At 41.0% G+C, this 114,542-nt stretch overlaps 1 protein-coding gene across 3 annotated transcripts; it reads right to left on the bottom strand.

Annotated features, from left to right (window-relative positions):
* Positions 1 to 9,914: 9,914 nt before the first annotated feature.
* On the bottom strand, positions 9,915 to 98,389 carry tox2 (TOX high mobility group box family member 2). Of its 3 annotated transcripts, none has more exons than XM_076110712.1 (10): positions 97,854 to 98,389; positions 67,064 to 67,156; positions 53,971 to 54,030; positions 39,176 to 39,448; positions 22,680 to 22,946; positions 21,341 to 21,571; positions 15,922 to 16,002; positions 12,971 to 13,372; positions 12,743 to 12,885; positions 9,915 to 12,008 (listed from the first exon to the last, which is right to left on the bottom strand). In XM_076110712.1, the coding sequence occupies exons 1-10, from the start codon at positions 97,932 to 97,934 to the stop codon at positions 11,966 to 11,968; spliced, it is 1,674 nt and encodes a 557-aa protein (XP_075966827.1). In that variant the 5' UTR covers positions 97,935 to 98,389; the 3' UTR covers positions 9,915 to 11,965. The 3 variants fall into 3 exon arrangements, with proteins under 3 accessions (XP_075966827.1, XP_075966826.1, XP_075966828.1); XM_076110711.1 differs by having other exon boundaries at positions 21,341 to 21,584; positions 22,681 to 22,946; XM_076110713.1 differs by lacking the exon at positions 22,680 to 22,946.
* Positions 98,390 to 114,542: the final 16,153 nt, after the last annotated feature.

The following is a 114,542-nucleotide window of genomic DNA, read 5'->3' as shown; positions in this document are numbered from 1 at the left end:
CCAATACACTGATATGATCCAACTGTAATATCGGGAGTAAATTAACAAAACACCATTGAAAAAGTGGTACAGTCTTCTTATTTGCTGCACTACAACCAAATAAACCTGGTTATTATTGCACTCTGTTGCTGTAGTCAATAAAATGTTTTCATAACTGTCTCTCTCTCTCTCTCTCTCTCTCTCTCTCTCTCTCTCTCCCCCCCCCCCCCCCCCCCCCCCCAATTCCAGACTAATGACAGGTTTTATGGTCCTGGTTTATGGCTTCGGTAAAAATAGTCTAAGGTTCCACGCTCAGTGTTTTAAAAGTTAAACCAATTACAGTCTGTCATTTTTACAAATTCTCTTCTCATTTTTAATCATTTGTACTGTGTCAAATTATTTGTTAAACTATTAAATTAAACAAACAGTTATTTTTATTGTAATAACAATCAATGAAAGCTGATATGTGTTTTTTAAATGACAACATTAAAATGTCCTCTTAAATAATTGTGCAGGAAGCATCCTGAGATGGCACAGGCCCAGCGTGTCCATTTGGCATCATTTTTACACTTTATTACTCCGTTAGAGTTCATCAAGTGAAGCATCACTTTTGTAAAATGAACAGCAACTAGTTCAGGTGTTGATCAAAATCACTAGTCCAGCTACTTGCTTTTTGTGTTACTGTCTCCATCTTTTGTCCAGTCACACTCGTCAATATATTCACGATAAGCATCGTCATTATGAAAGCTGTGCACATTGTCCTGCGGGTCTGACTGAATCATCACACACTGTACACACTGCAGATCAGCAGGCTTTCTTTACAATGCTGTGCATAATAAAATAAATAAAAAACTTCTTACTCCATTACATTTATTTAGCATTTCTAGTAACTAGACACCTCACTGTTTCAGGTTTTAAAACATTCAGTGACCTTATAAAATATGAATCTTTATGATTAAAGTTAAAACTAGCTCCACTTTGACCAGTTATACTATAAAATGCTGCTTACACAGTAATGCCTTTTAAAGTAGCAATCCAATAGTATAACATGTAATATTGTGACAGCGGATGTTCTTTAAAGTACATTTTCTGATAATACAAAGGTATATAGGTAAAGATATTAAAGGCTGGAAGGTTTATACAGTACTGTATTTTTACTTTTTCAAGTAAGCTTTTTGTTACCAACTTTTTCAATATTGTTTGACACAGCACAAGCAGGATTTAATACAACAGATAGAACAGATAAAACAACATCCAGTCCAACCCTCTCGATGCGTTGCAGTTCATTTAAATTTGACAGTTACTGTCTGTCTTTCATCATTCTGTGAGAGCATTTATAAAAGCAATCAATATTTCTAAAACTAAAAGAGTGTATACAAAAATAAATCAAAAGGAAGCACACTGTTCAATATATAAACTAACTCAACAGCTATCTTAGCTGCTGTCTTGGCAAATTGCCAAACAGCTAAGGGTCGAAATACTTCTTCCACTACTGCCCAAGAGTAAGAGAAATGCCACGGTGTCATTGTCCCACACAGGGTGTCTGTGACATGGCTGTGTATTACATGTAGCAGCACGCTGTGGACCCTGGTTACATCATGCACTGCAGTGTGTAGCATCGCAGACAGATGGCAGTAGATTATTGAAGGAGGAGAGGTCTGACTGGTTTTAATGTATGTTCAGAAACAGTAGGGGTCTCTGTCCCTCCATACAGAGGAATCACAAAGAGAGTGTTCAGTGACGGGGGGGAGAGAGAGAGAGAGAGAGAGAGAGAGAGAGAACATTTAAGCTTTGATTGGTCCTGACCTAATTCAGAACAGGACATCCCACAATATTCAATACTCTATTTCTAGTTGTTTTTTTGTCTCTCTCTCTCTGTCTTTTTTCTTCTTCTCCCACTTAACACAAAAGGACTAGAGAGAGGAAAGAGGGCAAGAGATTAATACTAAAGCTCGAGCTGAGCAATTCATATTCCAATTGGAGGAGCATGTTATCTATTTTCTCACACTTATTCATTGTGCTTCTCTTCCCTGAGAGGCATAGGAATCAAAGCAGGATTCAACAGGAATCAAACGGGGACTTTCAAGGAAACGAACAATGGCGACAACAGCCGGTCGAGGTAGAACGTTTCAACCTTGCGCAGAATCCAAAAAGAATCAACTGCGCAATCACTTTCACATCAACTCCTCAATAACCATGTCAAATATGTACAGAGGGATGAGGCGAGGGCGAAAGCTGAGTCCTGTGTCATTGGAAAGTCATTCATCCAAGCTTAATCAATCTAGGTTGTTTGATTCAATTCAAACTGCCTCCCAGGCAGAAGAAGAGAGGAAGAAAAAGGCAGAAAATGAGAGTTGAGCTGAGCTGACTCTTTCTAACTCTGACGAGGCTTCTCTCCATCTCTCGTCTCATTCATTTCCCCCCTTTTTCTTTCATTCTCTCTATCGTTCTCTCATCCTCTTCCTAGAGGCAGGAATTATTGCTACTCATTTCATGCTAAGGCATATAGCTTGGATTTCTTTTTTTTTTTCAGTCACCAGTATTTTTGTAATATTGTTATTACTACTGTATGTCTTAAAGACCAGGTTAGGGTTATTAAATATGCCAAAGCGAATTGTATTTTCGCTCAAGTAAGCTCCTTGGAAATATTCCATCAGGGTACCCTTTTATTCTTTCCAAATGTAGTTATGAATTTTAAAGTAGACTTGTATTACTGGAGGAGAGAGGCGTGTGATCAGAATACTGAGCAAAGCCCAGATTGGAATTCCTTGTTCTAGAAACATTGAAAGGAGACTGTAGCTGTCAACAGAAGGGGTTAAAAAATGGTGGGGGGAGACAATGGGGGTTAATATTGGCAGCTGGTGATGATGAGCACACTTAAGTTTTTTATCTTCGTTTGTTTGAGGCAGTGGAAATCGGCCAGATTGCTTTCAGAAAGGTGTTACATCTAAACATTGCACAAACTGAGTCCATGATAAAATAGTACATTTGCATTGCCGACCAGGCTTCTAGGGTTGAAATGTTTTTTTTTTCATAGCAACACCATCATATAGACATTCAGATCCACCACCACCACCCCCACCCCATCCTGCCTTCATTTTTGGGTATTCATGAGCATATGCTCCTGTGTGAAGTCCCCTGTCAATAAATATGCACAGTCTTAATTGTTCCCATCGTAATTAGACTGCAGTTCTGTTCTTTTTGGCTCAGGTGTATGTTGAAGCTCTTTCTTTTGTTTGTGGTTTGGCACCTCTGATGATTTCCATGACAATCATTTGAGTGAGCGAGGAAGCGAGAAAAGGGGAGAGAGAGAGAGAGTGAGAGAGAGGGAGAGGGAGAGAGAGAGGGCGAGGGAGAGGGCAAGAGAGAAGGTGAGAAACAGTTGCTGGAATAAAGCCCCATCTCAATCTGAATAGCTTATTAATAGAGCTGGTCCCAGGCAAACAGATGGCAGCTGCCAAAAACAAACACAGAAATCACAGACATGAAAACCCTAATTCAATTAGGTGGGAAGCGTTCCTCACCAAAGCAGTTATTGAGCAGTTTCCATTAATTTGATGATCCATTTAAAAAAAAAAAAGGAAACATATTAAAGTGTTTTTTTTCCAGAATGTTCTCTCGTGTTTATTATCTGTGGTTGACAAGCGGAGAAAGAAGAGGCCGCGAGCTGTATGTATGTGGGTGTGAGAAGAAAACAGGATTTCAGTCATTACTGGCTCACGGTTAACAAATGCAATTAAAGTTACTAATGAATGATACAATTGCAGTGTGTATAATATGAATTTATGGTTCACAGTAAAGGAGTATTTATTCATAAAAGCCACACGTTCGCGTGTCAGCACCGGGAACTCTCTGCCGATGATTTAGCCCGGGATGATCCTTTGAATTGAGTCCCAAGTTAGAATTCAATTCACATTTTCACCTCCTCCAAACCTTTTCAGTCCATTTCTTTAAAACCAGGGAGACTGATTGAAAACCCTTTGGAGTGACAGAAAGTATCATTTCTTGGATGAGAGACAAAAAGAGAGAAAACTCAAGAAATACCAGGTAGAGATTCTGGTGTATTTGTTAATGAATGCAGAAAGCACCTGACAAAAAGAAATATCCCTTGGATAGAAAGAAAGTTGATCTCACGGACATAAATGAAGAGTGATAGGGCTTAAAGATGAAATGACATGTCGGATTTGAAATGTGGAAATTGCAGACGAGCACAAAGCATTCTGGATCTGCAGGTAAATAAGCACAATGATTCGTAAAAGGAGAAATACTTGACATACCATGTGTCAAACACAATGGAGCTGACAGTGACTAAAGAAAAGAATGTTTTCACTCTGCTTTGAGTTAGCACTCAAATTAACTATTATATTAACTATGCCAAGAATGTGACAGTATTATTTAAACAGTAAAGAAATCAGCCTTTAGAGTCTTGGCAAGTTTGCGACGTCATATGGAGCTCATTCCACTTACGCGGCGGAATCAGGAAACGGATTCTACTGCATAGCTACCGAACAAACGTTTGCATTTTGATAGTACTTAGGTGGAAATAACTTATTGATTCATTGTTGCCGAGTAAATTCAAAGGGATGTAAAGTTTATCTTGGAAAACAAGTGAAACAAAGTTCACAGGAGCTTTACAGTGGAGGGCAAAGCCGAAAAAGCTAGAACGCGTTTATAGCATTTAGCAGTAGCTAGCATCACAGACAGCTCAGCTTTACACAATTGTAGAGAGATTTGACCTGACCCCATACGTTTATGACTATACAGTTAGCACAATTTACAATTTATTTGGCGTGAAAAATTGTTTATTGCATTCAAATTAATTTGAAATTCCTCCTGGATAAACTGTTCATTTATAGTCAAAGTAGAACATGCGATAGCTAAACGTGATCAGGGTCAGGCTGTTGTATCAACTAGCCACTGCTAGCTTTGTCATTTTTCAGTCTTTTTCTTCAAGAGGTTCAGTATTTTTACAAGCGGGAGTAGCATAAGCCAACCTTGATGAAGAAATATCTCCTTTAAGCCCATGTCAAAAAACTGTGCTGCGTGGTTCCTTTGTTCTAACTCAGTGCAGCAGTTTCTGCTCTATTGAGGCAGACGACTAGAGATTCTGGGAAATATTTAGTATTATGAGCGCTAATATTAGCTTGCTAACAGCCTGTACCGAGCCCTCGTGTCTTCCTGTTTACTTGGCAAAATTCTGTTTCATTTTTGGTGTTGGCACGTCTGAACCATTTCAACCGTCTTTTGTTTGTATGCTGTCAATAGAAAGATTTCCTCTGAAGCAATATGTATCATTTTTATAACCATATTTGCCACAGCATTGGAGAAATTGATTGGTTTCTCTGCACAAATGAAATAGCTGTAACATCTTTTCCTGCACTAGAAGTAATTAGTTGCACTTTGCTGCTATGAGTGAATTAACAAAGAGCAACATCTCATAATTCAGTCTGGGGGTAAACAGGCAAGAACATTTTCAAATAACCATTAAATGCTTTTATTTTCATGAATGTTTCCTAAATATCGTGTTTGATAATTAAATGAGTAAATGGAGCAATGCTGTTTCACAGGGTGTCTCAGCAATGAGTGCGAGTGTAAAAATGCATTGTGAAGTTACATTTACTGTATGTTGGCAAAGCATGTGTCACAGCTTGGTTGCTATGGTGCCGGTTTTAAGAACATGGACCCTTTTCACCAACCAAATGCTAGGACTGTCTATTATACAACATGCCAACATGTTGCACTGTATTCAACTGAATCCTTTCCCAATCTCATCTTCAAGCCTGTTTAAATAGTGTTACATGCCATGTGCATGACAGAGCCGAATACCTTACCTCCTGTGTAACTATTTTGTATTTTCATAACAAGCCTTTAATCCCAAACATCTGGACCAGAACCTTGTTACACTAACACAATCATTTCTCTCTAACACTCTCTCCGACGTGCAATTATTGGAGGATCTAAGGTGCAGCATGTGTGGGCGATATTGCTCAAATAGAGCAGCTGTGGCGTTTAACAAACATCTGAAATGACTGCACACGGCTGGTCCCGTTTTTGTGGCTCCAGTCTTGAGGTGATCCAGAACATAAAGAGACCTGACTTTCACACACGACTGCAGGGGTGATGAGAAAATAGTTATGTGTGTGGTTCTCAATCTGACTCATCTCCACTTCAAGTCAAGACTTACGAACTGCTGAGATGGAGAAATGTGGGACACTGTTATTTTACCTCTTACTCAGAGAACACAGTGGTTTTCTCTTCAGGGATGAAGGCTCCTGCCCCCGTACAGCCCACAGCCAAATGAGAGGGAGACTTCTTATCAAACAAGTCTCTCTTCCAGCCACCATTTGCTTAATGTTCTCTCTCAACCCCAATTTCCACATGTCCATAAAGATCAAAAGTGCAATATCAGCCTGTTCACACCACTCTCTATTCCAAGTAAGGCAAAAGAAAATCTGCTGAAAGAGAGCTTAGAAAGAAAAGGAAATATGTAGTTTTTGCTTATCATTTAACATTTCTGTGTTTTATGTTTTTATGTATTTAAAACATGTAAAGCAATAGTATTAAATGTAGTATCTGCAGTTGGGTATGGAATTTGTAAGGCCACATGTTCATGTTTTTGCTGGTTGTCAAGCAGTTCATTACTACTCATATTTACGTTCAATGTTAGGCAATGGTAGGCCTAGTCTCTAACATTTCTATCATTTTGGGAGTCATCGTCTTGAAGGGAAACTGATGATTTGGGATTGTTGCAATGTGGGTGGTATGTGCAAATGAATGTTGGGCATCCCTCCGTGTTACCGGCACCCACAGCTCCCCGCTCACCTGCCGGCAAAAGGCTGCCGGATGACATTGTATTGCAACGATATGAAGCCGCTTGTAAATCAACAACGTTTCCCTTTAAGTTACGTCACACTTATCTTAACCTAAACCATGATCTTTCCCTTAACCTAACCAAGTTTTGATCGCTAAAACAAACCAATGTACTTAAGTTGAGTAACGTAAATAACTTACGTCACATACAACGTTAACCACGTGTTGAAGTCGACCGGACTACCCTGCACGTTGAAAAGTGATGCTGAAGGGTTCCCCGGTGTGTTACAAAGTGATGGCACGGGGTGCCGACCAAGCGTCTGCTGTATGTGATGAGTTGGGAGTGAGAACGTGTTGGTATTTGCATCACTTTTTTTATGAGCCCGCAGCGTGTGAAAAAAAAGAAACCAAATTGATTATTTAGACATTCAAATTTGGTTTAATCCAGTCATAAAGAAAAATTCTTCATCACCTGATGTTTCACAATGAGTCCCAGGGGAACTTTCTGTGTAAAATAAATTTGCAGCCCTTGTTCTTTAAAAGACAATGCAACCACTTTTAACCAAACATTTTTATTATCAGAAATACAGGAAATGGACACAATTTGACCTTAGCAGGCAGTACCTGGTGGCTGTCAAAACTGGCATAGCATAACGACGCTGGATTACGTAAACATCTACAGGTGTGAAACCACAAGTGTGCTTTGTGCCTCACGTTTTATGTCCTATGTGTTATATTTTGTCACCCCTTGTTTCCTTCTGGTTTTTTTGCAGTTATATGCAAGCTGCAGCTCGAAGGTAAAAATAATGATAACCCACTTTGTTCCACAAAGAGGTCTTCAACAAATATAAACGTTTGCTAAATTGTTAAATTAAAAGTAATGCGGAATTAATTCTGGACGATTGTAATATTTAATGCAAAGATGTTGTTGTTAATGTACTAGTTCATTATGTGCAGTAGAGTCAGCACAAAAAAAACAGAAACCCCAACTGATTCTGAACAAAGCGAAACCCATTTCTTGTTAAAACCACCCACATTTCCTGCTGCTTGATGCTCCACCGCAGCACAGAGGTTGCAACTGAAACGTTTTTGCCTGTATGCTACATTAGCTGGTCTGTGAACAGCCTGCTGTGTTTGGTGCTCTCTGCCTTTAGTTCACCCACAGCACTGACCTTCTGGCCTGCACCACTTCCAAAGGACAGATAAGCTCCAGCTCCCTAGTTTTGGTTACACCCTAGTAACCATATTTATATTCACGCTCACTTGAACTGTGATCTTGCATTGCTCCACCACAACATGCAGCAAATAAAAGTACATTTTTAAGAGAACAATTCGCTTTTGACAGGGTGGATCTTACGAGCCTGCCGGTGATGGAAATGTTCCACCGTTAGCTGAGCGACTCCACAGACGAAGACTCACACACGCTGAGGTTGACCTCAGATTCATCGTCTACAAACATGCGCAACCTGTTGTACATGCATGGTTGTATCTTTATTCAGTTGCATACTTAAATAAACATCTAAAGAAATAAATGATCTGGCAGTCAGGTAGACAGATTCCAGCACTGACAAACATTTTAGCAGAATTTGCTTTGTTTTACTGAGTCGTTGAATCCAACATTTGGATCAAATATTTAATTTTAAGGACACTGGACACTTCTTTCATCATTAATTAAACCTCAATAAATGTTTTGGTTAAATTAAAGCTCCTCATGGACAGAATAAAATCTCTGTTTTACTTCTTAAACGTTGCCTGAAGAGCATATTAAACACATTGGACCAAAAGGGAACACAAAATAGTGCTGAGGTGACTCAATTAAATTTCATTTGGATTTGATAAAGGCTCGTTTTCATGAATTAATCTTGCCGGGCTGATAAATTAACCTGCATCAATGTCAGAGCATTAATAATATATAAAAAATCACAGACATAGAAATCTTTCATTAAGTTGTTGCACTTTTGATTCAGTATGAAACAGTGAGTTTTCAGTGGTTTTGCATCACTTTTATTTCTCTCTCTAGATGGATACCACATCGACCTTGTCTTTGTCAACCAGTCTGTTATTACTGATGCCATCGCTGGTCTTTTGGATTCTCTGCTATCCAACAACACCGCTGCATTCACCGCTTCTCAATGGCGTCCTCCACCATAAATTGTAGCTTTTCATTCTCTGTCGGCCTCATGACTTTGACTCTGAGACGAGAGACGGGATTAAGGGCGCTGACGGGAGTGTCAAAGCGATACTGTCTTCTCGCAGTATTTACTACAGAAATAATGACTGCTGCACATATGTGTATAGCAGAGGGAATATGTAGTAAAGGAAATAAGATATTGTTACCATGTACGCACGAATATAACTGCAGCTAGAGAGGGGAGACAACACCCAAACACAGAAAAAAAAACCACACAGCTATTCATACAAACACATGACTGCGTACACAAAAGGCACAGACAGTGCTGTGTGGCAGCACCCAAAGCCTCTTTTATATTGCATTGTATTAAGAATGTATGACTGTGGTTTTCATATAATGTGTGTCATATCACAAAGTGGCAGGTTCTCCAATTGTCCAATAATGATCTATTTGCCAATTCAATACTATTGAGGAAGAGACGGCGGGCAGACGTAAAATGAATAAAACATTGAATAGAGGGATCGTGACAGTTCCATTTCAATCTCTCCGTCTCTCTCTCTCAGAAAGTCTCTAAGAAGACTTGTGTGCAATTGGGGTAAAATTAGTACTTGGACGCTTGCCTGAGTTTGTGTGCACATTGCATTTCTCTGTTCTCTTTATCTCACACTAGACGCCTACGATGCACCACTTTCACAAGCAAAGCAAACGTCTTCTCGCATCTGCTCTCTTGTTTGTTAAGATAGTTTACTGGCAATATCCACGCTGGCTGGCGTACTCTGTATCCACGGCTAATTAGCTAATGCCATTGGAGTCCTGAGCTAAAAATAAATATAGGATACAAATGTGACCCTCTTAAGTGCAAACACACTGTAAGGTTCGGTAAGTTGGGGGTGTTCGTGGATCTTTGAAACGATCATCGTGTCTTAAAAAACGAAAACAAATGTGTGATCATCTCATTAGAAAAGAAGAGACAAAAGGAGTCTGCAGGGAATGATCACTTTTAAACTTTTTTTTATTATGCAGGTTTGAAATAAAAGAAGCATTGTGACACAAACAGGTGCTGCTGGCAAGGGGGGGGAGGGGGGAAAGGGAGCAGCACCCAAAATGTAAAAAAGAAAAAGAAATCATTGTTGTGATCATCATCATTTTTTATCAAACCAAAGGAAATGGAACAATAAAATAAGAATAAAAATACACCTCCATTGTAAGAAGCAAAAGTGATCTAATTTCTTTCATAAATAAGAAAACCTGTCAAATAAATGGCTGATGGATAACTAGCGGAAAAACAATATATTGATAACCATTTAAAATATTTATCATTACTGGCTTTACAAATAAAATAACTACAATTGGCAGGTTTTTTTTTTTTTTTTACACAACTTAAAATGTTATAGTTCTGTAACAACTAAAACTGAAATTATGCAACAGTAAAGAGATAAATACAGATGTCTTTGTCAGCAAAATGCATTTCTGTTAATCACACAAAAAGTTAAAAAAGATGAGATAAACACAACCAAACACCAAGTAGAAACTTATAAAAATCACTGTAATGTGGATGTGATGGCTCCATTCACATATTTCATTACTTCACTTGTGCATGTCGAGGAGACAAAATTGACATTATGGTCAGAGAAAATAAGAAAAGGGAGGTGGGGGGAAGGGGGGGGGCATTTTAAAGCAATATCTTTTATTTTTCCTCCAACCGCAACATTATATCTCATTCTATCTCATGGCGTTTCTTTCTCTCTTTCTATCTCTTCCCTCTCTCTATCTCTCACCTGGCTCTTTCCATTTGATGATCTGCAGGACACATATTGTGTATTCAGTTTTAGATTGAACTTTATTGGAAAAAAAACACACCAGTGAGCACAGATTTAATGCAAGAACGAGAGTGTGAAATACTCCTCTGAAATCCAGCTGCACACGGCTGTTAAAATTCACGAGAAAGACTCGACACTCGAACGCTGACACACTCTTACGCAGGAGTGTGTGTCCGTGCACATACACACTCAACTTCACACGTCATGAATGGGGTACATTCTAACGTCCAGACACACACACACACACACACACACACACACACACACACACACACACACACACACACACACACACACACACACACAATGACTTACATGTAATATTAAAGAAGAAACAAATCTATCTGGACTTCCAATTCCCAATTTGATCCCATAAAAGTGATATTTACAATCACACTGTGACCGCTCAGTAGACCTCAACAGGTCTTTAATATTAAAAAAAAGATTATTTTTGTTTTGTTTCTTTCCCCCACCCAAGCTTTTTGTATCAATCTGCAGGCCCTTAAGCAAAGCTACCATAACATCAAAGCCTGCGCTGAACCTACTAGAAGTTAATATTTTTCTACAGTACAGGGCCCGACGCTTATTGGCAAAAAAATAACTGTTTTGCAAGCCAGAAATAAATAAAACAACAATAACAACAAAAAGGAAAATTAAAAAAAAACACAAAAGGAAATTAAAATGATTAAAGAAGTCAAAGAGTATATATTTTTGCTTCTTCTTATTCTAATTAAAGCTGGATGGGGTCCCTGAGGGGACTTTGATGGTGACACAGAAGAGGAGTGCTCTACAGCCCGGGCTGTATCCGAGCTGCCATAGACACACAACTCAGAGAGGAGGGTGGGAGCCGGAGGGAGGGGGGGGCCTCATAAGTGCTTGGCAAATTTTAAACAGCAGGAGGACTGCTAATACATTAAGTGGTACAGACAGCAGTCATCTAGTCAAAAAACTCTGGTCACAAATTCTTCTAGAAACTGAAAGAAATAATCATTACATTGACAAAAAAAAGGTGTTGGTGGTGGTGTTGGTTTGGGAGGCGGCGTGTGTGTGTGTGTGTGTGTGTGTGTGTGTGAGTGTTTGTATATGAATGCATCTTATTGTATGTTGAGACTGTGTGTAAGTGTGCGTGCGTCAGAAGAGGGTTGAGGGGAGAGGGGCGAGGGGGATGTGGGGTGAGAGGAGACTTCTCCGTGTCGTATTTGTCGACCGAGCATGATCTTCAGTTTCAGGTGAGGTAGAGTGGCTTGTCCCTGCCAATCATGCTGCCACTGGAGAGAAAAAAAAAAACAGAAGCCCAGGTTAGATGACGAACAAAAGACACAACGGTGAAGAGAAGAAGGCTTCAAGCACAAAAGGAGGTATATTTTTCTCAAATTGCAGATACTTTTAAGGCCCACAATTTAAGCCCATTCTTGTTACTTCTACCTTCCTCGAACTAAAGCCTGCAAATTAAACGAAACATGTCCTCGTACTTTGGCACGACCTCTGAATATCTTCCCGTGCTGCAGGACTCCGCCGCCTGCCAAAGCGTTTAGCACAATAACAGTGAAAACTTGTGTAAGGAACATCTGTTTTTTCACTGCTGTCTGACAAACACATGACAAGCTCTATTATCTCACCATTACCTCTCCAGCTGTCTCGCCTGTCTCACTGGAACCGAGCTGACAATTTTCAACACTTATATTGTGAAAGCAGTCTGACAAGATATATGCTTGTTTCTCAGGGAGCTCTGGTCTAAGACTTGAATTGGACTATATCTATCTGACAAACCTGGAAAACTCTTGGCATTTACTTCGTATATATATATATATACAGTATATATTTATTTAGTTTGAGTAAACGCATCAAACAGCAAAGGAAAATGTCCATTTGGTTGAATTCAGTGAATTTGTCTCCATTCAAAATGTCCTTCAAGACTATGAGATTAGACGTGATGCAGTGACATAGGTTATTGCGGAAAACAGACCCAGGGAAGCAAATAAAAACAAGTCTCTCAACTGACCTGCAGTGGTTGCCACACTCCCGATTGCAGTATTCACTGTCCCAGTCATGGCTCTGAGCCCCTCCAGGACCTGGGCCAGGGGCTCCTGGAGACTGGGAACCCCCAATACTCTTCTGATATTCTGACTGGAGGTGGGAAAACCCCTGGAGAAAGAAAGAAAGTTAAGTCAACATCTTAAAGTATAAACTATTCCTTAGAATGGAGCGTGTCTTCTGTTTGTTGCTATACCTGCTGCCCAGGAGGTGGGGAGTGAAGAGAGGCCTGCAGCCCCATCTGGTGAGAGATGTTTGGCTGGGACTGGACCTGCTGCATGCGGATAGGCTGGTTGAGGAGCGAGCTCTGGTGCAGGGAGAGCTGCTGGTGGGGGTGCAGGGGTGGGCTGATCTGGAAGGAGGAAGGGGGAGAGGCACTAATGCTTGGCAGCAACTGCGATTGGCTGAGCGTCTGCGACAGGGCGTGGCGAGGGGCGTGTCCTGCGTAGCTCTGCAGGTCGGTGAGAGGGAAGGCCCCGTGCCCCAGGTAGGGCGACGACGACTGGGGGGGAGGTGGCACGCTATACAGGGGCGGGTTCGCTGGCATCATGTGTGGAGAAGCCTGGCTTGTTTTTGTCTCCACGGGATCATTATACGTCTAGAGTGGACGGAGAAGGAAAGTGGTTACACTCATTGTTACAATACATAACAGCTTATTGCAACGTGGATATTATTCTTGTTTATAGTTGTCATTGTGCAATGACATTTTGTGTGCTTACCTCCAAATAAAATGATTTAGATAAACCGGCTGAACTGTTTACAACCTGGATGTGGAGAGTTTATATTGTTTGTCCTGTGTGACTTGATATTGATATTGCCATGTTCCCAGATCTCAGCAACTTCTTCGATGAGTACAATGTTATCTTAACCACTACATACGTATGAATTGAATACTCAACATATTGAAATGCAGATCTAAAATTTGTCTCATTTCCTTTTTGGTGTAAATTATTGTAGTTTTGCACTGCAAGCAGCATTGTCTCTAATTTGCTTATAATATGTACTAATAGTGTGAAAATGATACATACTAATTAGTATGCAAATATATTTTGAGATCAATATGAACACGCATACAATAGCTGATAGTGACTAAATGTCCCACAATTCTTTGTGCCTCCTCAAATTTTCAAAACAATATGTCAATGAAGCAAAGGAGCAGCTGATATTGGCAAATTCAAATTCAAAGGCAATTATCCAAACAACTTCATGAAATAAATTGAAAAGTGTCATGGCTCCTCTTCCAAGAAACTTACATTTGTTGTGAAAATGTGGTTTTAAATGGTAGTTTTGTAACAGAGTGCACTAATCTATACTATTCATTATCTAAAGAAATTAAAGTATGTGTAGCCATTGTGGCTAATGCTAAACACGGTCACCGCTCTGTTGCTCCTCTCTTTATTTATTTTACACAGACCCCTGTTGATGCTGTGAGATGCCCGACACACACACATCTCCCTTTCTTTTATGAGGTGGTGTATGTATGAAATACATCCAGTGTTTCTCATTAGCTGTCAAACGGTCTGGAGTGATGTGTGGTGGTCTGCTATTTAGTAGTGGCTCACATCCATTCCTCTGAACCCATGAAATAATCAATGGAACGGGACGGAGGGATGGATAAAAGAGAGGGTCAGATATATTTGCAGGGTCAAGTGGAAAATGAAAAACTGAAGAAATGGTGTGAAGGAAGAAGGAAAAGCACGAGAGGATGGGTGTGATTTGTTTCATCATATTTTATTCTAAGGGGTCATTTTAGGGTAGGGTGATGTATTGCTTGATTTTATATCCACCCGAGGAAACATATAAAGAGTGTATGTGTTTAAATTAAAGTTTGCGAGGATTAAAACATTTGTGTAATCTTTTTATTTTTTTTCATTTAGACTTTATGAATCACATTCTGCACATGGGAGCTCTTGGATTCAAATGAACACAAGAGAAGTGCCATGACATACAGTGGGAAGCAATCACACTTTTGTTTTTTCCTCTCCTCCCAAACAAACCGACATGCGTCACAAAACAAAAAGGCAACAGGTGCACTCTGAAGATGTGAATCCTCCAAATGACACTCCAATTACCTCCAATTCCACCCGTCCCAATTCACTTTGTAAAGACTCCTTCATTGGTAATTAAAAAAGAAAGTCGCGTTGAATCATGAGATTCAGCCCTGCATTCAGATTGGCTGTCACTTTTTTGACTGGCAATCTAGCGACATATAGTATCAATCAGGCCTCTGTATGGGAGCCCTGACATGAATGTCTAATTGCAGCAAAGACAAGAGATGAGAATAGTCTTTTTAGTTGAAAGTATGCCATAGTGAAGAGGCTGATGAATTAACTATTCATGCCTTAATCAAGGTGCTTGTTTTCGGCCCATGAGCATGAGAGGAAGTGCGGCGCTGCGCGGAGGGGAGGTAGGAGGACTGGGAAGAGCGAGGGGGAAGAGGAGGAGCTTGGTATATGCTAATGCAATTTAGAGTTGTGTTACGAAAACAATGGCGAAACACTGAAATGAAACGCAGTGCACCAACAGATTGAAACACCCCTGTGCGCTCGAGATAACTATTGTGTAAGCTTTGCAGATGTACGAAGAGTTTAGTGAACATATGACATCATCTTTTTATAAAAATGTAAATTTCGGGCACGTTTTTTTTTGGACAAACGCGGCTAGAAAGGTGTTTACGTTCTGGTCTAAACAGGAGTAAACTGCAGCAAAGAGTGAGCAGTAGGTGTGAGCGAACCTCAGCTAGCACATTAGTGGCCCATCAGGGAGGACAGAAACACCAGGAGGACAGCAAATGATACGTAATGCCCACTTCTGTTCTTACATGTGCCCAATGATGAGCGCGCACACACACAGACGTGTACGGTTACTTATTTCATTTCTCCCCAGGTTGCAAATTGGGTGTGTTTGAGACCTAATTTTCACTGTTCTCCTCTGAGCACACACACAAACACACACACACACACACTCTCTCTCTTCCTCTCTCTCACACACACACACACACACACACATGCACAAACATACTGACCCTTCTGTGCTGCAAGTGGACCCTTTCCATGGAATAAGAGTGAGAGGAATTCTCTGTCTAATTTATCATCCCTTATATCGCCGCTGACCCATGTATATCAAAGATGTGACCCCCGTGGTTACCTTGGAAACCAGACTGGCTCTGTAGGCGGCGAGGGCTTTCAGGTACTCCTTCTTAGCAGCCTCTGTTTTCCTCTTGTAGTTCTGCAGGAGCAAACACAACAACAACAACAACGATTGATTACAAGGTGATGCCAAAGGCTAAAATGACCCAGTGGCCCACAGTGACTGATGTGGATGAGATTTTGGGAGTCATGGTGTGATTGTGTGACCCAGCAGTGAGCTCTGTGACGGAAAACTCATTCCGCACATTTATCAAGTGAAGGAGATTTGGCCATCTGCATGGCGTTGCTGCATTTCAATCATTTATTCCTTCAAACAACAATGCAACAATGTGAAAATGGAGTTTGAAATATTACGACGCTAAAGGAGCAACGAGAAGCTGTTTGTCATTTTGTGCGTTGCTTTCCAGCCTCTTCCTCTATTAAGGCTGTTGCTCATCTCTTAATCAGAGCTGATGTCCCAGCAAATCATTCAGACGAGGAGGGGGGGGGGGGGGAATAAAATAATTCAAAACAGCGTTAGTAAAGAGGCAATCTCAAGCCTTCTGAATAAACCTCAAATGATGCGTTAAGACAGGGAATTCAAGTTAATGTCATCACATGTCACTCACAGGTTTTTTATAGCTGCCACCGCCTTTTTGATGCGGGGAAAAACAAGTCGCAAAAAGTCCACCCTTAAATCGATGAGGAAGACTCAGATCTCAGCTCCTCTCTGGAGCATTTTAATATGAAGGAGAATGTGTGTTTGAATGCAGCGGGTAATTACTGATCCTCAGTGTGAGACAGTCTGTGGCTCCGTGGACGGGGTCATTTCTTTCAAAGAGGTGGGGTAGAATAACCATTAAGCATTCATGGGTTGCCAAATGCACAAAGGCTGGCAGCTGCTAACACATACAGTCAATAAACAAACAGACATGCACACAGAACAGCAAACAAACTGGGATGAAGACGGATACAATCTCTTGCTTAAAGAGATGATGTTTATCCTCTCACTCATTCCTTTTTACAATATTGTTGTTATTTCCCTTCCATCATATACATTCAGGTATTTTGGAACAAGACTGCATTGACTTAGGAAGTACAAAATACAGGAATACACCGCAGACTTTCATAATACAAACAGATAATCCCCATTAAGAAATAAAATACAGTTCTTGTAAAAAAAACAACTAAAAAAAACCTGACAACCTTACCCCTCACCCCTTTAAATATTGATAGAGCCATGGCTGCCTCTTTAATGAACCCCAAACTTCTCCCAGCAGCTTTAATTTCAAATCAATTTAACACAGCTAATGATTCGCGCAACGACGGATACTTTTAAATAAATTACCATGCCTAAGGATGTCTAATTATTCCAAAGTGAGTGGATTCATTAGCAATTGAAGCCGTCAGAGGCTGCAGGTCAGTATGAATTAAAAATAACAAAGCTGCAAGGGGAGAGCATATGCCTCCATCGTAATCCTGACACAGAGGTGTCCCGCCTGAATTAGCCCCTAATTGTACCTTAATGAAATGTTCTTGTTTGATAACCAGTTAATTACAGAAGACAATAACTCCGCACCCTGCTGACACTGAAGGGAGTGATTACCACGACGACCGAAAAGCCGAGCGACCGGTGAGAGGAGGAGGAGGAGGAAGTGGAGAGAGGAGAGGAGAGAAGAGGAGAGGTGAGGAAAGTTAAACATTAAAAAAAGACACAAAAAAGCATATAAGTGTATGTCGAAGCTCGACAAAGAGGCAGAAAACTGAATAAAAAATCGATACAAATTATTGATAGATGCTAAAACTCAGCCAATAGAAGGAGTTTGATAGCAAAGTATGCAGTTTAAACAAAGCGACTGTTCTTTTCCTTCTATTTCTGTCCTTTTCGCACAACTCCAACACAGCAGAGTCAATTAAATACAACTAAGGCATCTCCTCCCTCCTACCCAACTCCATTATCACTGTTACTCCCCACTGCTGTAAAAAAAAAGAAAAAAAAAAGAAGAAGAAAAAAACGCCGGAAAATTGATCTTAATCTTAAATAACAAAAACAAGAAAAATGTTCTTTTGTGTTTCTGGGGCAGCTTTAACATGTAGTCACCTTGAGGAATAACGCAGCCCAACTAATGCATTGATCTTGCGCTATAAAACAAAGGCCTTCGGGAATTAAAAAATGCTGTAAAGCATGCAGGCATCCAAAAACATATTCATAAAAAGGAAACTATAAACACAAACATGAATAAAAAAATAAAAAAACTTTGTTCTACCAAACTCAAGGGTGACACTGGAGAATACACAACAATGCTATCAAAGTGGGGAAAATGCACACTGAAGCTAAAAAAACAAACAAGAATCGCAAAAGGAACACAAATCAAAACGATGACACTTCTGATCGTTTCTTCAATAAAATACAGCAATAAAACATGCCGCCTTCAATCCATTTATGTGAATTCTGCTGCATGGTGCGTCTGAGAAGTACTATAGGTAATTGGAAACAGGGGCCACGTTCTAGTTAAAACAAAGCTGTGTGTAGGGGAAGGCTTGTGTTTACATTCTTGTGCTCTTGCATGGCTCCAGAGGGTCTGACTGTGACATTATAGAACACACCTCATCGGTCCTATAGAGATGACGTGACAGCCGATGTTGGAAAAAGAACGAAGAGAAAAGACATAACGGCACATACATCAACAGGCCCAGAGCAGGCAGAGATAGAAAATGTTTTAGGTATGAGACCCTGGCACGAAGAGTTTTCATCCTCGATGTATTTCACCTGAACATTACTGGTCAGCAGTTGTGGCTACTGCATGCTTTAATATGTTGGTCAGACCGAAGACAGACATTTTAATATCTTTAATGACTATTAACATGGTTACACTCTGTAAAATACACGGTTATCAAGTTTATGCATTTGTTGTGCAGGAATAAGTGACAGTGTTAGTCACAGAGAATAATTAGAGCAATCACAGTGTTATTGCCCAGACAGGGTCCTACATTTCATTCCATAATGACATCATTACCTCGCGTTAATTATGTGTCTTGTGAGGTGACACGTTTGATTAAACACATAAATGCACAAACAAATCAAAAAATCTGCGGTGGAATGGCACACTAAATGGATGTTTTTAAATGGTGGAACTGCCCTTTTGTTAGTTTCATCTCTGTTCCCAGGTAATACTGAGAAGGACAAATGCATTTAGGAGAGAGAGAGAGAGAGAGAGCGAGAGCGAGAGAGAGAGAGAGAAAGAGAGAGAGAGAGAGAGAGAGAGAGAGAGAGAGAGAGAGAGAGAGAGAGAGAGAGAGAGAGAGAGAGAGAGAGAGAGAGAGAGAGAGAGAGAGCATTGCATCTACAGTGCAAAATCTAAGGTGGAAAGGAAGCCAAGACACAAAGGGTTAAGAAGCACAAACAATAACATTTCAGGAGCAGATGTCCTTGAGGCAAAACCAAGGACAAGGCAATTGCTAATCTTGTATTCGCAGCATGATCAAATCACCAGGCAACAGATATAAATAAAAGGACAGGAAATGAGGAATTCACATTCAAGGGTGTCAGCGGCGAAATGAAGATTCATGGTGAAGAGCCCCGGTGAAGGCGGCAAAAATTAACTGCAAATAAAAGGGACAGACGGCCTCCAAAGTCCAGCGTATGAGGTAGGTTTGGTGGGAGAAAAAACACACGCATGCTAGATGGGGGTCTAGTCGACGGTGGCTGGGGCTGAGGAGAATGGGCTGCACTTTGTCATGGAGACAGGTGCTTTTATTTGACACCCAATAGGCTGCGCCCTGACTGGATATTCTAAAAATATGAGCCTGCGCATGGTCATCAGACTGTCTCGTTTTCCATTCATTTCACAACCATCATTTGCTACCAAAAAACACATCTAGTCTATTTCTTTGACTTTGTCTGTTGGTTTAGAAATGCTAAAATGAAATAGAAAATGCGGCGGGTGGAAATGCTCTAAAGTGCAGTAAATGTTAATGCAGTTCCATTTGCACACGTCAGGTCATAAAATAAAATAGACTCTTGAAAAATGTTCAGGGAAATATGTCTACACTGCTGATGGCAACACACTTTTCACTTCTTTCAATATATATATATATATATATATATATTCTTAAATACATATTATTATGCACTTTTAGCATACAAGAAACAAATAAGGTTGGTAATACACTTTTGACATCGATAGCTTGATCATACCCATGTTTTCTGGGTACAATGTATGTGCTAGATCATGTTATATGAAGGACGCTCCAATGCTTGTACAAACAATTTAACAGGACTGCACTTTCTGTTAAAACTTTCTGACTGGCTACCTGCCAGGTAGCCATATTAACGAGTCAGAAGGACATACTATTGTGACAAGCAATACCAGAGCTCCAAGCCATGTCGTTAAATTTTTGTTGCCGCATGACAGATACATACGTAGATCAGTTTGCCCCGTGTGTTACTACAGCGAGACTCAACAACCTGTGGATTCTCTGCGGAGTTCACAGTGTTTGTGGTGAACCTGACCTGTGAAGTTGCATGACCACAACCTAAACATTTAGTAGTGGAGCGGGTTTACACTAATTTCATGCTAGTAACTTACATTGGACTGGCAAAAAGTGTCATTAACAATAGATCACATGATACGTAAAATGGGTAAGTCTTAGGGATGCAGTCACAGAGTACTTCGCAGTTCCCCTCCTCTATGAAGCTCTACGACGCTTTACAGCGTCTCAGGGCTCCACGTTGTGGTGTTCCTGTTTTGGTTCACTCTTTTTGCTCTTACAGCAAGCTCCCTGAAAGAGTGCTAGGTTTTAAAGCAAATTGGAAATAGTGGCTAAACGGTGGAATTACAACTTCCGGGTTCGTCACGTGATGCCATGGGGCCAAAAAAAGCCTTTTCCCCCCAAAGACTTGCGTTGGGAATAAACGTCTGTAAATCAACAGATCATTTTTGAGGTGAATCAACTTCCCCATATAAAGTCCTGAAGCCCTTATTTAATTCGGTCCTCGGACATCAAAGTTGTAAAATGCACTATTAGCAAAATGCACTATTAGCAAAATCCATAAAGTTAGCAACTAGCTGGTGAACGTAGCGGAGCAGCTAAATATTTCCCTTGAGGAGTTGGCAGAGTCCAACAACAGAGATAAAAGGACAATGAATGTTGGGCTTGTATTGGCCAGGTGGCCAGACACACAACTCCAAATGAATGTTAATCTTGCTCAGTAATTTGCTGGATACATTTGCTACCAAGTTCCCTATTTCAACTTAAAAGATGATAATTAGGTAATGTAATGTAATGTCAGTGTTGTATTCACAGTGTTTTGTTAAGCTGAGCACACGTTGCCAAACCCTTCTTTCATACGTTTCATAGTCCTGCTTTAAGTACAAAGATCGATCAACAGTCAATTTCCCATAATCTGAGTGTACGTGTACACAATATCAATCTACCTGTTTCTGCTCCTCTCCCAATCCGTCCCACATGGAGGCCACTATCTTGGATACGTCTCCAAAGGTGGCGTTGGGATTCTGTCCTTTAATGGCTGCCTGGGTGTCTCTGAAGAACAAGGCATAGGCTGACACGGGCTTTGTGGGCTCATTGGGATCCTTCTTCTTCTTCTTTTTTTGGGGTTTGGGCTTGGGCTTCATCATCTCTGAAGACGGCCGCTTCTCGCCCGTGATCTGGAAGACCATCAGAAGCACACAAAAAACAAAACGACTTATTGACACTGCAGAAACGAGGGCTACCAATTCAACTGGAGTGAATAACTGCATCTCTGATGAATGCTTATAACATTGGGTCCAAGTGAAGCATGTAAACCTCGTTAAATGCATAACTCAAGCTCTCTGTTAGACAGTTAGTCAGCGTTTGAATATTGCAGCAACGCTTCACTGACAGTAACACTTTGACACCGACACTGATTGGCAGTTCTTTTCTGCCTTACTTTGTCAAAAATAACATCTGTTAGTTCAATTTATCAAACCTTTTCAAATCTTTATTTTTCAGTTGTTGAGCAAGTCATAAATTCTGACTTTTCATGCTATGGGGGTGAAAGGAATTTTAAACTGCCTGCTGTAACTGCTCCGGCTTTGAAGTGGTCTCAGAGTGAACTGGAGAGAGCAAATGGAATTACTTACTGATAGGAGTGATGGTAATCCTTTTTATTTACACAAACAGTGAGAGGCACAGCACAGATGTATATGCAGGGATATATATATATATATTTTCTTTAACGAAAGAAAAAGCTAGCATTTAAATACACAGATGAATCTGAAACACTGTGGATGTGGCCCATTCAATTATACACTCGTTCACATTCCTCTGATAGAAACGAAGCAATTCCACAGAGACATTGGTCGGTGGGCAATTTATGAAAGCAGATTTACATAAATCGAAACAAGTGTCCTTCTCTTCTTATTTAAACGAATGAGTGATTGAAATGAAAGAGTAGTAGTTTTCAAACCAGATTGTATGTAACTCCATTGACCAAATAAGATATGACTGACAACATTCAATCAAGAAGTCAATATTTCAAGTCAATTTTCTTTTCAAATGTGACACCACACTCCACCACACCATTACATGCAGAAAAAATGGCTTCAGTTCCTCTCAGCAGCAACATTTTGCAACCATGCCAGTTTTCCACCCAACCCAATGAAAAGCAAAAGCACCCCTGAATTCCCGTTTAGGCTCAACACTCTGCATGCAAACCATCTCTGAGAAGCACTGCCAAGCCCCTCGCCTCCTACTCCACTACTACAAGCCAGTCAAGCGTCACTACATCAGTACCTTCGAATGAGGATCAGTCTCCTCCTCCTGATTGGAGCTTGAGGGGGAGGGTGTGGCCGATTTACTTCCCGGAGGTGAAGGGGAACCATGAGGCAGTGCACTCCTGCTGACCTGAGGGTTTAGCTGGGTCAGTGCACTCATGGGGTTGGGGAGTATCGGAGGTGAGCGGTTTATCAGGGGGTGGTTACGGGCGGGGTCATAATGAGAGCCATCTGGGTGCTGGTGATGGTGTTGCTGTTGGTGGTGGTGCAAAGCCATCTCCTGCATCTGGGGTGAGAGAAGAACACCAGCTTTACCATCTTCTCCTCTACTCAAAGTAATAAAAGTTCGCCAATTAGCCAAATATGCAAAGACTTGGAAGAGTGGAGATGACATTTTCAAATTTGAGAAAAATAATTGTTGGACAAAATCTAAAGTAAGACCAAAAACTACTTTTTAGATGTGTTGTAATGAGGGACGCAAAAGAAAAAAGCTAGACAGACAAAAAAGGTCTCATTGTTAAACTGAGGCTGGTGGTTAGAAAGCTTCTCTTTTCATTTGCAACGGTATTTTGTCAAGACAGTAACAGGCACTATTTTCCAACTTGTGGCCAATTTTATTGATTGCTTTTTGGTACAACTGACCTTTATACAGGGGAGCACATTAGAATATTGCGAGCAAGGCGGTTAATAAGCTAAATATCCCTCTAAAAAATTAAGAACATGAAATCTCTCAGACTGTTCTCGTTCACTGTTGGTACGTATACCTACTAAAAGTAGGGAGCCAGAAAATCTAAATTTTCAGTGAGTTGTAGCTGGATGGAATCTGATGAGAGCAGCAGTTAATAGGGCTCGCTGTGATGGGTGAAGACAGCTGTCAATCAAGCCAATGTGACCCAAACATACCCTTTTAGAGATGCCATTTTTGAAGTAAAAATTATTTGAAAATCATTGTCAAAACACAAACTAGAAGAAGGGACAACTATTGAGAGCAGCTGCTATAAGCAGCATTTGTATATAGATCACATGACAGCTTGTAGAGTTGAAGCTACAGAGACTCCCCTCAGCTATACAAGTGTTTTAAAGTCCTTTAAACTCTTTATTTGTTTTTTTCTGACCAAGAATTTTACTATTTTGGTTAATTCTTAGTGCTTTCATAGTGTGAGACTCTCACAGTCCACAGAAGGCAAAGGTTTACTGTACACTACCTGCTTAACACCAAATAGTAGCCAGTTAGCAACTAGCTGGTGAACATAGTGGAGCATTTATCAGCTGAAGACCCAGATACCTTTCTCAGGAGTTGGTGGAGACCAAAAAAGGAGCTAAAATGAGAGTGAATATGAGATTTAAATTCATCAGATGGTCAGAGATAAGCTTCTAAATGAATGCTAATATTGCTAATATGTGTAAGATGAGCAACTGTTTGCTAACAAGCTCATTATTGAAGGTGATAATATGTCAATGTTGTGTTCTGCTGTATAAGTAGCCAAAAAAAATCAGTTATTGCAGGTTTATCTATGGAAATCGCGACGTAACAATCTAATAAAGACGTTTTTTTCACCATTCAATTGAAGTGAGTAATTTCCACGCCTACAAGCCTATTAGGGGGAGTTGGAACGGTACCTCAAGCTAAATGTTGCATTCAACACTCAGTCATGTAACTCATAGGTCCATTATCACTTAACTCAAAATGATATAGGACCTCTCAATAACAATCAAAGGTACAATCAGTAATTTCATATTGACTTATTTTTATATCTAGGCAATCACTAGGAAGTCCAATAAGTGCAGGCCCACCGGGGTCCTTGAGACACAGTGACCTGGTCGGTGTTTGGTGGAAGACTTCAGTTCCTGCTTCTGAAAATGAAGTAGTAAGAAGCCAGAAACCTCATTACGTTGCTCAGCAATCGTTGCGTCAATGGCATTGATAACAACCCTATCAACCCCCTGCAGATGTATTATGCTCACTGTGTGCTATGAAAGAGAAAAATATGATTTACTGCCATGTTTAACAACACCTTTCTCAACACTTGGGGCCCACGAATAGAAACAAAAACGGTGCTCGCTGCTGTAGAATGACCCCCACGTGGAGAACACCCTTCAGAGCGATTACAGAATCAGACTCTCACAAAGTTCTGCTCTTAGCCATCTTAAAAGATCTTCAATAATAACATGAAAAGCTTTTCTTCAAGATTCATCAGGACAGAACATGAGCACGCAACCAAAGGATGCTTTTAATGTAGGCATAAATGGGAATGTTTGGCAATTTACAGATCAGAAAGTGATGAACTAGCATTTGTTAGCTCTTTTAAATATTTACGAGTTAAATAATACATTACACATTAGTGAAGTGCTAAAAAGATCAAATTGAAAAGGCCCGTGCATATGAGGTCCTGATAAACACGAGTAGAGGTTCAAAGATGAAGGCTTGGCTCTCTAATCATAATTGGTCCCAGTAGATTGCTAGAATACAAATGCACAACAAAGTAATGTTGTACGAGGCTCTGGCCTGCTTTGAAAACTCATAATATTCACACGACATTAGATTCTGTGTTTGCCTCAGCAGCTGCACACAAAAGCCAGCCATGAACAAAGACATTCCTTTTTGCATTTCAAATAACCAAGCTCTAACCTCCCCCCATCCATGGCAATCTCCAACTTCCAATCATAATTCTAAACACCATCACTACACTTCTTAAAACATGAGGAAACAGCTTCAGCAAAATAAGTAGTGAGACAGGCGGGGGGAGAAAAGAGGAAGAAAGGGGAAAGCGAAGGAAATAGAAATCCATTAATTTTCCATTTGCCACGGACTTGCTCTTTAAGGGTCCTCACAAACCAAGAAGCATTGAAAAACCAATTAATCAAACATGAATGGCCTATCATAGCTGTAGCAGACGCATTTCCATAGCAACAGCCTCCAGGCAAAATTGTCACCCTTTAATCTGAGCCACACCATGTTTAATATAAACAAGAAGGAGACACGCAGAGAGTTCACCGGGGGAAGGCACCGCGGCATCATGGGTAGCGGGTGTCGGCCTCGTAAGAGTAGAAACAGAAAAGGGTCACTCGCGCTCTATCAGATGTACATTAATCTATTTTTAAATTCCCATTTTTAACTGATTGATTTGTGACACTTTGTTTTCTGAAATTGTGACAATACGTTACATACCAATTCACCTTATTCTTGTGGAAGAAATGAGTCAAATTACATTCATTCTCAGCAAAAATATAAATAATTCACTGTATTTCTTGATTTTATTTTGAATCCAGCGCACTTTCATTTGCCACTCCTTATCCTCACAGCATTGACTCGATTTCCATTAGAGCTGAGTGCTCTGTCCTAACTAATGAAGCAGCAAGTCACCAGAAAACACAGACGCAAATTCAGTATTGCACATCAGTGAAAGTCTAATGAAACTGATACTACGGCTAATTTAGAAGCAAAGACATATCAATGTGATCACAGAGACACTGATTCCTAAGTATGAAAGTGTATGCAACCTTATTACAGTTACTAAAAGCAGCTGACACCTAAATGACTGGTGCTCATTACTCAAAACAGTTACTCCTATGTCACTTTTTTAAAATGTCTCCGGGTGTTTTTTAGTTGGTTCTTTCACCTGTGTGAGACGGAAAGAGCAAGAAGTTATCACATAGCGCCATCAAGCCTGAGCTAAATAAAGCGAGCAGCAGACGGCTGTTCAAATATTATGAAAGAATCTGACAAAGGTTGCCGGTTGCCATAGGTACTGTATGCTAATTCCTAATGGTATCATCCAAATGGGGTGGAGGGGGGGGGGGCACAGTGAGTAACAGGACTTGGTTGGTCACTGCGCACTCTGCTTTCAGTATTTAACACATACTGTATGGCCTTCTCATGGACTCTCCTCATAGACTGCAATAATAGAGATTTCTTTCCTGGATATATGACTTGGTCTGTGGCCAAGCGTGACAATTATGTCATGATGTTCTGTGTTTTTTGAGTGTGGCAAACCTGATAGCTGGTTATAGGTTGAGAAAGATAGCATTACAAGTAGTCTTATCCTATGCTGAAGGAGCTAACTCGTTGAATACTTTGCTCATCATTTTCTTTCTGAACTGCTGTATTTTGTGGCACAATTATGAACCAATAACTGCCAACTTGAGCAATGCGGTGCCCTAAATCTATATTAATCTATATTTAGATTACTTATAAAGTTGGATTCTAAGTTCTCTTGGGTATTGTAGCTGTGCTTAACCTCCAGCAATTTAGTTGTTTGTTGTAAAGCCCCAGGAGATCTGAGTGCAGGGAAGGAAAAGTAGGAGGAAAGGAAATATGACGCTGGAAGAGAGAAAGAGAGAGGCAAAAAGACATAACGGAGGAAAAAGACACGACTTAAGTACTAAAATCCATCTCCGAAGTTAGCGAGAGGACAGTTAGATATTGCTTTTTGGTGACGAGCAGCCGGGCAGACTTAAACTGTGATGTAAAGCCAGGAAACTCAGTGTGAGCATGCTCCTCTGCCATCGTTACACCTGTCGTGTTTGTATTCACATCTTGTACATCATAGTCAAATGGGAGTCAAATAACAAAGGCTTTCCAATTATGTGTAGCACATTGTGTGTAAGATGGAATATCACAAAGCCATTGTTCTCCTGCTCCTGCTGACCCTACCTTTGAAATGGTTTTCACGGCCGCTCCAATTGCCTGCACCATTTGATTTAGCTAAGGGGATTTGACCACCAGCACAGAGATGAGAAAAGGGGAGAGGAGAGCTCCATATAGCTACAAGGAGAAAGAGGAGACTGAAGCAGCTAACCTTGCTCCGTCCTTACGATGATGATACCAGAGTGGCATCTGTTTCACCATTTAAATTAGCGGGGTGATTGCTATGCGAGGTTTTAATGCCCCGGCATCATAATAAACCGGTCTCTTGATGCTAAAGAATCAATAAATGTTGTGCTTCAACTTTTAGCATCATCTAAAAATGAGTAAATCAATCTTAAGCGTGTCAGTTTTTAATCAAGTGCAGGTTTTATTCACTTTTAGTTCACTAACTTTCAAATGTAAATGAAAGGTGAAATGATTAAGCATTTTTTATCTTTTAGTATTTGGATTTTAAAGCGACATCACCTGCTGGTCTGCTTTAATCACACCCTCAGACCCTCTCTGTCCCGTCCCGTCCTGTTTGAACACACAGTGATCAATGCTCCTGAGAGTCCCGAGACTTTTCCTCTCCCCACTGCCTGCTTGACTGGAGCCATCTTGTTGAGAGTGATGGCTCACTCACACAGGTTCACGGCTGCTATTGTAAAATCACCCGGCGTTTAATTGAAACAAATGACTATAATAATAGAACATTATCCCTGCAGGCACCCAGCCATGACAGCTTTAATTAGAGGCGCGTTCAAGACTGATCCTTCAAAAGCACAGCCGCCGCGCAACACGGCGGTAAACACGCCTTTAGGTGGGGAGCCAACCCTGGGCCTCGAAGCTACTTCTCATTCACCCCGAGGGCAAAGCACTAACAACTCTGTTCCTCAAAGAGCCTTCGAGCCCCTCACCCCTCCTCACTCTCTCTTCTTCTTCTTCTTCTCTCTCCTTTCATCCATGTCTTCGGTTTATCAAGCTTATATATACCCAGGAGGGTCATTTACACAAGCTGAGGAGAATTAATAAGAGAGTGTATTTATGAATCATACGCTACTTAAGTATGAAAGCAAAGGCAAAACGCTCCTTCTGCCTTCTTGTGACATCAGACAGATGCTAAGTAAGGAGATATGATGGGCAGCAGATGCCGGGATGAAGAAGAAACACAAGTGTTTTATAAATTTGTTCGAAGCTTAATTGGACGGATTTTTAAACGGATTTAAGATTACTTATAAAATATCATTCAATAAGACAAGGGGACTTTGATTCAGCTGTGATATGATGCTGTGATCCAGGTGTACTACCAGCCAACTGCATTTAGCAACGCGCTATTAAAACCTAATTTTGTTTAACAGCTTGGCAGTGACTCCATGTTGGCAAAACAAGACACTATAAGGTCACTTTCAATCATTCCAATTACATGTTAGTCAGGAGGAAAAATGTGAAATACTTGCTCTTGCACCTCCTGCGCTGAACTGTGATCATGCTATTAATCTGGCAGAAAAACAGCAATACCTCACAAACTAGCAGCGCAAGGAAATAATTATTTGTGTTTCGATACAAACTTGAAAAGAGAGAAAAAGCAAGAGCGTCTTAAGCAGCCACACTGTTGGAATGGATTTGCGATTATAAATCCCAAAGCCAAATGGAGTCCGTGCCAACACGTTTGATATTATCATAAAATACCTAGGAATTACTTTTAAGTTTGTGCCATACAAATAAAAGCTCAAATAAAAATAATAAAACAAAGGTAGAGTAAGAAGGTCAACTTTTATGATGTTGAACACAAAATATGTTGGTATTTTATTTTCCTTTTTGTAAAAAGTACTTAATGCCTGTGGCTATTATTATCATTATTATTATTAATGACTAAATCTAAAAGTATAGCTGGAGGCGTTAGAACAAAGAAGCTGACGTCCCTGTTCGTGATTGACTGTTGGTTTGAAAAGTACCGAACCCCCCTGAACGCCTCTCAGAGTGAATCTGTGGCAGCAACAAGGCAGTGGTTGATTTGCAGATAGTAATGTCAGGATGTACCCCTCGGCGCCATCCTCCATGTTCCTCATTACTGCTAATGTCAGAACCTCCTTTGCTTTTATTTTCTCTCTCTCTCTCTCCCCCCCAGTTCTCTCTCTTGTCTTTATTCTCTCTCTCTCTTGTTCTCTCTCACTGTCTCTTTCTCCCCCGGTCTCGCTCCCTCTCAGCCCGGGCGTGTCTCCGAGCTCACCTCACAAAGCACGGCGTCAGAGAATCAGAGGCTTGCCTGACATGACATGTAGGAGACGGTTGTGAGGAGCGGGAGGGACACACACTCTTGACAGCAGAAGGCAAGGCTCCTCTGCTGCCACTAATGAGACTCCTGGCTGCCGTGTCAAACACACTTTGTGTGTGTGTGTGTGTGTGTGTGTGCACGCACACGTGTGAGTGTGCGTGCCAGCGCTCACACAACAACAACAAAAAAAAGAATGTAGATGCAGAAATAATGAACACAAAAACAAGAAAGAGCACACAAATGAAAAGTGGGTGCAGACAGTACTGCATGGTGCAGGTCACGGTGAGGCGATTTGCATGTGTGAAATCCTATCTTCACCTTATTCTCCTGCTTTGGACTATATTAAATGCTACAGACAGCGGATCACCAAACACATTAAGTCATTGCGATTGATATGGTACCGTACTGTACTTCTGATGCTTTTTTTGGAACAGGAAACAAAAATGACATATTTTATAAAACAATCACTTTATTAAAGATGAAATGCCCCCATCCAAATGTTGTACTTTCTATGAACCACTTGTTTGCTGCTAAGTGAGGAAAATTAATACAAAATAGTTAAACTACAATTTTTGTATTTTAAATATCTGATTTACAAGAAGATTTTTCGATTATTATTATTATGTTGTCAATGTTCACCTGTTGTTTTAATAATCAAAACAGATATAGAACAATTGAGACGCAGCAAAGATATACTTAAGCTCATTTTGTGTCCTGCATTTCTTTCTACTCTGATATCAAACGTAAACTGTGACAATTATCTAATAATATTCTAGAAAAGTTTCCAACATGGCACCATCAAGAGCGAACGCTACCCACGAAATCTGCCTGTAGCTTTTGCCTCTCGTTGCCGGATTACAGTAACGCAGCACACTACGAACTGTGTCACATGAATACACAAAGTGTTTTAATAAGCCTGGCTCGAGACACTCTTGTGGCACATTAGCAGACAGAGTGGCAGTGTTGTGCTGAACTGGTGGCTGGTGACACAGCAGGGGAGACGTCCCTGAGTGAGATGACATGGGACGGCTCTCCGCCGCCACCAGGGCAGCATATTCCTGGTGGTGAAAGCCGAATGAGCTGATGGATGGTTGAGATAGGGCACAGTAGCAATATGGACACGATTTCATGGCATGATAAATCTCAGCAGGGGCCCGTGGCTAAGTGTAATATGAAATCCCTTATCTATGTATCTGCTTCATAACACCGGCTATCTCCTGCAGCTGAATCTGCCTTTGTTTCTTTAGCTTCTTTTCTTTGCTTGAATGCCACTGTTGATCCCATCTACAGTACGGATGAGGACGGTGACAACAACATGCGTGCGATAACGCATCTTTTACTCAGTTGTTTTTGAAATACGATGTGAGGAATTATCTAAATTGAAAATTGTCACCATGGAGATCCTAATCCATTACCTGTGATCACACTGATAGGCAGCGTTATTAAAAGGGATTTTGCGCAGCACTCCATGCCGGCCTGTGTTTGTACAAAACAAGTTTATTAAATTATACAATTCATCTCATATAACTGATCCTTTTAAAGTTTGGTTTGTGTGTTACTTAACACCATCTCTGTAGAATGTCCGATTACAAATAAAGGAATTAAGTCGGCACCTTATCCTCTGATTATCTTAATCCGACAGGTTAATTGACTTTCTCAGGGTGGAGAAAATAGATGAGCTGCTGTTGCAATAAAAAATCCCCCCAAAATGATGAAATTGGAAAATAACCTATATTTCTTTTTAAGATATTTCTTAATATACAACTACAGTTTCATATCACATTGCCAGAGAAATAAGGCACTTTCTCCCAGGAGATGAGAAAAGAATTGAATTTTTCCTTATCGGTCATCTATTTTTCCACAGAATGCTATTACTTGCTGCCTGCCGTTGCTAAGCAACAGGAAATATTAATAGGACCTTTTATTAGCTAGGCTTTACCAGTGGAGTACTAAAATGAGGAAGTGGAAAACATGAATGTGTTACATAAATCTCTGAACCTTTCAGGGTTTGCACAAGTCTCTGTTTGTCCAGTGATTTATGGCTGTGATGGTTCATTTATGGGAGAGGGAGGTGTGAAATGCCAAATGGAACATTAGCCTTAGGGACAATTTGAAAATAAATAATCACAAAAAAGGAGAGAGGGAAACCGTTTAAAGAACAGCCCGGTTTTTTTTTCCCCCCAGCGGATTTCAAGAGGCCATCAAACAAGCAAGTGCTATTTTTGTTCCGCTGAGGACATTGATCATTCAAAATCATCTATGCCCGGATCAACAGTGGAATAACTAATACAAGTCCCATTCTATCACTGGGCTTGTTGAACTGTGGTGGAAAGCGACAGACATTCCATCATTTTCCGCAGACGCTCTAATCCCTTTAAAAAAATGAGTGAAAATGAAGGTCTTTCAAAGGAGAAATAGGTTTTCTTCATCTGAATGAAGAGTATAGAATAAGGCAAAGCCTCAAAGAGCAGGAAGTCTTTAAAGGAAAAGGTAAAACAAATTTAAAGTTCATATTGGAAAAAGTCTAAACACATTTAATTACAGTATTTCTGTAAAGTCACTTGATAACAGTCAAGGTGACGTACAAATCGTTTTTTTCGGAGTTAGAATTAGTCGACCAAGATTTCCTCTATAAATGCATCACCTCGTCTCTAATCCACCTTTTTTCCCTGTTTCATGTTTATACAAAAACCAGCAGGTGTACAGTATGCGATAATACGTTTGCTGAGACCCTCCATCAGAGAGAGAACACATTAAAAAACACCTCTGCTCTCTTATCATTAATTCATCCCAGCTTGTCTGTGACAAGTTCAGTTGACATTGCAGCTCATATTTCATTCACGCAGTCTTGGAGAGCGAGCACCTGCCACGAGCACTTAATGCCTCGCGAGTAAAAAAAATAAAGAGAGAAAAGAAAACCCAGGCATTCGCCCAACTTAACATGACAATCAGGGTGGGATTAACACTTGATAATTAACCCCAACAACTGCAGATAAAGAGCTTGGGAGGAAATTCTTACATTTAAATGTTGGTAACAAAAGAAATTAAGAGTATGAATTTGAATATGAATACAGCAGGAAGACCACCCTCATTTCAAATGAACTGACCCTCATTCAGGCGGATTCACGTCTTGTATTCTGGAAAATAACAAATGAGATAATACCTGGGAGTTTGATGGAGACTAAGGCTGCATATATGTAGCTGTTTCTGCTAATACATAGCCGTTACGCATAACATCCTCCGGCTGATTATACATTCATCATCTGTTACATATTCAAAACATCACACTCGAGCCAGTTTGATGATGGCTAATATTGCATGCATCATTGAGGAACATGAAAAAACCTTAATCAAAGATAATTTATTCCAGTCGCAGGCATGCATGTCATACGGATTTTAAATGTACCATAATTGAATGTGGAGTTTTTCTGCTCAAATAGATTGCAGATGTCGTTGTCATAGCACAGGTGTGAATCTAATATATATCAAAGCCAATGATAAAATGGTTTTGCTTTCGGCACGTTTTGATGTAAATAAAGACACATTAGACAACAACAACAAGGCCATTTCACTTGTGAGTCCAGACATTATTCACTAGCAGCAGCAGAGATGTGTATCTTTCTGGGCTGTATTGATAAGATCATTGCAACCTGAGCATGGCTATTAAATGTCTAATGTGTTTTGGAACTTGTAGATGGTATGACAGTGGGGGCATTAACAGAGAGAGAGAGAGAGAGGCTCTGCCAAGTGCATCAGAGCATCTGAGAAAAGAGCTCTCTGAAAGATATCAGGTTTGGCCAGGAGGGGCTTCAGACCGCAACACAATAAGCAGCAGAAAAAAGAAAAAAAATATGAATTGAAAATGGCTTCTTTACACAATTAGGAAAGTACATTCAATTATGTTTTTCAGGTCTGTCAGCATGAGAAAAAAAAAACTAAAAATTCACCACCTGGTTGGACAGGAAAGTTAACTTCTCTCAACTCCTGATATTAATGATTTAAACTTCAAGGTTTTCTATGTGACATTGAGAGCATTAAGCAGCAAACAACTTTATTGGAGTAATGTCTACCTGAGAAGAGAATGTGTGTGTGTTGTAATCCGAGCTGCTCCTTGCATCGTTGACATATGGCTGCGTGTGCTTTTAGTGCACGAGGGGCCGTCGCTCTGCACCGCGCTCACATGATGGTTACAGCAGATAACGTCGTGGAAGCGTATAGCACCCACCCTCCGGTTCCCCCTCAGGTGAACACCGTTAGCTCTGTCAGCACTGTTGCCGTTGTTTGCACCGTTAGCGATGTTAGCAGCGTTAGGTGCGAGCCCCGGCTCAACCGTCGCCATGTTGAGAGTCATGTGGAAGCAATAGATGTGCTCTGGATTTCTATCGAGCTAAAGAATCAGACTGGCAATATATTATAGTTCTGTTATGTTGACAGAAAACAATTCCAACAATGTATTGATCCTACTGACAAGTGGGTTGATTAATCTGCAAAATATTTTGACATCTAGTCGAGTCTTGGTTTGGTTTGTGAAATGATAGAAATTTGTGAAAAATGCCAAATACAAGTTCCTAAAAACCCAATTTGATATTATTTAATTGTTTTCTTCGCACTTATGCATAAAAGGTTACTTCAACGATCAATTATCCAATTCAATTTCTTAATTGACAGCTCGATTCAGATCTACGAACAAGCATTGTCCGTGTAGCCAAAGACCTCCATTGTTGTTTTACTATTGAAACACACTGGCTAACATGTTCCTTCATTACAGTGACCACGGGCAGTGTTGTAATGGGAAAATATGTCATAGTCTCATGTGAAGGTTTAAAGAATGTAAGTCCTAAAAGAGCAGACACCAAACTGTAGTTTCAGTAGATGACTTTAATTAGTTTAGTATCCAGGTGTCTTGTTATCTGTTATCATTGTGCACTGTTTCTTTCTTCTTCGTAAGACAGAGACACAGAGAGGCCTTGATTAACAGAGATCCTCTGTTTGAAATACTTTTCACTTCCTTTGTAACGCGTTATCTGAAGTTGTAAAGGCGTAAACCTTTGCATGCAGATATGATGAGTGAGGGTAAAGAATGTCTATTCTGTCTCTGCAATGGTCATTTTAACGATGTCACAGTGGCTTCAAAGGAAGCATCTGTTGTGAGTTTAAACTGATTATTGTAAGGCAGACTGTGAACAAAGGGATTTGCAAACAGGAGATAAAGCATCTTCCTGACTGTCTTAAATGAAGTATACTAAGGCTCGAAGGATGACCTGCCTTTAACTGTGTTCTTTGTGTATTCTTGTTAGCTAAAGCAGATAACAGGAAGCTGTCTGAGTATAAATGTCCATGCATTGAGACTGTTATGCAGAGCACTCATACAGATCACTGCAATGTGTCTGTGAGACTGTTCTCTTTGCTTGCAAGCAAATAAATTGGCTTTACAAACCTTGATCGTTCATCAAAACTCTGTTTTACTTTATATTGATAGAAAACCTCAACTTTCTTCTCCCGACTAGTCATAAGAAATATTCCACAACAGTGTCAAGTCCACAGCTCCGGTTTCAGAGGTGAAGTTTCCCATTCATTCACTCCACTTGTTTCGGAAAATCCATGCTTAAAGAGTTTTAAGCATGGAACCAAGCCAACCAACCACGAGATGAATCGTGACCATAAAACAATTTATTCTGAGCCAAAGAGGAGTTTGAAAATGAAAAAAAAAAGACTGTGTACATTATTATTTTAAGAGTGAAGGAACTACTCATCCCATAAACCGCTGCGAATGGTAATTGCTGCCTCTGGAAACTCCCGACAAACTTTTTAAGTAGCCTTTTTAATCTAAAACAGAGATTTATCAACTGCATGCCTTGTTTCTCACCTCAAATGTTTTCAGAAACACATTTCGGTGATTTAATTTCATTATATAAGAGAAACTTTACTACGATCGAGTACCTTCACTAGCCGTTTCAGTTTGCATGTGAGTGAAAATAGGTCTGGAGGATCCACACCCACAATCCACGGTTGTATCCACCTCGAGATCTAAATCGAAACACTGTTTCGTCTCACAGTTCGCTAACAGCCCCCCTGACTATGATCAACTGCTGCTGTAATACTGCTCTACTCTAAATCCTTTTTGTTATATAATCGCCCTATTTATTTTATGTTTATATGTTGCACCTGCAATGGCGTACTTCTAAACGTCCTCATACTTGAATCACACAGGCACGCATTTAGAAACCAGAAGCTCTGAACCTTTTGTCGAGATAGAATAACCTTATTTCACTCAACTGAATTATCTCTAAAATATCTAATAATGAAATCCAGGAGGTACAGAACACTGGAGGTATATGCTCATTTTGAATGAGAGTTACCTCTTTCTTCTTTGCAATTTCTTGCTTTCCTACCCACAATGCCCCCCCCCCCCCCTCCTCCCTCCTCTCTTCATCCAACTCTATTGCACTCTTTTCATTGCCCAGCTCACGTATTGAATCTGCCTGATGAAAACAGATCTCACTGCAGCACCACAATAGAATGGCTGATGCAGGAAAGATGAACCCTAATGGATTTTTTTTTCAATGTGCTCAAGATTGAATATAAGGCCTGACCTCCAGATGTAGTGGATCCATTTCAACAGCAGAGATATTGTTTATAGTGAGGACACAGAAATACACAGACCCACTTGGAAACACACAAACAGTATGTCAACAGCAGCAAAAATAATCCCTTTCTATCTACATGTGCATGCATTTTTTAGCACACAAAACTGTCTACAATTAGAATTAACCCCTCGTTATTTATCTATCCGTGTCAAGTGAAGTATTCATTATGATAGAATCTCATGTTTGAACTGCAGAGTTTGCTTAATTACTCTGCTCGACAGAGTGTGTCAAGGTGAGGCACCGATTTAATAGACACTCCATTTTCAGCACAAATGAACCTCTGCTACGGTTTGGTAGTTTCGCCAGGCAGCCTATTTGACTTAGAAATGTCTGAGTTCGCTTTATATGCTGCTTTTTTTGCAATGAAGTTGAAGCAGAGCCCAGAGTTCAAGGAACTTCCCTCGGAGCCAGCTAGAAATATCAAGGTTTGGGAGGTTATAACATTTTCTTAAAGATCACTGATCATCTGGTTAAAAGCTGTAATATCTTTTTGGCTTTTTCCTGATCGATTTGCTTCTAAATGAGCCTGAATGCAAACTTAATTTGGTCAAAATATCACATTCAAAACGCGTGTTGCGCTCATCTTTGTGGCTCCACTTTCAAAACTGAATCAACCCACCAGGTTATCACAATAGCAATTGTTTACCAGCATTAATAGTGTGTGTGTGTGCGTGTGTGTGTGTGTGTGTGTTTTGGTTACATGTTCATCGTGTGCCATTTCAAACATTTCAAATCTCATGCATTTTTATCACACAACCTGAAAATACCCAATCTATTAAAACCCTCTGTAGCAGTAACAAATATCCTGACTGCTGAGCGAAACACTGGCCAATCAACCACTGTCTCCACAGTAAAGGTCATGAGCAAAATGTGAAATGAATATGAAGATAAATGACACATGAATCCAATAGCTAGGGGGGATATTGAAACATTATATATAATACATAGTATGTTTGTATTTCAGAGCAAAACCAACCATATTCTGGCTATATGAGGACTGTTGTTTCATCATATCTCTTCTGTTTATGATGAACATTAGAATACTTCATGCTCATGCAGCTGCTTGTATTTAATTTTCATTAACAGACACTGATTTCATGTCTTTTCTGAAGACAAAGACTATTGTATGAACCCCATTCAATCTATTACATTAAAGAAAGGCACAGACGTTGAGTGTAATTATCTCTGTATCTTTTTATATCTCAGTCGATATCAAGTACGCTATGAAAGTATGATATTCTGATTTTCAAACCCTGAACATCTTTTAGATGTTAATATTTTTGACCATATGTGCTCTTTCGTTTCCAAGAAATTTTCACTTAGATCTCAGTGCTGCAATCAATAAAAATAAAAATAAAAACATTCACATCTGTCCATTGTGAAAAGGTTCCCTCGGTACCTTTTCACAATGGCCAGATTCATGTCCTACGGCAATCACTGTCATCAGGCTGAGTCAGGCCTCCTGTGTCTAGTTAGGCAGCCATCAATTAGTTGATGTATTTCTAAAGTTAGGTTCATGTGCTTGTTTTTTAATGAATGATTTTCCATTTTGGTCACTGGCAATACGGGCTAAAGAGAAAGGGGTAGGGCCCACTAGTCTTTTACTCTTCTTTTGTTTGACCAGACACTGTTGGCTAGTTAAGGGAGGGGGCATACAATCTATCTTGGGGGGAAGAGTGTGTTAATAGTTGTTCAGCTTTAAATATTCTGCTTTCAGTCGGAATCACCCTCGCTGGTTTACCTAATCACATGCAGTGGTTCAGTCCAATTAGGTTGGGGCCAGGGGGGATATAAAGCCACTTAGGCACATACTGGGAGAGTTGCTGTTAGTAGCAGCTTGCTGGGAGGTTGCAGTCACGACACTTCATTTCTTTGCTTTATTTGCTCTGTGTTAATTACCCTGAACTTTTGTTCTTCTTGTCCGTTTCGTTGCGATGTTTGGTTTATGAAACCACCACCTTTTTTCGAGGCTATCTGCCTCATTTATGTAGAATTGAAGCAAATATCAAACCAGAACATGAATGCTGTTCAGTGCATCTCTATTACAATATTTACGTTTTGGTCACTGAATAGCAGGATCCAAAAAAAAGACATTACCTTGAGCTTCAATCATTTGCTCATTTCTAGCCATATGTACACTATACGAGAGACATTTGCTGACTGCAGCCTATACATTATGCTTCACGCATAAGCTTTACATAATATCATTTATTGTGATAGAAACCTGCTCTATTTCCTGCAGTTTCTATGAATGCAATTACGGTTAGGAGATGCTAATTTGTGGAGGAGTAGTTCTGCGTGGAGCTGAGGGAGTAATCAGTGCGCATTCATGTTTGAAGGCTTGACAGATTGACCGATGCATGCTGTCGAGGTAGATATGATGCTGATGGATTTACCCACAATCCTTTTCGCCATGCATCAGAGCCGACATGGAAACCACTGAACAATCATTCAGTTCCCCCCACTTAGCCCCCTTTTTCATGTCTTGAAAATTACGTTTACCTTATGGGCTCGTAATCTGTTTCACATTAGAGAGCGCTTTTAAACGGCTGTTTTTCAATGTTTTTGCAATATCCAAAAAGCTTTGAAAATCATTTTAAAAGGTCAAATTTGTTCAATCTCCCCGGTGCTCCATCATCTTCCCCTCCCGCTCTAAATTGCAACTTTTTTATCTGCCTCAGTGTATGCTTTTTGTGTAGGTGTGTGTGTGTGTGTGTGTGTGTCTGCACATGCGAGGGTAAATACATGTCCTCCTGGGTAAAAAACACTTCTTCAACGTCCTACAGTTTTTGTAAAAGCCAGCACAGTTGAATTCACACCCCATACTAAAAGTGTTAAGTAAAACCCTTTCCTCTGAGGCATAAAATAACTTTTGTGACCATTACTGAAAATATTCTCTGACTCCTTAAACATCAGCTTTCTAGGGTTACCCTGTGGAACGGTTCAGTCCGCGCAGTGCTACTCACCGAGGGCATTTGGCTGGAGACGAGGTGGCCGTCCTGTGCCAGCATGTTAGACATCATGAGTGTGGGCAGCTCTGGGTAGGAATACGGGTTGATGAGCCCATTGTGTTGCAGTGAGTGGCAGAGGTAGCCTGTAGAGTCGTGCTCCATCAGGTGAAGGAGAGAAGGCTCGGGGTGGTTAGGTGGAGTGATGGGGGGGATCTCGTAGTCTTCGTCTCCATTTCCACTGCCTCCTCCTCCGCCTCCTCCTCCGCCGCCAGTCTGACCTGTGTAGCTCTGAGAGAAACAAAGAGGACAAAAGTGAGAAAACTCAGATTTAAGGAAGTAGTGGATATCCGTAGATCAAACTAAAGCTAAGACATATAACTGATATCCACATGACACGATTCCATATGGGTTGCAGATTTAGACATTCAGTTTATAGTGATAGAGTCTGAGAGAGAGAATCGTTATTTCCGGTGCCAAGAGTTCTGAAAACCCTGTTCATTTCCTGCATAGGCCATGTTATGTAACTGGAGTATACAACTCTCCAAGTTGAATCATCAGTAGCACAAAAGATGAGCATTGCTTTTCAAAATGAAAAAAAAAAAGTCAAAGCTACAAGCCTGTGTATGTAAAATGTGAGGACACATAGTCAACTACAACTCTCATGGTGCATTTCATAAAGAAACCTCCATTAAATAAATATATTCAGCAGTTTAAATCAGTTTACTTTAGGATGAATGTGGCAACTATGGTGAGTTTAGCTAACAAATGCAACAACAAAGCACTTGGAGTTTGCTACAGCTCTAATTTGCGCCTCTAATTGGCTACTTCTCCATAGCGATGCCAGCTGAGGTTCATGGGTAGTATTTAGAGCCCTTCACATTACCCCAACCCCCCACAAACACATGTCTTACTCTTTCTTCAAAAATGTTGAATTCATTAAAACTAACATCTAGACAGACGTATTATTGTTTGTATCAATATATATATATATTGTTTGTTAGGCAACACGACTTTCTTCGAAGGAAATGCTTTTTGTCTCGATGCATATTTCTTTTGTATATCTAAACATGATTGATCCAAAATAAATGTTAAAATGAATATTAATGTTTTTATGCTTCATTAAAGCACTTCTGTGTAAAGTAACCGTTGGTGTAAATACAACCATAAGGATCGTTAATACGTTAGCATCTCGTTCCCCTATGGATTCAGTTCCTACAAATAGCTTTGTAAACTGTTTGAATTCTGATCTGTCATTTTTGTTAGAAGAGGTGTAATTTAGTTTCATATTTTGAACGTCTCATTTTGGAACAAAAACTCAGCCGATCAGTGATAAATAACACCAACAGCCTCTGTATTTGTGTGCTGTCGCGCTAACACAGTAAGTCCAATCAGATCAGAGTCCTGCACAGAGCAAGAAGAAAAGAAAAATAGCAGGGAAATTCAACAGGGAATGAAAAGCAATTTTGTCTGAGACTATCCAACTTGACTCCCATTGTAATGACTGAGTCAAATTAATCATCACAAATAATATTCTGGTGTCAGCCATTCAAGGGTTTTTTAATAGAATTTTTATGATTCATGTCTAGCAGTATACATCAAACAGTCAGTTCTGCAACATTTCTGAAATAAATTCAATATCATCTTTGTGTAGGCTGTCATCCTCGGCAGCAGAGTGGTCATTTATCTCTCAAACAGATACTTTTAGAAAATAAGGGGCATGGGGAGATGGAAGAAAGGAGAGAGGATACGGGGCACATTTCTTTTTTCTTGTTTCACTCAACCTATAAAGGTGAGCATAAAGGCCCATTCTGTGATATTGTGTCCATATAAATTACAGGTTTGTTAAGATATATAACTAAAAAGGATAGCTTCCTAATTATAAATGACCATTTTTCAGCTGTTTGGAATAAATAAAGGAAACAAGAAGGCCTGCCAACAAACTTCAAAAAAACTGAAATTAAAAAAAGATGGGTTTTGTTGCCTTTTTCCCATTTGGATCACAAATCTGACGTACATAGTAACTGACAATCTTGTTTTTACAACACTTGCTTTCAGCAGGATTAAAATGTATCCAAAGTCTTTTTAAATTAATACCAATCTAAGGCGGTAAGCACAAAGCCAGATGAGAGGAATTTCATTAAGTTACAATACCTAAAACACTAAAACACCCATCTTTAATTTGACCACAAAAAAAGGACGTCAGCGATGTTTTTCTTGTGAAGCAAGAATGTAGACACAGACTCAGCGTTTATGGCACACTTTCATCTTCCTACATGTAACACCAAATGAAAAACAGTAAAAAACAAAAGTGTGATTGTCTCAATTAGATTTACTTTGTCCTGACATAGCCTGCAAGCCAGTTGATATTAATTTTCTGGACTGTCCTTGTGAAGACAGATGTTTTTTGTAAACCTTTGGGGATAGTGTTATTGTATTGGACAAGAAAACGAACATTTCCTGAGATTCAATTTATCTCATAATTGTTGGAAGGAAGCTAAATTGTCTGCAATAAACATTGGGGCCATTGTGTAAAAGTGAGTCCCGGTGCGCCCGGTCCATCGGAGCCTCTGCATTCACCGTCATTTTTCACTGCGCTTCACTTACGACTGGGGGGTGACCACTGTGTACCGTGAATGCCGCCACGCTTAGTCATCATCTAGCATGTTTATCAGCCTTTTATTTTCTCCGTGTATAAATTGATATCCACGCCACTTAAACATTTTCCTGGTCCCGTCCGCTGCTTTTGATTGTGCAAAGGGATGCAGACTGAGGATGTGTCATGTGTTAAGATTGCTGTGAGGGCTTGATGATGAAATGTAAATACCAAGGACCTTCCCAGTTGGATTGTGGGAAGATAAATTATTCATATTCCTCTATTCAGAATGAGCTTGCATGTACAGAGCTAACATGCGCACTCTAGCTAATGTATACTATTTTCTCCTTTTTAAAAGTAAAATCCAAACAAAAGCAATGCATTTGATGGATCATGCGGACCAGCATGTGTCCTAGTATGGAATTAACTTTTCAAACAAAAGCCTCCTCTTTGTTTTCCCCCCCCATATGAGGTACTCGTCACGGGGTCACTTTCAATAGTCAGGGTCACATTCCTACCAAAAGCTGCGTTACACAGATTCTATTTTCTTCCAGAAACATCCTTTATTTTCCTCATCTGATCAATAGCGGCGTTATTTCCAATACACAGTATGCTCAGTCTGCACAGTGAGCGAAACACAATCTGTAACATTTGAATTAAGAGACAGATCTCTCGACTGTAAGTGTTACATAGCAGCACACCTTTCATTTGAAAGAAACAGATGAATAGACAGTTGGTCTGGGACTGAGAGAGAAAATAACATTGATTGGGGAGCATTCCAGCTTGTCTTTTATTTTGGCACAGAGCTCTCCCTCCCTCTGTAACACTGCCCGAGTATCCAAGGCCTTCTGGAGATGATATTGACTGTGGCTAATGGCTCATTATCTGTACATTCGCCTTCTTTTTCTGAGATTATTGTTGTAATGCTCGTAGAAATCTGGATTTTTAGGACATAGCCCAATTAATATTAAATTGTATATTCTGAAAAATGATTCACTGTCAAATATAAATTCAAATGCACAATAAAAGAGCTGCATGCTGTTTAGTATTTGTAAAACACTACATGATCTTGGCATATTGTTGTATATGCAACTATTTTGATAATTGATTAATTGTTTATGCCATTTAAAAATTAAAAATGTAAAAGATAATCTGCTTCCAGCTTCTCAGAAGTCCGGATTTTCTGCTTTTCTTTGTTTTACATTATTGAAAACTGAATATATTTTTTTAATACGTCACCTTGGACTCTGGGTAATGAGCACATTTGTCATTATCTTTTGAAATTCCACATCGTCAATAGTTAATCAACTAATCAAGACAATATTCAGCCGATAAATCTATAATGAAAATAATCATTAGTTGCAACCCTAGTCGTATTATTAGTTTCTTACTATATTACCTAAAAAGGAACATCATAATACAAACAGGTGGCCCATGCATGGTGAACATTTGCTATATTTATAAAAATAATCAAGAAAGAAATTAAGCCACACAATAAGAACATGCATGGTGAGCATATTCAGACGCAGAGTTTGGAGTCCTCTCAAGTCAGTGTTGGTTTCGGGGAGAGAGGGCGGGACCGACAGCTCGGAGACAGACGATGACAGATCTGCCTTACCACTAATGTGCACTTATCTGCCTATTGGAGAGCTTTGTCACAGCGGTGATTTATGCTCAAAATCCCCCACACACACTACCACTTCCATCACCACCGACACTCTTCGTTCCAACACCTTCCCGTGGCCGACGTGCAGCACTCTGCACACAGAGACCAAGTCGGGCTCCGTTATCGCTCCTTTCCACGCAGTCCGGTTTGCAAGGAAAACGGTGGATTTATCTTTGGGAAGAATTTGAGGGCATCATCCATTTTCATTCGCTCTGCCATCGCTCTCCCAGAGGAAGATTATACTGTATATTTATGAATGATCCTGTTTACTAGTGTACACAGAGCTCTTGTTTTAATGGAACACAGCAGAGGCAAATAGCTGTCGTCAGACTACAAAGATCACTTACTTTCAAACGCTTAACGGCATGAACTGAACTGTTTATTGGGCTGTTTGTTTTTTGATACTCCTTCTTTTTCCCCTTTCCTCTTTCTCTCTCTCCTTATCCCTCCATCTCTCTCAGTCAACTCAGGCTTAATTAAAGCCATAGTCTTTCTTCTGCTACAATATCATTTCAGGGGGGGGGGGGGGGTATCGACACACCACAAAGCCTTCTCCAGCAGAGCCCAAAGAGAGGGAGGGGGAGTGGGCCATAGATCCAGTTACAGCCACCCTACACCTCCATTCTCCTCTTCCTCTCTTGGCTGGCCCAACGCCAGCCTGGCCTGTCCCTCACAGAGCCCAAACAGTTCTGGTCCCTGCTCCACATCCCCCGGACCCGAATCAACCCCTCCCTCTTTGGCTTATTCCCCTGCCATCTCATCTCCCTCTAAAACCGCCAGGCTGCATTATTTATCTGTCACCATGTTACTGTTTGGAAATCATGAAAGGGACTGTGGGGATGGGGATGCTAAATCGCCATGTACTTGGTTTCTGTTGGGTGAAAGGATGGGGTGGCGGCGGGTGGGGGGGGGGGGGGGGGGGGGGAGGAGACTGGGAGGCAGTGAGACTGGGAAAAAATAATGTCACAGTCACACTCTTTCTAGGAAATAAAATCCAGCCACTATCTCTTCAGCCCTGGCCGCAGCTCTGTGAAGAAAATGCTTCTTATTTATCGTTATGGGAAGGAAATTATGGAGGAAATTGGGAGAATAATCAAAGCGAATAACAACGGCCCAAAGTCCGAAGATGCAGATGGCCCCATTCACCCCAGATACTGAGTTGATTACTAACTAACCTCCCATTCACTAAAACCAGCCTTCCTAATTGCTTATATTTCCCCCTTCTTCTTTTATGTTTCCTTCCCTTCTTCTCCCTCGTGTATCCTGTTCCCAGTGCTCGTCTCACTTGTCAGTCAAGGTCAGGAGGTCATCCTCATCTGATCGCGTGTCAGAGCAGATTAGAATCAGAGCTTTTGTGCCATGTCATATTTCATTATGCATTTGACTCATCTGGCAGGTCAATAGGTCAGCGTGATTTGATTGGATGACAGAAATGATATAATTTGTGTTTAACCCTAGGCTGTATGAGGCTCTGAGTGGCGTACTAATGCATTTTGCAAAGACGGGGCAGGCCCTCTCCACAAGCGACTAATTTGAAGTGGCACACCGCAGAGGTGAAGGAGAGCCAGAGCTATTGCACAACATGCTGAGGTTATAAGGGAGGCTTTATCAAATAATAAACACAACCTCCCTTGTACCTCTGTTTCGGTCCGTCTCTCGCATGCTTTCTTTTTATTCAGCAAACCGACGAGAGTGGCCAGACATTAGCTGCCTTCTGCGCCTGTGTTGCTTCTCCTCCTCCCCTTTTTCTTTCTTTTTCAATTAGATTCATTGAAAATGTGTCACTGACCCTCTTCTCTCTCTCTGTTTTTTTCTTTTCTGTCTCTGTTTCTTCCTCACTGTCTAATAACACTTGATTTTGGCGAGAGACGAGCTGTCAGCAGCAACAACCACATCATTATTGCTGAACATTCAACTGGAACACAAACAACATTTAAAATAGCTCCCAAATGACGAGACTGTAGAATAGAATAGATGTGTAACAGTGGCAAAAAAAAAAACACAAAGTTATTACTCTGAAGAGGAATAAGGTTTATTGTTTGATAAATAAACATGTATCTATATCTTCCTCTGCTGGTTTGCGTTGTGTGCACGGTAAGAGTTCAGGACCTCGCGGCAGTAATGATATGCAGATGCTGCTCAGTGTCAGTGAAAACTTAACTGTGATCTCCACTAATGCGGTCAGAAAACAAACCATGAGTGCACAAGATTGCTCAGGTTACCCAACAGTCATCTAGGGGGATTGTGATGGCAATGTTGATACTGTGGTGGGTGACGGGAGAAGAGAGGAGGAGGAGGAGGAGGAGGAGGAGGAGGAGGAGGAGGAGGAGGGTGGATGGAGTAGAAAGCAGAGAGGAGGGAGCAGAAAAGACGGGGGGAGGGGAAAGATATGAATCCAACATTTCAAATGAGGACCATAATCAAACTTATTGCCTGACAGGGTGAATCTAGGTTTACAATGTCACATTCGCAGACATACAGTATTATTTCCAGAGTCCCCTTTGTCTCTTCCTGTTCAGAGCAGCCATGTCTCCTGGAGAGGAAAGCCTTTTTAACTTCGCTCATTGGCACACCACTGTCTGTTCTCCGAGGCTTGACAACAGCTACTGCTACTGCTGAGTTATGAGCACGCGGAGGCTTGGCAAGGCCAGAAAAACAGCAGCGAGTCGACTGCTTTTTAAAATTTTGAATGACTCTTCAGTTATCTACTCTTCTGCGCTTACTGTCAAAATCATCATTAACATGTGGACAATGGTACCACTGTGTGTGTGAATGACAAAACTAATTATTGTTACAAGAGCAAGTAAATGGACAAAAAACAGCACAATAAAGGGTTGGTGGATCAGTACCGACTGACTCAAACAATGTTGAAAATGACAAAGGGAGCGCTGATGGCGCAGTCATCCAAACAAACGTGCATTATTCTGAGAATTGTTAGGATCCTGTCACCCACAAATAACTCTGCCATACACCAGGAGAAGAGGGGTGTAAAGTGTGTGTGTGTGTGTGTGTGTGTCATTTAATCTGTGTGACAAATGTGAGTCCGCGTGCCGTTCTTCTTGCTCAGACCTGGGTGCAATAGCTCTTGAATACTTTTGTGAACATTTTGTAGGTATCCATGATTTGTCTTAAAACAAAAACTCACTGAGACTGCCTGCTCCGTGTGTGTTTGTGGTGTTAGTGTGTTCTTAAGTGTCTCCCTGGTTCAGAGTCAATGAGGCTGTGTATTGGAGGCTGGCACAGCTGGTGGGAGCAGGAGACTAACATCTGGACCCTCGTACTCTTGGTGCCATTGTTAATAAGAGGCTGGTGGGGAGTGGAGGGGAGTAGAGGAGACAGCTCTCCAGCGTCAATGAACCTCGCTGTCTTCCGCTAGAACTCCACACTGCAACTCACACTTGATGCTTCACAAAAGAACCCCCAGCATCGCAGCATATCCACAACTAAGATTTCAGAGTAAAACCAGAACAGGAACAGCTTAACGGGCCTAGTTTTTGGGGGGTTTTAGCCAGTAGCCACATTACATTGTTTGTAGTTCTGACAACATGTTAGCATGCTATGTAACTATGGTGAACATGCCAAACATTGTGCCTGCTAAACATCAGCATAAATGCATTGTTTCTGAGCATATTAGCATGCTGATGGTAGCAGCCTCATTGCTAGTATGCCTATATACACTCGTGTTAATCCAACTACAAACAGCAGCTAAGTGTTGTTAACTGCATCGGGACTATTCAGGCACAGAAAAGTGCACTGAAATCATCCTCACGCAATTTCCTGGGACCGTTTACATTTCTGGTTCTGTATTGTCTTACATGGTGAGCCCCACCGGTGTTGCACTGCTAGAAGACCTACACGGATATATAAATAACATGTTATTAAACTATAAAGGCTGTCTAACTGTGTGCTGCTTAAAGGTGCAAAACACAAGATTGGGAGCATTTCTATTACTAAACTTTTTCTCAGCAGAGGAAATAAGCCAACATGGATCGATGTCAGTTTTGGGCTTTTTTCTTACCTTGAAGATACTGCATCAATAATTAACCAAGTATTTGTGCTAATGAATCTCTCTTTTCCTGTCTAATAAACCATATTTTTTTTTTTGCAGCCATGAGGGAAACCAGTTCACGTACGTTGTGAGATTTATTTCTTTAAAAGAGGTTGGAAATCTCTGCAGTTATGAAAAGGCTAAAAAGACACTGCCCATTGCATGTCTTTTATAACACTCTGGCATGTGATCGAGCACAAGAGTGAGTGTTTGGTCCGTCATCGTGTTGTCCAATGGGGTGAAGGGCCTACACAAACACATTAAGGTTGCCATTAGTTTCACCTGATCACCTGGGGCAACAGAAGAATGGACGGCTTGGCAGAGCGAGGGCCTTACACAAATATACAACTGTGCATTTATATGTGGTGCCATGTCAGATGAGTAATTCAAACAGAGGGCTTTTAAACAGGGCAAAAGAGTGAGTGAGGAGGGTGAGAATGTTTCCCAATGACTGTGAAAAGGCCACATGGAGAGAACTTTCCATCTTTCTGCTGCCGCGACAAATATGCCTGCACATCCTTTTGCATTGTCTCCACTCTCTGCTTCGTCAGCGAACAGCTATAGAAATATTTTGGCAGGCTGCTCTTTGTTTTCATTTTCACAAAAGATGTAGTGAGGGAGTGAGAGAGAGGAGGGGGGGGGGGGTACTCAGAAAGGTAAAGGGACGCTGTCAGAGGTTTGAGGGGAGCATTTGAGAAAAGGAGGAATACAGGAGGTAGATAGAGGGGAGATGGAGGTGGGAGGAAGGCAGAAAAGGAAGAAGGAAAGACAGAGGGGGGAGACAAAGAGGATGAGTAAGGGAGAGAGGGGAAAGGTAAGAAGAGCAGAATAACTGGTGGGAAGTACGAAGCCCGGAGGACGGATGAATTAGGTACATCATGTGAGGTGGGATATGAGGGGAGAACATACAAGTGATTGGGAAGATCGGGGTGACGAGTAGAGGGTGGGAGGGTGGGAGAATCAATTGGAAGAGAGGGGGCAGGTGGAAGTGTAGGGTAGGAGGAGCCTGCCACTCTAGTCCCCAGCTCCAATCTAAACAGCGGGAGGAAGCTGTAAATCAGACTAATGCGGCCGAGCTGTAATTCAGACCAGCAGTGCCAGGGCGCTGGTGCGGGGACCCCGGACGGCGGGAGTTTACAAAACGCCGCCGCAAGGCTTTAATCAGTGCAACGATCCGAAGATACCGTCTCCCCCAATCAGCAGGCTTCCTGTCAGTCACACATGGCTGAACCTGACCAATCAGGCTTCGCCGAGGTTCCAGACGGGCCGGCTGGGCTTTGGGCTGCTGCCAAACAAGAGAATCACTCATCTAAACTGGAAAGGTGGAATGGGCCTTTAATTCAGAGCATAGAGGGACGAGGTGATAGATTTGTCAAAGGTTGGACATAAAAGACTATGGGATCATGTTCTACAATTGTTCATCAGAAACATATGGGGGAAAGATGAGAGACACAGGGGAGCTGTGGAATAGGACTTAATCATGTTCATCAGACCGGAGTTAACACAAGTTTAGGCACTAAAACTGTGACAGATATCGTTTCTGTTCAAAGGAGCTCTTACAACATTAACTCCCTCATTAAAATAATTTTAAGAATAACAAAAATAACACGAAGGCCTCATTGTGAGTTCAGTCTGTCAGGGTGCGTTCTAAACTTCATCATAATCACATCTGTTTGCTGCCATATGAAAACAACTTTCCATCGGTCTCCAATCCGTCTCTGCTTCTCCGTGTCTCCGAAATCTGCTGCTGGCACTCACACACCGACCTAATTACAATTATAACACCCAAGGGGCCGGTAGAATCCCTGCCAGCAATGACTTACAATAAAATAACTGAGACGAGAAAAAGCATCAAACTTAACCGTTAAAACATTATCTGAGCTCCCGACATGTAAAACAGGCAGACAAACTTTCAAATCACTCGTTACCAGAAGCTGCCTTTTAATACCTGCATTTTACTCAAAGAGGACAAGGGGGGGGGGGGGGTAATACATTAACTTAAAAGTGAGTGGAAAATGCAAATGCAGACCACTTTATCATCAGGCATTCAAACAGACCCTTTCAACTCGGCAATCCATAATATTTCAGCTTTGATGCTCAGTAAATGGCCACAGCTCGATGGTAACGCAGAGCTGGCTTCTGCTCTCGTATAGTGGTAGGACTAGTGTGACTGGCTGGGCTACACACACACTGTGCATGTTAAAACCACATGCGGCGTCTTGGCAGCAAAGACGCTACAGCGGCAGCCAATCAATAAAACCTTGTTACGCTAATTGCGAGATCATAATCTCTGTTCCTACTTCTGCTGAATATCCAAACAGTCACTCCATTAGCCGAATTATTCCCCTGTGCAGTTTCTCCCCTCCTTCCCCACTTTTCATTTCCTCCTCGTGTTCTTTTTTTTTTTTTCTGTGACACATTTCTCTCAAACAGCAGTTCTGCTAAATGAATTCATAAGTCAGGGAGAAAGACATCAAAGCAAAGCATTGTCAAGGTAAAGTGCTGATGAAGTATACAGTTTGTTTCACTTTGCCGCAGAGCTATGAGAAGGCATTTTCACAGCGCCATTATCTTTGATCGCAACGTACTTTTCTGTTTAATAGAACTCACACTTCAGGTGAAGGTCTGCAGGGATCTTTTATTATAAAGCAAAAGACTCTCTACCTGGTGCCCATCCACTTCCCACTGTGGAGATCTCGTGTTTGTGTGTCTCTTTTTGTGTGCTCGAGGGTCAGATCAAACCTCTGCGAAGACACCGGAACGAGCTGGAGCCTCTCGTCGCTGGTCACTCTCTCCTACATTGTTGCCACGACAATGGTCAGTGGCCACAGGGGCAGACAAAGAGCTTGTTGATGCCACGACCAAGGTCCGTGACCTTGTCATTGAATCACTAACACTTTGTCACTCCGCTGGGGGGGGTAGAGAGAGACTGGAAGAAACGCCACAGAGAACTAAGCAGGGTCAGACTGCGATGCTCATGGGAACATCGATATGACAATGGCACTGACCCCGTTTCGTTGTGACTCATCACGAGAGCATACCCATCTTAGCATCTCACTATGCAGCTGGCCAGAGTTACTCAACAGGGCCCTGCTTCTGTCCTATATGAATGTAGAAGATAATGTATTTATATAGGTGAGCCAGATTAAATAGAACGATTACATGCAGAAACCGAAGTCGGAGACAGCCGAGCGCTGAGAGAGACACACTTTCACAGTTTGGAGGCGGAACCGCTGACCCAAATGCATTTAAATGCAACGGGGGGGTAAGAGAGGAAAAGAGAAACGGAGCGAGAAAACGAGCAGAAGTGGGGGAGTCGGTGAGAATGGGAGGAAGAGAGGTAGAGAAGTAAAGTGAGATAATAAAGCAGCCAGCAGAGAAAAGTGAGCTTTAGGCGGTATGATTTGTTTTTATTCAAGATGGAATATATTGAGAATAGTGCAGCTACTGTATATACCATACATAACGTTTATTCAGGAGTAAAACTAATTAATAAAAAATTATCCCTGCAGCTGTTATCCCTCTGTTCCTTTCACCAAGTCCATTTTTACCTCAGCACAAACAACACAACCGTAAACACATTCACAGTCAAACGCTGTATACTTGCAAAGAATATGAACTGTATTCCTTTTTGCAGTTAGCGTAGAAGAAATCGATGCACTTTACCAATTTGTATTAATTATGCAACACATACGCTGATAGACATCAATCAAACTGCAACTGTGTCCCAAATCTATACTGCACACCACTTCTAAGCAGGCTGTGAGTACGGCGCATGTTCACACCGTGACTATATGAGTATTATATTTGTTTATGAGTGTGCCGTCGATGCTCAGTACTCTCCCACGATGCAGCGCACAAAGAGAGGATACTCACAGCTGGATAAAATGTCAAACTAATAGTGGGTGGTACAGCTCCAGAAACATCTCAGAAAAAACAAAAACATAACTGTTAAATATTTTGTGAAAACATTTTGCCGCCTCTTTTGTTCAGTCTGATCGTCAGTTGAATTCTAAAGTAGCAGTTTGATTGATGTCTGAAAGGCACAAACATTGTACGATTTCATGTTTAAAATGGCATTTCATACTGGAAATGGTATTTTTATTTAATCTGATCTAACTGAAAAATCCGTATACTATAACGATATATAGAATGAGAATGTGGCATAGATTTTGGACATCCCACTGTTATTTATCATTCTGAAAGATTTCATAATGCATTTTGTATTTTTCCCAACATCTTCCTCTGTTTCACCACTATCCAATTTGTGCACGGTGGGATCAACAGTGTATGAACAGCAGCACCCTCACAACTGAAGCATTGTCAGTCTGCATACCCACTTTGTTTGCGTATACCTTAGTCATGTCCAGTTTACAAACTTAAAATCTGTTTAGAATTAGTTCGAAGTGTAGAATTTGGACACAGCTAAGGAGGTGCAAACCAGCGATTCTTCCCATTTCCTCCATCTCTATGTTGTGTTGTCGGTGTGTGTGTGCCCAGCCCTAAGGCCCTCCCTGATTCCAGCTGTCAGAGGGAAGGAGAGGCTAAACTTGGTGAAGCGGAGAATAGAGCAAGGCACATGTCAAATATGAGGGGATCTTGAGTAAACAAAGTATAACACAGAGCAAAGCAAAATCGTCTCTCATCCCATCACCGCGTTTCACGCCATTTCCCTCGCTCTGTCTCTTTCCCTCTTGCTTCCTTGATAACCACCTTTCTCTCCCTTTCTCCCTCCGTCTATCTTCCATGCCACATTTGCGATGTTTTATCTGTCCCTCAGTAATTCAGCAAAAAACATTGTGCACATCAGCGCGACTTGTAATCGGACAATCAGCACTGCAGTAAAAGTACATGCGCTGAATAAAAAATGGCCGATAAAAGCAGTGGTTCTTCAGATTATTTAGACAGCCAAGTACCTGATTGAGACATTTGTCAGATAACAGCACTATCCTGCTGAAAATCACTTTGAAACAGACACATTTGTCGTCAGAGTTAACTAAATAAACTTAGGGAATTGAGTACAAGGAACAGCATAGGCAGCTCTGTCTCTCACTCTGGGCCTTGAGCCACACTTTAACAAGCCAGGGCATTAAGAAATTAAGCAAGACAGCAAATGTAACAGAAACACAGAACTACTGTAGCCTATGGGTCGGTTCTAATAATTGCAATTGACAGGGACAAATTCCCTGCTCCCCTGCGTATGTCAGATGGGTTTATTTCCAAACTCCACAAATCCCCCTGTCCAAACACAACCATATGGTCTCCCAGTTGTTCACGACCAGCTGTGCTACAGTGTATCTGGCAGTGACATGGTTGCCATGTAATGTAGAAGAGCGCTGGCTCCCCCTCTATGCTAACTTAATAAATCCTTTGCAATGAGGCCAAAACTCACTCAGTGAAGCAGCGCTTTCTGCTCAGCTTTTACCGAAGTGAAAACTATGTGCACAGAGAATGGTTGCGTAATTTGAATAAAGTGAACTTTATGATGGCAGAGTTATAGTTTAATGGTTGACTCAGAAAGAAGGTCCGAGCTCTTTTTGTTTGGAATTTGGATATTTTAGGTTCTCTGGTTTCCTCCTATACTGTACTTAGCTTAAATGTAGTTATGGCAGTCTGACATAGACTGTGATAGACTAGCAACCTGTCCAGTGCATGCTGGGAGAGATTCCAGTTTTAGTGTATAATAGACAACACATATTACATTTTTATAGATCTGTATACATCTGTATACTTCACAATCTAGTGAAAACAATACCAAGAAATTCATCATAAATTATCAAAATGAGTCTTTAACTCTCTTTGCAGACTAGATGTGCAAATTAATTTAATATTTTCTTCTTATTTGAATGCTTTACTATTAATTGGTCTGTGTGTTTGTGTGTCATATATTTGGTTTTGATGTTGTTTTATTGGGTTAGCCGTCATGGCGATACTGTTTTACGGTGTTTACTGTATGTAGTAGAAGTGCAAACACGTATCGACAGTATGTACATTTCACTATGGACTACTTCTATGGTAGTTGTTGCCAACGTAACAACTTATGGGGATCCAAAAAAACCACAAACAATAAAAGCAAGAATCCTTGGCAGGGATTTGCAATTAGACTCCAGGTTCTGGGACTAGAGGAAATATGTTTCTGTTTATTCCACTCTTTGAACACTAACACTCGGATTATTATATATTATCATTATTATCCCGGGGGGAATATTTCACCCATGGAGTGCAGAATGCATTGACTAGTTTTTTTTTTCTCTTACATCTGTCAGCATAAAACATGGGTGAACTAATTGGACTATTTTTTTGAGAGCTTTCAGTCCCTTTGCTTTCAGCTGATGTCATATAACTCTAACTGTGGTTGTTTCAGTAAAAACAATTTGTCGTGCGTCCTAACAAGCTTGAACAATGGTGGAATGAAAATGGCTGCGCAACAATCACGGGAACAGATGAAATAAGAGGAAAAGGGGAAAAGAGCAGGTATTCCATTAGAGGCAATTTGCGCTCACCTGGTTTGGCGGGAGGAACTCATGGTTGTTTTCATTCATGTACATGTTGTCACCATCAAACTGCAGAGAGGGAAAGAGGGAGAGAGAGAAATGAGAAAACAGTTAGGCAGAGACCGACACATCACAACAAGGACAAAAAAACAGAGATTTTCAGTCAGTCAGTGGAGACACAGAAACAGTGTAACACAGCAGCCTAATGACTGCGAGTCCTCGGCTTATAGACCTCGATGCTCTGGTGGATGTCAGTAATTACAGTTCATTAGAGACACGTATAATTAGGCCCTGTCAAAGCTTGTGTAACTCACACTCTTCGTCTCAGTTCTCACCGACAGCCTGAGATTGTGTGTGTGTAAGTGCGCACACACACACCTCACCGCTGTGAATCCACCGGTGTCACAGGGCGACAAAGGCAGAGTGATAATCACAACACTTGCACCAACGGCCGTGTAGTTAGTCAGCCAGCAAGTTGGCCAGTCAAATCAAATGAAAGCAAAGCCACATTAGCATAATCAAGCGACACATGGCAGGTAAGTCGGCCAGGAGTCGACCCAGATATTGATTTGCTGTGCCGCGAAGTTCACTGCAACAGCTACAGGAATTTCCGGAGGACCTACTTTCCCTGTTTACTTTCGGTCAGACTCAAAGTCTTCAAGATGATTTCTATTTCTACTTTTTGGAAAGCCGTAGGAGGTTCGTGCTCCTCGCTCTGATCAACGTCGTTTTTTGACCGTAGTGTAGGTTTTACAAAATCTCTAGAATGGAGGTGATTATTATAATGACCATGAATTATAACACAAGTTGACAAATACCGAAATGTAAGAAAGAGAGATGACTAAGAGAGAGAGAGAGAGATAAATAGAAACAGAGAGCATGAATGAGAGACAAATAGAGTGGGAGAGGAAGAGGGTTGTAGCAGCAGCAGTGGCGATAGAGCCTGTGGTTGTTCTGGCTGTAGTGTGATTAACACTGGGGTCACAGCCAGAGGCCGCAGCTTGAAACACACGGCATATAAACATGAACACACACACACACACACACTCCCAGAGGCCTTGCCTGCTCCTCTGTCTGACACTATTTGGCACCAGCCATTTATTGAGGAAACAAAACACAGCTCAAGTCAGCTATAGTAGTGGCTGAGATGAATTACAGCTGCGACTGTAAGGTCGAGTAACGGGACAGAGATGTGCCCACTGCCCACAGTAACTTGCTGGAGGTGTTTCTCAAACTGTGTGGAGGGACCGAAAATAGGCCACAATGTTTTCATAGTCCTGTTTCACCTCATGTAATAATAAGCCATGTGTTCCAGGGACTAAATCTACTCTAATGTAGTTGTTCAGTTGGTCAATATAAACCCTTTTTGGAGGATTTTCTTTTTTTCTATTTTCAATTAAAATCATAGTCAGATTCCTCTACTATAGAATTTACTTTTTTTTGTTTCTATCTTCATACATGACACACTCAGAGCACCAAACAAACTGCAGCACAAAGACAATTCCTTGCACCATTATTCCATTTGAAGCCCCAATTCCATTTCCACGTTATCATTCGGACTCTGATGGAGCTGTTACTTCTAGTGCAATGATTTCTGTCTGATAGCACTATTAGTTTGCTGGAGGAATAATCATTGTATTCTGCAAATGAAATTACTTTCTTTATTGCGCTGGAAAACGTTTTTACTTGCTTTCCCAATCACATCGCGCTGGAAGTGACGGTATCTTGAAATAGGTTATTTTCACACCTGCAAACCAGATGTTGATGAGCAAAACAGGGCGAGTGGAAAGCAATTGTACAGAATGTCAAGGAGCAAACTGGCGTCTGTGGTGGTGCTCCTGCAGCGCAATGTGAAGGAGTCACTGTGGGCACCGAGTTGTTAGAATAACAAACAATATCTAAATCGAGGGGAAAGGTAAAAATAATTATTTTCCACCTCAAACCCTCTAAAGCTCACAAATTATGTTTGTGTACATCTCTTTAAAGGGTTTACAGGTTATGTGTTGGAAGATCTTTTTTGGGCGGGTGACTTCCTGGCTTCCGAGCTGTTTTGCCCTGCTTCTAGTCTTTACACTAAGCTAAGCTAAATGGCCGCTTTAGCTTAGCTTAGTTGAATTGTTTTTAACCAGCTAAATTATATCATATTGTACTTTACAGTAGTAGTTCCAGGGTTATAAAATGTGTTTATTTTGTGTTACAAAGTCACACGGTCACCTTAAAATCAACCATATTCAAGCATTTACCCCGCTGAAGTGTCCTTGAGCAAGACCCTTAACGCCTACCTTCGAGTGTGACTAGTTTGACCTCTGAGCAAGAGGCTCATTTCATCAGTGGTCCCTTGCTCTGATGTTCATTTAACATTTTGGTTTAACACACAGAGGATGACAAGAGCTCTAAAACGTTGAGAAATAATGTCAAAAGCTGGACATGCAGTGTGGTCATATAGACATGCATGATAACAAAATGTATGCAATCATTTAACGCGCCAAATAAACTAAATAAGAACAAATTATAAATGCAACAATGGTCTGGAAGAGCTGTTGTCTGCCAGGTGGTGGTTATCTTGAGAAATCAGATACAAAATGTGTGCATATAAAATCTCTCTCTTGTGTAATCTCACTCATAATAAGCAGATCACATAACGTGCTCAGTGTGAACATAAGAGCAGGTGACATGAGAGAAAAAGGGAGGTTTGTAAGGGAAGGGCGAGCTTGTTGTCTCTCTCTCTCTCTCTCTCTCTCTGTCTCTCTCTCTGTCTCTGTTTGCTTTCCTGAAGCTTTGAGGTCATTAATCATAGCGGCCAAATCTACAGCAAAACAATTGAGCAAAGGAAAACACAGACAGAGAGAGAGAGAGAGGGATTGAGGGGAAATCGGGGAGGGGGATGGAGGGTGAAGGTGAGAGCGAGGTGGAAAGCTACAGTGAGATGGAGGAGAGGGGGAGTCATGTCGAGCGAGGGAACGAAATTGTGAGATAGATTGAGGCTCGAGAAAGAGAAGGGACAAGTACGGCCTGTGCAACTGACGCACTTGACACCAGACTCCTTGTTTGCATAGCAGAAATGCAAATACATGAGAGGGAGAGAATGGGAGGGAGAAAATAAAGTGGGAAAGATGCTATAAATAGCTTTGTGTTTGCGTGAAGCCAAACCAATGTCAGTTTGATGCAGGAAGTGCACCACAGTCTTAGAGGTTATAAAACAACTGTTGACTGGAACACAGCATGTCAGAAATGTAGCTTTCCTTCAGACAGGGACTCGCATCTATCGTGGCACCGCAACACTTGCTATTGTATCCATTCATTAGAGAATAAGTTCCCCTACAAGAGGATACAATAGAACTTTTTAGAAAGTGGGTAAAAATAAGATTCCAGATCAACTTTGTACCCCTAATGATGAAGGTCCTATGTTCAGTGCCGCCGCAATGGAAATATTCTTTTACTCCTGTGTCATGCTTTAATTATATACATAGCATCTAGTTTGTGTTTCATGCTGCATGAATCTGTGTTCATATATTTTGGATATCTGTATTTTGTTGTCAGGTTTACTTTTGCAGGTATGTTGCGCATTTAGCTTTATGAGATCTTACAGTTAGGGTTGTGCCAATACCTAGAGTCTGTGTATCTGCCAGCACTGACCTTTGTTCTCTTATTCTCAAATTAACAAGCAGCATATCCTCACAATGTGGAACTCATTGGGATACCAAAGACATTACCTTGCACCATGTACGCTGCGCCACTAAAAATTCCCTCACTTGCCTGCTGTGACTGAATTATTTGTAACATTATAGCAGAAACAGTGACTTCTATCATAAAACTGACCAATTAACTTGATTTAATGTGGATCAGTTAAGTTTGGTCAATACAGGATCCACTAACTGGGGTCAGTAGCAGGATGGTGCAGCTCTACTTACAAAAAAAGCTTTTTTTTTTTAGATCAATTTTGTATCCATCCTTTACTCCTACTACGATGCTTACTTTGCATTCTGTGCTACGGCGTTACTAACCTGCATTGATCTACACGAGAAGCTTTTCTCATAAGGTCGCTGTGCGCCAAGCTGCGCTTTACTGTACACACTGAATACCAAATCGTACAACCAGCAACTGCGGCCGGGGATGTTTTTTTAGATTTAAAGAAAGATGAGGCAGGAGAGACGGAGAGAACAGGACTTAACCCTCCTTCATGCTTACAGTGTGCGCCTCCCTAGTTTTTCATCCCAGCGTAACTAATCGCATGTCAGTCAATGTGCCGATGGAAAGAGGCAGCAGTCAAAATACCTGTGTCAGGACTGTGGTCATTAGAGCATTCAGTGACTCGCTGTCAGGCACACACACACACACACACACACACACACACACACACACACACACACACACACACACACACACACACACACACACACACAGACACACACATAACCAAAGCAACGAGTATGGGGGATGGTGTGGTGTAAATATGGATTGCCCGTGTGCATGTATAGATATCTCTGCTTCTGCATGTGTATTTTACCTTTATGTATTCCTTATGTGTGTGTGCGCGTTCTGTATAGACAACTTAAGTACTTGGCTCCAAATGTGTGCACATTGCGTGCGATGCCGACGTGTTTGTGTAATGTATCCTGTCCAATAATACACACATTGATCCCAGCGAGATAAAGATAACAGAGTTAGACCTTCCATAATATTTATTTTCCCATAACAGACCTGCTCAGCCACGCCCAGTCATATAACTCCATGCAGATGAAATATGGTCTTCATTACCTTTAAACCTCAACACACAGAAACTAGTGAGGAAAAACAGAATTGCCCTTCTTTCTCGACTGAAAGAGCATGAAATGAATTGGAGCAGCTGAGATTTTTTTTTTTTACATTACCATGACAAATACGGCGAAATGGGGAGGCAAGAGAGAGAGAGAGAGAGAGAGAGAGAGAGAGAGAGAGAGAGGCACATGACGACAGACAGAAAAGGGCAGATCAGACAGAAAGACCAAATTGTGTGAAAAAACCCCAAAAAAAACACATCAGCTCAATTTGTGCTCGACTCTAAGCTGAACGCTGAGAGGAGAAATAAAATAAGGGATTTAGCTGGGAATCACGTTAAACCATGCAAGTGAATGAGTCCCCGGAGAAGAGTGTTCCCTCTCTCGCTTATGATGGACTTAATTGCCTCTATCAGTGTTAAGATATAACATTCATCTCAGGTTTATTGCTTTGCTTTATGGTCTTGTCCATCACACTGAAGGGTTTCGAGAGGCTGGCCACTCCTCAAATGGCACCTTAAAATAATGAGACAGATTACAAAGCAACGAGGGGAAGGAGAGAGAAAGAAAAAAAAAAAGCATCATTTATATCTGGAAAATGAGAGCATTTCTACAAGCAGATCTGGTATGTGAGCGAGCCGGCAAAGCAGAGTGGTTTTGATGGCATGCTGGTTGGATTACTCTTTTGGGTTCTGGGTCTTTCAGAATGCATGGTCCGTCGGGCTAAAGGCACACACATCTCCCCCACCTCTGACCCCCGAAAGCTCTGGGTAGGTGTAGGGTTTCAGATGGCCACACAATCATGCCATTGTGCTCCTGTTAACACAATGAAAACAAAGCAAACACATCGCTGACATTCAACTCCCCCCAGCTCCTGCATAACCTTGACTTCCAACACAACTCAGGTGGGACACACAAATGGATAATCAAGCGATACAGAAATCCGAAAAGACCTCAAAAACAAGATATTACTGTTGGTAATGTAAAATCAAATGCAATGGATTCCGTCTCCACATGCACCGAACAACCAAGAATATTTAACGTAAAATCTAAGCTTAACATGCTACTGGAGCAACGCGACATTGACATATCATTTCATTTCTTTAAGATGTGGTTCTGATCTCCTAAAAACAGGCTGTTTCTCATCACATGAGGGCTTGAGAACCATGTCTGCATGTTCCATTAAATCTATTAAATCCACTTGCATTATATCATAGTGCTTACCACACAATAGGAGCCTTTCAAGGGCAGTCCCAGAGGAAGCCAACAAAGGGCCCTCTCTTTCAGTCTAGTCAAGTAATTCGGAAAGAGCCAAACATGATTTTTGTGTGTGTGGATCTTCTCCACCAGACCCACAAGCGGCAATTTCACCAAGTCAAAAAAAAAAAGAAAGAGTGGAAAAAGAGAGCAGCAAGTACCTGTTTTTTTTCCCTCACAACCTTATTTAAAAAGACGCAGTGTCTGGCGGAGAAGTGTCCTTCCCTGAAAGAGAGTCTCTGAGACAGAAGAAGCACTTTTATTTTGCATATTTGTTACATTCACCACAGAGGTAATGTTTTCAGTTCTGTTTGTCTCTCTGCCTAACCTTTTCACCACACAAGAATCTCGTTATTGGACGATTCTGCAAGACTCACGATGTTGCTGAACAAGATTTTTTTTTACATTCAGTTTTCCAATATCTACACATGGCAACTGTGGTACGCTTACATTTAAGAAAAGCTTGCGATAGTGGAAAATAAGCTAAGGTTATAGAGTGCTACATTTCAAATTCAGAGGATATCTAGGATTGAGGGATTGTCTCCACACGGCTCTCAACGTGGCAACGGGTGAGCCGGCAGCTAACGGTGCTAACAGTGCAAAAGGTGACAACAGTGCTGACAGAGCAAGCAGTGTTTACCTGAGGGGGAACTGGAGGGTGGGCGTTAGACTTCCGCGACAACATTGTGGGTCGGGTCAATTGTTTCATCATTTTACAAGCGACAAAGCAAAACATTCACTGGTCCCAGCTTTTTAAATGTGGAGATTTGCAAGACATCTTATACGACATATATTTACCATTTTGTAAACAACATAATACGAAAATTGGTTGATAATAAAATAATTATTTTGCTGCAGCACTGATTTTACATAAAGATGGCGCTACAGCAACATGATGAACTTTTATGGCCATAATTATGGTCATAAATCTGACGCATTTGTCTGCCAAAATCTGACGCATTGGATGCAAGATTACATTCTTGCATCCAATGACATTCACCCTCTATTTCAAATTATAATGATTGTCTCTTGCTTCATTCTTCAGCAGTAAAGCTTAACTTCAGCTGTTTAGGAACTGTTTTCCCAGGAAACTAACCCAGTGTGCAAGTACAGTAATTTGAAACCGCACAATATAGCACCACCAGAAGAAAAAACAAAAAAACTCTTTTCTGTATTTGGGATCTCACTATGTATTTAAATCTAAACGCAGCATTCAGCACCATCTAGTTCTGTCGATAGGGCTCAAAATAATTCACTGTTCTTTCATTCACTGCCATGCTGACTCCACATTCAGCCTCTGCCACTAGCATTCAGGCAGATTTTTTTTATGACCAATCTAATTGCACATTCCACCCTGACAAGAGCTCATTAAACCTTAATTATACACATGTTGTTTTCTACAAACATCTCCATTTGGGTCTCTCTGCCTTGTAATTGTTCAGCAGGGACAACCAGTTGAGATATCGCAGATTGAGAGTGAATAAGAGAGAGCGAGAAAGAGAGAGGTGAGGGGAAAAGAGAGAATGGGGGGAAGAGACAGAAAAAATACCAGAGAGAGAGCGAGAGAGAGAGAGAGAGAGAGAGAGAGAGAGAGAGAGAGGAGTGTCTGGAAGTAGGTCATGCCTCTCCATAAACAAGGCATGGTTTCTAAAATAATATACCCATCCAGTGGAAGTAATGCCAAACAACCGAGCGAATGTGGAGCTCATGTAATATTTACAGAGCACTAATACATAGATGGCAGGTCTTTTTCTCAGCAACCCCCCCCCCCCCCTTCCCAAAGCCAGAGGTTTCTTTTTCTTTTTTCGTATCAGTTTTTTTTTTCCCTATTGCCATTTGAATTTCAGAGAAAGCCAACTACATTGATATATCTGGTAGGGAGGGGGGATTGGGGGTGTTAAGATGTTGAGTTTCCCTCACTTTCTTTCTCCCTTCTTTTCTGCCTCTGCTATCTGTTCTTAGCTCTCTCTCGCTCTCTCTCTCGCTCTCTAAACTCTCTTTCTCTCGCTCTTCCTCTCTCTATTGTTCCCTCCACATTGGCTTTGGCTGTGATGTTTTTTTCACACATTTGTTACATTTTAGCAAGGGAAAGTGGGCCTTAATCCAGACTCTTTGAGGCATGGACGATGATATTACTGTGGAGAATCGGCCTTTTAAAAGACTTCTTTTAACTCCAGCTGGTGCTGTAAGGTCACCAAGCACTTGTTCGATGTCGGGCCCAGCAGGATGCTTCTGGGCTCAGGACTAACTGGCTTTGTGGACTCCTGGCCGGGCTTTCTGGGCTTTTGACAGGGGCTGGTAATGCTGCTGCAAGAGGGGAAAGACTGTAAAGGAAGACCTCTTCCACATGTTCTCCAAGTCCTGTGAGAAAAATTATTTGTTGCCGGACATTTCTAGTAGCCTGCTTCCTGGATCTTTTTCTTTTTTTTAAATGAAAGTAAACTTATTGTTGGCCAGAACCACATGGCATTTGAGGATATCACTTTGGAAATGAATGGCCGGGTTTCACTATTTTCTGACATTTGCTAAAAAATAAAAAATATAAATTAAGATATATTTATCAGAAATGTGTGTGATGTAATGCATGATGTATTTTTTATATTGTGATGTACAATAAAGCAGAATAAAATAAATATTGTTTATATTCGGATATTAATTTCAGCCATGTCACCTCACACTTCTACATTGATTTGGGTTTAAAAAACAGCCGCTATCACATATGACATGTGTTACTATGTTTTCAAACTGTGTTACTGAGGTTTATGTTCACGACACCTTAAAAACAGATGCTTTTGACAATCTGTAATCACGAAATGAGATTTCTATCACGGACCATCCGGTGTCACCGCCACTCGGCACCCAAAAAAGCATCAAGTGTCCACACTGAGCATCTCAGTCATCGCTACAGGGACCTTCTCAGCCTGTCACTGTTGACACTTGCTGTATGCATCATTGATACCCGCCCAGCAGCAGAAAATAAATAGCCTGCCGTCAGATCACTCCTGCTTGGCAATATCCCAATTATCTTGGCAATGTTTGTTTTTTTTTTTTGTTTTTTTTTTACAGCAGACATTTGTTTTGTGTCTCTGTTTTGTTTGTTTATTCAGTCAGTTAGTTAAAATATTCCATTCTGAGCACAATTACAGTGAAACATCACTCAGTTCTCACCAACATCAAGTGCGCTGACTGTACGGCGTGATGTGAACCTTGTAAACAAACATGACATATTAAACAGGAAAATGAGTCACTCTTATTATCCCACCCAAATAAATCTGGAAAACACTAATTATAACAACCTGTGCATGATCCTGACTGATTCACCCCTGCTCGCTGGCTGTCTGTTATATGTATGTATGTATGTATGTATGTATGTACGGTGTGTGTGTGTGTGTGTGTGTGTGTGTGCGTGCGTGTCTGTCACATTCTTCTCCTGCTGCTGCCTTAATAGGCAGTCTCTTAGATATTCGCTACAGAATAGCGCTCATGCAATATTAATATCGCACCAAAATATGGGAGCCGGAGCCCCCACTCCATCTCTCACTCCCTACATAATTGACTATGCAAGGCTCCAAATCAGCTTGGAAAAAGGAGAGAAAGACGCAGAGAGACAAAGCAGGAGAGAGAGAGAGAGAGAGAGAGAGAGAGAGAGAGAGAGAGAGAGAGAGCGAGAGCGAGTGAGTGAGAGAGAGAGAGCGAGAGCCATGTAGAAACCAAGGGAAACCGACAGAAAGAGAAAGAGATAGTCCTGAAACAATCCTGTCTTCTCTGCGCTATAGCAGATTCTGAACCTTTCCCGTAAGTATCAGTGTCAAAGCAGTGGAGCTAAAACAACAATAACAACAACTACAATGGTAGCTCTAACGGTTTGACTCCCTGCAAAGAATACGCTGATGCTTATCCAGCCTGAGCTAAAACAAAGCTCCACTCGAGCAGCTTTGAGAGATTGTTCAACACTAATTGCATTTCATTATTTCATTTAATTGTACTGATTCCCGGAGTTCCATTACGGCTGACAGTAAACCTTGAACACGTTACACCATGCATGCATGTAGGTAAACAGAATTTAGCTTCGTGGGTCATCTATTGCAAACTGACACTGTGCTGCCAAACACTGTTCAAACCCACAGAGTGTCATATTAAAGTGGATATCCTGAAGTGTCCAAAGATATCAAATTGACAGGGTTATACAAGAGGAAACGGGTAAAAACGATGCACAAGACACATTTCCATTTGATGAAATGGCACAGTTATACTTTAAGACTATAAGACAATGTGGAATAAGGAAGATATCTTTTACAACTTTAACATACTTAAAGGTTACATGTGGTTTGACACTAATCTATAAGCACCGGTAACATACCAAGAAATGCAGCAATGTGCCATCAAAGAGAAACTGTTATAGGGCACCTTTAAGTTGAAAACTGGATGTTAATGGTTAAAACTTGTAGACAATTAGTAGCTCTTAAGGGAGTTAATGTATGTGAGTATGTAAGCTTGTTGATTGTTGGTTGGTGGATTCACTCACTTAACACACATTCATAACGGACACTTTACACTCTGCACTTGTGATTTGGAAGAGACTGATTCACATATGTAAGAAGAATTCATAAAAAACAAGAACAACCCTTCCCTTCAAAGTCACTAATACAATAACCCCCCCCCCCCCCATTCATGAAGTTGCAGGACTTGCAAGATCTCTGCAGAGCACTGGGGTCAGGCCCTCTGCTCTGAGTATCTAAAAATAAAATAAAAAGAACTGTAGGCATTTAGAGCCATAATGGATGTTGAAAGAAAGCAAAGGAAAAGGTTGCGGGGGCAGAGCCAGTGGTTGGGGGGAGGGAGAGGTGGGCAGCGCACCTTGACAGGAAACATAGAGGTGAAAAGCAGGAGTTGGAGGTTAGTTTGACAGAGAGAAAAGAAGTGGTGGTGGTGGGGGGGGGGGAGGGGGGATCGCTGCGGAAGTGCCAAGCCCACTTTTAACTGAACCGAGGGTGGTGAGTGGTGGTGGTGGGGGGAGGGAGACAGAGATAGAGATCAGGGGGAAATAAAAGGGGTGTGCAGGGGAAGGAAGAGGGGAGGAAGGAGAGGATGGGGGAGAGGAGTGGGGGGGGGGGGGGGGGGGGTGCAGGGACCTACTGCACCTTGACACTTGCTCTCACCACAGCACCTGATAAGTGCAATGGAAAAACGTCTGGTTTCCTCCTGCATGTTAAGTGGTTTATATTCTCCTCCTCTCCATGCAGCCTGTAGCTACATTCTGCTACTGTACCGACGCTACACCCAGGTAATAACAGACAAAAGGATACGACAGAAAGAAAACATTTGTCTCCTTTTCTATTGTGTTTAGTCTACTCTTTTATTGTGTTGATGAATTCTAATCCGTGTGAGAGATGTAATCTTGCAAAAAACAAACTAGGCGATTTAGAAATCGTCCTTCCCTTGCATTACTGTTTATCCGTCCTTTTTAAACATGTCCCTCTTCTTTTCAAAAACAATTTCTGCATGGAGATTTAGATGCAGAGTTTTATTTGCTCAACAGAGGATCAGATGAAAGTGGATATATATCTTTACTACCTCGTGCATGTACTGACAAGGAACTCATTCCCATGATTTGTAAGTGGGTCTCTCTACAGAACAGCATTAACAATATTCACTTTAGATAACGTATGATTCCAGGCCCTCGGAGAGGATGGGTTTCTTAGAAATGCTTTGTTAGCACTCTCCCCCTTGATAAATGATTGAGGACAAGTGGCCTGAGACATCAATACAATCTCTGTTGTAATTTAAAAAAGGTGCGCACCAACAATATTACACAGCTTTCACTTTATCTGTCTCTCTCTCTCTCTCTCTCTCTCACTCCATCTCTGTCTCCCCCTCTCTCCCTCGCTCACCCACTCTTCCTCTCATTGAGCCCCGGAGCAGAGAAGAGATAATTCAAAAAGCACTTGCATGGAGTGAAACATGAAAAAGGGAGACATATGAAATTAAATTCTCTCTTTTCGCTCCATTGTTCTTTCATTTTCCCTCCTTTGTTACATAAATGCATAAAAGCAAGGCAAGCTAGATTCTAATTATGATTTTCACAATACTAAATGATTTTCTTTTTTCTTTTTTTTTTAAAATGAAAGAAAGGTGTCACAAACAAAGCAGACTTACTGTTCCAGCACTTTGTCAAAGTCAAAGTACTGCAAGTGCTGCATCACTAAACTTAAATAAACTCCTTTCCAAGCTTCCTTGCAAAACAATCCAATAATAAAATTATTGAAAAAGTAGACTTTGATGGCGCAATACATCTGCTTTAATTCAAAGGAAGTAAAAAAAGGGGAAAATCTGCTAAATATTTTAATTTTCATACTTAATCAACATTTGGTCTTCCTTTATTTACAACCTAGAATAAGTCAGAAGTATTGTATCCAGAAAGCCACTGCATGCCTTTGTTCTGTGGAAACACAAATAGAGTAGAAGGCAGTTGGTTGGCCTGCCACATCAGCTGCAGCAAAACCCTTCTGTTAGAAGCTACCAGGCAGATACCACACAAACCACCAAGTCAGATAGGTGCTTTCTCGGGAGCCTCGCGGTGGCCAGTGATGGTTTGAGAATGGGGCACCGAGCAGGTCTATCAGGGTGAGCGTGGAAAGAGCTCATGAGGTGAGACGTAGTGGGAGGAGGGGTTAAAGGATGAGGAAGAAGCCGCGGTAGTTGAGGAAGATGCCAAGTTTTAAAAACGATGGCTTGTATTGTTTCCTGGCTATGATTTAAGTCCAGATATTGGTAATCGTCTTAAACAGTTGTTTCTACGGAGAAGCTTTCCATAACAGGATCAAGAGCTTCCCTGCTGCTGTGAATCCAAGGGGAACACACACACACACACACACACACACACACACACAAAAAAAAATTCAACCCATAAAATGATGTCTGCACTGCTTCTGAACTGCCACTCCGATGTGGTGTTTGGACAGTCTTGTGCAGATGAGGGAAGGCCTCTTCGGTGGCCTTCACTGTTTAGATAAGGGTATGTGTTTACATGTAGGTATGGATGAGACCTTAGGGGGAGGGAGCAGGGGTGAGGGGGGGATGGTTCTTACCCCAGTAGAGGGCAGTCTCTTGCCGTCAGGGTTTGGGCGCATGGGAAGGGAACTGTAGAGCCTCACACCTCGATCTGCAGCACCGTATCTGCTCTGGAGGAGGAGAGACACACAGAGAGAGAAAGATTGTAATTATGATTCCTTGCTTTTTACAGAGAATTCAGCATGAAACGTTCAACACAAGAATAAAATAGAAGATCCAGATTTGAATTTAATTAGTTTCAAACTAGATTCAAAGTTTCTGAAGTTTTTTTTTCTCATCAGAAGTGTATAGGGTTCATACACACTGCAGTTCCTTACATAGTCCTCATTTTGTTTTTTTATGAGTGCTGGTTTCATAAATTTCCGCCGAGTCGGAGAGCCTGCCCATTGGCCGCCGTGTTAAATCCCATCACTGCATGGTGATGTACCACACATAATAACTGGATAAGGTTGGCTCAGAAGCGGCACTAATGTAACTAAGCTGTTGTGTTCGGTAGCCAGAAGACCCTGTGCTCAGCTACACTGTACTCTACTGACTCCATCTTCCTATATATATACTGTATATATATATATATATATATATATATATATATATATATATGTTACTTAGATGATGATTAGAGTGTGCTGCCGGCTCCTCCCTGTTCTTGCCTATGTGGGTTTCAGCAACACAACCTGATGGAGTGTTGGTGGCAAAGCCCACAGTAGTTGGGAAGCTAATGATTCGCAACAAGTGGTCCCTGCCAGGGAGAGACAGTGCAGCTAGGTGTGGTTCACACCGTGGTCCACAGCCTCAGCGGCAATACATCCCAGGATTCACAGCTCCCCCTCCCTCCTCGTCTTCATCTCGCTCCTCGCTCAACTACCCACACCCTGCTGCACCTCTGTGATTCCTTGATATTCTGCGTTTCTTACATTAACATCTCTCTTCTGTAACATCTGGTCAACAGGCTGCACGCTGTTTCTGTCATTTGATTTGTTCAACAGGGGTTAATTGATAAAATAAGCTCCTTCCTTTTTTTCTCCTCTGATGTTTGAGAGTCTTTTTTAGGTTCTGTGCGCTGCCTGCTGTTAAAATAAATGCTGCAACCGGTGATGTGGAAACTGGTTTCTCATAAATAAGAGGATAAAACCTGAATGTATATTTGGTAATGGCTATGTACAGTGCGTAATGGCTTTGCCACACTTGATACATGCAGTCTGCTAATGAGGATGTAGATTATTGGAAATCACACAACGCAGCAATCTAGAGCAAATATCACATTATCCCTCTCCGGTACTTAATCGTTTACTTGCTTTACCCTGTCTCGCCTTCTTCTCTTTTTAGCCTTCATTCTTTCACCTCATCCACACAAAAACACCCAGGCACACATGTAATCACGCAGACACAAATACATTCAAGGGCAGGGCTTCAGATTGCAGTATTTTACTATATTTAACAATTGAGCGAGAAAACATCCCTGAACCAACCATAACTGGCCCTGCCTTTCACTTCTAGTCAGTCACATGGTGCGGGCGGACGCATGAGCGTAGCAGCAGGCCTCGGCTTTTATAGTGGAACCGCCATAAACGCACCTAGATTGCGTTTACGGGCCCAAATGCATCATGATTATACCATGCAGTGACACCTGCAAGCAATGTAAGCAAACACGTATGTAATACACCACCTATGAGAAATAATCACAGGCTCAAAGAGCATGATTTATACCCCAGAAGAAGAGTTCTATGAAGAACAGTATACCGTATGCTGATCTAATGGCCTATCACAGACAGCATACAGTGACAGGCTATCCCCTGAGGCAGTGCGAGTACTTGCTGCGTAAGGTTTTGATTTCCTGTGCTCATTATGAAAGGTGAAAACAGATGAGTAGACAGCAGCGGCCATCCCGTCGATATGGCTCGCATAATGATGACACAGCGTTATTAAAGAGAACTCTCATTTACAACTTTCCTCTGTGCTGCACCGTCCTGACCAGGGATGCACCGATCGCACTTTGTCAGTCCCGAAACCGATACCTGGGCTTTGAGTATTGGCCGATACAGAGAACCTGTATGTATGCCTCACTGTGTGGAAGTGACTGGGATCATTCTTCAACGTGTAAGGCAACATGAGACTTTCCTAACTTTGTAAAACAAAACAAAACCACTTAATACATTTACCAAATTGCTATTTATCATTAAATAATAAGTGGTACACCAGCAACTTGGTAAAAAAAAAATCTTCAAAATTTACAGGAATTACAAGTCATGTGTAAACCTTTTAAATGTAGCAACAAATTAGTCAAAACTTACACAAGTATTAAAATTCCAGTATATTATGAATATAATTGAATAGATCAGCCCACTTGTCACAATACCCTGAATAGCTATCCTAAAACCCACAAAAAAAATGATGTTTTTATTCAGTTATCCTATACTAAAAATGTACATTGATTTATGTATCCCAATGTAGGTATTAATGTGCTATTCATAGCTATTTTTAGGTCATAATCAGCAACATGACCCTGGAATGTTGGGCCTTCATCCTCTAGTCCTCTAGTCAGACATTTATTTTCCTTTCTACCTTCCAGAGGAGCTACTGTACACTAACTACATCCCTCAATGGAGACTTTTTATTTCCGTGGCCTGTTAGATAGCTTGCCAGCATTGCAGCTAAATGAATGCCTCGCAGAATAGCTGCTTTAGCCAGCGAAGGACCGACAGTAAGTGAATGTTTGAGATTTCTCCAGTGTGCCAGGCTAATCTGGCCCGGTGGCATGCCATTACGGGGCTAATAACAGCTGTCTGCGGCCTGGAGGGGACACAAGCAGGCCTGGCTATGCTAACTGGCCCTGACAGACTCATTAGGAGTGCTGGCACCAAGAAAAGCAACAGCCAAACTCCTCACATTTCCTTGCTGGCTCACAACAGTTTGCAAGTGCAGAAGCATTGTTCTCTACACTTGTTCTCTAACACCTTTCTTCTGTTATGCTAGTACTCAATTCAGACGCTCTCACCCCTGTCACCTCTCTTTCACTTTCTGGCTGGCTCTATGTTTCTGTGATATTTCTACCAAAACCAGATGCTGCCAGCTGTTTACCATCTCTGCTTTTTTTTTTTTTTTGATGCCGCACACCCACACTCTAGTTCTGACCAAAATAGAGCAGAATGCAGAGCCACTTGTTTTTGCTCACGCTACTGCAATCCTCTCTGAGAAAAGTAAAAAGGTAATATAAATTAAAAAACGTGAATAAATGAGTCTGTAACTCACTCAAAGTTTCTAACTGACGTTGGTGTGCAGCCACAGGAAGATGCTGCACCGCACCAGGAAGAGGCTGGCATCCTCTGAACTTTGTATCAGTTACTGTAGCTGCCGGGCCCGTTCAGGGACAAGAGGGACTTCCCCAGGCAGACAGCAAAGCAAACATTGTCCTGTCGCTTGGCAGAGTGGAGCCAATCAGTATAAGCTGAGCGGGCAGACAATAAACACAGAGAGCCAATGACGGGCGTCTGGCTGTAGAGCCACTAACAATGGGGGGAAGGGGAGGGGGGGTGCACAATTTGGGCTGTGATATGCTTTCACGCACGACTCCTGCCATGTGACTTTAGACTTCGATGCTCTCGTACAGATTGACATGATGCTGATTATACACTGACATACATGACAGCTTCAGATCGTCAATCATGTTGAACAGGGGTATTCGCTAAGATAAGCTAAAATGTTGCATTTTTTTAACAACAGTGAGAGATTGAAATGTCTACCACCACATTGTAAAATTGAGGCCAACTGATACTTATTATCGGCAAACATTGTCCGATTAGAAAAAAGATATTCGCAATATATATTTAACTGGCAGCATTTTTGCACATAAATTGCACATAAATGTTTGATTGATATCTTTGTATTTATAGTTATTATTCAACCACATATAAATACGTCATCTCTTATAAAACAGAAAAGATTTAGATTCCACTGTAAATAATGTATGATTCAAAATAATCAAAGGAGAAGCAAAAAGAATAACAGCTGATGGATAATAGAGCCGGACAGATTTTAATGGATACTGAGAATAATAAAAGTCTGACGATATAATACATATTCATCATCTTTATTTTGCTCCAAATCAGCAGCCTGAAGCACAGTAGACGCCACGACACATCTACTCATTAGATATTGGCGTTGCCTTTTTATTGGCGGGGGCGGTGGGGCAGTGCAAAGCCAAAGGCACAGCTGTGGGGGTATAGTTACCTGTAACGTTAGCTGTTGCATGTTATATTATTTACGCAGATCTGGACTTAATGGAACACATGTGTGTCTGCAGCCGACAGTCTTCCCAGATTAGCTGAAAGGCTCGGACACATCAGACTCCACCGATGAGAGGAATGCAAGGGCCTAGACCGGCTTATGAGGAAACCCTATCACTCATCTATAGCATACAGTAATGTATGCACACACACACACACACACACACACACACACACACACACGCACACAATCAGTTATACATTGTGGAGACGGTGCTCCAAACTGTACAGTATGCACACAACAATGCATGCTCACTGACACCAGAAGATCAATAATACAAAACATTACTCTCATTCCAAATTCAGTCACTGCATTGTTAAATTCTGCTGCCTTTGGGCCTGTTCTTCCTGATATTTCAACTGGGAACATACATTATCCTGTCGGTTCTGTTGTATAAACATATTACATAATATCAGTGGGGTTTCTGGCTGCGGTGGTCTGACAGTCAATAACAGAGTGTGAATCATTTTTTCAGTGGTTTTTGGAGACTTATGTCTGAGACAAAAAAAACAACTGCTGTGTGCAACATTGGTTTGCATATTGCGATGAATCACCTTCCTTAATACGTTTTGCATTGAATGTGATACAATGTCATTTGAAGACAGATGATTCAGGTATTTTAAATATTTTCCATCGTGCTTTACATCAGATACTTTCACATCCTTCTTAGCTTTAGATTTTTAATCATAAACTGAATTTCCAGCTCAGATCTGAAGGGTGTACAGTACCGTATGTACTACAATCATACTGGGATGCTATAATGTAGAAGAAATGTGTTTGCTAAGCCAGTACTTGTGCGATATAGTGAGTCGATACAAAGCATTGATTACTAAATGCTGGAAGCTACAGACCTGAATTGCGAACAAACATTGATGCATATTGTACGTACCCCTGCACATGTTTACAGGGAATGTTTGTTTAGATATTTCTTTCAATGGCTCCAGAGACTGTAAATCAACAGATCTGTCGCCTTCCATTTGGTTGTTTTTTATGTATTATTTATCTCCAAACACCTGCAGTGAGAGAGAAAGACAGACAGATGAGTTGTGTGTGTGTAGGTGTGTCTGTGTGTAGGTGTGTGTGTGTGTGTGTGTGTGTGTCTGTGTGTGAAAGAGATGTCAACTGAGGCCTAAGCAGCTCGACCGTAACCAGGACATGAACCCAGGGGCTACCTGCCTCGGGCCACTACTGACACTCAAACTACTGATCACACCATTGGGATTATCCAGCCAACACCAGCGTTTGAGCCGAGGCTATTTATAGCTGACCGCAGCTTTTACAGAGGCTCTCCATCCGTTCCCCGTGTAAACTCCTGCGACTTTGTACGTACGTACATGCTCACGCTTGTGCTTTAAAAGGTGGGAACAAGTGACTCTATAATAATCGTTCGTTAATAATGTTCGGGTATAGCGAGTGACACGTTTTGTTGTTGTTCCTGTGTGCATTAGCGTAAATGAACTGATATGATCACTTGATTTCGGATCGGAGCATAGCCTCATGTACTCGATACCTGATCCAGCATTTTAGGCTATCCAATACTGGTTTCGGTATTGGAACAACTCTACTTTTATTCCTTTTCTTTTTGATCTGTTGTGTCAAAATGCAAATACATGCTCATGTTGTTTTACATTGACAACGTAGAGTGGAAAGTGAGGCAAACTCATAGACTTATTTATTTAAGATGATGTAAGTGAATGTAAAAGGAATGAATGGCTACTTTCTCAATACAACACAATTAAAAGTGAGCATTAGTTGAACATAGCATGACATAAATGTATGAAGATTAGTTGGTGCCATTGGGATCACCTATTTGTTGTCTATCTATGTATACATTGTCCTTTGATTGGGACACTTGTAAACCCAACAGCATTATCAGTATCGTGTAGCTCTTTACCTTAACCTACCTGTATTTGTCGAAATTTCGAAAGTTACCTAAACTGTTTCTGTGATAGACAGCTGAAAGTATTTTGCAAATTTTACAGAACTACACACACACACAATTAAGAGTAAAAGTGGAGGTTACACATCTGCAACACAGTTTGGGCTTTGTGCTCATTTCTCGAACTTTCATGTCACTCTGCTGCTCTCCTTTCTCTTCCTGCGACTCTTTCTTGTTCTTTGAAACTCGACTTTGTGTGTCTCTACCTGCAGCTACGGAGGGTTGTCACAGAAAGTAGATTCTGTATCTACTGGAACAACAATGTAGAGCTTGGCTGCATGTTTTCAGGCTGGTAGATAGGAAATTCAACAGCACCATCTAAAATTGCAAAAGCTTAGATTCAAAGTGCAGTCGGCTGAGTGGATTATTGAGTGGATTAAACTTTGCATTTTTTTTTTTTTAACTCTCCACATAGGAAAATGGAAGAAAAGTTATAGATGTAATTAAAGATTTTTGCTCCAGTCAATAGTGAAGTATAGTTTGTTGTAGGATTTACCAAAGTGCAAAGTTAAAGACTAAATTGGTTCAGTTAGAATTAAAGAAAAAGAGTAGCATTTATCAAGCTTTATACACTAAAGCTGTACGTCAGAGAAAAGCAATCAGTTGATGAATTATGTTTCTTATTTACATCAAAGCCAGTTTTAAACATGCCACATTGACCTCTATAACACTACACCTCTTACAAAGGATAACATGTACATGTCTCTTTCTGCCCTTTGTATTATGTTTGACACAAAATTAGCAGAGATGGAGCGCGTCAATACAGTACAGCCGGTGCCCTTGCTCGCTCTGATACAGAGGGGGGAAAAGGGAAACTTTTAATTTTCACAAATCTGTTTAGAACCACTCATCCTTTGACGCGGTTTCCTGAAGGCAAAACAACATGGTGTTACAACAATACAACCAACAACTGACAAGCAGAGCCAGCACCTCAGCTGTGCGCTGGCCACAGCTATTGTGTTACAGGCAGAAAACAAGTGGTTGGGAGAAGACTTGGCTAACACAAAAACAGGGGATTTTCTCTTTTCTTTTTTTTTTTTTCAAGAGAGGTACACACACAGGCTAGATTAGGTTACTGCAGGCAGAAGCTGAGGAGAATAATTCCTTAACAACGTGGGATTGCTGAGGAGAGCAGAGACTCCCGAATGTCAGTTTGCATTTGTCATCTGATTTCATGAGAAATCCTGTGACTGTGATATAAATGTTCTCCTGTTTCCTTGAAGAGAACGTGGCAAATAAAACACCTTCTGAACTGCATTATAAGGATTTTAGCAACACAGTAATGCAGATAGTAAGACAAGAAAAGAAGCAGCGCTGAAACGATTAGTTGATTGGCAAAAGAAATGTAGTGGATCATTTTGATGAATGCGTACACATTCTCTGATTCCAGCTTCCAGGGAGAGAAAGCATTGCGGTGATCCGTTTTCTTATCCAAGTCGTATCTAAATTGTTGTCTCTCCTGTGTTTGTGACTTAAGAGCAGTTGAAAAACGGGTTTCTGTTTAAAAAAATTCATCTGTGAATCAGGAGGGAATACAAGTTTTGCCAGGATCCGGTTTTATCAGGCATTAATGTTTTCCTAACGGCAGATTGGCAACAATTAAATTACATTTCTAGCCAAACTAGAGATTATCTTGCAATGCGATCACAACAGCCACAACGCCGAATCGGGTCAGGGGCGTAGCTGCACTTCTTACCACCTTACTTTCGGGAACCTTACTCTGACCACACCCATCTACGAACTCAGCCTACATTTTGATCTCAATGTTACATAACGTGCTAACACAAAATGTTAAGTACCTTGCATTTAGAGTTCATGAAGAAATTAAACTCACCTGGAAGAAAACATGAATGCTGACAATATCCTGACAAAACCTTTTTTCACATGTTCTTAAGTCATAAACAAAAGAGAGAAAATAATTTAGATCAGACTTTTAAATAAAAAATCTCACTTACTTCTCAGGGCTACCACACAATTGTGAAAATTTGCTGCTTTTCTTTGTTTTTTATGGTTCTGAATTGAATGTTTCTGGATTTTGGACTGTTGGACAAAACAAGCAATCTGAAGACGTAACAGATCAATCAATAATGAAATCAATTGTTATTTGCAGCCAAAGAGTGGCAAAGGGTTCAAAGGTGTAATGAGTGTACTATCTTATTCGTATTTCTCTGTATTCGTATCAAGAACCTAAACTGAATATGGCCGTTAATATAGTAGAGTATCATTTGAAATGGAACGGTAAGTTGAAATGTCACGAGAGCATGTTTAGCAAATTTTTGGTTTTAGATTTAGAGTTGCTTGTACGAGATATGAGCTGCAGAGGAAGTCACTGTCTATGTTAGGCAACCTTGTACAGTAAGTCAGCTTTAGCAACATATTTACAAGTTCAATCACACATCGGAGGAACGAGAGAGAGAGAGAGAGAGAGAGGATGATGGAAGAGGAAAAGGCAGCAAACAAAGGGTGGAAAGAGTGAGAGCGGTAGAGCAGAGTAAGAGAGAGAGAGAGAGAGAGAGAGAGAGAGAGAGAGAGAGAGTTAGTTGAGAGTTGATATGCTGACTACAGGCAGTTGATTTGGTTTCAGAGCATTGTTACGGTGCTTTGAATTAATGCCTCCCAAAGAGTCCAATTGTGATTCTTGGGCTGTGCTGACAGAAAATTTGACAGCCCAGGGTGAGCTGCTGATCTCAGCTGAATCCTCTGTGTGTGTGTGTGTGTGTGTGTGTGTGTGCCTGTGTGTGAATGCATATGGTTGATTCACATTCATACACCTACACATGTTCAGATATGTGTGGATGTGCAAAACAGTCAAAACCCACACAAATATGTGCACGGACTCCCGCACATTCACACACATTGGACACACAAAGACAGAGTGGACTGCATGTGATACCGAGACTGAAATGAACCAACGCATAAATCAAATCTTAAATGACTGTTAACTAAGCGCTAGCACACACGGAGATGCAAAGAACCGTCATATGCAGCTCAATGGAGAACACTCATTTAATCAAGATGGAACAGTGATGATGCGTGTTGACAGCAACACGCATCATAAAACATAATTTGTGGAAACGTGCTACACAGACCTGCAGATACGGCAAATATATTAATTGTAAGTCTCTTGATACTGAAGCTACTTTTATCAATTACACAAAAAATGTGAGTCAAGGAGATGGATTGTAGCTTAAGCAATGCAGACATACAAAAGCAATGTATTGAAAATGTTAAAAAGTACAGAATTAATTGGCAAAGCCTTAAGCTGTGTACACAAGCCTCTGTACATATACATGTAGTATTCGTAGTGTAGTTCATTTATTTGACATCTCATTATTCACCCTCATTCTGCAGAGGCTGGTAATAATGCATTTGAATGCAAATAGATTTCAAATGTGTTGTTGTGAAAAATTGTACATGGCCCATATTTTCTTTAGCGTCCTTTCAAGGGACAATGTGGTGCTTTTCTCTGTTGAACACCACTATAAATTCAATGTCTTTTTTACTGTTGGTTGAAACAAACAAAAAAACTGAAATATCATCTTGTGTTTCACTTTTTTCTGACATTTTATAGACAAAACAATAATTCGATTGATAAAGAAAACAATCAACACCTTAATTAATCAATAACAATAAATAATTGGTAGTTGCAGCCCTACTTTAAATGAGGTCAACTGACAATTTACTTGAGACTTGACTTGGATTAGCACTTGATACTTGAGAATCTTGGCTTTGACTAATTGCACCAAGAGGAAAAAACAGCTCTGACTAATATATATCCCATAGGAAATTCCCATAATATATCAGGCAATGCAAAATGATTCAAAGTAATGAAACCCTCCTAAATCATGCAAAATTATGAAAAACATGTTCTATGGATCATTTTCTAGGAAAGCTCAGAAGCCACTACATCCCTTAGAATTAACTGGATGAGGAAAAAGCAGGAGGCAGGAGACTCGCAGCCAACTGAAGAGTATAATTGTGATGCAGGTGTTGATTTCTTAGATGGATACTCGTCTTCCAGCTCCCTCTCTCTCTCTCTCTCTCTCCAGCCTTCGTCTTCTCTCTCTGTCTTTACCTCTGCTATCCATTTGCAGCACCTCTCTCTGCCTTCCTCTCTCTCGGCCTTTACATCTTTCTCTCCATCTTGAGTGCTGTGCCTCACCCTAATTAGAAATCCCCCCTCCGACCGACTGAAATTGAATTGCCCATCATTTGCATAATGATAGCTCACCGGGCTGACGGCCGATTTACCATGAGATGAAATGTAGCAATCACTTAAGAGAGTGACCATGAGGGAGTGTGGGTGCATGGGGAAGAGACGGAGAGAGAGAAAATGTGAGGATGAAATGGGATCAAAGAGAGATAGAGGTAAAGAAGCACGGGGAGAAGGAAAGACAGAAACCCGACAGGTATTTAGGTTATTGTCTCATATAGCAATATAGCCGGAGGGAAGGCTGTGTCCTCAATATGACAGCAACTGGACACAACAAGGACACATAAGGACGCTTATGTAACACTGTTCCCCTTGTCAATGGAAGCACTTCTGTCTTTCAACTCTAATTATCACCGAGCATGTTTCATACAGAGCTATTGTTCTGTCACAGTGCCGCAGAAATCCTGTATCCCCATAATCCTAAATGATACGCTGATCTTTACCCTCACACTTTTCTAATATTCCCAGCAGCACAGCTGAGACAGAAATGATCCAGAGGTTTCCTCTTTTATTTCAAAGTAGCTTATTTTTCTAAATGCAATCAACAACCGAAAGTCTGTCAAGCTCGGTTAACAGCCAGCTGGCAGCTCTGTAGCTATTGGTCAAGGAACATTTTCCATTTAGAATGAACTGCTCATAAGATCTATGTGCCTTTTAATATTCCTACTGATACCAAACACTCCTCTTTAGGAAATAAATGATGAAAAAGTTGATCATTTGGATCCCGGGTTATTTTGTTTTACTCTCGCAGGAGGAATAAAATACTTTAAAACAATTAATGAATGTCAGTGACCGCTATTGTAAGATGTTAAGTGGCTGTGCACTATTTTTAGTCTCCTGAGTAGATGTTTGGCAAGTTCGGACTTTGAGATCAACACCAGGAACTCCTGAACCACCCGCGGTTTATGAGAAGTGGTCCCACAGACTGTCAACTGTGTAGCTGTCAGTGAATGCCCTATGAGTTCCTCAACTTCCACACTGTGTACAAATTACTGTAATCAACGGTATTATAATCATCTCGTTGTCTCGCTTCTTCTGGGGCATCGATCTCTCATTCCGCCAGGCCTGAAAATTAGATTTGTAAAAATCTCGATAAATCTTGTCTCGGTGAGGTCACGTAACTGCGGGCAAATCAAATAGTGCAGCGTGATGTGGCAAAATGACTGGGGGTCCTTTCTTTTAATCAAAATTGTATATTCATGAGTGTGTGTGGGCTGAAGCAAGTGTATAGAGGTCATATTTGCTCCTAATAGTCAGAGCGATATGTTGGGCTCTCAGGTTGGAAGCTCTGCCCCGAGCCTGATAAGGCCACTGTTTATTGTCTAACTTCCACTCTTTAACCTGAGGAACCTCACACACACACGGTACTTTCCGCTCCTTAGCCATTACCTCAACGTGTATGCGTGCGTTGGCGTGAGAGAGTCCTTGTGTGTGTGTGTGTGTGTGTGATCTTTGGTTTCCATCACAAGTCTTGGCCTAATTAAAAAGTCCTGTCGATGCTGAATAAGTGACAGATCAACAGAAAGCACCCAGAAGTGCACACACTAAGACGCACAGCAGTGCACACACATCAGTCAGTGCTCGAATCATTTATTCAATTCTTCAATCTCCTTTTCCCCCCGTCCATCTCTACATAAATGATCAGTGATCACATGTCGCATGTTAAAGTCGGCTGGCCCAGACAGGAGGGAGTTAAGTCCCTTATCTCTCCTCCCCAGAAGAAATTCCTACTAGAGGCCTCGCTCTGCTGGTTTCCTGCCTTCTTGCCCAATGCCCTATTTTTACTCATCGGCTCTAGAATACCAGGGGCAGCTTTTTCCTTGTCACTAACATATTTCCTGCCATTCTCACTTTGACATTTCTCCCCACTGCACGCTTCGCTCAAATCGTTCCCCCTCTTTATGGGTCATAACCTTTCAGTCGGAGCCGTTCATATTCAAATGTACCGACCAATGCCGGAGCCGCTTCGAGCTCACCCATCATTTTGGTTGGCCTTTTTTCTTTTTTTTTTGATGTTCAAAGGTTTTTTAACGTCAGCTTTTACTAGGTGATAACTTGAGATGTTTCTGAGTGCTGCCAGAAACTACCAGGTCCACTCTGTGCTTCGCTGTCGGGTTAACTGACTGTCGTGTACGATGGCTCCTCCACAGAACCATAAGCAGTTTGGTGTTTGAGGCTCCAAATGAAAAGAATGTACAGTATAGTATTCAAACTGATCTGCTCCTTAAGATTAACATGAACGTCAAACTGAATTTTCAATTGGGTTTTTTTTGTGAGCGAGAATATATACATTTATGATACTGCAACTATGGTACATATTTTATACGACAGGATGAAGCCATTTTGGACATAGCTGTGGAAACAACCTCTGAGCGTCTTAGTGGACTAGTCCATGCAGGCTACTGTAGCTAGCACCTATTCCTATTAGACGTTACCTTTTGTTCGTGTTATTTTAACACCAGATGAGTTATCAGCAACTCAGTGCTTATCCTGTGCTCCACAAAAAACCTGGGACAAACAAACAGGACGTTCAGTGTTTGTTATGTCACATGACGCTACGCCGCTGAGTCACTAGTGGTTTTGTTTCCTAAACCTAACAGCTTCGCGCTATCCGCACCCGAACCTTCAGCGTCAAGACGCTACGCAAAAGGCTGGGCGTCACCTCTACAAATGACCATACTGTCACTTCAAAGGTCCTGTAATCTCAGCACTCTGAGTGTTCATTTTGTTGTGAGGAATCAAAAGATAGAATAACTAACAGAGTCATGAGGTGACGTAGGGGGCACTCAAATCACTATTGGAGGTAAGCAGCGGCTAACGTTGCCCCCAGCTGGTTAACTGCCTGTGTGGCCGTAAGATTGTAAGTATTACAAATTATATTTTGTGCCCGTTGACACATATTGAACCCAAAAATGACAAGTGCCAACAATTCATCATCATTTAAAGAAATACAATTTAAAAAAATACTTCAATGTCCTCTTTTTTGGGAATTACAATTTTGAGTAAACAAGTACCCAACAAACAGATTACTGCTTTAAACATTACTAGGTTTAGTCTTTTAGAAGCAACTCTTAAAATACTCTCAACGTTTCGAAGCTATAATATTGTATTTTGACAGCTGGAACCGTCCTGTCAAAGTTGTAAATCACGATCTAGATTTTCTGGCTCTCAACTTTACTGCAGCATTTTACAACCAGCCGGAATGACAAGTTGAACTCAAATGTACTACTTCACTCACAAGGCTCGGCAGTCCGTGGTACAGAATGTGCAGTCAGAGAATTCAAAGCAAGAGGCCTAAAGAGGCCTGAGGAGGTGAATGAATGGCAGTTTAATGAAAGCCTGGGGAGACATGATATCAGTGACTGGATCTTTATACTGCAGCTTTCATAGCATTCATACACCAACTTGACTTAAATGCAGGTGGATCGATGCTGGATAAAAATCGAAGGACAAATAAAGAGAACACACTTCGCTACTGTGTGTCTTTCTCGCCAAGGTCTGATGACTCATAGACTATTAGTGGTGTGCAGCTCTCAGTAGAGAACATCCAGCCGGCTACAGGTAAAGAAAAAGCTCCATTGTCTAAATTATCATGGCTACTTGTCTTATAAGACAGTGGCATTGACTTTCCAGATAAAGATGGGTTTTCTTCTCATTCATATTTGCGATAATAAATGTACTGAGATTTATTCTGATGAGTGTGATATTGTGAACCACCTGCGCTTGTCTTTTATTTATTTTTTTGTCCCTTTACTGGGCACATTTATGAATATCAATAATATTTCCCAGTAAGAGGTAAATGGTATTGAATGGTTGCCAGGCTGCTGGAGGGGAGACCGCTCAGCTGACTAAAAAAAAAGACCCATTCTCCATTTTATCTCTCAATCAGTGTGTATGTGTGCGCAAGTGTGTGTGTGTGTGTGTGTGCGTGTGTGTGTGTGTGTGCCTGTTCCTGAATGCCAACCTATACTGCCGTGTGCATGCGCACACGCGTGCTTGGGTTTTGACGAGGAGCAGAACGAGCTGGAGCTTGCTGCACCACTAGGCCATGTGAGAAAAGGTTCACGTGATGCAGGCAAATACAGCCGGTCTTCAGCAGGATGGAAAGACTGTAATCAAACCATAAATCATAAATCACTGAACTGCCATCCACCCACCCTCTCTCTCTCTCTTTTTTCTTTTTTTGTTACTACCCTCCTACTCCTCTCTGCAGAGCGCCCTAGCATGTTACGTTACATACAGCCATGCATATCAACTGCCACGGAGGTGAATAGCAGATCAATGAGAAATGCATTTTCCCCACATTAAAGGTTTTCGTCACAAGATGCCTGAAATCATATAGTGAGCGAAAAATCCAATACTTTTCTTTTTCAGAAGAGTGACTTTTTCTATAAGTTCTGTTGTTTTGGGCAGTGGTGTGTATTAAAACCATTTCTATACCTTAAACAAACAGCTCTGCAGTCACGTGTGTGTGTGTGTGTGTGTGTGTGTGTGTGTGTGTGTGTGTGTGTGTGTGTGTGTGTGTGTGTGTGCATTTCCTGACTACTCGCTGAACACACGCAGTCGACATTTGTCTGGCCATGACTTTCACAGTGAGCCACCTGGTGTGCTGTAATATCAGGAGAACAGTGGGGTCATTGTGAAGGAGCTGTGTGATATCAAGGAGAGTGACCCATTTAGAGCCCAGCCACAGAGCTGACAAGCCTCTGTTATGTCTAGGACATCTGGAGGGCCGGAGCCGCCTCGCTCTCCGCTGTACTCTCCACGTATGAGTCAATCCTTTTCCAAAGAGGAGAAAGACATCTTACATGGTCACGGATATTTCACACGCTAACCTATAGGACATGTTCAGGAGGTGGGGCTGTAAAGTGGCGAGGATCTGTTACAGTACACTGAGAGAACCTGGAAGGGATCCAAACAATATCTGAAGCTGTTTTGGTGATCTTGCCGAGATTTTAGAGGGCTGGAATAACGGTGCTACCTGCTGCTCGGCTAGAAGTGCCCCGCAAAGATCAAGTGATCGAGGGAAAAAAGTTCTATCTCATTATTCAAATGAGAATTACTTTTTCAGGAGCTGATTCAGTCCAGTGGTGTTCAAAAGGGGCCTTGCGGATTCTGCAAAAATAACGGTAGCAGGAGAAACTGACGTAGAAGTAAAGAGAAATTCAAAGAGAAGAAAGTGTTAACATTCATGTATCATACACAATGCCATCCAAAACGACTGAGATTTGTCCAATGAAGCTGCAGTGTTGCGCATTATATAAACGAATACATGAATGCATAATGAGAGGCCAAAATGAGCCAAGGAAAGCACACTGGAAAAATCCCCCAGGGGAAAGGAAATTATTCAGAATAGGCGAGGACACAATTCATAATAATATTGGGAAGGGGAACTTTTTTTATTTTTTTATTTAAAATCCATGCTTTAAATGTAAAACCAGACCCTACTCGTATTGAGTGGCTTACTTTGGCAGCCAGATAAGGATTTTAAAGGATCTGTATTTTAGTCAGATCATGGCATGAAGTACAATTGCTGAGATGACATGTAAACAAACTACAAGCTAACCTAATATATGTATGGTTCAAATGTAAGCAATTGTGCACACCACAGCTGGAACAATGCAACAGCAAAACGCTCTGATTATTCAATCTAAAAGAATCCCACTGTCATTTCACTTTCTGTTGCCCAAACGATAATTCTGTATCATGAGGTAATTCATTTTTGGGTGGAGAGGCAATTGGCTGCAAAGATTGAATCATCGGCCCTTGTTTCATTTTCCATGTAATTAAATCAGCTTCTGAAAAACGATGTACGCTGGCGTACGATTTAGGGAAAATTAGCATTTTTAATCACAGTACATTACTTTAATAACTCAATAAATCTGTGGCAGCTGGAGCATCTGAGAATGTTGTCACAGCCACTTAGTTCTGCATTTGCAACTAATACAGGCTGATGAGAGAGAGAGAGAGAGAGAGAGAGAGAGAGAGAGAGAGAGAGAGAGAGAGAGAGAAGAGAAATCCAACAGAGTGAGACAGAGAGAATCCAGGGAGACAGAAATAACAGCTTGGCAGGTGAGGAACAAGGGTGAACAGAACCAGAAAGAGAGAAATATCACCGCAGACTTTGGCACAGAGAGTGGCTCAGCACTCGTCTCACCTCTTTCAGTTATTAACTGTTAAGCCCCAATTAGCTCATCCGTCACCTCGGTGTCGTACGCGAAACCTGCTTACCCCTCGTGCTGCTTTGTTGCTTGGGTTTGTTTGTGCGGCTTATAGCAATAGTAGTTGCCAAATACACTAAACAAGCCTGAATGACTAAAGCAGAATCTAATTGTAAAGGGATGTCGAGAATGCGTACAGTACACAAACAGGCTTGACGTGCAAAGTCCTGACCCAGCTGAACGAGCGCGGTCTCTTGTGAAGAGAAAAGCTGAGATGTTATTGTAATGTGAGAAAAGCTGGAAGTGTTGCTGAAAGGTCAGCCACTGGTTCATGGATTAACTCTTCTTAATCTGCATTTTTTTTGCAACACTGCTTCACTCTCTAAGAGACACCTTTTTGTTCCAAACCACAATACTTTAATAGACCCCGGTCCTCTCTAGAAACTGATCTGACTGAGCGGATTAAAACGGCGCCTAATTACAATTAGTGCTGAACTTAAAAACAGTGTTTGGTTCATACGAAAAGTAAGTAATAGGACGAGGCAGGTGTATGGTTTGCGTCTCGTCTCCGTCCATTCATTTCTTTTGAGGGCTTTTGTTATCAATTATTGCTATCAATTCATGTGTTGATCATAATTCTGTTTATTAATAAACAGTTCAAAAAACACTTTGAATAGCTTGTTTTGTCCGACCAACAATCCAAAACCCAAAGATATTCAATTAACAATAATATAAAACTGAGAAAATAATTCCCTTTATTTGAAGAGCTGAAACCAGTGAGTATTTGATACATTTAGCTTGATATGTGACTTAAACTATCAATCAGAAGTGTTGCCTGAAACACCCCTAAACTTAACCATGACTTGACCCTCAACGCTCAATTGCTTGACTATGGACTGCACTGACAAACAGCCTACTTTGGCGTTTAGTTGTGGGGACTTGTTGAAATTTACCACGTGATCAAACCGTGGGAGGAACACCGATGTTGGACTGCGTTCACTCTGCCGTAATGAAAGAACAGTGAGCGTGAGCAGGTGCATGAGCACAAATGAAAGTGAGGGCTGGCTGGTGTTCTGTCAGCACATGCAGGCCTGGGAACGAGAATGTGTCGATGCTAACGTGTGGTACACGTACATCTATTCTTTTCTTTTCTTTTCTTTTTTTGCAAGTTTGCAGAATTGCTTATCAGGCCTCTTTCTCTGACTAATAAAGCTCCATCTCTCCATCTTCTCTTCCTCTCTGTCGGATGTTTGTTTTCTAGTTCCTCTCACATGTACAGCGCTATAATAGTAGAACCCTGCATCATTTTACAGCTTAACAGAGTATCCCTAAGTCTGGGTTCTCACGCACGCGCACGTTTACCCTCGTCTTTTCACATCAAAGTATCTGGCAAGGCACACACACACGGAAGACAACATAAAAAAAAAAAATCCTACGCCTTATTGAGATACGACTTTACATTCGACATAGGGAGGAGAGGCACATAAAAGCGCTATGGCACCAAATCAATGCCCTGAAGGTGTATTGGCATGCGTCTGTGCCCGTTCGTTCTATCTTCGCAGTTCCATTGAGGAGACTGAGGAGCCTTGTTTCCGCTGATACGCAGCTTTTTGATTCACTTAGCAGGCTTTGTCGTGTGCATGTTGGATTAAGCCTCTGCCTAAAAATCAAGCATGCCGCAGCAGCACCCGCAAACCCGCAAACAGCCATTAGCAGGGTAGTGGTAGACCCCGCTAATTAGCTCATCATCTCAACACCTCGCTGCCTCGCTCCAGGGATCTGGTTTCAAAGTACACTTCCCAAAGGTGTCACGGTGTAATGAAAGCATTACAGTGTTGGACATTCAAGTACATTTCCTCGTGCTCTCTGGGGACAAGAGGCGACACACAGGACTTGTAGTTTCCTCTATCGACTGTGTGACTAACACTAAAATAGCACCCGGAGAGGCTAAGTTGATTTGACAGGACGTGTACAAGGAAAAGCTATTATAACGCCATGCCAGGCTGATTTTGTAAGAGCGGCTCGGCTGGGCAGCTCGATCCATTTGCAGATCAGGCAACAGTGGATCAGAGGCAGCTGTTTTTGTTTTTTTTAATACACAACAAGCTCACAACAACCTAACAGTTCACATGGGTCTGAATTTGTTGGTTCCTCTTTCTCTCTCTCTCTGTTTCTCTCATAATACAATTGTCGGGGCGTTTTCACACTGCTGTGACTTGTAAGAAATTGCTGTTATTATTCGGCCTTCAAAATGCTGGAAATGAAACCCTGAAATTTCTCTTGAGCGCAAACCGTACAGTTTCAAAAAAATGTCTAACACAAATCTGAGCGCATTTCTTTCTTTTTTTTGTGGTTGAGGTCCTTCGCAGAAGAGGAAGATCACTTTGTACTTTGCGAGTGCCAAAACAACCTCTAATGTCAATTACTGTTGGTCTTTACGCAGCTAAGAGGAAGGAAGTGATAAAAACAGTCGGTTTTTCTTATTCTTATTCTTCTTATCTTTTCCTCTATTAGTCATTTTGGATGATAATTCATCTCTGTGTTAACATGCAACATGCTTTTGTTTCAGTGTGTTACATCGACCGCACAAGAAGTGTATGTCTTCACACCGCGACATCACACTTTGGTTTGTGGACTGCTGTGTGAAGACTTGAGTTCAGCAATTCGATTATCGATATCTTGGGTTTTGTCCGTCATCATCTTGGTGTTTTGCAACCAGAATCGACACGAGAGGGAAGAGCTAAGTACAACCGAACACTGAATAAAACATTTTGAGGCGACCAAAATGTTACAATTAACTTTCATGAGCTGAAAGTACACTGTGAAAGGGTTAAAGTTAGGCGTAGTGACACTATAAACTCACGTTTACAATGTTTACCGAGGTATCAAGTGAGAAGGAGGGCCATTTTTCTCATAGACTTCTATATACGATCAAGCTTATTTTTGCAACCAGAGGAGTCGCCCCTGCTGGCTGTTAGAAAGAATGCAAGGTCAAGCCGCTTCCTCATTGGCTTCACATTTCAGACCCGGACGTTGAGGCCTGGTACTGTGACAGGTTCATCAATCTAAAAACAAATGTGCAATGTAAACTAAAGATAAACCACAGACTAAAATGTTTAAAGTGTAGATGGAACATTTGCAGACTTTAAATTATAACTGCAGATTTAGACCTTTGTCTGAACTTTCTGCAACAGCCTCAGTACTTACACCTTCTAATGTTTGGGTATAATTCAGTTGGTCATTAATTTCATATTAGAACAGCTGGTAAAGTCTGTAACACGTCTCAGTATGGATTGGTTACGTGAGGAGCTGCTGAAAGATTCACACACTCTATATGGTAAACAGCGGTCTTGTACAGTTTCATATGTAGACTGGGACCAACAACTGGAGTTTACATGTGACTGTATATAAACATTATTACAAAGTCTGTCTCTGCACCGTGGCCTCGTGGTTTCTGATATGGCACAGCCAGTGAAATGGCAGAGAAGCCAATTTACAGTTTATAACTCAACCACACATCAATAATAGGGAAAGAAAATAGATTACAGTAAATCCATGGTTCAAAAGCTGCATACCTTTGAAATGTCAAAGGGGAAACCACAATGGATAACTCATCTCAAAACTCATTTGAACTGCACAGTGCAAGCTGTATTACTAATATTCAACAGCCTACTGTTCCCTCCAGGTATTTTTCAGCAAAACACTCCATACATTTTCATTTGAGATGAGGAAAAAAAAGGAATATATTTTTTCACTGGCAAGCAGCCAAACCAATTTAATTGCATTCCAAATGGGCGCAATCTCCACATAGCAACCAGCCCCGTGTTGTATTTCTCAAACTTCAACAACCTCCTTGACTTTCTCAGAGTAATTGAAATATTCCACTCTTCCACCTTCGTCATTATGCGGAGCTAAAACTGAAACTACAACAAACCAAACCAAAAGGAACGAAGAGATCTGGCTCTGGGAATGAGCAGCTTCAGCCAACTTGTAACTTCATCAGCACATCTTGATACAGTTTCTCAGAAGTCAATTAAAAGAATATTAGGTGGTGTGTGTATCTAGAAAGAACTAACGCCTTTCTCCTGCCAATGAAGCTGGTGGATACCCATGACTGGTGTCAGCAGAATCTTGTCAAAGTCGGACGAGAGGTCGCGGCTTTTCATTTTGGATTCATTCTTCCAGCCTCGAGCCATGTCCAAAAAAACAATTATTTTGATGTAAAAAAATATTCATTTGAAATCTGAATGCAATGCTTCTCCATCTGAAAGAAATCAAACTTTGCAAACAACTGTCTCCGGTGCCAAGAGGTAACGTTTTAGTACAAACAAAGCGGCAATTAAGAGCGCAACTCTGGATAACACAGCAATTTGGAAATAAATAAATGTTTTCCATTTTAAAATGTTTGCTTTAGCATTCACATCACGACGGAGATTATGAATACATTTTTCAATTAATTTTTCAGTGCTTGATAAAACATCATAGATCCTTTAAAAGAGCGCACTGCCAAATAATTTAAATGTCTCAGGCTTTTTTTTTTTTTACTGCAAAGACAAACTATAATCTCAGAGAGCTCCACCCATCTACCCGCTGGGTAATTATGGGATGGCAGGCAAATAAATCATCCATCAAGAATGGCAGTAGTGTGGACTTCTGCGTATACAACAACCCAGAATAAGGTCCTGGTCTGACCAAAGTGCCGGGCATGGTATCAGTCACTATGATGCTGTGTTTGCTTCAGGAAATCCTAATAACTGACTGTGATGTTCAAGGCCTACAGACATCCCCAAAAAAGGTAATCTTCCTTTCTAGATGGAAAAAAAGAAACAAGTTTAAAAGCTTTAATATGTGACATCTTATAAGCAATTATCCCGCTATTTATGTACACATACCCATAGCTCTCTCTCTCTCTCTCTCTCTCCCTCTCTCCCTCTCTTTGTCGCTGAATCTGTCTGAGAGCCCAGCCACATGCCAGTGCCTTTGTGTCAAAGATTAAGTGAAACCAGGAGTGCCAGCAATGCTGTGTTTGCACAGCGAACACACTCGCGTTCAACTGCACCAACACATCACACACCGATCATCGTACCAACAGACCTGAAGCACCGACTGTAGAGCCATAATCAATACACAGAGGTTATAAGAGACAATTCTTGAAAATCTAAATGTAACTATAACACCAAACTCCTATACACACATTACTCAAGCATTATTCTGCGTGTGTTTAGATGTTGGAAGAAGCAGGGAGACGGCAATACCAAAACAGATTCAGCACTGATAGGCAAAGAAGAAAAGAAACACAATTACATCTACATTCAAGTACAGGGTGCAGTTCTTTTGTAAGATTAAGTGCTCTTATTTGACGCTGCTATCTTGGTTTAGCAAAAACTGACTATCAACACACAGAGATTGGAATTCTTGGAAAGTAAAGCAAAGCTACAATGAAAATATTATGAACAAAGCCCAAAAGTGCCCGAGGTGGTTTGCTAGACTGAGGCAAAAATGGGGCCTGGGGGGACTGTGGGTTTGTAGTGATAGGGAGGGGAGACACACACACACACACACACACACACACACACACACACACACATACACACTTGGCTCAGAGCGGCACACAGACGGCACACGGCAGAGGACCAATCCTTGGTGGCCTAACCAGCTAACTAACTTCCTGTGCAATCCTGAAGTAATTTAAACAGGATATATAGACATTAAACACATTACAAGAGGCATTAGTTTCTAAAGTTTTCACTTTATTTAGTTTTGTTTTTTTCCAATGTCAACGATTTATCCATCAATAATAATGTCACCCTGCGATGAGGTTATGCCTCTTTTTTTTCGTGAGTTGAAAGAGCAGGGCTTGTGTAGGAAGCAACGAGACATTGTGAAACCAAAAATGTCAAAGAAATAAAGCGTAATTCCCGCTCTAAATCACCGTTTACTGAAGGTGTTACTGTAAATCCTAAAACATTCATACTATAAAGGACAGTAATCACTCCAGCAGTGGGTCAGGCTGTTGCACGACAGCATTTTTGTGAGCTCCCGCGTGTGAGCTTGTGTTTATTTATGCTATGCGAGTGCAGACATGCTTGCATTTGCATGTATGAGTGTGTGTGTGTGTGTGTGTGTGTGTGTGTCTACCTGTGAGAGAGTGCGTGTCTCTGAGAGTGTGTACTCAGTAGGTCCGTGGTCTCTGAGAGTGGGCCTGAACCAGCCATCTCCAGTTCTATTTGCACAGGACATGCCTCAGGAAGCTAAGACAACTGTTCATGTTTGCCCATGTTGCAAACCTCTCCTAATACACCCGACAGCTGCGTTCTTCGACGGCGCAGACACTATGTTTATCGGTGTTTTTATACATTTATCCTATGGATCACGCCACCTTCGAGACTGAATTCTCGGAGGAAACGGAGGAGTGTAGCCGGGGGATTGAAATGCCAACAAATAAGCCGCATGCAATGGTTCAGCTCTGACAGGCACATTCCCTGAGTTTTTTTAAATATAATATAAAATGCTATATCCTGTACCTGGATCAGCTGTTGGTCTGCCATTTAACACAGCGAACCTTCTGTACAACAAGGATTGAGTCAACAGTGGTTCCTTCACCGACTTACTTGAGGTTGATAGAAACACTGTCCCTCCCAATCCTGTGATATCCACGGTAGATTGTATCATTCAGGTCCACAACCTGTCAAAACTTCCCCACTCAGATCTGTCTACACGCCCAAAAACCGCCCACAAGCCCCTCCCCCCTTCACTTCTTCCTCTCCTTAGTGTTTCATTTCCTGCTAATAGACTAAACGGCAGCCTCATACCATTTCACGTAGAGCTTTTACTGGGGAAAAAACAAATCAAAGTACCAAACCATAGGCTGTAACACACTATTCCCAGAGAGACGAAAATGAAAAACAAATTGTTGGGTGAACTGTGAGATCTTTGTGTGAAAGTCAGAGATGATGAGCTCCGTCTGTGCTTATGTGAAATGTTGATATGGTTTTCTCATACAACGGTTACGCTAATTTATGTACCAAAGCCTGCTTAGCACAAATCTGCCAAGGCCAATAACTGCACTCATAATCTCCAGCATCTAGAATCATCACTTTGTTGCCTATTTGTTTACCAATGAAATGAAGCAATTATCCTAATGAAGATCAGCTTTCTTGCTCTGGGAATTTATGACACACCGAAAAATGCTTTTTGTCTTTGTTTGCATCCGTCTTGGCTGCGCTGATACCTGAACTTTAAAACAATAGGAACGCCCAAATTGTTTGCGTATGATAATTAAGGACACGCGGTTCACAGCAGGGATGCTGAAACTGTTGCAAAAAAAAGACTGCGCTGCACACTTCCTGACCTTAAGTCAAAACCACATGCATGTGGATGACGCTAAATGTCAGCATCAACAATACGTTTGGTTGTTGCCCTTGGTGAACCAAAGATATAAAGTTACATAACAGAAGGTCAGAGCAGTTTGAGAGTCAATATTGACTTTGGTTTATTGTTATAATAAAAAGCAGGCCCTACTATGCAACATCTTTGTGATTTATTGTCTTGCTGCTAAGTATGTTTACCATACGTATCTCAACTGAAGCCTGTTACACAGTGTCTTTTAGTCTATACTTTCCAGAAATTTTACGGCCACATTCTGTAGATGTCGAAAGGGAAACATTACTGAACGGCTTGTATTATATCCTATTTGTGCTCTGATAGAAAGAAAATGAATCTGCTTTGAAATGATACTGTAGCACGGTGAAATAAACTCAGTTTCCCTTCTCATCAGCGGGCAGAGCGTAAAGCACAGCACAGAAATGGTTAAATAAATCACATGGAGCAGATGTCTCTGTCTCCTCTCTCTCTCTCTTACACACACACACACACACATTCATTAGTGAAATCCATCAATCAACATTTCATGCAGTTTGGGTTTGAACCACACCAAATGCACTAAAACAATAAACGTCTGTCTTTCAAGTCGCTATCTGGACTGGAACACATCTGGTGGCTCGTTTTGGTTTCCACATCGTTGAATGACATTACAGACTCAAGGGCGAGCTGAAAAATAAAGTACCCCTAAAATCTCTCTCTCCATTTTCCCTCCATCTGCAGACCTTTCTCTCTCTCTCTCTCTCTCACTCTCTCACTCTCTCTCTCTCTCACTCTCTCTCACACACACACACGCCCCAAATCTACTTCCCCCTCCCTGCACAAACCGGCTAACCTCTCAAATGCTATTCCACCACCCCATCCCCCAACCAATCAAGCACTGAATATAAAACAGCACAAGGAAACTGGGTGGTGGGGGCAGACAGACAGGCTAGGCTATTGCTGCTGAGGAGCCAATGGCCTCCCGAGGTGAAGACGGTTTAAAGCACCTCGGCACATCGGACTCCTTTACACACGTCGAAGGGGACGAAACACACACCCATCACACCACCCGAAATCCAGCTGAGGAGCCAGGAGTCAAGCCTGACTGTAGTATTTGGGTTTCAAGGGGCAGTGACGATAATTAGGGTTAATGTAATTTAAAGAGGGGGCACGAGTTCGGCTGGGGCCGGCCTCCTTTGATTCGCGCTCAACGTCAAAATTGGAATCACTCTGACACCTCGCGATGTGGCCGTGTTTCGCATTACGTTAAGAGTTTGCCACGCGTGTCACCAAGCCTGACAACTACCGCTGTCAGTCTTAAACCCTACAAGCAGTCCAGTCGTTTCTTATAGGAAAGCCACTTTCTGGCTGATCGATTGCATTGTGATAGGAGCGTGGAAAGGATTTGGATAGCAGTGGCATATCACAAAAGTACATCAGGAAGAGTTTTTTTTAAATGCACTGTCATGACTGAATTCTTGGCAGTTGGATACCATCAATCATCAGCATAAATAGCCTGTTTCAGTGGACTTAGGTGATTAAGTAGCTAACCAGGCAGGATAAACTAGACTATCTATTTTCAGCCATACATGACTTATGACCCTCTTAACACCTCTAGTAGCTCTGAGTCATGTCTGGTCTAGATTATAAAGTAGCCAGCAGAGCAAACCGGAGTGCTGCAGAGTCTGGTTGAGGCTTTGTTACCTTCACTGTCTACCCTGTAGGTTAAACTGAAGTCCGCGGTGGTAAATGCCTGTACAGTATCCCATCGCCTGTTCTCTAAACAGTCGCATGCTGTCCTCGAATACCCCATGAAGTCCTATGCTGCAAAATAGAAACTACAGTATCATTGATGTGGCGGCGCCAATGTGGGTGTTTTTCCTATGTTGTAACATAGGTGAACAAAACATACACAGATTAGAAGGAAGGTGCAGTTCTGTATGTAACTCACCCACCCGCAATGTATCTGATTCTATTCATAAATGTACGCAACATAGTCCCGTGTTTTCCTTTATTTTTGTTGTTTTTAAACAAGTGATCAGAGAAAGAAAATCATAAATAGTGCAGTTTTCTCCTACTGTAATAGTCTGTGCACAGAAAACAATCCAAGCCCCACTGCTCCAGAGAATAACACTGTAGCTACTTATCATTAACTCAAAGACACAATCAGCCCCAGGCGATCCGGCTTCCCTCCATAACCTTTTGACATTGCTGCTGGGAAGGTAAATGAGAGAAGAAGTTAGACACAGAGAGGGGGAGAGGTGGGGAGACAGAAAGACTTGATTATGTATAGTGCCAGGAAGTGGTTAGACCAAAAAAAAAGTAACTTACTGAAGGTTTTTGTTCTTTCTTAAATACAAAAAAATAATGTTCATTCCATGGCTCCTTTATGCAATCTATTATTTGCTCTGAGTTAACTGCCTGGAACTGCATTAGAACAATAAACTCGCCACTTTAAGTATTCCCAGGTCCAGCAGCTGCAGACTGCGTTCTCCCCTCTGGTGCGCATTAGAGCCACGCATGGGTTAACATTTTCCCCAATGAGAACGGTTGGGATATTGTAACTCGGACTGGCCAGTCAGCAGAATGTTATGAATGGGCACAATGAAAAACCCCAAGTCCATGCTGTCGACCCAAGAATGCTTGCCTCCGTGTAATTAACTTCTCTCGGTGTACAGAATGAGGTACTGCCGGAATAACTCATTTCTTTTTTTTTCTCTGTTTCTATTACAGTCATGTTTTGAAGAGAGAGAGAGAGAGAGAGAGAGAGAGAGAGAGAGAGAGAGAGAGAAAGAAAAAAAAACACTCTGAGAATTTAACATGGAAAATATTTTTGCCTGTCCATACTTTGAAGTATCCCATGACTAATACAGTGATTTGGATAGTGGGGGGAAATGGAACGGACCACTTGAAAAGGGGCGGTACGTGCTCTGCAAAAAAAACCTGTCCTCATTGCTCTTTAGGTGGACAAATGTCAGCTGCTTGTTACTTGCACTTATATGAAGATGTACAACGAGGCATGACAAAGTACAACGTGGGAAAGCCTCTATCAATGATTGAATCAGGGTTTTCTTGTTAAGCGCGTTACATATGTCTCGCCTGGAGGTGTATTAGCAATTACGTATGCACCGCACTCACACACATGCGCGCACATACAGTCAAACGCAGTAATGCTTTTAATGAGATATCACTTCTGTGAGTACCGCACAAACTGTGCATCAATAAAGCGTTCGCTCCGCACTGCGGTGAAAAACGACTCGGCAGCATATATAAATAACATACAGTAACTTGGAACAGACTGCAACTTTGTAAAGAATAACATCTGCAAACCATTGGATTATAAACCTACAGAATAACTACAGTATAATTACTTGAGAGCCTCTCTCTTGGGCACCGTGTTGTTAGAGGGAAGAGGGATGAGGAGAAAGTGGAACAGCTACAGTAATCTATCCAACTTCATTTCAACAGAGTGATTCTGCCCGGGGGTATGCACAAGTCATAATGCATTTGACAAATAGTCTCTCGCTAAAACAGGCATTTGCGAAGAAGTGGCCTTCAGCGCTGGTATACGCAGCTGAGTGTACACTGAACAAACAAGCCTCCCACTCAGTGAGGAAAGATACAGAGAGGCTTCAAAAAGATTAGGAGAAATCTTGGGCGAAAAGTAAAGATGACTCACGGTGATTGTGCAAGTGCAGGACAATGCGAGTTGGATGGAGTTGAGAAGAGCAACGGAGCCGTGGGGTTCACAGCAAAAATACAAATCGATGCTCCTCTCATGTGTTGTTCTGAAATGTGGACGCACAGGTTGTTTTATCGAGGAATTTACAATGAAATGGAGAAAAGCACAATGGCATTTTTGTCTGACATAATCCCCTCATTCTTTTGTGTTTGAAAAAGGGAATAAAAGCCTAAAGTACATCAGACCTTTGATTTGCACGTTTATGATTGTTACATACTGTATTTTGCTGATGTTTAATGTGTAATTGCAGGCAAACCATTGCCTAAATCTACAGGTCAAGTGCATTCACAGATTTGAGGTATTGACGTATCCTGTCAGTGTGATCCATAGTCCTGGCAGGCATCAATCAATCATCAGTCTGAATGTGGCTGATCACTTCGAACCAGTTTCAGCTTACACATTCTTTACGTTCCTCAATTATGAACCCTTTCAGGTAGACAACGGCATGAATACCTGCACACACACACACACACACACACGTAAAGTCAGTGTCACACAGCCTGTTAGTCAGAAATAGATGTGTTTGAGTTTACACCACGACAGGAAGTGCTGGGCTTATATATATGGACTTTCCCACTTAGTATTATGCTCACTTCCTGGTTAGTGTATCTTATACTGTTCAGTAATGCATAACCACACTAGTGAGTTTATATATATATATATATATATGGTTGTTTCAGGTGTAAACTATTGTGAATCAACCGCTGCCAGGAGGCCTCGATTGGGAGGGTTTTAACCTGTTCATACCCTGAAAAACTGCTTCTCAATACAAAGATTAATAACTTAAAATCATTTCTTTCAATTTCCTGTGAAATATGCCAACAAAAAACCCTGAAACCCTGCATGCAGTAGCTATAACTAACTACATAATGACAGTGAAATACGAAAAGATATCTTGTTTTTTTATCATCTTTGCAAGCTTCCCTGAAATGAAACCGCCATAAAGGATGCGCTATTGCCGAAACGTCACATAAAGCCCCTGCATCATTATTCAACAGTGTGTTTATGTGTAGCGGCGGAGGCGACACAGCACAGATAACATGTCACTTTACATCTTAGTCGCAGCCGTTACTTTAGTAATGACAATGTGATACGACTCTGTCCTTGAAACCCAAACCTGCTTCGTACCGGCCCAACAACCCCTACGCTCGCTGAATCATGATAGCTAGTGCGGCTCATTGTGTTAACGCTACGACACCAGAAACATTGGCCTTGGTCGGAGGGCCACGTCGCGTTGTGATCTTAAATATACGTCCTCAGCAGCTACTGTGCGTATGCCTCTGTGCGAACTAGACTTGGCAACACACACACACACACAACCGTGAACATTGTAACATTATCACAAGGAAAGAACAATTACACAAAACCCTTATATGTGAGAATATTTTGCTAGGGCTCGCTTTATTAATAATTTAAGGTATGATTTAAACTCAAACTCAGACTTAGGGTTTATGTCAGAGTGAAACGTTTGAAGTTGATGTTACAGTAGGTTAGGGGGTTGAGGAATGACTGTAGTCTCATGTATTGTAATTCAAACCTCTCTGCAAGCGAGTGCGGGCGTGAGAGAGTGTGTGTCTGCGTGTGTTGTTCATGTATGCATACAGGTGACTGTGTGTATGAACAGGGGAGATTAACAATTCAAACATTGCACTGTGCTATAATGTTTCACTTTGTCATCAGCAAATGTGAACTGCCTGCTGGCTTCCTTCCAGGTGCTAAGGCAAGCAAACCCATTTGAATGGCTGCGGGTATATAACGCTTTCTTCTAGCTCTGCCAAATGTTTGAACAAGTTTTACCCAGACCAAATGAAAAAAAAAAAAACTGGCATTGTTGCCTGTGACTTGTAATCTTGGGACTATTTGGCAGTTTTGTAAATTTCTAATTTGCCTAAATGCAAAATCTTTACAAAGCATCAGCGCGCATGTACATAACATGGAAGGAGTGGAGCAGTGAAAAAGTGATCTCTTTACAGTAGGCCCCATGACATTTAACAGAAATGTCGAGAACTACATAATTCAGGAAACTTGACAATGTTTAGCTCTCCAAAAACGACTGGTGCTAATATATTTGATGGTGCTTTCCTTCAAAAGGAAGCTTGTAGGTGACAATTCATTTACAGCTATTCCCACTTCAATTTACCAATAAAAGTGTCTGACGTTCCAGTAATACTGGATACGATTTCGTGCGTAAAAACGCACGGTGATAGAAACACACAGGCTGATCATTTCCAATATTTCATTCTTTAGAATTACAAACAACAACGGCTGATTTCTTTGTAGATTGCTAATGAATAATGAATTCCAAAAAGTTATTATCTGGGTACTGACGAGATTGGATCTATGCGCAAAAAAGGTGTTAACCAAGCCTGCGCAACATGCGAGTCCATATGCTTCATGGAAACACTTTTATCGAGCAATGAGACAAAATAGGAATAAAATGAAATGAAAATACAGACTGGTCAGTTACAAGCTGCAACTATGTACACATTGGAGCATCACAAATAACCCCGATCGATAACATGCTGTCACTGTCACATTTAGACACAATCTTGATAGCTGTTTATTGGACTAATTGTGCATTGACCCATGTGGGAACCTGTGTGGAGCAGATAAGATAGCGAGTTTCCGCACTTTGGTAGGCAAGGTTTAAATTATACAGGGTTTTTTTCTGGTTTACATGTATTCAGAGGGGGGGTGGGGGGGGAAGCCACATATTCAGTTTGTGAGTATTCAGCTCCAGTGCGCTGGAGAGAGTGGTGCGCTCCAACAACGTACCCGTAGTTTATCCAGATTAGCAATTTCTAATTAAAAGGAAGCGCGAGAGTTTAGAACAGGTGTCAGGTGTGCGTTTCTGCTCTGTTCAAATCAATCTGCACATCAGAAATAAAACAAAGTTCAGTGATAACGCAGCTCGTGAGCTCATTTCGATCGAATCCGTCCAGAGGGAACTGAACGAGCGGCACTCGCCACTAAATGGTCTTCCTACACATTCTATACATGGACAACACATGTGTAAGCAATGTTCCTGTGCGCGCGTGCATCATTACACCGAGTGCTGAGCATCGGACCGACTATAATAAGCTCGTAAAGTAGAGATAATCGTTACCTTGTTGGAGTGGTAATAGTCCAAACCGGAGTCAGTCGGTAACGTACTTGAAGGGGGAGCTGGATAAAATCTGACGTCCATCTCAGAGTCCGCAAGACTGACGGCATGAAAGCTTAGCTCCAAAAAACCTGAGCGACTTCTCTCTCTCTCTCTCTCTCTCTCTCTCTCTTGCACTCTGTCTGTCTCTCTCTCTCTCTCTCTTGCGCGCGCGCTCTCACTCTCCTTTTCTCGTGTATTAAACCGAACGAAAAGTAGTAGTCCTACACTTTCTTCAGCACTGTCTGGGCATTCAGCGCGGTGATGCTCTGATATAACATCCCTATAAAGTTCACCGGGAGAGAGGGCGAAAGAGAGAGGTGCTGTCCGCCTTCAGTAGTCACAAGCAAACAAAAACTCAAACGGTCACTGAAGTTGTTTGACAGCCGAGCCGTGCTGCAGGTAAAGACGCAGAATGGATCTTATCGATGCGTTCTCCCTAACAAACAAACAAAAACGCCCCGAGGTCCGTTCCTGGTTTCCAGGCGCGCTGTAGCTTTGCCATGTGGGAGCGCTCAGTTACATCCATGCGTTCCCGTCCGCAGAGAGACTGCTAGGCTGCGACCTCTACCGGTCAGAGGAGGAACAGGCGGAGAGGAGGGTCAGCGAGGCTGGGAGGATTGGCAGGGGGGGTTAGTGGAGAGTGAGTCCTCTCAAACTGTCCCCTCTCAGTTGGGGGGGGGGGGCACCAAAGCTGTTGTTTGCATTTTCGCTTTTTGTGTTTTCTTATTGTCCACCGTAGTTCCCCTCCACGCTTGGCAAACGGGGAGAAGTTTCAGTTGGTTGCAATCTGCAATCTCACCTTTATATGCCACTAAATCTTACACGCTGGCCCTTTAAGTAAAAGTATAAAAGTATATGCAAAATGCATTTAAAGTCAAAAGTAAAAGCACTTAATGCAGAAACATACTCCTGTGGTGTGTGTGTGTGTGTGTGTGTGTGTGTGTGTGTGTGTGTGTGTGTGTGTGTGTGTGCGTGTGTGTGTGTGTGTGTGTTATGCTACTCTATTTTTATTCTATGGAATATTATCATTGACTTTACTGTCGAGGTTGAGCTAAATTTGAGTGTTTACTATAGAGTACTTTTTATAAACTGATAACATGTTTTCAACGTAAAATCTTAGTTGCAAAGAAACAAGTATGTAGTCATTAGATAAACATATACAATATTTTTTTGAATTGTCAAGTAAAAATTGGCCTAAAATGAAAATACTCAAGTAAAACCACCTTGAAATTGTACTACAGTACTTGAGAAAATGTACTCAGTTACATTACATGACTGGTCTACTACAGCATGGTACTTAATGTTACATTTTTAAGATGAAATAAATCCTACAACTCAAGAACCAAAAGTTTCCAATGATAAAAAAATACAAACAAAAATATGTCAGGCTGAATTTTAAAGAAATGTGTATAAATAAAAAAAATCTAAAACATTTCCATCGGATGTAATGTTGTAAATATCAGATCACTAATATATCATGCCATGTTGATACAATACAATGTGGATAAAACGTTTTTGTAACTATAAGCTATTCAAGGAGGAAAAAAGGTTCCAAGCAGCTAGAAGCCTCATTTGCTTTGTACGATTGGGGTCTTCCTATAATCCAGACAAGAAAATCTGACATTTTCCTTTTGTTTCTTTATAATGTCAGTGAGTGCACTGTCAAGGATGTCCATTAAAAGAGCTACACGTTGGATATTAGGAGGGCCACAGCTGAGAGCCAGCGAGGAATAACTCTTTAGAGAAGCAAAGGCCAAATGCATGTGTAGTTTGTTTAAATATAGTCTTCAACAGGAATGAAATATGACTTCCTGTTAGTGATAATCATCAGGCAACACAATAGGGGTTTAAAACATATCTTAATAAACGCATGAATTTGTGTTTTGCTTTCCCTTTCTAAACCTGTAAAACACGTCGACACCACTTGTTATGATGTGTAATTCTGCCATAATTTAGGTTAAGAAGTTCATGCTAAACTGTCAGTGTAAATTCAATGCCTGCAGCAATTTCGGTATAATTGACTTCTTTTCACTTTATTTTGTTGTGATGCCTGTCTTCTATCCGGCAGGCCGGTTTGAATACACACTGAGAATAGATCGGCTTCTCATGGACGCTGAGATAATATATATTGCTACCGTGCTCCAGCTTTGACCCTTGCATACACACAGCTGGACAAACGCAAAACATACGCACGCAGTGGTCGACACAACAGGATGTAAACACAGAACAATGTCCAAGTGGAGCTTCAAATAGGTGCGGAGAGGCAAAATAACACTACTCACAGCCAAATGTGTATCACACTTCTCACAAGAATGGGGTGGAGTGGTGTTATGTGCTCACTCATATGGGTAGAGAAGTATCATTAATGTGTTTCTGCTTGCCAATGTGTGTATTAGTCTCTCTGTGCTTTTGGTACATGTGTGGGAGGTTGTTTTTTGTGTGTGTGTGTTTGTGTTAACCAAGCTGCCATTGTCATCCCGGTGGGTGACTTGTTGGCCCCCTCAGGACTGTGCCTATGTCTGTGTAGATATTACGCAGCATGGTGGCTCTGGCCCTGGGGTGTGAGCCTGTTTTAATACCAGGCACAGATGGGTCGCACCGTGGGCTCGCTGTGGAGGTCTGCCTTCAGCTGCCAGCTCAGGCTGTCCTGAATCCAAGCTCATAAGGTTAACTGTCACATAGATGCCGATTTCTCCTCACTCTGCACCTCTGTGTCGCTGTCTGTCTGATTCTTCTCTGACCGTCTCTCACTTTCTCTCCTACTGTCACTTGTTCACTCGGTCTCTCGGTCACTGCAGAATATACAGTACACAGGGGTGTCTGGCACGGGCCGCCTCATGGCCTCATGGGAAAGGAATGTGTGTAGTGTTTTGTGTTGCAGCGCTGCGTAACACAGAGTGTTGGCCAGACAGAAAGGGAATTATGCCACAGAGAATGTTTGATTTTTCTTCTTTTTTTTTTAAAGCGGGGGTGGAAGAAATTTGATAAATGGGAAGAAAAAAGAAAGAAGTGAGACACAGGTTGGAATTAGTTAGTGGGGGGGGAAGGGACTCAGACTGGTGTAACATGTAAATAAAGGGGAGATGACACAGGGAGAGAAAAGTCACACGCACTTTTAAAGATGTGACACACTCAAGAACAATTTCTTTCCAACGTGGGATGCAAATCACATCGTCTAGCCTACCATCTTGAAATGCACGCATCCACTCAGAGCAATTAGCAAGAACAAACACTTTTTATTGCCTCGGTAAGAGCTCCTGTTCCACCAGGAAATGAGAAGAAAATATGAAACAATATTTTCCATTAAGGGTTACGACCTGGTCGGTACTTAGATGATGTCAGCAGTACTGGTTTTATAACTTCTTCTCAGCTTAAGTGATCTTACTTTTAAAGAATTGATTACAAATTTTCGTTTTTGATGAAAGATAACTTCTAGACGCGGTTACTCTCGGTCCTCGAAATATTTCAGTTCTTAAAGCAAAGGAAGTCAGTAATATTCTGTAATGCTTTGTGCTTTCACAGAAGCAATTGGCTTCGGGGAGGAAAATGACAGTTTTATTCAAATTGGTGCACAATTTAACTTTAAAACAAAATATTTACGAAGAGTGGCACAAGACAAAGATAAATACATTTCTTCCATTTCTACTTTGCCACTTAGATTTCTCCTCTTGCACTTAAGTGAGCTGTTAATTCTTCTTCCGCTTGGAAATGTGCACTTATCACCACAGATGAGCAATAAACAACACCAGAGAAATAATTCTTCCCTTTATCTCAAGACACAGTCTGTCTGGGTATTTTGCAAATTTTCTCCCTTTGCTTGTTTGTTTTATATCACTGTATATCATTTAAAAGTGCTTTTATCACACTATGAGATATTTGCCCCTCTTCTTTTGTCTCAGACGTTTTTAAAGCTAATGTTAAACAACACATATTTCAAAGAGGAGAGCACCAATTGCTGTGATTGTTATGTGAACTGATACAAAAGTCTTTATCATGAAAATGTACAAGAAGCTTAGCGAAGGTAACTTGCTTCAATATGCAACGTTATAACTATATAAACAAGACCATGTTACAGTATATATTTAAAGTTTCACAATAGCATTCTAAAGACAGTTTTCATAGTAATGTGAATGGCAGCCATTCACAGCGGTAGATCCTCTTCACTAAATGTGTGACCTTGGCATTAGTCTCCATCTGCAATCTGGGAGGTATTGAGGTAAAGCTGTTTCATTGGCCGAAATATCCTGAAGGTGCTCATATTTATAGTTATCCTATCACATTTTAAAACAGTGTTTTTCTAGTGAATTGACCCTTCGCTAAGTCCTTCTCCTCGAATGCAGACTGGGCAATCATAGCGTAGCATCGGCCAGCTCTGACGAGGCTTCGATAACTATCCGGCTGTGCTCCATAGACTCTAATGCAGTCGTTTCAGATTTTCTTTATTTTCAGGCTGTTTTTGTGGATTTGGAGCTAGTCATGGTTAAACGTTGTGTAATAGTGATACTCGTTACTCAGAAAGGTTGAAAGGAGCTATGCGTTTCTAAAATGATACGTTTCTACGTAAAAAAAACCTGAGTACGTTATCACATCAATAACTAGCGTTAGCACCTCTATGCTACACAAGCTGGTAAACTGAATGTTTACACATGCTGCTTTTGCATTTTAATGATTGTAACAGTGAATAAAGACCTGCCCAGCTTTACAGGAACAGTGTTGTTGTTGTTACCTAATTTCATTGTCTTCTATCTTGATCGCCAGGTGATGTGGTCTTTCACTTTTACACTGTGATATGTAGTTTCTTTCTTTGTCTTTTTTAAACTGCTTTCCCCGCTGAATCAGTTTAACATCCTGGATATATGCTGCAAACACATATTGTAGACCACATGCCAACCTCACGATTTAGACATTAGAGAAGAAGACAAGGTATCACCAAAGTTTTGGATGTATCCTCTGGGAACCATGAATATCTGTAAAGGTTTTCATGGCAATCCATCCTTCCGTCGTTGTGATAATTCTGCCTGGACCAAAGTGGTGGACAGACTAGCTGACAGACTGACATTGCAGTACCACAGCATTTGCATGACAAAAAACAATAGCCACCTGATTTCCCCCCATTGGAATTATAACGTTTTATTTTTGTCACAGAAGGCAAATACTAAAAAGTAAACCTTTCAGTCATACTTTGTTTTAATACACAAGTCGGTCACATAACTGTGAGGCTATGGGTTAAAGAGGTAGAACTTGGTTGCTCATCATTTTTTGAAACCTCATAGAAACGAGCTTGAGAGGACTTTGGAGATAGAACCTTTTATTGTTTTGCATATAGTGGACCTAATCAAAAAATGACTTCTCAAAGAATAGTGTCAAGTAAATAACACATTTTTGGTTAGGAATTAGATGTCTCTGACCCGGCTGTTCTATTACAGCGCTTGTAGCTATACCTAAAATGAATGCATTGTAATTCGTAGATATTCCACATATTCAATTTTTATGTAATTAACACAATCATGAACGAGGAAGTATAAAGGCCACAATAACTCACACAGCTCGAGTGGGAGAGGTGGTGGATGGGTCGAACAAAAAGTGGTCTTTCCCTAATGAAGTGAACGGTAGTGAATGACTGGAGCATGGGAGTTTGCTAAAACATCTTTAACTGTGTTGCTTGCATGTAAAACGGCTCCAAATGATTAATAATTCAAAGAATGGGAAGTGGAAAAAGAGAGGTGTCAACAAAGAACCTCCACACTGTGTATTTCAGAGGTCCTGCTGTACACTAATTCAGTATTTCTTAAGTGGCATCCTCCAGCTCCGCACGAGAGAATACACATTAGCCTATCCTCTCATCTGTAACAAATAAGCAGAGTTATGCAAGTGTTATTTAATGCCACTATAATAAGACCTTAAGTTCCCCACTACTTATGGGAAGTGAAGCTGTCAAGGTGCAGTTTCGTCAGACACAGCAGGACTTTGGTTGTTGGTCATTTTGTGTAAAATATGAATGCGTATTCTTTTGTAAAACAGGTCAAAGCTTTCAGATTCAGAATTAACTGTCAGAAGTTTTGGAGGTCAAGGAGTTTCTTAATTAACATCACGGCAGTACGAGGTTATTTTTCGCATGCATGTTCTTTTCCTTTTAGACTAAATTGGAAGTCCTAAATGTTGCTACCTTTCCCTCTGATTTAATTTAGCACTAATGTAAATGTTGTAACAGCATTGCCTCGGCCTACTGGTAGCAATTCCATATAAGGTTGTCCTGAAAGAAGCAAACAGCAAAGTGATGGTAAACAGGAAATGGTTCAATAGGTCCATTAAGCAGAGAGATGATTCATTAATGACCCTAATTTATACAGAAAACACACAGTTTTTCGCGGAATTGCAAAGAAGCAGTAAATATGTGAACATAAATAAAAACCCGTGGAAACAGATCATGTTGGAAACACTCACCTTTGCTTTGATTTGTGTCATTTGTGTTCAGTGGACCACTTTGTGACAAAGCAGCTTGTAAAAACGCTTGGTAAATGACTTTGCTTTTGACTTTGGTTCTCTACAACAAATTTCCCTTTATGTCAATTTAAACTGAATCAAACTGGTACTCCGGTGCTTAATTTTTCCCTTTCACATTTCCACTCGTCTCCAGCTGCCTAAATATGTTGAATGAAAAGCCATTCAGCTCAGTTTGGCTGTTTCTCCTTCAATCGTGCATCAAAGGATTTCTATTATTTTGTTTCAAAACTACCATGACCATAAACAGAAGACAAATAACCGAATTAAATTAGGACTCTGAGGAAGTCTGCAGACAAACAATGGGCATGATGACATGACAGGGTTTGGTGGAATGCAATTCTGAGTTAACAACACATAATGGCTCCAGACGCGACATCCAGACCCTCTAGACACAGCAAGTGGCTTCACATTGCCTAAAACTATCCCACTGACCAACGCCTTACAAAAGACCCCATTCTTGTCTGGGGATATTTTAATGCTTGGTCCCGCTGACCTGCAGTAAATTTTTATTTGCTCGCCTGTGAGATCATATTTCTGTATGTTCTTTCAGAGAGCACAACTGTATCGCGAGCAAAGACGTATACTGTACATGAAAACCTGAATCTAACTTCACTGTGAAACATGTGTGACAGTTCCAGAATGACAACAATTATATACCAAAAATCACTTTGCAGAATATGCACTTCTCTTCTACCAAAGCACAGTTCAGTTTCGTATCAAAGCGAGTGTGAATACATTTTGTGTGAGGCCGTGGCAGACTCGCCACAAAGGGCTGTTCAATGGTGAACCTTTGCTAACCTTTTCTAGCCACTGACCTTCAATAATGAGACTATGTTGTCTCTTGTTCCTTTGGACAATCGGCCATTGAAACAACTGCCATTCATGGAGTCCGCACCACCCTCTGCGTGACCCTTTTCCACACTAGTAATTAGCTGCTGTTGCATTTCCACCAGATACAAACCAACCAATCACAATACTTGCTATTCACATACAGATATGACATTTTATTGAATTACATATTATTTGCTGTACTATTTCCATGTGAACAATTGGTGGTTTCGGTGCATCAGAAACACAAATGATCCAAATCAATCAAATTATCTTTGGAGGTTTTGACTTTTTATTACAGTTGTGAGGGGGAAAAAAATGTAAAACAATTTATTTCTGATTGATGCAAAACAATTAAAAAATGTTTATTTTTATTTAGCCTTCAGATTTGTTCCTAGAAAATATAATTTCAACTCATATTTGCACAGCCCCATCATACCCTCATCCTCCCATTCCACTCCTGAATAAACCCTCCTCTTCATCATCCTCTCATTCCCCGACCTTCTACTTATGTAGCACATGAGAAATGAGAGGGGGATGGGAGGGAAGATGAATGAAACGAGGAGTGTGGAATGAAAGGGAGAGGGGAAGAAGAGAGCAAGATTGGGAAAAATGCCCTTTGACTGGATTTAAAAGTCTGTGGCATTTCATTTTCAGAGAGAGGGGAGCTTCATCTCCTTCAGATCCTTTAAGGGCCAACCTAATTGATTAATGTTTCCATCTCATTGAGAAGAGGAGGGGGACCATTTGAAGCTTAACTGGAGCCTTTCACATTCCCAAGTCTTAAAACAGAACCACCACAGAGAGAGATGATGACAGAATGAAAGACCGAGTGATGAAACAAAAGTCTAAAATTCTCGTAGATGAGTGAAATATGCTGAAGGTCGAAATTGTTTCAATAATACACTGAACATAGAGGAATGGGGACGTGTCTTACCCACTACTATAAGATCTCCCTGTAATGAAATAATGTACATGGTTTTAGCAATGAGGTATTCGGTTTTCAAAGAGGCTGTTTAGGTTTCTGCACCTGTCACGGGGAGCCAGCAGCAGGCACTTTATGTGATTGGGAAATCTAATGCAAGAAAATGCATCGCCTTTCCATCGAAAGGGAAGTCTGAGGGAGGCAAAAAAAAAACATGCTTGACATTAAATCTGTGGTCGAAAGGGAAAATATATATTTATATCTGGTAAATTTAGTGCTTTGAACAGCTGGCGCTTTCCCCGATAACACAAGTATTTTAGTTTTCCATTCATGACACGTGATACGTAAGGTCTTACACTAATTTCCAGCGTTGCATGCCCTAGACTTCAGGTCACAAGCACACAAAGCTGATCGTGGCGGAATAGAAGTAACGGGAATTAATGAGAGGGGAAACTCACAACGTCATAGCTGTGCATGCTCAGGTGCGAGCTAATCAGCCCGGCGTGATTAGAAATCTCAAAAATCACTTACTGAAAACGCACCATGATTACTTGCCCTTTGCATGTTGTTGACAGCAACATGGAAATATTTATGTATCGAAGAGACTCTGGGCATTTCCAATTGCACAACAAAACCAGTGGAGAGAAGCCAAAACAGTGCTGACCTTTACCCAACATGGTATACTAAATATGAAAGGTCAGCTTGCATGGTGGGGGAGGGTGGCACTGAAGTCTAGCACATATAGCAGCAACAGACAACATAGTGTAATATCTATCAGGCAGATCCCCATGCTGCCTTCAGAGGTCATTTGAATGTGAGGGGTGTCGAGGCAAGAGGGAAGAAAAGATACATGGTTCAATCTCTCCTCTGTATCCTCGTGCTGCTCTTGAATTTGAGACGCGCTGCTCTGCAGTATATTGGCTGTTTTTATAAACCTTATTAATCTTGCAGCTCTTAAAGCTGGTGTTAAAATCTGCTCCACTTCCCGAGTCAAACATTATTGTCATTTAAAATCATTTTTGGTTATTTCTTAGCTAAAAACTGTGAAACTCCTAAATAACAGCCATGCAAATGATTTCTTTTCATCATAATTAAGGCTGTGCTTTATAATCCAAATGTCTTCCGAAACTGGAGACAATTTAGATGCCAATCACTCTGCTTACTGCAGAAAGTGCTCACGAACAAAACAAAAATAATGACCTCCCATGCATTTAGTTGTTGTGCTCTCAGAATGAATTACTGTTCAAGTAATTTGCAGCTTTCTCAATATTTGACTTTAATATAAATACTGTATCTTTGAGGGAAAACCTTCCCTTTTGGCTATAGTCTCATATTCAGCATGTTCTAATATAACAGAGGGGAGACATTCATTTATGTCCTCTGGAAAAAAAAATGGCCTGCCGATTTGTATTTTTGGCTAAGATTGATTTTGAGTTAATCTTAAAACTGGCATAGTATTTGATTCTGTTTGGTAAAAACATTGATTTTAAACTCATATCCCATAACAAGGATCTGATCCAAACCCATTAAGTTAAATCAAACATTTACCTGTTTGAAAAGAGAGAAACTGTTTTGAGAAACGGCATGTTCGTGGATACTCACACGCTGTGACCATACGAATACAGTTTTCATACACCATATACATCTCACATCAGCCATTACAGTCATATAGTACTGTAGACAACTGGCAAATGTTGCACCAGATAAAGTTGTAAAAAAAAAAGTATGCATATGTACATAATATATACCTACTTATACATGTCAAATGAATAATCTGTGATGAACACAGTGTCTTGGCTATGAACAACAGTGTTCATACCTGGCATCCATTATTTACATCCAGCTGGGGGGTTTTCATTGGTCCAGTTCATGTGATGCATAATTACCATTTTAACCAGATACCTTGTAAATACACCATTGTCATAGGACAAGGATTATCTGACCAAGCCAATAAACAACTGACTGGTCCGCAATGGATCATATGGGATAGTGACGGCTACAAATAAAAAAGCAGGAATTCCTAATAGCTGCGACCATGTAAACGCATGCATCCACGCGCGCATGCATGCATCCACACACCTCCCACAAGTGTCTACAAGAAATGGTTCATGAGTTATGAAAGGGGTGGGGCTAAAGTGTAGGTGCCTTTTTGTTACAGGCGACTGTCCCTGCTACACCCACCTTGAGACCCCCACATTTGACCACCATGCCAAAGTATAGCCTCCGGGGGAGAAAAATGTGGCCGCCAAAGGATGTGGAAATTGTTGTGGACTGACCGAGTGTGCTATAGAGCTGCTTGGCACAGCTAAAAGTACACTACTCAAATTTAAGCAAAATGTATATTTTTTGTTGACATATGGAAACTTTGAAATGGGACTGGCCTTGTGTCCCGTTCTAACATAATTGGTCTAGAATTGCTGACTGAGGGGGATCCTGAGCTTCTGAGTTGGTACACAATAACTTTGATTATTGTTTCATAGTTTCCACCACAACACATGGCAGCACACAGGAAGCAAAGAGCTCAGAGACTTCCTGTCTTACAGTACGTCTTGCCCACACTCAGGACTTTCTTAAATATGGGATTTTACATTGAGTTCCAGAAAAGATTGATAGACATTTGAAAGAGGAGCTACAGCAGTGCACATATGGACCGTATGGTTTTTGTTTTGATGGTCAACAAATCCCACACTAAACAAACTCCATCATTATCAAAAACAATCGCTCACTACCATAGATCTACCAATATCACTAAATATCAAAGCACTAAAATATCATTTGAAATAAAGCATGCACTGCTGTTCAAAAGGGCTCGGAAAGTTGCTTTCATAAGCGGACTGGCCATCTGGAGCGCCCGGAGTTTTCTTGGTGGCTAGCCGACCTGTGGGGCAGGCAGAGAGCCAAACAAGGCTGATACAAAAAGATTTTAAAAGCCTGGTCTGACAGCTAGAGTGGCAGGGGAGGGAGGCTGAAATATGAGGAGGAAAAGATCAAATGAGACTTAAAGTGTAACGACAGATCCAATTAAAAACCACAAAGTGGTTTATTCATATGGTAGCCTAGAACAAGTAGTGCAACACGTGTATGGTGATACAATAATAATTACAAACAATCATGTAAATGAAATATCACTTATAATACTTTGCTATGTTTTACTGTATGTCCATATTGTGAGGGCCAGGGTGTCTGCGCAACAGCATTTATCATTGTTAAAATGTTCTCTATTACCTTCACAATAATAGAGGTTTTTTTTGGTATTTATAGGTAAATTTATACACTGTACATTCACAAGAATCTATTTAAATTCATAAGCATCTTTATCCTGAACTTATTTGATTACATTTTAATACAAGAATATAATTATTGATAATATAATTAATAGTCAAATTAAGTTTTAAAGTATAGCATTAGTTGCTTTTTTGGCCACTCGGGGGCAGAAAAACTCATTAACATGAGGAATAATCACCCCTGACATATTCATTAAGTTGCTAAGGCTGTTCCTCTACAGTTGCCTCAATTCAATTTTATTGCCATGTTTTCTTTTTCATTAAAAGTTCTTCTCAAGCTGGATTCATTCCAAAACAAACTGACAGCAACAATTTGCTTTGCGAGTCTAACTTTAGCTATTTTACCAGCGAGCTCACTAAATGTCGACCATCTCGGCAATTACAGCAGGATGGGAAGAACAAGGAAACCTCTCCTTATTCTCCTTATTCCGACTCGGGAGTGTTCACCAATTATTCTATAATGGTCACCCTTCTGCTGGTCTTAAAGCCACATCACTTAATTAGCCTAGACTAGCTACTTCTGCCTTATTATGTAGTTGGAGCATGTTTAAGCAAACAAATAGTGTATTGCTCATTTTTAATTACACTTCTGTAGTTCTTTCACCGAGTGGGAAATATCTTTGCTGTCACAAATCCCAGACAACTGGAATTACAACTAGCAGGCTGATGTGATGATGTTTTCTTGGCTTGAACAGTGTGAACGTGGCACTACTCCCTCTTAGCCACGCCTCCCAGGTCTTATCCCTTCACATACTCTTTTCTCTGTCGTTTTGTCTATTAACTCACATTAACATCTAAAGGTCTTCCAGGTTGACTTTATCTCAACCTCATTCCTCTCAATTACCAACAGGAGGCAATCCCTAATTATCCTAATTAATCTTTACAAGTCCAATTAACTGTGCCTGTTCCCCCACCAACACCAAACTCTATCTGGAATCAGAGCGGGCTATGTTTCTGACTGATGGGTCCATAGTTCAGGCTCTGATGGAGTCCTGGCAAAAAATTGTTTACTATCTGTAAAGAGGTCCTTCCCTCCGAAATGAATTCAGTTTATAAATCACAATAGGGAGAGGTAAACAGTCCCTTCAGCAGTACGCTTAGGTCTATGAATCTGAGTGAATGGCTTTGGGTTATGTAATGCTGGCGCAACAACAACTCATCCAAAAGCATTCAGGATGACAGGTTTATCTCGACTATATTTACTCCCAGGGAGGGTGGTGTTTTTTGGAGACCAAATTTTTACAAATTATTTGGCAAAATCTTACAGTTTAATCCGTCCCTGTAGTTCTGTGAATGACAAACAATCGTCACGCTCTACTGTCATCAAAGGGCTTTTCATTCCTTGTGTGGTGACTTGGAAAACATTCATTCTGAATGTCTGGAATGAAGAATATCTTCATTTCTTTTCTCTTTGCATTTCACTTGTGACAGGCAACATTTGCAACTAACACTACACCGCATTACATTAATTGTGGTTAAAAAAAGAGACAATCCACATTAGAAAAACTAATCTCATGCACGATAATCAAGAATATTTTGTCACAGACTCTTAAGCAATTTCCATCCGCACAAAATACGTACCTTGGTTTTTTTGATAAGTGGAAAAGAGGAGAGTATCTACAGATTTATACCATCTTGTAAAGTTACATAAGCCACTCTCGGCTCATGACATACTTAAATAAGCAAAGGTTATGTAACAGCTCTGTAACTGCACTTTGCCATTGAGTAGCAAAGCAAATTAAGTAGGTGCACAGGAATTTACAAGTGAAGCAAAACATTTTACCAGATTCCTGCTTTTGTTCTCTGTGTGCATTAAGCCGTGTTTTCGCATACAAAATAAAGGTACAGCTGTAAAGTATTTCCTTCGCTGGTGGTGACTCACAGGAAGTTAAAGGGAAAAGTGAGAAAAAAAACAAGTCAGAGCTGCACAAACACCGAGCACGCACATGCGCGCAGAAACGCTGTGTGTTAGTGTATGAGAGAGAAACACAGACAGATGTGGCTGCCTGTGTTGTGTACCCATCTATTAAAAGAGAAAGGGGTGTGGTTGTGAGAGCTGGAAGAAGCTATTAATCACTATTCTGTGTGACCGTGCCCTCTTATGCATTCAGAATATCTGCTGTTATGAGTAAAGCCTCTCATGGCGTCATTAATATTTGACAGAAAACATGGCTTTTTTTATCAGACGAACATTTGCACCATTTCTTTTCTCTTCTCTTGATGTGAGCCCCGTGTCACGGTGCATTACAGGCTTTTGCTTTTATCTCGCTTGGTTCTGTTTCTGAATCAGCCACACACCTCCATGCATCCCATTCCTGCCCTCTGAGATCATGGATTAAAATGTATACTTGTGTAAAAGAGACAAAGCATTTAGTCCACCTCTTTGATCTTAAATTCCATCCGCCTCGGTCACCCTCCTCCGCAATCATAAATGTTTCCTTTACTGTACCTCTATTATCACAACATTTTCCGGCACACCTCCATTACTTCAAACATCTGCATCATTATCATTAATTCATGTCCGTCATTTTGTTTATTCCCGCTCATACTCGCTGGACATGGGAGGGGTATTGAAAGCAGATGCAATCGAGTGAATAACAGCGTTACAGGATGGCGTTTCCTTGTGTTGTTAGAAGATGTAAACAACCTGTCCTGTTTACTGTGGTGTGTTCATGCTCCCTATGAAAGTAATGGGTAGATCACAGACTTATATTTGGACAAACACAGGACCTATATCAAGGAATGTTGGGCTTTTCATCTAATACGAGCCACTCTTACACGTCGAAGACACTTTTTCATACACACTGTGAACTGTTTTAGAGATGAAATGATTTGTCGATCGGAAGAAGAATCATGCTAAATGGTGATTAAATATTTCATTTAATTACATTTTCTGGTGTCGGATTCTCAAATGTTTTGCGGGGGGGGGGTTGTGTGTGGACTGATGACTGAATGAAAAAAGGAATTTAAAGATGCCACCCTGGGCTCTGGGAATCTGTAATAAGAAGTTGTCTCACTTTATAGACAAAGAACAGAAATGAGTAGCATATTAAACAATATTGAAAATAATAATTAGTTGCAGCCCCACCATGTCTCACATAATGGATGACAAAAAGTCCCCTATCCTCCTCTCCACTTAACCTGCAACAGTCACAGCATTGGAAATATTTGGAACTGATTCAGGGTAACATTTTGGACATGGTCTGCCTCTGTATTACATCAGTAAACCTTATTATTGATACTATACAGATTGTATTAAATGGGCTTTTATAATAGCTTCATGTTCATCAGCAGTTTAGTTCCGACAGGCTACATATCTACTACAAGCGCAATGCGAAATGGTGTTATCATTAACCTACAAAGACACGTTAACAGTAAAGTACCTGACCTATCTGTTGTGTTGCTGTGTAATTATTGCACATGAAGTGAAATATTCTGCAGGAAAGTGTGTATACAGCACACAGTATGTGTGCATCTATTTAGGTATTGTATTTATGAAATAGATGGTGAGAGATTGTGACACCACAATCTGTGCAGGAAATGATCATATTTGCAGTAATTTACCAATCCATAAAGCTGTGATGTTTTAATTATGGTTAGGGTGTTAAATCATACAGTCAAAGATGTTAGTATAGGGATAGTAAGTAGCTTTAAGACTTTATACGACATGACGATGTCCAACCAATGTCAACATTTAAAAAGGTCACATTTTCTGTTAGATTTGTTGTTTTTGTGGTGGCAAACAGATTCATGAGTCACCTCTCTTCTGCCACCAGCAGTTAGTTTCAGTTGAACATTTTGTTGCTAGTAGCAACCAGCACTGATACTGCCCGTGGCAGTTTAACTGACATTGTTACATCGACCCCTTTGTCCAGGCATTTACCGCCATCATTACCAGTGTAGCCATTAATCTGTTTAGTGTCTGATCGTTTAATGTAGTTTTCAGTTTACTGCCAGCCAAGCTAACCATTGTACAAGCTGTCTGAGGCTAATGTGTTGCATAAGTAACTGTTAAGTCACTGTTGAGATAAGTGTTATGCTGTTATGACTGTTATACATGATGTTAGTTGCAGAGACATAATGCTCATCTTTCACTTGTGATACTTCCCGGCGTGATGGAATCCAGATTCCTTACTAGTTGGTTTGTGTCGCCGAAGTCAGCAATAAAACAATTTAAAATAAATGCTTTCAATGCTTTCTCTGACACTTTCGCCTGTTTCATGTCACATAAAACTGAACAGTTCAACTACTTTCAGTGCTTGAACTTCAATTGAAGGCATCGAGTGGTTTGCAGATATTTAGGATGACAACATTCGTTCTGCCGACTGGATTGATAACAGATGACGAATGATGCACTGAATTTTAAATGAATGTCTATTGGAAAAAAAGAATAATGGCAACTCAGACTGGATGTTTGTTAACTTAACAAATAAAAGTTCTGTATTTTAAAATGAATCTAAAAAACATGAATAGTATATGGCCTCTATCTCCTGAACACCTCCTGAAACCGTATTCTATATAACTAGCTTGGTGAATAAAGCAGCATCAAATATTTATTACAAATAGCTGTATTAATCATAAATATTCATTGGCACAGCACGCTTATGTTCTGTATTGACAGAGCAGTCATAACATTCTCCAATTATTCGACAGAGCAGCCAGTGTACCGGAGAGAAGCCTGTCCTTACCACATCTTATTCATCTTATACATCTTCCTATTGGTTCTGATCTGATATTCTCTGTTTGCATCTCAGCTCTGGTGCCCTTTCCACAAATCAGGTGTTTAGTTTATATCCCAGTGGTAAACAAAATGGGAAAAAAGTTCACAATGAAGCAATTTATTTGAATGTCGGCTTCCTCCATTTGTATCGTATATCCAATAGTTTGTGCCATTGCAGTTTCTCATCCAGGTCTAAGAATACATTTATTTTGTTTGTCTCGTAATGGTGCATTAGGAAAGAATACAAGCTCAGATTTTACCATCATTGACATGTAGCAGAATAATAAAGCAATTCTGAACAAGACAAATGGATCGTACAAGATAACTGATTGAAAATCAGGGGGTTTCTTTTAATGACAAAATAAGATCTCTAGTCATTTATCTCATAC

This window comes from Anarhichas minor, unplaced genomic scaffold (assembly GCF_050575085.1).
Source record: "Anarhichas minor isolate MPS153535 unplaced genomic scaffold, ASM5057508v1 ptg000043l, whole genome shotgun sequence".
NCBI classification, from domain to species: domain Eukaryota; kingdom Metazoa; phylum Chordata; class Actinopteri; order Perciformes; family Anarhichadidae; genus Anarhichas; species Anarhichas minor.
Note: the sequence above shows the minus strand (reverse complement) of the source record. Positions and strands in the feature narration are given on the sequence as shown.

Bases quoted from the DNA above. Each gene is read 5' to 3' on its own strand.
- tox2 (XM_076110711.1), bottom strand. From the start codon at position 97,934: ATGGACGTCAGATTTTATCCAGCTCCCCCTTCAAGTACGTTACCGACT. The intron at 22,947-39,175 runs GTGAGTAGCACT...CTCTCACCCCAG, and splicing joins TCTCCAGCCAAATGCCCTCG to ATGCAGGAGATGGCTTTGCA. The intron at 21,585-22,680 runs GGTACTGATGTA...TTGTGTGCTTCT, and splicing joins GAGACTGATCCTCATTCGAA to GATGGTCTTCCAGATCACGG.